Genomic DNA, 128,844 nt, shown 5'->3' on the forward strand with positions numbered 1-128,844 from the left:
CGTGGGGCACCTGGGTGGCTCAGTGGGTTAAAGCCTCTGCTTTTGGCTCAGGTCATGATCTCAGGATTCTGAGATCGAGTCCTGCATCGGGCTCTCTGCTCAGCGGGGAGCCTGCTTCTCTCTCTTTCTGCCTGTCTCTCTGCCTACTTGTGATCTCTCTCTCTGTCAAATAAATGAGTAAAATCTTTTTAAAAAGATTTTAAAAAACCTAATGTTCACAACATGAAATAGATGGATGCAAGATTTGTTTTGAGGACAGCGTCAACCGTGCATAAGGACCAGAGCACCACCATGCTCTGTGGACGTCCAAAGAGGTCTGTACATGCAGTAACCTTCCAGATGACCTTCCAGGGGTATCATTATCATAGAAAATAACACTTTCTTTTAAATGGTCTCATGGTAACAATAGGCTATATTTCTGTAGTGCTGGCTGTCTAGAGATAGCTACTATGTGGTTGCATTTAAATCCTTCCTAAATACCACTAGGGAAAGGTTATTTTCATATTATAGATGAGGAAACAGAGGTTTAGAGATATTTTCAGTAACTTGCCCGAGATTATACACTGGTGAACAAGTTTGAACTCAGATGTGTCCAGTTCCAACACTCATGCAGGCACCAATATTTTACCGTACTATCTCCTCCTATAATTGTTTCCTCTTATGTAGCACCTTACCTTCCAATTTCCAGACCCTCTGTGCAAAGCTCGACCAGTATATAAAGAGAGATGGCTTAAAGAATATTCAGTGGGGTGTGAACTTAATGAAACAAATGTATTTTATCTTTGATATTATTATTTAAAGAAAAAATCTGAGGGACAACCTTAAATGGGTCTATCCAAAATATTTCTATTGCTATGACTTATATTACTAAACCCTTCTGTTACCATATATGGACTAGTACCATAATCTTCTAAGGGATTTCTCTGTCTCAGTCACTTTATCTTGATCTGTTACGTATGCTGTCTCCAGAAAAATCTTCGTAAAATGTGATGCTCTTCCCTTCGAAAACCTAGGGTTTCGAATTCAAAGTTCAGATCTCTTATCACTGTGAATAATTAGAATATGTTGTTTATACTACTCATGTTATACTTAACTTATACCATCTTGTGATTCATTAATGTACAGAGTGTACGCATTTTTTATTTCCTTATGAAACACAAGCTTTAAGAGCTGAGCCTTTAATTCTGTAGCCAAAGTAACCCCTTCGCAAATAATTATCAAATTTGGAATTTTTCACCAAGCAGCAGAAAACACACTATTTTTGTTCCATGGCTGGCTCACTAAAGGCTCAACTCAGCCTCAAAAGGCTCAAAAACCCATCATCATCCCATCTTGGTACCCAGATTTCCCTCCCTCCCTTGTTTCAATCCTTTATTCCTTGGGCTCTTCTTTCATGATCCCTTGGCCATTGAATTCTATCTCTGACCCTGATAGACCTGATGGCACATTTGATCTCCAAGTATGATTCTCTAACTCTGATTCTTGGCATCCTGCTTGGGACCGTCATTATCAACACGTTGTAACTTGTGCCAATAATTACAGGTAATCCTTCTGTCGCAATCTGGCCTGCGGAATTACCACCACCTGGGCCAGCCCCCTCCCCCCTGCCCCAACCCCTGCCAGAGAACATAAATCAAGCCCATTGTCCAAAATACTTAAAGTAGTGTCATCCAAAATACTTATAGGATGTGTCATCTACTGAGTACTGAGAGCATTAATGGAAAGAAAATCACTGGGCTTCTTAGACAACAAAGTACGGGCTGATGAGAATGCCTTAGAAAGGCATGCCTTCTTGAGCGGAAAGCAGATACATGAAAAGTGGGACTTATAGTGTAATAGAAAGATCATTAGCTTTCGAGTGGAAATGCAAAGACTGCATCTCTAGTACTGTGGGAGGCAGGGCTAGCTGATGTATGCACCTCTAGGGCTGTGCAAAGTGTCCCATGAGATAGTATGTGTGAAAGCTCTCTGCCAACTGTACATATTATGAGATAGAACTAAAAGACCTAAACCTTCCTCTGTTACTGTTTCTCATGTGGGCAATGAGGATGTTAGACTGGCGTACTGCAGATCCTTGTAGTGCTAAAGGAGATAAGCTTATTATGTGTCTTGGGGTCTGAGATCTACCAACCCTGTTTCTTCACACAGAGACAGTCTTAAGGTTATTCCTCCCCTTTGGAGGATTCACAAATGCAGTGACCAGGGCAAGAGGTCACCTGACCTGTTTGAAGTCACAGAGCCAAAAGCCAGGGCTCAGTATTACCCATTTCCTCCTCAGCTCCTGTGTCAGACCATGTTTATACCCCTGCCCTGATCTGCTGGATCCTAGGCCTCCACTGGGAGGCTTGCTTGGCTCCCACAGGAGCTCATAGTGTTCCCACAGTCCTGCAGCCCTGGGGCGGCCCCGTCATTGCCCCGTCATTGTCTCTGATGCCAGTGATCCTTCCAGGCGCTCCTGGGACACCATGGCCAGGTAGAAGCATGGTCCCTACTGTACCTGCCATTGTGGGAGCCACCACAGCTCCAGCACGTGGATCTCGCCTGGACCCAAGGCAGAGCTGGTCTCCAGCAGCTGCTGGAGGGGATAAGCCCCACAACTTGGAACTGCAAGGAAATAAGACCACATGGGAGCAATCTAGAGTTCAGGAAAAGCCGACCCATAAAATGTTTGCCTTTCTTTCTTTCTTTCTTTTTTTCTTTCTCTCTTTCTTTCTTTCCTTCCTTCCTTCCTTTCTTCTTTCTTTCTTTCAAGATATTATTTATTTCTTCATGAGAAAGAAAGAGAGAGGGAGGCAGAGGCACAGGGAGAATCAGGCTCCCCATGGAACAGGGAGCCCAACACAGGACTCAATCCCAGGACCCCGGGATCACAACCTGAACTGAAGGCAGATGCTTAACCAACTGAAGCCGCACAGGCGCCCAGATGTTTGCCTTTCTTATCCCCGATGGACACAGAGACTTCAAACAACATCTTGTCTGTGTCCTATGCAACAGAGTGAGCAACTAGGCTTTTTTGAGAGGCTCCAGCTGATCCGGCTGTATACCACTTTGTACTCGCAGTCAGTCCTTCCTTCCTTGCATTCTTGTTGCCCTGAGATCGCACTCACGAATAGAACATTGGCACAAGAGCTTTGCCTTAGGCTCTGATTTTTAAAGATCTGGCCTAAAACAGATTCCTAACATGGAGACTTTCATCCTGCTACAATGTCTTTCTGGCAGGGGCATAGCAATGTTTCTGAGCATTTTCCTGTAAACGAAAAAAACAAAACAAAACCCAACCTTATTTTCAAGGTACGCTTTCTCATTATCATACATGTATTTGCCTTTGAAAAAATACTTGATGGTAGAATATGAAGTCAGTTAAGAATTTAACTGATGATCATTCAGTTAAAAAAATAAAAGCTATGATATTTTGCATTAAAATGATAGCACTCAGAGGCACCTGGGTGGCTCAGTGGGTTAAGGCCTCTGCCTTCCTCTAAGGTCATGATCTCAGGGTCCTGGGATCAAGCCCCGAATCAGGCTCTCTGCTCCGCGGGGAGCCTGCTTTCCTCTCTCTCTCTCTCTCTCTCCCCGCTTGCCTCTCTGCCTACTTGTGATCTTTGTCTGTCAAATAAATAAATAAAATCTTTTAAAAAAATGATAGCACTCAAACTGTCAAACAGGCATGTGTTTGGCATTCTTTTTGGAGACGCGGTTTAACTGAATAAAGGACACAGAAGGAGTGTGTTAGGTGGCGTCTAAAAGGTTCCTGCTCTGGTGTTTTTCGTTTTGGTTACATGCGGTTTAGAACATACAAACATTTAGTTATTCACGTTTTGTTTCTTACTGTCTTTGAAGGATTCACTATGCTTTGGGAAATTAAAAAGAGAGAAGAGAAGATGAAACGATGTCCGTGGTACCCACAGTTCCAGGAGCCGGGGAGCCAAGCGCGCTCCCGCACAGACAAATCTCAGCGTGCGCCCAGCAGCAGATTTCCGGGATCCCGCAGCGAACTGATTTCCACGGAGGCCTGAAAAGCCTGGGTGGGAAATGATTCAGTGGCAAAGTCTCAGGTTGCCAGGCCCAGGGACTATTTCTGATAGTGGATCTCAGAATATTAGGATCAAGAAGTTTGGGGGGATTGGGTTTGTTGGTTTTTTTTTGTTTTGTTCTGTTTCTGGTTTTGTTTGCTTTTGTTTTTATTTTGCTTTTGGTTTTTTTGTTTTGTTTTAGGATTGAGTGCATTTTTATTCACTTTTTTACAATAAGTATATGTTACCCTTAAAATATTTTTATTGGTTCTCAGGAGCATGTACATTATCATCATTGGTTCTTACAAAGCCATTCTCTCTCTCTCCTTTAAAAATTAATTTTTTAAATTGAGATCTAATTGACAAATAACATTGTATTAGCTTTTTAAAAAACATCATATTTGTTTCAGATGAACAAAATAATAATTTGATATAGGGCGATATTGCAAAATGATCACCACAAGACTTTTAGATAACATCTATCACTACACAAAGCTACAATTTTTTTTTCAACTTGTGATGAAAACTTTTAAGATGTACTTTCTTAGCAACTTTCAAACATACAATATAGTATTGTTAGCTACACGCATGGTACTACCCATGACATCCCTAGGACTTATTTATCTTATAACTGGAAATTTGTACCTTTTGACCCCCTTCACCCATTTGACCTCCTTTACCCCCATCCAAAAGTGTCAGGACCGTGGAATTGTAAAACAGAGTCCAGCCTGAAAGCAGAGAATCTACTCGTGCGTAACACACGGCTCCAGCGAACATTTTGCGGAGACTCATTTGGTGGGAACAAATGCAGTTAAGGGTGAGATTTTCAGGGGCTGCTTAATCGCGTGTAGAGTCTTAGGTAGCTAAAAAGTACATGAATGGTTGATGAAGGGGTTGTAGTTCACATCTGAGTACTGAGGAATCACAATGTGAGAGACAAGGCATCCCCAGGGCTGGTATGCAGGCCCAAGGCACGTGCTTATCAGCAGGGAGACGGAACCAGGTGGGCAGAGTCATGAACACAGAGGAAAGTCTAGCTAACGCTCAGAGGCCCAGTTTCCTTTGCTGCACTTAATGGACTGTTTCAGCAAGAGAGAGATCATCCGAGACCCACATCATACAACGTCTACAGTGTTTGTATGGAAAGTTAAGTGTATACTTAAGTAGGATATTGTATATTCGAACTGTATACACTTTATTGTTAGGATTCCTTTAATCATTTTTCATTTCTCAATTAACCCTTTGGTCTAGTTCCCAGAGAAAGAATCTCTTTTGTAGGCACTGAATGACAGTCATTTGAAACAGGAAGACATAGCTGGTCATTGTACTCATTCTGCTCTGAGTTGAGGTCCACAGCAGGCCTGAGTGGAGGCCAAGAATAGGGCCCTTGGCCACGTGGGCTTTGGGGGAAAGGGGAAAAGAGTATAGGAATAGGGGTGCTATTTTCCTATCCAATGACACTAAGCAGGATAGCAGTCAGAACAAAGTTGTTTTTAGAAAGACTGCTGCAGCTAGTGGGGAAGACAGAGAAGTGCTTGGCACACACAGATGGGACAGATGACCATAGATGTACAGACATGGTGAGCACATTACCCAAAGGAGAAACCCATCACAAGGATCCAGCCAGGACTAAGCCATCAAGTGCCTTCTTTGTGAATATAGAGATCAAAAGAAGCCATGTAGAGAAAAGCTGAGATTTGTTTGATCAGAATGGTGGCATAGAGCGAGAAGAGGGTGTCTTATTGTACATGATCTGACAAGGTGATTTCACAACAGCTCCTGTTTTTGCATCTTTTTGATCTTTCTTCATTCTTTACTTTTTTTTTTTTTTTGAGATTAAAAAAAAATCTAAAAAAAAAAAAAAAATCTGGCGTGCACATGCTTTCAGAATCACAGAGGAAGAGAATCTTCCAGGAGACTCTCTGCTGAGAGTGTGCACTGCCCAGGGGTTCTGTCCTATGACCCATGAGATCATGACCTAAGCTGAAAACAAGAGCTGGGCAATTAACCAACTGATCCACCCAGGCGTCCCATCTTTCTTCCTTCTTTAAAGAGCAACTGGTATGGAATCTCTTTTCAGGAAGTAATATCCCTTGTGAGAATGGTGCTCAAAGGGCTCCTGGATGGCTGGGTTGGTGAGGCACAAGACTCTTGATTTCGGCTCAGGCCGTGATCTCAGAGTCAGAAGATCGAGTCCCATGTGGGTCTCATGCTCAGTGTCAAGTCTGCTGGAGATTCTCTCTCTCCTTCTCCCTCTGCTCCTCCCCTCACTCACACATGTGCATCCTCTCTTTCTAAAGAAAATCTTAAAAAAAAAAAAAAGAAGAAGAAGAATGGTGCTCCAATCAGGCTCTTTAGATTTAAAGTGCCCTTTAAATCACAAGATTTTCTTATATTTTATATATATATTTCTTATATTTTCTTATATTTTAGTCTAATATATTTATTTCTCTAATATCTTCCATGCCTTTTTTGAGCCCAGTTAACACCTTGAGAACCATCATTCTGAACTCTAGTTCTGACAATTGCCAATGTCCATATTGATTAGGTCCCCAGCCACCAGTATAACACCCACCCACCCACCCCCACACACACACACACACACACATTTGGCTAGTGAATAGAACAGAGCCACCCATTTGATTTTGGGTGTATTTTGTCTCTTAGGAGAAACTACCTCCCAAAATTATAAAGAAAGAAAAACTTATATATATATATACAAAAATAAGGTTAAACATGATGAAAGGATGGAATATGAGTGTAATGATGAAAATTTTAAAGAAATTCTTAAAAAGGAATTGATAAGTTGGTTGGAAATAGGAAAATAAAAAAAAAAAAAGAAAGAGGATGGAACGCGTTCTGGCTGGCAACCAGGACAAAGCCATGTGCTAGATTTGGGTATATTTTAATCAACTTGAAGAAATTGTATCGCAAAATTTTTTTAGAAAAAAAAACCTATATGTATACAAGAAATTAGGTTAAATACAATGAAGGGATAAAATATGACTCTAACAATGAAGGTGTAAAAAGATTTTTTTAAAAGAAATCTATTGTGAAGATAAACTAGTTAAAAAACACTAAAAGAGGAAAGAACAAAAGTTAAAAAATAGAGTAAGAAAAAAAGAAAATTAAAAAATAATTAATTTAACTTTGCAAGACTAAAGGATCATGGGGGAAAAGTCATGAATTCTATGCATTCCTTTCCCCTAGCTCTGGAGTTCAACTGTTCTCCTTAATCAGTGAGCTTGGTCTTCGGTGGTGTTCTTGCTGATCTGTGGGAAGGGCCTGTTGCAATGATTCTCAGTTGTCTTTGTCTGAGGTAGAATTGCACCAACCTTGCTTGGGGGTGGACCAAGTAATCTACTCGGGTTTGTTCTCGGGAGTTTTGTTCCCTGAGTACTTTCCATAGAGCTTTGGAGGATGAGAGTGAAAATGGTGGCCTCTCAATCTCTGGTCCGGAAGAGCCAAGAGATCAGGGCCCCATGCTCAGTGCACCCCCAGAGAAAACCAGCCAATCACTCCCGTCTCCCTGGTATGAAAATTGACTCTCTCTGACTTATATCATTCAGCATAATCTCCTCCAGTCCTGTCCATGTTGATACAAAAGATGGGTATTCATCCTTTCTGATGGAGGCATAATATTCCATTGTATATATGGATCATATCTTCTTTATCCATTCGTCTGTTGAAGAACGTCTTGGCTATTTCCATAGTGGGGCAACTGTGGCCATTGCTGCTATGAATGTTGGGGTACATATGGCCCTTCTTTTCCCTACATCTATATCTTTGGGGGTAAATACCAAGTATTACTTTTGAATTCTTTCAACCTCCATAGGCTCTGTAGTGATCCTCTTGTGTCCGATAATAATGTACATTTTCTCTTTTTCTTTCATTTTTCTCCAGGCTAGAGTTCATCCTTTTCACTGATATTTACAAGAAACGAGCTTATGTCTTGGTTTTGTGGATTTGGTCTGAGAATTTCCCGTGTTCCATTTCATTGGTATCTGCAATAATATTATTTTTTTCTCTTGCTTGTTTTATATGACACTATTCTCTTGCCTTGTTTTCTAAGAAGGAAGCCTAGTCACTTTATGTCTTTCTGATTTTCCAACACACATCTTTCAGTACTATCAATTCTCCCAAGCCCTACCTCTTCATAAATGTTTGTCAAGATATAGTTACATCTCATTTAGCTCAAAATATTTTAACGTTTCCCTTGAAACAATTTCTTTGACCATTGTGTTATTGAGAAATATATTTTAAAATCTCCAGCTCTTTAGGGATTCTCCAAGATTTCCTCCTATTGTTGCTCTCTAGTTTAATTTCATAGAGGTCTGAGAGCAACTATTGTATGGCTTCTGCTCTTTTAAATGTGTTGGGGTGTGTTTCACAGCCCAGAATGTGGTCTCTTTTGCTGAATGTTCCATGTGAGCTTGAGAAAATGGTGTGTTCTACTAAAGTCTCTGCTCCTGTGCTCCAGGAAAGCTTTATTCCCTGTGTTCCCTTTTCTGTCTCCTGAGAGCCATGGTTTGCCCTGTGTCTTCCCCTCTCCTATGGATCCCAGAGGAGTGGTTGATTTTTCAGTGTCTTCAGCCTTTCTTTTGTCCTTGGGAAGAAGAGCTGATTTCCATGCTTTTTGCACATAGAAGCCTCTCCTTTTGCGTTCATGTGCCTTCAATCTCCCTTCTCCTGGCATGTGTCTTGAGTTAAATATATGTGGGCACATGGTGCTTTCATTCATAGAACTAGTTTTCCAAAACAGCTAAGAAGAATGTGTCTAGATGTAAGCTTTTGTACTAAAACACATTTCCTTTACATCTTTTCACCGTTATCCCAAATTATAAGTGTACAAAAATATCAGCAACATGCTTTCTCTCAACCTGTTGCCCACCCCAGAGGTGTAGACTGGTGAAAAGAGAAAAAAAATAGATATATACCCATTGAGTATCCAGCCTTTCACACACAATGATAGACAAAGAAATCCATTGACAGAGATGGATCAAAAAGCAAGTCCATAGGGAGTTGATACCATAACAAAAAAATGAAAGGTAAATTTTTGAGATGAAAAGAGAAATAAAAAAATTATGTATATAGATCATTGCATACTTTTGCATATAGAGCACCAGCTTTAAAAAAGAACAAGTTTCTATGGATGTTGTTTTGATGTAATGCGCAAATCTGGTCCCGTGAAAGACCTAGAGCTCTTTTCAAAGGTGAGGTTAACATCATTTGCATGACTTGGAAACAGGTCTTAGCTTGACATGCCTACTTGAGAAGGAACAAATCACATGAGATGATTCGTTTCACACATTTTGGAACACCCATATGTTATGTAGGCAATCCTCTCTCCCTAGAAAACTGGTGTTCATTGTGTTTTACCAGATAGGTGTTGGGTCAGGCAACTAACACATTCTGGAAGCATGATGCACATTATTTTGGGAAATACCCACTTGGTGTATACTCAGGCAGTATACTCAACCAAAAGATTTCTGAGACCTTTGTCTGACTCCTTCAACACCGGGTCGGTTTAAGATAAAGTGGTCATGTTTAGTCTGACTCCTTCAACACCGGGTCGGTTTAAGATAAAGTGGTCATGTTTAGACAGAGCAGCTGTAAGTCATGGAAAAAGCACTGCCCTGGGAGTTTGGATGCCAGGGTTTGAATGTAGCTCTGAGTTTTGTGAAGTTATAGGATCTCAGACAAGGCATCTCACCTCTAAGTAACCTTTCTGATCATTTACACGGCATGCTTTACTTATATGAACCATTCAACCCTCACCACCAATTTAGTGGTTTCCTTGCTAATGGCACTCTTCAGATGGAGAAACTGAGGCACAGAGATGAATATGCCCAGGCACACAAGCTCTTAAGTGTAAATGCCAAAATGTAAACCCCTATGCTGATCCTCTGAGATACAGAATTGCACTTACCACACTGACAAGGGTAGCTCTGAGCCATGGGTTCAGTAGAAACAATGGAAGGTCTTTCCAAGGTCTGTATAGATTTCTGAACTGCTTGAGTCTACAGAAATCCCAAACACTGTCTATCCTCATAAGGTGACCTCAGTGGTCCCATGGAGGACCAATGTCGGCATAGCCATTAGTGTGACAAGCACAGAAAAGGTCTAAACTGTCTGGCCATCTCACAGATTTTGAGATTGGGAGGCATAACATTGAGAAACCTGGTAAGTCGATCTCAGTGTTGGGTCACCTCTCAGCAGCCAGCCCCAAACAGAAATGGGGAGAAAGTTAGTACTCATTGACTGCTGAGCCCCAGAAAGCCTCAGATACTGGAAGGTACACAGCAAGCAACAAGCACAAACAAGAACTCAAAGTCACCTTTGGCTATGAACCTAGGCTCCACTCTTTTTCTTTCTTGCAACTCTCATACAGAGTTGGGTTAGATAGAGAACATTGGAAGGAACCCAGGCCTCCCATTGTAAAGAATCATCCCATGAGTGAATGACTACTGCTCACTCGGAGAGCCACCCAACTCAGTGAATACAGAGATGAGACACAGACTGGATGGAAAGATACCATGAGATTAATGATGGTTACTTGTATTAATTTCATGTTTTGAAATTTTGAGACATTCTTCTCTCTTTAGGGTTTCTTTATTTTCCTTTATTGTTTTTTAATGGAGGCCAAGTTGACATACAATGTCCCCTTAGCTTCAGGTGTAACTTTGTCTTCAATGGCAAAGCCAAGACTCTGTTTCTCCCTTCTTTTCTACTCTTCTGCCTTGCATTTCCTTCCATGAAAAAGGGTGGCTCACCAAGAGCCACCTGCATGCTTGTTTTAAAAGTTTAAATTCAGATTAGGTAACAGATACTGTAGTATTGGTTTCAGAGGTAGAATTGAGTGATTCGTGTGTTCCGTCATGTACCCTCCTTCAGAGACAGAGACAGAGACAGAGAGAAGTAATAAAGACACACAGAGAGAGATGATAGAGAGTTAAATGTGTTTCTCCAGGAGATACTGTCAGACAGAAACCACATGATATCAACCTTCTAAAAAAATATTATCACATGGCACACTTTAAAACTTACTGCTGTGGGTGGCCCAACATTGGCATTTCAGTCCATGCTTGGTACCCAACTGGCGCCATACACTCTAGGCTCACGTCCATATCAACTAACACGCCCCGGGTTACTCTTGAGCAATACCACCAACATGCTGATGGGTACTCTGTGTCCTAGATCTCTCAGAGGACTTCCTAGGAACAGCTCTGGGTGATAACATCATTACCAAAGATCTATCCATTGTGACAGTGAGCTTGATGTTCTTTGTCCGAGGAACAAATGTTGCTTTCTTGTTTTCTTTCCAATCAAATACAGATGACAATGGGACAATGTACATTTGAGTTGAGATATATATATATCTCCTATGATTTCCCTATTGTAGAGAGTGCTGGGTGGTGCCCTCTTTTGAACCGCTAGCTGATGAGAGAGGACATTTACTATTGGTAACACCAAACCTGGTTAGAAATGCTGTGGTAGGATCCTTTCCCTCAGCAACAGTTTCTCCTGTTTGGATGAAGAATTTTGTAGTTGCCATCCTGAGTGAATGGGGCAGACACATCCCCCAGGAAAAACAACTTCCTACAGGCATCCAGGTCATGTACTTGGGGTCTTGGGCTCAACCACTGTGTTCCATATGGTTTCCTAAAGTCATCCAGAGAACTAAAGATCAGTGCAGACAGACAAGTGTACAGAAATGTCGGGAGCAAAGGGAAAGTGGCATGTTATCTGGAATCAGTCTCTTCCTGGGAAAAACTTCTAGCTGGTAAGGCAGGTGGGGCCCCCTTGGAATCTTCAGTCTGGAGAGCCTCACCAGTTGGGGGTTCCTGGTAGGACTATTGGAGGTTTGCAAGACAGGCATATTTCCCAGGTGACAAAGTACGCTCTTGTGTCTGCAAGACTAGGAAGCCAATGTATTCCGTGTGTGTGATAGGAGTTTGTGTGCATGAGACTTGGGGTTAGGGTGTCTTTTGTGGCTCTATGTAGTGTGATTGTGAGTGGGTGCTTTTGTGTGGGAGACAGGAAGAGATAAAGACAGATACAGTCACAGAGACAGAGACAGAGAGGAAGAGGGAGAGAGTGAAAGAGCAGGAGAGACAGTGTATATTTCTGCAGATCAATCCCACTGCCACTGGCCAATGTCAACCTTCTCAGAGAAAAGAAAAAAACCTCATCACGGCACACGTTCTAGCCCTATGACCGTGGGAGGCCCCACAGGTTCATTTCAGCCCCTGCCAGCCAACCAAATGACCCCAATGATCTAACACCATTTATATCAAGCAATCCTCTCCAAGCTATTCATTCTTTTTTTTAAAGGATTTTATTAACCTGAGAGAGAGAGAAAGAGAGAACACAGTCAGTTGGGAGGGGCAGAGGGTGAGAGAAAAACAGACTCTCGCTGAGCAGGGAGGCCCCACGTGTGACTCAATTTCAGGACCCTGAGATCATGACCTGAGTGGAAGGCCGATGCTGAAAGGACTGAGCCCTCCAGGAGCCCCTCCCCGAATTATTCTTGAGCAGCACCACCAATGTACTGACAAGTATGTTCTTGATGTCCTTCTAGACATCCCCAAAAAAAGCTCGATCTGGGCAAGGTTTCGTCAGAATATCAAAGACAAAGACGACCAATGTGTTGCCAAGGTGAGCTTGCCTGTCCTTGCCCAAGGAACAAGTATTGCTTTCTCGGTTTCTTTAATCAAATTCAGTTGAAAAGCATATAACATACTATATGTTGGTAAATTGAAAATAATAAAACATCGGCTAAATAAATAAATGGCTTGTATATGGAAATAAAATGTTTAAACTGTATGAGTGTTTGTGTGTATGTGTACATACACACACATTTGAGAGGACACATATATAATGTCTCTTTTGGGGAGTGTGCTGAGTGGTTGTCTCTTGCCAACCATCATCTGATTTGAGAGGACATTTACTATTGGCAACACCAAACCTGGTTATAATCGCTGTGATAGGATCCTTTCCCTCAGCAACAGTTTCTCCTGCTTGAATGAAGAATTTTATAGTCACCTGGGTGGACTGGGCAGACACATCCCCCAGGAAAAACAACTTCCTATAGGCATCCTGTTTGCTTACCATGGGAGCCAAGCACTGGGTTCCCTCTGGTTTCCTATTTTCACTGACATAACTAAAGATTAGCAGACAGACAGTATACAACATGACCCGAGGCTCATTGTGCCCTCTTTTCTGTACCTGCAGGTGCCACCCAGATTGAGCAAAACAGGTATGTATTCTGGAATACGCCTCTTGTTATCTTTAGTCAGGGGCACCATCAGATCCTGGGTTCCCAATCGAATGGGGATCAGAGGTGTGTTGAAACAATGGGTTTTCCACATGGAGAACCATGGTCATGTCTTTGCGGCTGTGTAGCATTCACGTAGTGAGTTTGTGTGTATGGAGGTGGAGTGTGTCTCTGTGTGAACTGACGAGGTGTGATTGTGAGTGGGCATGTGGTTTTGTGTGTCTCTCTGTGTGTGTATATTTTCAAGAAATTATGTCTCCCTAAATAGCACAGTTGTTGGTGTGAACATTGCCATTTAGGTAAAGAAAAAGCAAATCCTGTCCCCTGGCCTAATGGGTGCATATGTATGTCAGAACTTACGGCATTGTACGACTTAAATATGTGTGTAGTCTATCATATACCAAATAGACCTGGTTTCGTCTGAAAAATCCCATTACCACACAGAAAAATGTTCCCAGGGTCCTGAGAGGAAAAAGCATTTTCAGAATTCCCCTGAGTCTGTCAGGAATGACTTCAGTTAATGATGGGTCTCACCTCTGAGCAGACAGTGGGATCGATCATGACTAAAGAGAAGGACTCCTGTGGTGTTCAGTTGGCCTCAGAGAAAAGGGAGGCTGGAGGGGGTGCTGAATGACAGCGGGGTCCTAGTGCCTGTGTTTGGGGAGCCTGGCACTGAGATGAGGCTCTTTAACCCAAAATCTCATGCACCATTTCCCACCTCTCCATTTCTAGGGGAAGACCCTACATTTTTTTGTAAAATTTTTTATTTATTTTCAGCGTAACAATATTCATTGTTTTTGCTCCGCACCCAGTGCTCCATGCAATCCGTGCCCTCTCCAATACCCACCACCTGGTTCCCCCAACCTCCCACCCCCCGCCCCTTCCAAACATTCAGATTGTTTTTCAGAGTCCATAGTCTCTATGGTTCACCTCCCCTTTCAATTTTCCTCAACTCCCTTCTCCTCTCCATCTCCCCATGTCCTCCATGTTACTTCTTATGCTCCACAAATAAGTGAAACCATATGATAACTGACTTTCTCTGCTTGACTTATTTTACTCAGCATAATTTCTTCCAGTCCTGTCCATGTTGCTACAAAAGTTTGGTATTCATCCTTTCTGATGGAGGCATAATACTCCATAGTGTATATGGACCACATCTTCCTATCCATTCATCTGTTGAGGGGCATCTTGGTTCTTTCCACAGTTTGGTGACCGTGGCCATTGCTGCTATAAACATTGGGGCACAGATGGCCCTTCTTTTCACTACATCTGTATCTTTATGGTAAATACCCAGTAATGCAATTGCAGAAGACCCACACATTTCTACACGGAGTTTCATATCAAAAATACTTTTACAACTTGTTCCTGATCCTCCTACTGTGGGGTGCTTGCCAGTCATGAGACTACAGTGATCCCAGGGTCCTTGCTCTCTCACATACTTTAAGGTAAAGGGATTTTTCTCCCCATGGATTCTTTGCTTCTGCCCCTCCTCTGTTCCCACACCTTTCTGATGAAAGGAGCCTGAGAAAGAATATTCTTCCTCTTAGTGGGAGAGCTGGGTCAGGTGGTCCCAAGGGCAGATGGTTACCACACCCTGTTCTGAAGGGAATCTGAGAAGTGGGAGCCTGCAGGTTCTAGAAATCCTTTGTCTCTAGATCATGGTCAATTGGTAGTGTGAAAGAGAATGCCTGCTGGATGCAACCCAATAGAGAAGTGAGAGCAGCAGTTAGGCTCTAAGGAGTCCTAGCTCCATAAGATCCTTCTGCATTGAAGGGTGAGGGCATGATCCAGGGGCTTGGACTAGAACTTTAGAGGGAGGAGGTAGAGGGGATGGTGGGGGGAGGGGCAGACGGACAGCACAAAGGACAGCCAGGCCATGTGAGAGAGGGAGGGCATGCCAAGATTGCAAGGTTAGGTGAATCAGTACAGGATCACTGCCTGGGCCCAGCCTTGCCCACCCTGAGGATGCCACTCGGGCTCCTCCTGAGCAGGGATGAGGCAGGTCACACTGTCACGGCTGGTGTGAGCACTGTATGGACGTCTTCCTAAATCCCCAGGGAAGGGGCTTGCTTCTCCTTCCATCCTCTTCTCCGGCCACCTGTGCAACAAACCAGGCTCTTTCCATCATGGAAATTAGGGAGATCCAGAGAATGCAGTCAGGTCTCCTGTTCCCCCACCCTAGACACATCAGTGGGGATGAAACCAGGACCAGGCCAGACACACGGAGGCTCACAGCCTGAACCACCCAGGGCTAGGAGGGGCGAGTTTTTACTTTTCACCTGCTTCTGGAAGTCACTTGACAACCAGTCCTTGTCTACACGCAGTTGGCCAAGGGTTATCTGGCCTGCAGACATATTTATGCTGAAGAGATCTCATACCATGTGGCTATGGCAGCTGTAGAACATTCTAGGTGCACATGAGGTGAGAGGGGCACAGACTCCAGGCATGGTGAACTTAGCAAAGTCATGGGAGCTGATCCCACGGTTGGGGTGCTTCTTGCTCCTCCCTTTTATGGCCCAGAAGACATCAGTTTGATGGTTTCTCTAAAATGATCTGAGAGTTCACACACCCAAACTCTGTGTCCTTCCACTCATGGGGACAGGAGCCCTGCACCTGGTAGCCACTGCAAGGACACGAGCAGCATCTCCCTCATTCCTTCTCCCCCAAATGGTTAGCTCTGAGCAGCCTCTCTTGATACAGTCTGGATTAAGGTCTAGTTCAGGGGCAGAAATTTCCCTCTTCAGCTTGTCGTGGTCTATGTCCACCCACATTATGCTAACTGCGTGCCCAGGCTCTAGTATGGACCAGGAAGAGAAGGATGGGCTCCTGAGGACAGTGAAGTGTCCCTGCCCCTAGCAAGACATGTCTGCTCGCGTGTGAGTTAATTCCAGGAAACAAAGCTAAACAGTCCCATCCTTCATCACATCAGCTAAATTACAGGTGCCCCATAATGCATGTTTACAACACAGAACATTTTCATCCTCACAGACAGCTCCCCTGGGCACCTGTTCTGAGTCTGGCAGAGGGGCTGCTCATGGACCCCATCTAACCCAGACTGTTTCCACTACAGTTGGGATCACAGGTTGATCCGTGCACGGGTGAGAGCTATTATAATCCCATGGAGACAGGGAAGTGCCATGTGAAGGGGCATCCTTCCTCTCCCTGAGGGTTAGCAGATGTGCTCAAGGTCTGTTGAAGGGCTCTGACTCCAGGGAGCCCAGGGCAGGTCTGAGGATCTAGGAGGAAGAACAGGTGATGGCAGGTGAGCCAGCCTGACCTCTGCTGGAGCAGTAGGTGCAAGGGAGCCCCTCTCTCTAACAACCTGCTGCTCATGCTTGTGTCTCTATAGAATGGAGCCTGGAGATGATATTAGAAGTCAGCTCAGAGGAGGAAGACTCTCCAGGTAGGGAACTACACTCAGGTAGGAACTAAGGGGAGAGGGTTCCTGGGAATAGGCAGGTTCCAGCAGCTACTTTGTAGACCAAGAGTGGGAGGTAGGAAATCAAAAAGATGAAGTATATGTATTAGAGGATTTCTTTCTGTTTTTCAGCCATGGAGAGATTTTATTTTTTTAGAGAGAGTGAAGGATTGGCGGGGAGGGGCCATGGGAGAGGGAGATGGCGACTCCAGGCTGAGCCAGGAACCTAATGCAGGCCTGCTCCCAGGGATCAGAAACCCAGCAGAATGCAGACATTGAAATGACTGAGCCACCCAGATTCAGTCTCTGTTTTGTTCCTTTCCTGTAATGGTAGGTTCTTTTGAAATAATAGTAAGAAGTAGTCTGCCTCTGGGCCTTGAAGGTGCTCTGTTTGTAATCCTCTTTTCTTATTTTATATTTAAGATTCTCTTTCCTAAGGAGCTGTGAGGTTGCATTCCTCAATGCAAAACAGGAGAGCCTTTGGATATAGTCGTAGACTGGTTGGAATTCCAGAGGCATATGTGAAGGCTGCTGAGCTGGTCGCACACCCTGGCACTCTAGGCTAGGACACTTAATGGCTGTAGTAACACTCAAGTATGATTCCGGTGTCTATGATCAGCCCAGGCATAGGGTAGTACCTTTATTGCTCAGTTTCCTGTCACACTCATGCCTAGCACAACCCAGGCCCATGGAAACCATCTCCATGCTGGCTGGTTTGGCTCACGGGTCAACTGAGGGACTAGGGAGGATGGCAGTAAACCCATCATCATTGCACCACTGTTGCCATTTCACAGAACAATCAGGTTGTTGGAGGTGAGAGGAGAAGGGAAAGAAGAAATTCATGATTCGGGGAAGGATGAGGGAGCATAGCAGGAGGGAGCAGAGGAAGGCATGAAATCATGGGGACAGAAAGTCATGGGCAACACCGTGGCTGCCTCTTGAAAGAATGGGATGACAGGCATTGGTTGAAGGTCCCAGTTATGAAATGTAAGAGCTGGAAAAGGCCCAGAGACCCTGGACACCTTCGTTATCAGTGGGTTAAAGGGATCATGGTTCTGGAGCTGGTGAGGTGGGGGGACTGTAGCGCTGAGGATAGAAATTGAGTTCTGAGGTCAGGGACATGATCCTAGGAGCAGTGGCCTGAGTCCTCTTTCTCCCCTTTCCCTTCCCAAAGGAAGGCCATGTCTGTTACCATTGCTCTGCACAGAGAAGCCTATTTTGCAGACTGGGAAGACCCAGAACACTAGATCCTCAATCCGTGTGCCATTATTTCGTCTCTCATTCCTTTTTACTCTTTCTTTTCTTTCTTTTTATTTTCTTTTGTTAATGAATTATTTTATTTTGAGAGAGAGTGAGATCACATGAGTTGGAGGGTGGGCGGAAGAGGGAGAGAGAATCCAAAGCAGACAGCGTGCTGAGTGCAGATCCTGACAGGGGACTCAACCCCAGGACCCTGAGACGATTGCCTAAGCTAAAACCTGGATTCAGACACTTAATCAACTGAAGAAACCAGGCACCCTTCCTCTCTCTTATTGATAAGCTACTTTTTGTAACTTTGCTTACTTTCTATTTTCGTGCTTTGTATGATTCTCATCCTGCAGGACCTGGGCTCATCCAGGAACTTGATGTTCTTAAATCTTCAAATTTATGGTCTCTCTCTTCAGCCCTGCTCAACAACTTCCTCAGCATTTTCCTGGTTTCTGGTTCCCAGTCTGCATGAAAAAGCGAGCACACAAATGGGCCGTAGGCAGACCGTACATGAAAATAGGTTTCTGTCCACAACCAATCCAGGACCCAATCCTTGGTGTCAGCAGAGAAAGCAGGCTTACTATGTATGTCAGACTTGGAAGGAGATTAGCTGCTGTACATAGCAAATGGCCAGGGTTCTGCACCAGGTCCTTCTCAACAGTGGGCCTCAAATGGCCATAATTCTATCTGAGAGCTTCCCTAACTCTTGTCCCCACTCCCCACAAAGAACCAATTGACCATAAAACAACCAAGTATGCACCTCTAACAACCACAGAGGATGCCTCCCTTCCAGCCACCTCACTAGACCCTCTTTGTGCCAATAACCTCCCATCAGGGCATAGCTGAAGCCTTCCCTTTTTCCCACTAGCATGAGTTCTCACTCTTCTGCTTGATGTTGAGTCTCTGCCAAGTGCACATAATGGTGGCTCGACTCCCTTGCTCTAGCAAGCTCTGGGTGTTCTTTTCCTGTTGTCATTTGATTGACCTTTCTTTACTGGGCAGGTCATCCCAGAGTTCCTGCCTAGACCCTGTCTAGCTGCCTGTTGCTTCAAAACCACAGCTTTCAAGCCTGTGTGGTGCCCACCAGGCCCCTTGGCCTTGCTGCATGCAGCTTCTCAACACCTCTTCTGTGTTTCTGACTGTGGGATGTGCCATGTAGCTCTGGACCCCATGGGAAATCCCTCTGGGCAATTCAGATTTCATCAAATGAAAGGAATCACCAATACCAGAATTTCCAACTCCTGGGTGAGCTCCAAAAGGAGGCCATGTTTGGTTACTCAGGCACACAATTTGGGGGAATTACTATTCATGCCCCAAACTAGAACAATGCTCACTTTGGTGAAAACTGCAAAAATAAGAAAGCCTATGAGTGAGCACTGAATCTGAAATTTGCTCTCTTGCAGTGAGTTCCTAGGCTGTTGATACTCAGGCTGGCACCTGGGGCTTGTTTTGGGGACCCATTTGTTTGCCTCCTTGGTGGATTCATACCATTCCTTTTTGTCCCCTTAGGCTGTCCTTTTGGTTACAATGTTGTGTTGTGCTGTGCAAAACTGTTGTGAGTTATAAGAAGAAGAATCTGAGCATAGAACCATGCATAGGCTCTTGTGAATCTTGTCTGAGCCAGCCTCACAGACAAGGAGACTAATGATCTCAGCAGACTGTCATCCACCGGGATGAACTGAGATGAAGATCCTCTATGAAACCAGCTAAAGTTCTCCCACTATGTCAATGTTGGGTCCTGGGAGTACTCTCTCTGGTTTTCCACTGGCTAGAGAGTCCATATTGATGGACCTGTGTTCAGAGGTGGCCAACTGCCATTATGGGGGCTCAAGGTATGAGATATACAAATGTTCTATTTCAACCAACCATCACCACTTCTTTGGGAATCCTCTAAACCTAAACTCTTTGTTCTCCCTAAAAAAAAAAAAAAAAGATCTGCTTCTCATGTGTACTTTCATCACAATCTCGATTATTATTCCCCACAACTTCACCAATGATGACTTGGGTCTTTAAGACCAACTCTGCACAACCTGATTTGAGCCAAATCGTTCATTTGAGAAGCAGGCATGTAACACACAAGATATTGGGTCAAGTCATCCATTTCATTCTTTTTTAATTTTCTTTTTTTTAAGATTTTATTTATTTATTTGACAGAGAGAGATCACAAGTAGGCAGAGAGGCAGGCAGAGAGAGAGAGGGAGGAAGCAGTCTCCCTGCTGAGCGGAGAGCCCGACGCAGGGCTTGATCCCAGGACACCGAGACCATGACCTGAGCTGAAGGCAGAGGCTTTAACCCACTGAGCCACCCAGGTGCCCCTTCCTTCTTTTTTCATTTTGTATCTGCTTAGTTAAAATTATTCTTCTCATTTTACTTAAATCCCTTGCTGCCATTCACCCAGAATGACCCCTTTACTCCTTTTGTCTTATTATAATCATTATACTAATTATTATCCTTTTAAAGTCAGAACATACTCTATACCTCTTCTGTGTTTCTGACTGTGGGATGCGCCATCCAGCTCTGGTCCCCATGGGAAATCCCTCTGGGCAATTCAGATTTCATCAAATGAAAGGAATCACCAATACCAGAATTTCCAACTCCTGGGTGAGCTCCAAAAGGAGGCCATGTTTGGTTACTCAGGCACACAATTTGGGGGAATTACTATTCATGCCCCAAACTAGAGCAATGTTCCCTTTGGTGAAAACTGCAAAAATAAGAAAGCCTATAAGAAACCTATCTCCAGGGGGCGCCTGGGTGGCTCAGTGGGTTAAGCCGCTGCCTTTGGCTCAGGTCATGAAATCAGGGTCCTGATATGGAGTCCTGCGTTGGGCTCTCTGCTCAGCAGGGAGCCTGCTTCCCTTCCTCTCTCTCTGCCTGCCTCTCTGCCTACTTGTGATCTCTCTCTCTGTCGAATAAATAAATAAAAATCTTAAAAAAAAAAAAGAAAGAAAAACACATTATGTTTAAAAAAAAAAAAAAACCTATCTCTAGGGTGCCTGGGTGGCTCAGTGGGTTAAAGCCTCTGCCTTCAGCTCAGGTCATGATCCCAGGGTCCTGGGATTGATCCCACATCGGGCTCTCTGCTCAGCATAATGCCTGCTTTCCTCTCTCTCTCTCTGCCTGCCTCTCTGTCTACCTGTGATCTCTTAAAAAAAAAAAAAAGAAAGAAACCTATCTCTACTTTTGGCAAAATTTACTGATAATACAATTTTTGTCCGAGATGGAATATGGATCAGTCTCAGCATATTGGTGGCATTTGACAGTTGTCCCATTGCCATAGATTTCTTGTTGGCAGGATGTGGTGGCATCTGTGTTAGTGTTTACACCTTTTGTGCTTGACCCCATAAAAGAGGGCAGGTAAAACAGGTTCTCAAATGTCTTAAAGAAGAAGCTGTTTGGCATTAAGGTTGATCTTCATGCCTTATGGGATTTGTTCTCTTGGCCTGGGTTGGGCAATAGGGCTTCCTGGTTTGGAAGCACCTTATACAGACTATCAACATATTCTTTGTTTTGTTTGTCTTCATAGTGGTCATCGTGCTGGTCCATTGTGTTCTAGCCAGTGTTAGTCTTACAAGCATCTATACAGATGTTCTCTCATCACATGCATGGTCAAGAAGACCTTCCAATACAGTTGCCCATGAAGATGACTAGACCATGTCCAGCAGTGAAGTGTGGGATCTCTGGTCTTGTCTGAATAGGCCAACCTCTCCTAAGTGAGATAAGGACCAAAATGGGGGATAGACACATGGAAGACCCCAAAGAAAGTGCCCTGAATATATATAAAAATAGGACTGTGGCCTGACATGTGTAGCCCAGGAAACCAACCCATTATCTACAGTTTTCATCTTTTAAGACATCAGACCACTATCTGGGGCATCCAGTCCAGAAAGCTAACAAATAACCTCTGTAGCAATTGGCCCCGAAGGACCAGCACATGATTTGTAACAGACTGAGCCTGTTTTTTCTCCATTTTTGCACCTGAGGCCCAGCATATACAATAGCCCTGACAAAGACATGGGATGTCCTGCTGCTAGATTCCTGACTTCAGCTTCCTTATGCCAAGAGGCTTTAATCAGGCATCCCTGAAGACTTTCCTTCTGGCTCTACAATGTTTCTGCACTCTTCTCCTGCTTTTGAATCTCTGCCCAAATGCAGTGATAGTGGCTGACTCCCTTGCTCTAGCAAGTTCTGAATAAATCCCCTTTACTTGTTATCATACGGTTGGTCTTCGTTTTTATGCACATCACTACTGAATAGTGTCAAGAAACCCTGAATGGTCCAGGCAGGGAGCTGGACTGAGTCAGGTGTACTAGGCCCACCCTGCTAGAAGTAAATCCTGTAAAGTCAGGTTCTGGCCCATGTACTGCCCCACACTGCTATTTTCCTGTTTTGGGTGACTCTGGACATGCACAATTTGCCCATCAATTTCCACTCTCGAGATTGCTCCAGCAGGGGTCTGGTTCTAGAGGTTCTTTTGTCTTTGTCTTCAGCTTTGGAAATATGAAGACTGAGGCATGAGACAACTGTGTGGAATTGCTGAGTAATATTCTGGATGTCTGGGGCATGGTGTGGGCAAAATTTTAGATTTGAAGTGGGGCCATGCTAGGTCAGAAAGTTTGGAGCTGATGAGCATAGAGTTTTCCTGAGTGAAAGAGAAAATAGGAAAATATGTCTGGTTTGTGATCCTTGGTTTGTGTCCTGGGGAGGGGGTCTGCAGGTTCTGGGTATAAAGGGGGCCCTCTAAGAGGAGACAGGACATTGTCCCCTGCCCCTATAGGAACTAGTAAGGGAGAAAAGTCTGTAGAACCTGGATCTGGGGAGACTCTTTGGAAGGAAGGAGTAGGGAAGTTGCCCACTCAAGCCAGTGTTCAGACCCCCTGTTCACTCTGAGGCCATAGTCCAGGTTATTTGCACACTTTCTCAGATCAACCTATGAGACACTGAAGGTCACAGGTTTAATTTATTAAGCCACCAAAGCACCAATGCAGATGGCCACTTTCACAGTTTATTCACAGTAACTGCTCCGGCATCCTGCAGAGGCCATCTGGCATCCTGCAGAGGCATCCTGTGACAGTTGGTTTGGAATATTCCGTATTCTGAGTCAGTTAGCAGTTGAGCAGACCACTCACTGGTCACTAAGCATAGCCAACTGGTCCCTGGGAAGGCTCCAGCTCCACGTGACACAGCTGGTGATGTGCATGCTGGGGGAGGATGGCCACAGTGGGTCTTCCACCGGCACTCCAGGGGGTTTCCCTTGGGGTTAACTGCCTTGTGTTTTGGGTTATGGATTAACACCTAGAGGTGGGAGGCTGAATTAGCATCTGGTCTTTTCTGTTGGCTCAGGCACCTCCTCCAGCAGGAGCGTCCAAGAAAGAGACTTGGTTCTGGGCGACAGGGCATGATCTCTGGTGCCCTGGGCAGGTCTTGGGTGTTCAGGGATCTCTCTCCCCAGGGAAACAACTCTATTCCTGTCCTGGACCCCATCCTCATCTGTATGGTAACTCCTGGCATGTCAGTTCATCTCTGTGAATTTCAGGGCCTCCCACTGTAGAATAAATGAAACAAGATGGGATTGGGAGGGAGACAAACCATAAGTGACTCTTAATCTCACAAAACAAACTGAGGATTGCTGGGAGGAGGGGGGTTGTGAGAAGGGGGGTGGGGTTATGGACATTGGGGAGGGTATGTGCTATGGTGAGTGCTGTGAAGTGTGAAAACCAGGTGATTAACAGACCTGTACCCCTGGGGATAAAAATATATGTTTATAAAAAAAAAAATAAGAATAAGGCTTACAGCCTCTGCCCTGCCCTCACCCACCTCACTAGGGCCCACCTGGGAATTAGAGGAGATGGTCACATGTATTGTATTGTCCACGAGCTGTGAAACATCATTCCCATGTAAAAGCTAAGAGGGAGCTTCCTTCCTCCCTGCTGTGGAGCCATCCAAATCCCCTCTCTGGATTCAACCACTACCAAGTGTCTATTTCCTTCTTGCAGTCACTCAGGGATTGAACACTTAGGGCAATTAGGAAACACCAGTCATCTGTTTGTTTGTTTTTTTTTTTTTTTTTTTTTTTTTGTAATAAGGCTTTCTTGTATTTAATTATGTTTAGGCTCTTAACATAATAGTAAAAAAGTAGGCCATATTCACATTTGAACATCTCAGAACAGGGAATTACACAGAGTGTTTTTGTCACTTTCTCAGGCACTTGTGACTTCTAAATGGAGTTTGAACCCAGGCCATCAGTCATGGATAGTGCCCTTTGCTGCATTTCTCTAATGCCTTAGTGAAATAAAAGTATTTGATCACAGGATCTGTCTATAGGGTGTTCTAAGCGTATAGCCAACCACAAGAACTCCAGAAGTCCTACTTGGATTCAGGAGGCTCTACTGAGCGGGCAGCAGGTGGATAATGGGATGAAAGGATTGAATTAGGAATAGATGATCACCCATTTCCCTGTGTTCTTCTGCCAGCAAGTTGTCCACAGTTCTCTCTATTGTGATGCATTTCCTGGGATCTTGCTTCAAGGATTAAGAAGAAATGTTCACATAAGGTGAAGAATATCAACTGGTCCTAAGCAGTGATTCAGGAAACTCTACCTCTGGCCACACAACAGAGGGCACCCTATAGATGACCCACTTGAAGGTACTGTGGAAATGGACTCATTAGGTTCATTCAAGAATAATGATTCTATTTTATTCCCTGGCCTATCTTTAAGAGAAAACCATAAAAATGTTAAGCCACATTCTTCTCTTGTGTATGCAAAGATAAATGAGCAAGCCATTCAGTATTGCTGTAGCTCTAGAATACAGGTACTTTTCAAACTCAAGAATGGGTTTCCTTTTAACAGTAAACAACATCTTTAGTTAACATATAGACTTTTAGCTGATTTTTGAACATTGGCTGAAACAGATCTTTGACTGAAAAAGTGTTTTCAGATTTTAAAAAATTAATAGGTATTATTTATAACAGGAGGTTTAGATGAATGTAAGAGTTGAACAGATAATATAGAAAGCTCCCATAACCCATGCCCCCTGATTCATCCATTAAGGACATCTTACATGAATGTGGTCCATTTGTTATAATTTGCAAAACAATATCAATACACTTCTATTAACTAGAAGTCCACGGTTTACATTAAAATTCACTCTTTGTGCTTTGACATTCTGGGGGTTGTGACAAATGTATAGTGTTGTGTATCATCACCATGCCAGGATTCTTTTTTTTTTTTTTAACTTTGATAGATTTATTACAGACGGAAAAACAAAACCAATATAAAAAAGAGTTGAGTTAAATATTTGGCTATATCTGACGTACTTTTCCTACTAGGTTTCCTACTAGGTTTGTGAAATCAGTGAGAACATAACTGGTGACAAATGATGGCTGGTGATACAATTTATTGTCACAGATACCATTTAACACAGACATCAGTCTAATTCAATAGAAGTTTACCAAATGATTGGTCAAAAATCTATCATGACTCTACCTTCTTCCAAATTTTTGCTACTTACAGAACTTTGAAACATTAAAATTTTTGTGGATTTTCACTGGCGTATTTTTTTTTATTTTTTTTATTTTTTATAAACATATATTTTTTATCCCCAGGTTTACACACTTCACAGCACTCACCAAAGCACATACCCTCCCCAATGTCCATAATCCCAGCCCCTTCTCCCAAACCCCCTCCTACCAGCAACCCTCAGTTTGTTTTGCAAGATTAAGAGTCGCTTTTGGTTTATCTCCCTCCCAATCCCATCTTGTTTCATTGATTCTTCTCCTACCCACTTAAGCCCCCATGTTGCATCACCAGTTCCTCATATCAGGGAGATCATATGATAGTTGTCTTTCTCTGCTTGACTTATTTCACTAAGCATGATACGCTCTAGTTCTATCCATGTTGTCGCAAATGGCAAGATTTCATTTCTTTTGATGGCTGCATAGTATTCCATTGTGTATATATACCACATCTTCTTGATCCATTCATCTGTTGATGGACATCTAGGTTCTTTCCATAGTTTGGCTATTGTGGATATTGCTGCTATAAACCTTCGGGTGCACGTGCCCCTTTGGATCACTACGTTTGTATCTTTAGGGTAAATACCCAATAGTGCAATTGCTGGGTCATAGGGCAGTTCTATTTTCAACATTTTGAGGAACCTCCATGCTGTTTTCCAGAATGGCTTCACCAGCTTGCATTCCCACCAACAGTGTAGGAGGGTTCCCCTTTCTACGCATCCTCGCCAGCATCTGTCATTTCCTGACTTGTTGATTTTAACCATTCTGACTGGGGTGAGGTGATATCTCATTGTGGTTTTGATTTGTATTTCCCTGATGCCGAGTGATATGGAGCACTTCTTCATGTGTCTGTTGGCCATCTGGATGTGTTCTTTGCAGAAATGTCTGTTCATGTCCTCTGCCCATTTCTTGATTGGATTATTTGTTCTTTGGGTGTTGAGTTTGCTAAGTTCTTTATAGATTCTGGACACTAGTCCTTTATCTGATAGGTCGTTTGCAAATATCTTCTCCCATTCTGTCAGTTGTCTTTTGATTTTGTTAACTGTTTCCTTTGCTGTGCAAAAGCTTTTGATCTTGAGGAAATCCCAATAGTTCATTTTTGCCCTTGCTTCCCTTGCCTTTGGCCTTGTTCCTAGGAAGATGTTGCTGCGGCTGAGGTCGAAGAGGTTCCATGCCAGGATTCTACAGAAATCCATACATCAGTGCTCCTGGCAGCACTATTCACATTAGTCAAAAAGTGGAATCAACCCTCAAGTCCCTCAAATGATGAATGGATCAATCACAATGTGTTATATACACACAATAAAGTACTATTCACCTATAAAAAAGAATTTGAAATATGCCCAACATGTATGGACCTTGAAGAAATATTATCCTCTATGAGATCAATCTAGCACAGAAATACCAATATTGTATGATTCCACTAATATAATGTCTTTAGAATAGGCAAACTCATAAAGACAGAGGTTATTAAGAGCCAGAAGCAGTGGGGAAGATGGAGTTATCTCTTCCTGGGTATGGAGGTTATGTTGGATAGGATGAGAGAGTTTTGGGTATAGATAGTAGTGATGAATATACATGTGTAAAGATAATTAAAACCACTGAATTGTATACAGACAAATGATTAAAAGGATGAATGTTATATATTCTTCATCACAGTAAAAAAGTTAAAAATCCAATAGACTAGTGATGAATACAGTAGCTGTGTATAAAAAGCATGGAGGCTGAAAAGGTCTTATAACATTTGAATAAGTGTAATTTTGCTGTGCTTTAAAATGGGTAGGAATCATGGGACTCCATCATTGAAACAACATACATTTTAATGTTTGTCTTTTTTAGATAGACCATTTCACATGGATTAAGTTCCCCTTAGCTAGAAAGACAAAGCCTCTATTTCTCATTTCCTTCCTGCTCCTTCTCTTTGCCTGCCTTCAACCACTGAGGAAGATGCTCCAGCAGCTGCTCAGTCCTTGCTGGTTAACCAACGATATGCATACGTTCCTGCCCCATGTCCACACCAAGCAAATCTCCCTGAGTAATAAGTGAGCAGCACTTCCAATGTCCTGACAGCTTCTCTGTGCCCTATCTCCGTCCAAAGGCCTTTTGGAGAACCTTCTTGGAGACACAAGGGAGAAAGTGGTCCCATCTACCACCAAGGGAAGCAAGCCTGTCTTTGAGATAGAAACCTTGCTTCCTTTCTTTCTTCAAAAGAAAATGAAACAATGTGCGTTATAGATGACATCCACAATTTCCTTGTTGGGCGTGGGGAGAATGTTGAGTCTATTATCAACTAATACCTGATTTCAAAGGACATGTGTTGTCTTAATGTTACAGTTAACTCAGGAAAGGTGTCCAATTAATAGGGGACATTTGTGGTCAATTAAATAAGATCAAGATATACACCGATCTATTTCACAAAATTGGTAATTGGGGATATATTTAAGGGATGTGATCATAACTTGGCAACAAATATTTTACGTTAATCCTTTTTCATGTGCTGATGCATGTACCATTTGCTGCCCATCATGACCCCCGGAGCCATACTACGAGCCCCTGGATGGAAACCTGGATAGATTTTTTTTTTTTAAGATTTTATTTATTTATTTGACACACACACACACACACACACACACACAGAGCTCACAAGTAGGGAGAGAGGCAGGCAGAGAGAGAGAGGAGGGGAATAAGATTCCCCACCAAGCAGAGAGACCAACGTGGGGCTCGATTCCGGGACCCTGATCATGATCCAGGCCAAGGGCAGAGGCTTAACCCACTGAAATACCCAGGTGCCCCAGATTTTTTTTTTAATTTTTTTATTATATTCATTTAGCCACTGTATAGGAGTACATTATTAGTTTTTGATGTAGTGCTCAATGATCTATTCTTTATATATATATAACACCCAATCTCAGCATATGCCCTCCTCAATACCCATCACCCTGTTACCCCTTCCCCCTACACTTCTCCCCTCTGAAACCCTCAGGTTGGTTCTTGGGGTCCATAGTGTCTCATGGTTCATCTCCCTTTCATCTCCCCTTTCAGATTTCCCTCCCTTCCCCTATGGCACTTCATGCTATTGCTTATGTTCCACAGATGAGTGTAACCATATGATAATTGTCTTTCTCTGCTTGACTCTTCTTTCCTTAACATATTCCCCTCCAGTTCCATCCATGTCAGTGCAAATGGTGGGTTTTCACTGTTTCTGATTTTATATATGGACCACATCTTCTTTGTTTTTTTTTTTAATTTTTTAATTAATTTTCAGCATAACAGTATTCAACCAGTTAGAATGGCCAAAATTAGCAAGACAGAAAACAAGTGTTGGAGAGGAAGTGGAGAAAGGGGAACCCTCTTCCACTGTTGGTGGGAATGCAAGTTGGTGCAGCCTCTTTGGAGAACAGTGTGGAGATTCCTCAAGAAATTAAAAATAGAGCTTTGCTATGACCCTGCCATTGCACTACTGGGTATTTACCCCAAAGATATAGATGTCGTGAAAAGAAGGGCCATCTGTACCCCAATGTTTATAGCAGCAATGGCCACAGTTGCCAAACCGTGGAAAGAACCAAGATGCCCTTCAAAGGACAAATGGATAAGAAAGATGTGATCCATATACACTATGGAGTATTATGCCTCCATCAGAAAGGATGAATACCCAACTTTTGTAGCAACATGGGCGGGACTGGAAGAGATTATGCTGAGTGAAATAAGTCAAGCAGAGAGAGTCAATTATCATATGGTTTCACTTATTTGTGGAGCAAAAAAAATAGCATGGAGGACATGGGGAGATGGAGAGGAGAAGGGAGTTGGGGGAAATTGGAAGGGGAGGTGAACCATGAGAGACTATGGACTCTGAAAAACAATCCGACGGTTTTGAATGGGCCTGGGTGGGAGGTCGGGGTACCAGGTGGCGGGTATTAGAGAGGGCAAGGGTTGCATGGAGCACTGGGTGTGGTGCAAAAACAATGAATACTGTTATGCTGAAAATAAATAAAAAATAAATTTAAAAAACATTTTAAAAAAAGAATGGGACCTCTATCTATTCTCAATATGTGTTTCTTTTCCTCTCTTCACCCTAAAGATGGGCTAGTGACTCTATTTGGGGGGCAGGCCACCTCCCCTCATGTCATTTCTTTTCAAAAACAGAGGGATAATGTGTGAGACCAGACTTCAACTTTGGAAAGTAAGTGTTTCCTCTCACGTGAGACCCTTGTCTGTGAAGAGCCACCTGTCTGGACAGCAGGAGTTGGCCGCTGTGCAGCTGCGATGACTCTGAAAGGTCTATGATGACACCATCACCATGGCGACGAGAAATACACCTCTGCTGTCCTTTCCAACGGCCCCTCTTTGAGCTGAGTGAGTCATTGAGACACCTAGAGCTCTCTATATGGGGAACAAGATTGGATTGTGTGGCTGCTGTTGTGGTATGTTCTTACAGATCTCCTGACTGCTGTTTGCTGCTAATCAGATAGTTCACTCTTCCTCCAACTATTCTCTCATCTTTGAAAATTTTCTCTCTCCAACTTGTCATTCAGAGTTATACAAATGTTTTATAGTTTAGTTTTATCCCTTGATTTATATTTTTGGTTATTCTACCAAGCTAGCTGCCTTGACTTTTGTCCTCCATTTTGAAAAATGTACTCCTTCCTTTGATATCCTGCACCTCACCCTTGACAAACTAGGTTTCCCTAGGGGAGAAAACAGGGCAACATCTATTTTAATTTACGCCTTTTTAACGTCCAAAATTATACATTCCCATTCCTCCTTTCTGAAAGTGAGAGTGAACCCGGAAAGGTCGATATGGAGGATATTTATGATTGTTTTATCCATGTTTTACAATGTCTTCCTGTACCGTTTATCCCAAAATGGGTATTTCAGGATTTTGGGGACATGTTGGTTTGTTCCTAGAAACAGGCGCCCCAAAGAGATCCAAAGAAGAGAAGAGTCTACATTTCACTTATGACCCCCAAGCAGATGTTTCCCTTTCTTCTTTGGCTGTTATCCAAAATTACTTTTTCTAGGTGATATGCTGTCTAGGTCATATGCTATCCCCCATCCTTTTCAGTTCCCCAGAAGTAAGTATAGTGAAACTATAAGGACATTTTGTCCTCAGTTACACAATGAATAGCCAGTCTTTCAACATATGGTGAAAGATGGCTAATTAGTTAATGAATTGTGTTAATGAGTGATTGATACCCAAGCACATAGATTGTTAGGAATGCACAAAGAACGATGGGAGGTGGAGACCATGAGTAGAGACAAACTTTACGTGTAAGTGGATAAACATGTACACTTGCCCATAGGATGGTAGCTCGAAAGCAGAAAGAGTCTTCATTAGAGTGGTTTTGATGGGATGTGTTTGTTAGTTCTCTTGACCTTTCCTCCAGATCTCTTTCCAACAGCTAAGCTATGGTTTTCTTCTGTGACAATGGCCTCAGGAACTCATATGTTGTTTGGAGGCACTTATGTTTGTGTGAGGAATACATAATGCAAGGTGGCATTGTTTCACATGCTTTAAAGCACTAGACTTTGCAATAGTGACCCTGCCATCCTTTACCCTGGGATTCCTCTCATTTGGCCTGCTGACCATGAGTCAGGCAACTGGAACAATCTAGAGAATAATCATGACTATTTCTGACCAAGGGTCCCAGAGAGTGTATTCAGGGAATCAGAAATTGGTTGTTTTTTCCTTATTGACTTCTTGATACCTCTGATCCATCCAAACGAAATTGTGTTAGGGTCAAACACTTGTATTTAGGCAAAGCAGCTGTGCCACAAAGCAATGGTCTGGGAACTCAAATGCCCAGATGTGACCCAGCTCTGGAATTTGTGAAATTGTGAGATCTCAGACAAGATCCATACCCTCCAATGAGCCTCCCAGACCATGTGACATGCATTAATTCAGTAATGCTCATCACACACATATTGGATGTTTTGTTTACTCTCCGTATTTCCCAGGTGGAGGAACGTAGGCATAGGGATGAATGTGACCAGGTTCATGGTCTCCTATGTAAAGGAGCCAGGAGGTGAACCTAGGCCTATGGTCCCAGGGTTCATGCTCTAACTACTGAACTGAACTGCACTGACTACTCAGACATGGATTCATTAGTGTCTGTGCATAGAGCTGTAGTCACAGTGTGTACGTCAGGAATTACCTGAGCCAAGGGAAATCCCAAGTGCTGTTTAGCATTATGAGGTCATCTCGGGGGTCACATAGGCCACAGAAGCTCCTGAGCCCCACAAGTACAGACCTTGCCATAGTCCTTACTAGGAAAGGGACATAGAAAGCCTGGTTAGTTCAAAGATATTGAGGGTTTGGAGGCACACTTTAGGACAACCCAGTCAAACTCTGTTTCATTGCTGGGCTACACCTCAGTCCAGTCAGAACTGAGGAGACCCTTTCATCGTATTTGATGGCACTTTCAGTATGAGTAAGACCTAGTAATGCAGAAATCCTGTGAGCCCAGGGACACTCCTGGGACAATAAAATGGACTCAGAGAACCGGTTCATGATTAGCCTTCTCTCCACTGCCCTCATTGCGATTGCCTTGTAGAGCTGAGATAGAGAGTGGTCAGTGTCATGGCATGGTCCCTTTTCAGGGCATGGTACAAATAGAATAAGAATAGGGATCATAATGGGTGGTTCCTGGCTGACTCAGTCAGGGGAGCATTTGACTCTTGATCTCAGGGTCATGAGTTCAGTCCCCATGTTGGGCGTGGAGCCTACTAAAAAAAAGAAAGAAGAATTGGGGACCTAGTGTAGCATATTGGATAACATTCTCCCCCATAAGCCCTAAAAACATGCTTGAATGCCGTGAATTACACACTTTAGGGACACTGACCAATAAGAACTCAAATGCTCGTAACAGCCTGGTGTCCATCGTCTCTGTTTTGACAGGCTTATCCCTCAGGGTCAGGGAGTGTCCATGCTCCAGTGGGGACCTTGCCTTCTTAAAGAGCTCTCCCATTGTTGGCTAGTAAGTGCAAGCATGGAGAGAGTCCATGCTCAATGAATATATACACCTGGCATCACACAGCAAGACCAGAAGGAAATCAACATAGAACTAAGAGGGTGCTTGGTTTTCAATGATAGGACTTCATTATTTACATATTGTCAACAACTGATGAGATTCCTCACCAAGGACCAAGCAATTTGGTTGCTTCCTAACCAAGCAACAGAATGTCATGCCTAGATTTGAATCTAGTCTCAATGAAAGGTCACCGATTCTCAGGCTCCCAACGAGTATAGAGCAGAGGAGAGATAAATGCAAACAGGTCTGGGTGATCCTCATGGAGTGTCATGAGAGGGGGAGCTTCGCGGGGCTCGGGTTTAGAAGGGTCCCTCCCTATGGGTCCTTTGTATATTCCCGGTTTTTGAAAGAAGATTTTATTTGAGGGGGAGAGAGAGAGAACGGTCATTGGTTATGAGGAAAGTGGGGAGGAGAAGAGGGACAAGTAGGCACCAAGCTGAGTGCAGAAGCAGGGGATGGGCTCGATCCCTGGACTCCAAGATCACGACATGACCCGACGTGAGACACTTAACCCACTGAGCCACACAGGTGCCCCAGAGGGTTCCCCTGAAAGGAGGTGGGACATGGTCCCCTGCCACTTCAGGGTGTAGAGAAGAATGAGGAGTCTATAGAGACTGGGCCTGGGGGAGGGAGGAAGGAACAGGGAAGGTGCCCACTGAGAGCCTGTGCAGCCCCTGTTCACTCTGTGCCAGCCAGCCCTTCGTCCAGGCTGTTTGGAGACTTACTCAAATCAATAACCAAGGAGACACTGAAGGTCCCTGTCTTGATTTATTCAACCACCAAAGCACTAAGCCAGGTTGCCATTTTACCAGTTAACTGGCAGGAATGGCTCAGGGATGCTGAGTCCTTAGAAGGGAAGCAGATTCTTAGTAGAGCCATCATGGGACAGTTGGTTTGGAATGTCCTGGCTTCTGCATGAGCTTGGGATCCCAGCAGACCACTGGTCCCTGAGGGTGGTCCACTGGTCCCAGGGAAGGCTCCACATGAGAGAGCTAGGAGTATGAATGCTGTGGGTGGATGGCCCTTGGATTCCACTGGCTCTTCAGAGGGGTTTCTCACGGGGCCATCTGCATTGTGTTCCAGGTTGGGGATTGAAACTCAGTGGTGGGGGGCTGAGTTAGGATTTGGACTGTTCTGTTGGCTCAGGCACCTCCTCCAGGGCATCAAGTGTCTCCCACACTCCCACTTGGGGCAGGAGGATTTGAGAATGGGACTAAACTGAGGAAGCCCTGGTTCAGGACTGCAGGGCATGATCTCAGGTGCCCTGGGCAGATCTCAAGTATTGAGGGATCTCTCTCCCCAAGGATTCGACTCCATTCCTGTCCCAGATTTCCCACTCCTCAGTATAGTCACTCTTGGCAAGTCACCAATCCCTCACTCTCAATGACAGTGTCCTTCTGTCTTTCTCTATAGTCTCATACAGTGTCTGCTAGAGCTTTCCCCCATCTTTTCCTGTGGTAGTAAAGGACACTTAAGCTACACTTAACCTACATTCCAACATTTTACTGATTTTCAAGCCTGGAATACAGGGTTCTTAATCCCAGGCCCCATGTTGCAAGGTCCATTTCCAGACTCATTTCTTCTGTACCTTTGAAACTTTGTTCTATCATCAATATCCCCTTATTTGCTGCTCCTCCAAGCCCCTATTCTATTCTCTGCTTCTATGTATTGGACTATTGGAGGTGCCCCATATAAGTGACATGATGCCATATTTGTCTAACTGGGTCTGGCTTATTTCACTTAAGATGATGTCCTCCAGGGCCATCCAGGTTGTCACAAATGTTGACATTTCCTTCCTTTGCAGGTGAGAAATTCACCCAGCTATGGGCACGAAGATGGAAACATCATATAAAAATACAACCCACTGATGGATCCCATGAAGGTACCATGGGAATTTATTCATGAATCGGATTCAAGAATAATTACTGTAGGAGCACCTATGTGATGTCCAAATCTTGATTTTGGCTCAGGTTATGATGCCAGGGACCGGAGCTCGGCCCCATGTGTGGCTCCGTGGTGGGTATGGAGCTGTTTAAGCTTCTCTCTCCAATTCCCATGCCCTTCCCCTGCTCACACTCTCTCTTTGTTGCTAGAAAAAAAGAAAGAAAGAAAGAAAGAAAGAAAGAAAGAAAGAAAGAAAGAAAGAAAGAAAGAAAGAAAGAAAAGAAAAAAAGAAGCTGTATCATTATACTAGCCTGTGAGTGTCCCATACTTCAGACAAAGATACCAAGCCATATTATTTTTGTGAACATTGAATTTCAGCTGGTCACTCATGAGTTTATAACCACAAGAATAAAGCTGCATTTGCACCTCGAGTTTGGTAACGTTAAATGGTAGGTATAGTGAAGCTAACATTTGGACATGAGTGTGTTGTTAAACACTAGCCAAAGAGATCTCTTCTTAATTTTTAATCAATAGACCTTAATACTTAGAGTAGGTTTAGAGTATCCTAACAAGTGAAGAGATAATCAAAAAAAGTTCCCTTATCCCCCTTATCCCATAGTGCACCTTTTCCACAAGTATCAAAACCTTCATCATTGTGGAACATTCGTCACAAATAACAAACCAGCCTAGAGATATTATTCACTGAATTCCACCATTGCTATTAAGGCCTGCTCTGTGTTGAGCAGTAGTATGGGTTTTGACAAATGGGCAAAGTCCTGTATCCACCATTTATAGGGTAGGTTCACTGCCATAAAAATCCTGTGTTTCACCTAGTAATACCTTTGCACTTTCTCTAGGAATCAGAGCAACCGCTGATGGTTTGTCATCGCTCTAGATTTCCTTTTTCCAGAATATGATAGAGTTGGAACTGTAAGCCATGTTGCTTTTCCACACTGACAGCTTTCTCCTCTATCTATACAGTTACCATTCATTGATATCTTTCTGTGACTTGACACCTGAATTATTTTTCTTTTCTTTTATTATTTTAGTTAGAGAAAGAGGGAAAGTGTGGGGGAGAGGAGGAGGAAGAAGGAGAGAGAAACTTCAGCAGGCTCCTCCTCAGCATGGAGCTTACCTGACACGGGGTTGAAATTCCTGACCCCGAGATTCTGACCTGAGCCAAAATCAAGTGTTGGGTGTTTAACTGAGAGAGCCGACTACATGCCCTGAAGTTCAGCTCTGTTTTTTACAGAATCCTATTTCATTGTATGGGGATATTGTTGGTTGTTTACCCATTCACTCTGTGAAGGACAACTTAGTTGCCTTGAGTTGTGGTGTTCCTAAATAAAGCTGATAGAAGCACTCCTGGGCCGGTTTTCATAGGAACATAATTTTTCAGCTCAACTAGATAAATACCTAAGAGTGTGATGGCTGGATTAGACACAGCAAGGCTCTTATGCTTTGTTAGATTTGATAGAATTCACCAGTCCAGCCACCTGGGGCCGGCACCTCCTTTCTGGGAAACGTATGAACTGTGGATTCACTGTCTTTGATATATGCCAATTCAGACAATCTATTTCCTTTGCGTGGGTCTTGAGAGTTTCTGTTTTGGAAGGAATTGGCCTTTTTGCTTAAGCCATCCTAGGATTTTTCCATGTATTACTTTACTTTTTAAAATTTGATTTTATTTTTTTTTTCAGTGTTCCAAGTGTTCATTGTTTATGCACCATACCCAGTGGTCCAGGCAATACTGCCCTCTTTAATACCCACCACCAGGCTCACCCATCCCCCTCACTTCTAAAACCCTGTTTGTATCTCAGAGTCCACAGTGTCTCATGGTTCATCTACCCCTCTGATTTTCCCCAATTCACTTTTCCTTTCCTTTTCCTAATGTCCTCCAAGTTATTCCTTATGCTCCACAAGTAAGGGAAACCATACGATAATTCACACTGCTTGACTTATTTCTCTCAGCATAATCTCCTCCAGTCCTGTCCATGTTGATACAAAAGTTGGGTATTCATCCTATTTAAAACAATTTTTATTTATTTTTTTAAATTTCTTTTAACTGTTCCAGAATTCATTGTTTATGCACCACACAAGTGCTCCATGAAATACGTGCCTTTCATAATACCTACTACCAGGCTCACCCTGCCTCCCAACACAGCCCCTCCAAAACCCTCAGATTGCTTTTCAGAGACCATAGTCTCTCATGGTTCATCTCGGCTTGACTTGTTTCTCTCAGCAAAATCTGCTCCAGTCCTGTCCATGTGGATACAAAAGTTGGGTATTCATCTTTTCTGATGGAGGCATAATATTCCATTGTATATATGAACCATATCTCCTTTATCCATTCGTCTGTTGAAGAACGTCTTGGCTATTTCCACAGTTGAGCAACTGTGGCCATTGCTGCTATGAACGTCGGGGTACAGATGGCCCTTCTTTTCCCTACATCTCTATCTTTGGGAGTAAATACCCAATATTACTTTTGAATCCTTTCAACCTCCATACGATCTGTAGTGACGATGACTCTTGTGTCCCATGTTAATGTACGTCCTCTCTTATTCTTTCATTTTTCATCAGGCTACAGCTTTATCCATTTCACTGATATTTACAAGGAATGAGCTTGTGTCTTAGTTTAATGGATTAGGTCTGAGTATTTCCCATGTTCCACTTCAATGGTATCTGCAATAATATTATTTTTTTCTCTTGCTCGCTTTCTATGATACTACACTCTTGCCTTGTTTTCTAAGCAAGCCTAGGCATGTTACATCTCTCTGATTTTCTGACACACGACTTTCAGTCCTATCAGTTCCCCCAAGCCCTGCCTTTCCATAAATGTTGGTCAAGGTACATTTGCATCTCATTTGGTGAAAAATATTTTAAAGGTTCTCTTGAAATTTCTTCATTGACCACTGGGTTATTCAGAAGTGTATTTTTAAATCACAGCTCCTTGGGGATTCTCCCAAGATTTCTTCCTGTTGTTGATCTCTAGTTGAATTTCATAGAGGTCTGAGAGCGGCTGTTGTATTGAGTCTACTCTTTGATTGTGTTGGGATGTGTTTTCCGGCTGAGAATGTGGTCTCCTGCTGAATGTTCCATGGGAGGTTGAGAAAATGGTGTGTTCTGCGAGAGAGTGTCTGCTCCAGGAAAGCTCGATCCCCTGTTTTCCCTTTTTTGTCTCCTGAGGGCCATGGTTTCCCTGTGTCCTCTGTTTTCCTATGGATCCCAGAAGAGCGTGTTGATTTTTCAGTGTCTTCAGGCTCTCTCTTGTCCTTAGGAAGAAGAGGTGATCTCCATGGTCTTTGCCCATGGAAGTGTCTCTTTTTGTCTTCATGTACCTTCAAACTCCCTTCTCGTGGCCCGAGTCTTGACTTCAATACATCTGGGCACATGCTGTTTTTATTCATAGAACTAGTTTTCCAAAACAGCTGAGAAGAACGTGTCTAGATACAAGCTTTTGTACTAAAACACACATTTTCTTTTACATTATGTCTTTGATGACATCTGGCTAATTTAATTAATCTGCCTAAATTTAATCTGCCTAAATTATAGGTATAGAGAAATACCAGCAGCATGCCTTCACTCAGCATTTGCCCACCCCAGAGGTATAGACTGGTGAAAATAGAAACAAGATATATTTCAATATATACCCATTGATTATCCAGCCTTACACACAATGGCAGGCAAAGAAATCTACTGATAGAGATTGATAGAAAAGCAATGACCTTACATATCTAACCCACATTCATATCAAGCAATACTCTCCAAGCTATTCATTTTTTTAAGATTTTATTTCTCAGAGAGAGAGAGTGAGAGAGAGAGAGAGAAAGCACAGTCAGGTGGGAAGGGCAGAGGGAGAGAGAAAGAGCAGGTCCTCCGTGAGGAGGGGCCCCCCACGTGGGACTGGATCATAGCATCCTGAGAGCATGACTTGACGGGAAGACCAGTGCTGAAAGGACTGAGTTTCCAGGCGCCCCTCCTCGAATTAATCTTGAACAGCACCACCAATGTGCTGATGGGTACATTCTTGATGTCCTTCCAGATGTGTCTGAGAAAATCTCAGTCTGTGAGACGCTTTGCCATAAGCCCAAAGAAGAAGAGGACCAGAGTGTTGCCAAGGTGAGGTTGCCTCTCTTTTTCCCCAAGGAGCAAGCATTGCTTTCTTGGTTTCTTTCATCAAATTCAGATGACAATCAAATTATACACTATATGTTGGTGAATTGGACATAATAAAAAAATTCATTTTCCTAATGTAAATTTTTTGTACATGGAAGTAAAATGGTTTTTTAAAGATTTTATAACTTTATTTGACAGACAGAGATCACAGTAGGCAGAGAGGCAGGCAGAGGGAGAGGTGGAAGCAGGCTCCCCGCTGAGCATAGAGCCCGATGCTGGGCTCAATCCCAGGACCCTGTAATCATGTCCAGAGCCAAGGCAGAGGCTTTAACCCACTGAGCCACACAGGCACCCCTAAAGTGAATTTCAAACTGTATGTGTGTGTGTATGTATGTGTATATATAATTTTATATACATATATATGTATAAACGTGTATATATATATGTATATGCTTATATATATATACATACATATAAATATATGTGTGTTTATATAAGTATATATATCCATATATATACACATACGTGGGTATACACACACATACACATTTGAGAGGACATATGTATAATTTCCCTTTTGCGGAGAGTCCTGAGTGGTTGTTTCCTGCCCACCATCGTCTGATTCAAGAGGATATTTACCACTGGCAACAGCAAATCTTGTTAGAATTGCTGTGGTATGATCCTTTCCATCCACAAGAGTTTCTCTTGCTTGGATGAAGAATTTTGTAGTTGCCATCCTGAGTGGACTGGGTAGACACATCTCCCAGGAAAAATAACTTCATACAGGCATCCAGGTCCCACTCTTGGGGCCTTGGATTCAATCACTGTGTTCCATCTGGTTTCCTAAAGTCATTCAGAGAACTAAAGATCAGTACAGGCAGACAAGTATACAGCACGGCCAGAGACTCATGGTGTCCTCTTTTCTGTGCCTGCAGCCTCAGGAAACATCAACAGAGGGAGGCGGTACGTATTCTGGACTCAGTCTCTTCCTGGGGAAAAACTCTAGCTGGTAAGGCAGGTGGGGCCCCCTTGCAATCTTCAGTCTGGAGAGCCTCCCTGATTGGGGGTTCTTGGTAGGACTCTTGGTGGTTTGGGGACAGGCATATTTCCCAGGTGACAAAGTATGCTCTTTTGTCTGCAAGACTAGGAAGCCAGTGGGTTCTGTGTGTGTGCTGTGAGTTTGTGTGCATGAGGTTTTTGGTTGAGGTGTCTTTTGTGGCTCTATGTAGTGTGATTGTGAGTGGGTGATTTTTTGTGGGAAACATGGAGAGACAGAGGCGGAAAGATACAGACAGAAAGACAGAGAGGGAGAGATGAATAGAGCAAGAGAGAGCGTGTATATTTCTGCAGGAGATAGATTCTACCACCACTGCCACTGGCCAAAGTCAACATTCTCAGAGAAAAGAATAAACCTCATCTAGGGCACACGTTCTAGCCGTGGGAGACCCCAAAGGGGCAGTTCAGCCCCTGCCAGCCAACCACATGACCCCACATGATCTAACCCACATTCATATCAAGCAATACTCTCCGAGCTATTCATTTTTTTAAGATTTTATTTCTCAGAGAGAGAGAGTGAGAGAGAGAGAGAGAAAGCACAGTCAGGTGGGAAGGGCAGAGGGAGAGAGAAAGAGCAGGTCCTCCCTGAGGAGGGGCCCCCCACGTGGGACTGGATCATAGCATCCTGAGAGCATGACTTGGCGGGAAGACCAGTGCTGAAAGAACTGAGTTTCCAGGCGCCCCTCCTCGAATTAATCTTGAACAGCACCACCAATGTGCTGATGGGTACATTCTTGATGTCCTTCCAGATGTGTCTGAGAAAATCTCAGTCTGTGAGACGCTTTGCCATAAGCCCAAAGAAGAAGAGGACCAGAGTGTTGCCAAGGTGAGGTTGCCTCTCTTTTTCCCCAAGGAGCAAGCATTGCTTTCTTGGTTTCTTTCATCAAATTCAGATGACAATCAAATTATACACTATATGTTGGTGAATTGGACATAATAAAAAAATTCATTTTCCTAATGTAAATTTTTTGTACATGGAAGTAAAATGGTTTTTTAAAGATTTTATAACTTTATTTGACAGACAGGGATCACAGTAGGCAGAGAGACAGGCAGAGGGAGAGGTGGAAGCAGGCTCCCCGCTGAGCATAGAGCCCGATGCTGGGCTCAATCCCAGGACCCTGTAATCATGTCCAGAGCCAAGGCAGAGGCTTTAACCCACTGAGCCACACAGGCACCCCTAAAGTGAATTTCAAACTGTATGTGTGTGTGTATGTATGTGTATATATAATTTTATATACATATATATGTATAAACGTGTATATATATATGTATATGCTTATATATATATACATACATATAAATATATGTGTGTTTATATAAGTATATATATCCATATATATACACATACGTGTGTATACACACACATACACATTTGAGAGGACATATGTATAATTTCCCTTTTGCGGAGAGTCCTGAGTGGTTGTTTCCTGCCCACCATCGTCTGATTCAAGAGGATATTTACCACTGGCAACAGCAAATCTTGTTAGAATTGCTGTGGTATGATCCTTTCCATCCACAAGAGTTTCTCTTGCTTGGATGAAGAATTTTGTAGTTGCCATCCTGAGTGGACTGGGTAGACACATCTCCCAGGAAAAATAACTTCATACAGGCATCCAGGTCCCACTCTTGGGGCCTTGGATTCAATCACTGTGTTCCATCTGGTTTCCTAAAGTCATTCAGAGAACTAAAGATCAGTACAGGCAGACAAGTATACAGCACGGCCAGAGACTCATGGTGTCCTCTTTTCTGTGCCTGCAGCCTCAGGAAACATCAACAGAGGGAGGCGGTACGTATTCTGGACTCAGTCTCTTCCTGGGGAAAAACTCTAGCTGGTAAGGCAGGTGGGGCCCCCTTGCAATCTTCAGTCTGGAGAGCCTCCCTGATTGGGGGTTCTTGGTAGGACTCTTGGTGGTTTGGGGACAGGCATATTTCCCAGGTGACAAAGTATGCTCTTTTGTCTGCAAGACTAGGAAGCCAGTGGGTTCTGTGTGTGTGCTGTGAGTTTGTGTGCATGAGGTTTTTGGTTGAGGTGTCTTTTGTGGCTCTTATGTAGTGTGATTGTGAGTGGGTGATTTTTTGTGGGAAACATGGAGAGACAGAGGCGGAAAGATACAGACAGAAAGACAGAGAGGGAGAGATGAATAGAGCAAGAGAGAGCGTGTATATTTCTGCAGGAGATAGATTCTACCACCACTGCCACTGGCCAAAGTCAACATTCTCAGAGAAAAGAATAAACCTCATCTAGGGCACACGTTCTAGCCGTGGGAGACCCCAAAGGGGCAGTTCAGCCCCTGCCAGCCAACCACATGACCCCACATGATCTAACCCACATTCATATCAAGCAATACTCTCTGAGGTATTCATTTTTCTTTTAAGATTTTATTTATCTGAGAGACAGAGAGAGAGAGAGAGAGAGAGCCCACAGTCAAGTGGGAGCAGCGGAAGGAGAGAGAGAAGATGACCCTCGCTGAGCAGGGTGGCCCCCATGTGGGACTAGATCTCACAACCCTAAGATCATAATTCAGATGAGCAAAAGGCTGATGCTGAAAGGATTGAGCCCTCCGGGTGCCCCTCCCCGAATTATACTTGAGCAGCACCACCAATGTGCTGACAGGTACATTCTTGATGTCCGTCTAGATGTGGACATCCGCTTGGTCTGGGCGTGGCCTTGCCAGAACATTGAAGTGCAGAAACACCAGCATATTGCCAAGGTGAGCATGCCTGTCTTTACCCAAGGAACAAGCATTGTTTTCTTGGTTTCTTTCAGCAAATTCAGGTGAAAATCAGATAATATATGTTGATGAATTGAACATAATAATAAAAAATTCATTTTCCTACTATAAATTGCTTGTATATGGAAATAAAGTGATTTTTCATATGTATATGTGTCTGAATGTGTGTGCATGTGTAATTGCATAAATGTGTAATTACACATACACACACATTTGAGAAGACATATGTATAATTTCCCTTTTGGGGAGAGTGCTGAGTGGTTTTCTCTTGCCAACCATCATCTGATTCGAGAGGACATTCACCAATGGCAACAGCAAACCTGGTTAGAATTGCGCTGGTGTACAAAAGATAAAAGAAAGAAAAATGGTGTAACATTATCATTATTTAGAAAAGGTATTGATACTATTTGTTCCAAATTATAGAAATATTATAGTATAACCTCACTTTCTTTTTTTTTAAGATTTTATTTATTTATTTGACAGAGAGAAATCACAAGTAGGCAGAGAGGCAGGCAGAGAGAGAGAGAGGCAGAAGCAGGCTCCCTGCTGAGCAGAGAGCCCGATGGGGGACTCGATCCCAGGACCCTGAGATCATGACCTGAGCCGAAGGCAGTGGCTTAACCACTGAGCCACCCATGTGCCCTCACTTTCTTAAAGCTAAAGAAAGTAATTTCTTATTTAGCTTTTAAATTTGGTCAACTTTTATGAGGTACCTATACAGGATACATAAAGCAGGGATCCCAAATGTCCTTGCTGAAAAGAACTTTCTATAGTTAGTAGATCATGCTTTCATTTTAGACCCACATTAGTCTACACTAGACTTTTCGAGCTTTAATATTACATTAGTTAAAATGATTTGGGGTTCTGTGAACAAACGCATTTGCTAAACAATAAGTATGTTCCTAATATGTATAGACAAATAAAGGTTGGTTGAACTTCACGAATGATACTTAAAAAAAAAAAAAAAAAAAAGAATTGTGGTGGTGGCATTCATTCCCTCAGCAACAGTTTCCCTTGCTTAGATGAAGAATTGGTAGGCACCATCCTGAGTGGACTGGGCACACACATCCCCTAGGACAAACAATTTCCTTCAAGTGTCCTGTTTGCTTTCCGTGGGGGCCAAACACTGGGTTCCCTCTGATTTCCTGATATCACTGAGAGAACTAAAGATCATGAAGTCAGACAGTATACAACATGACCTGAGCCTCATGGTGCTCTCTTTTCTATACCTGCAGGTGCCGCGCAGACTGAGCCAAAGAGGTGTGTATTCTGGAATCAGTCTCTTGCTGTCTGTAGTCAGGGGCACCATCAGATCCTGGGTTCCCACTGGAATGGGGATCAGAGGTGTGGTGAAACAATGGGTTTTCTATGTGCATACCCATGGTCATGTCTTTGTAATTCAGGTAGTGACTTTGTGTATGTGGAGGTGGGCTGTGTCTCAGTGTGAAATAATGAGGTGTGATTCTGAATGGGCATGTGGTTTTGTGTGTGTGTGTGTGTGTGTGTGTAACCAGGATTTATGTCTCCCTAAATAGCACAGTTGCTGGTGTGAACTTATCATTTAGGAAAAGACAAAGAAAATCCCGCCCCTTGCCTCATGGGTGTGTTGTGTGTCAGAACTTACGGCATTGTATGACTTAAAAATGTGTGCAGTCTATCGTATGCCAAATACATCTGGTTTCATCTGACAAAATCCCAACACCATGGAGGAAAGTGTTCCCAGGGTCCTGAGAGGATAATAACATTTTCAGAATTCCCTTGAGTCTGTCAGGAATGACTTCAGTTCATGATGGGTCTCACCTCTGAGCAGACAGCGGGAGCGATCATGACTAAAGAAAAGGAGCCACAGCATATTCAGTTGGTGTCAGGGAAAAGGGAGGCTGGAGAGGGTGCTGAATGACAGCGAGGATGTAGTGCCTGTGTTTGGGGAGCCTAGCACCGAGATGAGGCCCTTCAACCTCAGATCTCATGATATTTTTCCCATCTCAATTTCTAGGGGAAGACCCTACATTTCTACACTGAGTGGCATTAGTAATAGCTATTTGCCTTGTTCTTGATCTTCCCTGAACGGGGCTCTCACCAAACCCAATCCCAGAGGCCATGTTCCATCAGACTCTTCAGATTAAAGGGATATTTCATCTACGACCCCTCCTCTGTTCCCACAACTTTTTGATGAAAGAAGCCTGAGAAAGAATCCTCTTCCTCGTAGGGGGAGAGCTGAGGCAGGTGGTCCCAAGGGCAGATGGTTGCCACACCCTGTTCTGAAGGGAATCTGAGAAGTGGGAGCCTGTAGGTTCTAGAAACCTTTGTCTCTAGACCATAGTCTCACGGTAGTGTTGAAGGGAATGCCTGCTGGGCACAACCCAATACAGAAGTGAGAGCAGCAGCTAGGCTCTAAGGAGTCCTGACTCCATCAGATCCTTCTGCTTTGATGGGTGAGGGCATGATCCAGGGGCTTGGACTAGATCTTCAGAGGGAAGATGTAGAGGGGATGGGGGGGCGGGCAGAGGGACAGCTCAAAGGACAGCCAGGCCATGTGAGAGAGGGAGGGCATGCCAAGATTGCAAGGATAGGTGAATCAGGTGAAGCCTGGGCCCAGCCTGGCCCATGCTGAGGACGCCATTCGGGCTCTTCCTGCACAGGGACGAGGCAGGTCACACTGTCACGGCTGGTGTGAGCACTGTATGGACGTCTTCCTAAATCCCCAGGGAAGGGGCTTGCTTCTCATTCCATCCTCTTCTCCGGCCACCTGTGCGACAAACCAGGCTCTTTCCATCATGGAAATTAGGGAGAGTCAGAGAATGCCGTCAGGTCTTCTGTTCCCCCACCCGAGACACATCAGTGCGGATGGAACAGGACCAGGCCAGACACACGGAGGCTCCCAGCCTGAACCACCCAGGGCTAGGAGGGGCAAGTTTTTACTTTTCACCTGCTTCTGGAAGTCACTTGGTAACCAGTCCTTGTCTACACGCAGTTGGCCAAGGGTTATCTGGCCTGCAGACATATTTATGCTGAAGAGATCTCACACCATGTGGCTATGGCAGCTGTAGAACATTCTAGGTGTTCATGAGGTGAGAGGGGCACAGACTCCAGGCATGGTGAACTTAGCAAAGTCATGGGAGCTGATCTCACGATTGGGGTGCTTCTTGCTCCTCCCTTTTATGGCCCAGAGGACATCAGTTTGATGGTTTCTCTGAAATGATCTGAGAGTTTGCACACCCAAACTCTGTGTCCTTCTACTCAGGGGGACAGGAGACCTGCACCTGGTAGCCACTGCAAGGGCACCAATTGCATCTCTCTCATTCCTTCTCACCCAGATGGTTAGCTCTCAGCAGCCTCTCTTGATACAGCCTGGATTAGGGTCTACTTCAGGGGCAGAAACGTCCCTCTTCACCTTGTCTGGGCCTCTGTGGTCCCACAAAATGCTAAGTGCCTGCCGAGGCTCTTGTATGGACCAGGAAGAGAAGGATGGGCTCCTGAGGACAGTGAAGTGTCCCTGCCCCTAGCGAGACATGTCTGCTCATGTGTGAGTTAATTCAAGGAAACAAAGCTAAACAGTCCCATCCTTCATCACATCAGCTAAATTACAGGTGCCCTGTAATGCATGTTTACAACACAGAACATTTTCATTTTCACAGAGAGCTCCCCTGGGCACCTGTTCTGAGCCTGGCAGAGGGGCTGCTCACGGACCCCATCTAACCCAGACTGTTTCCACCAAGTTGGGAACACAGGTTGATCCGTGCATGGGTGAGAGCTATCTTGATCCCATGGAGACAGGAAAGTGCCATGTGAAGTGGCATCCTTCCTTTTGCTGAGCGTTAGCAGCTGTGCTCAAGGTCTTGTTGAAGGGCTCTGACTCAGGGAGCCCAGGGCAGGTCTGAGGACCTGGTGGAAGAGTAGGTGTTGCCAGGCGAGCCAGCCTGGTCTCCACTGGAGCCTCAGGCGCAAGGGAGCCCCTCTCTCTAACAACCCGCTGCTCATGCTTTTGTCTCTATAGAATGGAGCCTGGAGACGATATTAGAAGTCAGCTCAGAGGAAGAAGACCCTCCAGGTAGGGAAGTACACTCAGGTAGGAACCAAGGGGAGAGGGTTCCTGGGAACAGGCAGATTACAGCAGCTACTTTGTAGATCGAGAGTGGGAGGTAGGAAATCAAAAATATGAAGTATATGTATTAGAGGATTTCTTTCTGTTTTTCAGCCATGGAGAGATTTTATTTTTTAGAGAGAGTGAAGGATTGGCGGGGAGGGGCCATGGGAGAGGGAGATGGTGACTCCAGGCTGAGCCAGGAACCTAATGCAGGCCTGCTCCCAAGGATCAGAAACCCAGCTGAATGCAGACATTGAAATGACTGAGCCATCCAGATTCAGTCTCTGTTTTGTTCTTTTCCTGTAATGGTAGGGTTTTTTTTTTATTATTTATTTTCAGAAAAACAGTATTCATTATTTTTTCACCACACCCAGTGCTCCATGCAATCTGTGCCCTGTATAATACCAACCACCTGTTGCCCCAACCTCCCACCCCCCTGCCATTTCAAACCCCTCTGATTGTTTTTCAGAGTCCATACTCTCTCATGATTCACCTCCCCTTCCAATTTACCCCAAATCCCTTCTTTTGAAATAGAAGTAGTCTGCGTCTGGGCTTTGAAGGTGCTCTGTTTGTAATCCTCTTTTCTTATTTGATATTTATGATTCTCTCCAAAAGTGAAGTGAGGCTGCATTCCTCCCTGCCAAACATAAGAGCCTTTGGAGACCCTCCTAGGCTCGTTGGAATTCCAGACCTGTGTGAAGGCTGTTGAGCTGGTCGCACACCCTGGTGCTCGAGGGTCCCACTGAGCTGTTTTCTGGATGACCCGGCCCAGGACAGGGGCTCTAGAAGTGGGACCATTGTCTCTGCTCCTGTCTGATCCCGCTGCTCCAGCCACACGGTAATGGACCTGCTCCCCACATCATGGTCCCAGACCACCCTTGGACCTTCCCTCAACCCGCTTGGGGCCCCCCCAGTCTTTCCAGGGCTTGGGGGCTTGGCATGATTGCTGGCAAGTGCTGGGGTTTATATAGCCGTGCTCGCTGTGGAACCCTGTCTCCACACTGACAGCCTAGGGGAATTTGGATGTCATTTTCCCTCTCCTGTCACATTCACCTCTTCTCTGGGCTAGGACTCTTGTGGGCTGTAGTAACACTCAAGTATGATTCCAGTGTCTATGATCAGCCCAGGCATAGGGCAGTACCTTTATTGCCCAGGTCCCTGTCACACTCATGCCCAGCACAAGCCAGGCCCATGGAAATCACCTCCATGCTAGCTGGTTTGGCTCATGGGTCAACTGAGGTAGGACTAGGGAGGATGGCAGTAAACCCATCATCATTGCTCCACTGTTGCCATTTCACAGAGCAATCAGGTTGTCGGAGGTGAGAGGAGAAGGGAAAGAAGAAATTCATGATTCGGGGAAGGATGAGGGAGCATAGCAGGAGGGAGCCGAGGAAGGCAGGAAATCATGGGGACAGAAAGTCATGGGCAGCACCTTGGATGCCTCTTGAAAGAATGGGATGACAGGCTTTGGTTGCAGGTGCCAGTTCTGAAATGTAAGGGCCAGAAAGGGCCCAGAGACCCTGGAGGACTTCATATCAGTGGGCTAAGGGGATCATGGCTCTGGGGCTGGTGAGATGGGGGGACTGCAGAGCTGAGGACAGAAATTGAGTATTTGGGTCAGGGACATGATCCTGGGAGAAGTGGCCTGAGTCCTCACCTCAGCCTGACTGTCCCCTTTCCCTTCGCAAGGCATGGCCATGTCTGTTACCATCGCTCTGCCCAGAGAAGACTATTTCGCAGACTTAGAAGATTCAGAACAAGAGATCCATAATCCGTGTGCCATCATTTCCTCTTTCATTCCGTTATACTCTTTCTTTTCTTTCTTTTTAGTTTCTTTAGGTAATGAATTATTTTATTTTGAGAGGGAGTGAGATCATGGGAGGGGGTGAGGTGTAGAAGGAGAAAGAGAGAATCCCAGGCAGATTACCCACTGAGTGCAGAGCCTGACAGGGGACTCGACTCCACGACCCTGAGACCATGGCCTCAGGACTCACACACTTCACCAGCTGAAGAAACCAGGCACCCCTTCTCCTCTCTCTTACTGATAACCTCCTTTTGGTAGCTTCAGCTACTTTCCTCTTTCCTGCTTTTTTTGATTCTCCTCCTGTAGGACCTGGGCTTATGCAGGCACTTGCTGTTCTCAGATCTTCAAATCTATAGTCTCTGTCCTCAGCCCTGCTCAGCAACTTCCTCAGCATTTTCCTGGTTTCTGGTCCCCAGTCTGCATGAAAAAGCGAGTGCACAAATGGGCCATAGGCAGACCGAACATGAAGATGGGTTTCTGACCACAACCAATCCAGGACCCAATCCTTGTTGTCAGCCGAGCAAGCAGGCTTACTATGTATGTCAGACTTGGAAGGAGGTTGGCTGCTGTATCTAGCAAAAGGCCAGGAATCTGCACCAGATCCCACAGAACAATAGGCCCAAATGGCCGTAGTTCTATCTGAGCGCTTCCCTAACTCTTGTCCCCACTCCCCACCTAGGTCTGACGGACCAGAAAACATCAAGCTGGGACCCCGAACAGGCACATAGGATGCCTCACTTCTAGACAGCTCACTGAGGCTCTCTGGGCCAATAGGCTCCCATAGGGCATAGCTGAGGCCTTCCCTTTTCCCCACTAGCGAGAGTTTTCACTCTTCTGCTTGATGTGGAGTCTCTGCCAAATGCATATAATGGTGGCTTGACTCCCTTGCTCTAGCTAGCTCTGATATTCTTTGCCTGTTGTCATTTGCTTGGCCTTCCTTTACAGGACAGGTCATACCAGAGGTCCCGCCAAGACCCCGTCTGAGCTGCCATTGCTTCAAAACCACAGCTTTCCAGCCTGGCACCTGGGCCTTCTTCTGGGGTCCCCCTTTTTTTTTGGCCTCCTTGGTGGAACCAGACCATTCCTTTTTGTCCGCTTATGCTGTCCTTTTGGTTACAATGTTGTACTGTTCTGTGCAAACCTGTTGTGAGTCATAAGAAGAAGAATCAGAGCTTGGAACCATGTATAGGCTCTTCTGAATCTTGTCTGAGCCTGCCTCAGAGACCAGGGAGATTGATGATCTCAGCAGATTGTCATCCACCGCGATGAACTGAGCTGAAGGTCCCCAATCACAAAAGCTGAAGTTCTCCCACTAAGTCAATGTTGGGTCCTGGCAGTATCCTCTCTGGGTTTTCACTGGGTGGGGAGTCCAGACTGATGGGTCTGTGTTCAGAGGTGGCCAACTGTCATTTTGGGGGGCTCAAGACATGAGATATACTAATGTTCTATTTTGACCAACCATCACCACTTCTCTTCGGAATCCTCTAAACGTAAACTCTCTCTTCTCCCAGAAAACAAAAATGTCTGCTTCCTGTATGTACTGTCCTCACAATCTCAAGTCTTATTCCCCGCAACTTTTCCAATGATGATTTGGGTCTTCAGGGCCCACTCTGGACAACCTGATTTGAGAAAATCGTTCATTTGAGAAGCAGGCATGTAACACACAAGATATTGGGTCAAGGCTCCCATCTAGTTCTTTGTTCATTTTGTATACGCTTAGTTAAAATACTACTTCTCATTTCCCATAAACGGCTTGCTGCCATTCACCCAGAATGACCCCTTTACTCCTTTTTTTCTTATTATAATCACTATACTAATTATTATCCTTGTTAAGTGAGAACATAGCCTATGCCACTCCTCTCTGTGCTTCTGACCGCAGGATGTGCCATCCATCCCTGGACCCCATGGCAAATCCTTCTGGGAAATTCAGATTTCAACAAATGAAAGGAATCACCAAGACTGGAAATTCCAACTCCTGGGTGAGCTCCAAAAGGCGGCGACTTTTGATTGTTCAGGCACAGGACTTGGAGGATTTACTATTTATGCCACAAATTAGAACAATGTTCCCTTTATTGGAAACTGCATAAATAAGAAAGCCTGTAAGAAACCTATCTCTAATTTTGGGGAAATTGACTCATAATACAATTTATGTGGAAGATGGAATATGGAGCCGTCTGAGCCTATTGTTGGCATAGTGATTTTCGTGCCATTGCCGTAGATTTTTAGTTGGCAGGAGGTAGTGGTATTTGTGTTACTGTTTACACCTTTTGGTCCATAAAGTAAGACAGAACAGTCTCTGAAAGGCCTTAAGGAAGAAGCTGTTTGGCATTAAGGCTGATCCTCATGGCTAAGGGGATTAGTTCTCTTGGACTCAGTTGGGCAATAGGGGTTCCTGTTTGGAAGCACCCTATAGTGACCCTTAACATGTTCTTGTTTGTTGTGTTTATCTTCATAGTGGTCATAGTGCTGGTCCACTGCGTTCTTGCCAGAGTCTTACAAGCATCTATACAGATGTTCTGTCATCACATGCATGGTCAAGATCTTCTAATACAGTTGCCTGTGAAGATGACTAGACCATGTTCAGCAGTGAAGTGTGGGATCTCTGGTCTTCTCTGACTGGGCCAACCTCTCCCAAGGCTCAAAATGGGGACAGACACGTGGAAGATATGAACGGGCAGTGCCATGACCATACATAACAATAGGTCTCTGGGGGCGCCTTGGTGGCTCAGTGGGTTATGCCTCTGCCTTTGGCTCAGGTTATGATCTCATTGTGCTTGGATTGAGCCCCACATCAGGCTCTCTGCTCAGTGGGGAGCCTGCTTCCCTATCTCTCTGCCTGCCTCTCTGCCTACTTGTGATCTCTCTGTCAGATAAATTAATAAAATTTAAAAAAAAAATAGGTCTCTGGCCTGTAGTGTGTAGCCCAGGAAATCAACCCATTATCTACAGTTTTCTCCTTGGAAGGCATCAGAGCGCAATCTGGTCCATCCGGCCTAGAAAGCGAACCAATAACCTCTGTAGAAATTGTCCTCAAATGACCCGGACATGGATTGTAACTGAGTCTGTGCCTGATTTCTTTCCCTATACACACCTGAGGCCCAGCAGATACAATAGCCCTGAAAAAGACATGGGATGTCATACTTCTAGACCACCGGCTACAGCTTCCTTATGCCCAGAGGCTCTAATGGGGGCATCCCTGAAGCCTTTCCTTCTGGCTGTACAATGTTTCCCTACTCCTATGCTACCCTTGAATCTCTGCCCAAATGCAAGTGATAGTGGCTGACTCCCCAGGCATGGAGCTGGGCTAAGTCAGGGGTACTAGGCCCACCCTGCTCTAAAGGAACCCTGCAAAATCTGGCTCTGACCCAGGTACTACCCACACTGGTGTTTTCCTGACTTGGGTGGCTCTGGACATGTACTATTCCCCCTCCATTTCAACTTCCAAGATTGCTCCAGCAAGGGTCTGCTTCCCGAAGTTCCCTTCCCTTTTTCTTCAGCTTTAGAAATATGAAGACTGAGGCGTGACACAACCATGTGTAGTTGCTGAATAGGATTCTGGATGTCTGGGACATAGTGCCAGGAAAATTTTAGATTTGAAGTGGGGCCATGAATTCCGAAAGTTTGGAACTGATGAGCATAGAGTTTCCCTGAATGCAAGAGAAAATAGGAAAATAATTCTGGAGACCCTTGGTGAGTATCCTGGGGAGGAAGTTGGCAGGTTGTAGGTATGGAAGGGCCCCTCTAAGAGGAGATGGAACAAGTCCCCTGCCCTGTAAGGAAATAATGGAGAAAGTCTGTAGAGACATGATCTGGGGAGACGCTTTGCAAAGGAGTGGGAAATTTGCCCACTCAGAGCCAGTGCAGGCCCTGTTCACTCTCGGCCAGGCCTTAGGCCAAGCTGTTTGTACACTTGCTCAGATCAACAAGCGGTAAGACACTGAAGGTCACAGGTTTAATTTATTAAGCCACCAAAGCACCAATGCAGGTGGCCATTTTCCCAGTGTGTGCACAGTAACTGGTCAGCCAGTGTTGGTCAGTAAAAGGAATCTAATTCTTGGTGAGCCATCCTATGACAGTTGGTTTGGAATGTCCCATGTTCTCAGCAGTTGAGCAGTTGAGCAGACCACTCACTGGCCACTAAGTGTGGTCAGCTGGTCCCTAGGAAGGCTTCATTTGAGACAGCTGGTCATGTGAACACTGAGGGAGGATGGCCACAGTGGTTTTTCCACTGGCACTTCAGAGAGGCTTCCCTTGGAGGTAACTGTTTTGTGTTTTGGGTCAGGAGGTGAAACCTAGAGATGGGAGGCTGAGTGAGCATGTGGACTTTATTGTTGGCTCAGGCACCTCCTCCAGCAGGAGTGTCCAAGAAAGAGACTTGGTTGTGGGCGACAGGGCATGATCTCAGGTGCCCCAGGAAGGTGACTCGTGTTCAGGGATCTCTCCCCCCAGAGAACCAACTCTATTCCTGTCCTGGACCCATCCTCATCTGTATGGTAACTCCTGGCATGTCAATTTATCTCTGTACATTTCAGGGCCCTCACTCTAGGATATGGCTTACAACCCCTTTCTGTCCCCCCACACCTCAAAAGGGCCTACCTAGGAATTACAGGAGATGGTCAAAGGTGTCCTCCACGAGCTGTGAAACACCATTCCCATGTGAAAGCTAAGAGGGAGCTTCCTTCCTCCCTGCTGTGGAGCCGTCCAAATCCCCTCTCTGGATTCAACCACTACCAAGTGTCTACTTCTTGCAGTCACTCAAGGATTGAACATTAGGGCAATTAGGAAACACCTGTCATCTATTTTTTCTTAAGGCTTTCCTTGTGTTTAATTATGTTTAGCCTCATAATATCATACTGATAAGTAGGCCATATTCACATTTCAACATCTCAGGGAAATGAGACCCAGAGGGGTCTACATAACATTCTGCATACTGATGGCTCCTAAATGGAGTTGGACCCCAGGCCATCAGTCATGCATACTGTCCGTTGCTGAATTTCTCCAATGTCTCCATCAAATGGAGGTATGTGCCCACAGGACCTATCTGTCCGGTGTTCTTAGTGCACCCCCAACTGCAAAGGCTCCACAAGCCCAACTTGGATTCAGGAGGCTCTACTGAGCAGGCAGCAGATGAATAATGAGATGAAAGGTTTGAACTAGGAATAGGTTATCACCCATTTCCCTGCATTCTTCTGCCAGCAGGATGTCCACAGTTCTCTCTACTATGATGCATTTCCCAGGATCTTGCCTCAAGGATTAAGAAGAAATGTTCACCCGAGGTGAAGAATATCAACGGGCCTGAAGCAGTGATTTGGGAAACATCACATCTGGCCAAACAACGGGCCCCCTATGGTTGGCCCACTTGAAGGTACTGTGGAAACACACTCTTTAGGTTCATTTCAGAATAATGAGTCTATTTTAATCAGTGACCCGTATTTAAGACAAAACTATGAGATGTTCAGCCACATTCCTCTCTCCTGTATGCAAGGGTGGATGATCAAGTCAATCGGTAGTGCCTCTAACTCTAGACATCAAGATACACCAACTCCAGAATGGGCTCCTGTTGAACAGTAAACAACATCTCTAGCCAACGTGTGGACCGTTAGTTGTTTTTTTTTTCCTCTTTTGTCTACATTCTTTGTTTTTCTTATGTTCAATTAGCCACCATAGAGTACATGTTTACTTTTTGAGGCAGTGTTCAATGACTCATTGTTTGCATAGAACACCCAGTGCTCCTCACCACATGTGTCCCCCTTAATACCCATCGCCCGATACCCCCTCTGCTCCCCTCCCCTCTCCCTTCTGTAACCTTCAGTTTTTTGCAGGAATCCAGAGTCTCTCATGAGTTGTCTTTCTGATTTTTTCCCATTCAGTTTTCCCTCCCTCCCCCTATGGTCCTCTGCACTATTCCTTGTTTTTTTTCCCCCTTTTTTAAAGTTTTACTGTGTTGTTAGTCATCATACAATATGTCATTAATTTTTGATGCAGCATTCCAAGATTTATTGCTTATGTATAACACCCAGTGCTCCATACAATACGTGCCCTCCTTACTACTCACCACCAGGCTCATGCATCCCCCACCCCTCCCCTCCAAAACCATCAGTTTGATTCTCAGGGTCCACGGTCTCTTTTTTTGATCCTTTTCGTGAACAGAACAAAATCATGTAGTATCCATCTATGTGCCAGAACACACACTGAACCCTACCTTTTGGGGAGTATTTAAAATACTTCATTTAGATAAGTATCGATTTTATGTATTTCCCTCCACTGGTCCACTCATACAGAAATGCTGTGTTGATAAAACAGTGATTTGTTTCTCATAATTACTCACGTAGAGCCTGTTTTTCCCACACACAGTGACCGAGAAATTGGTCAGTGAGTTCACAAAGTTTGAGAGATTATGAAGTACCTAGCCTTAGCTACACACAGAGAAAAAGCAGATCAAATACATAGATGGTGAGAAAATGACATAATTTGATTAGTATGTGCTTAGAGAAATATGACTTTGGAAAATGGAATTGGTGTTAACACTGCTTTTGATTTCATCTGGAACCCATGTTAAACTTTGTTCTAGAAATGTCCGGTGACTCAGGATGGTAAAAATGGATAGGGATGGTGTTTTCAATCAAGAATGGGACCTCTATTTATCTCAATATGTGTTTCTTTTCCCCTCTTCACCCTAAAGTTGGGCTAGTGACTCTATGGGGGGGCAGGTCACCTCCCTTCATATCATTTTTTTTTTTTTTTCAAAAACAGAGGGATAATGTGTGAGACCAGAGTTCAACTTTGGAAAGGAAGTCTTTCCTCTCATGTGCCACCCTTGTCTGTGAGCAGACACGTGTCTGGACAGAAGGAGTTGGCCACTGTGCAGCTGTAGTGACTCTGAAAGGTCTATGATGACACCATCACCATGGCGATGAGAGATACACCTCTGCTGTGTTGTCCAATGGTCCCTCTTTGAGCTGAGTGTGTCATTGAGAAACGTACAACTCTCAAGGATGGGAAACAGGATCAGAAATATTTTGTGTGGCTGCTGTTGTGATATGTTCTTACAGATCTCCGGACTGCTGTTTGCTGCTAACCAGATAGTTCACTCTTCCTCCAAAATTTTCTCATCATTGAAAATTTTCTCTCTCCAACTTGTCATTCGGAGTTATACAAATGTTTCATAGTTTAGTTTTATCCCTTGATTTCTATTTTTGGTTATTCTACCAAGCTAGCTGCCTTTTGTCTTTCATTGTGAAAACTACTCCTCCCTGTGATATCCTGCACCACACCCTTGACACAGTAGGTTCCCGTAGGGGAGAAAATACGGCAATGTCTATTTTCATTTCTGTCCAAAAATATATATTCATTTAATTAATCATATATTTCATTTAACGTCCAAAATTGTATATTCACATTCCTCCTTTCTTTAAGTGAGAGTGAACCCAGAAAGTTCGATATAGAGGATATTTATGATTGTTCTATCCATGTTTTACAATGTCTTCCTGTATCGTTTATCCCAAAATGGGTATGCATTTCAGGATTTGGGGGACATGTTGGTTTGTTCCTAGAAACAGGTGCCCCAAAGAGTTCCAAAGAATTGGAGAGTCTATATTTCACTTATGACCCCCAAGCAGATGTTTCTCTTTCTTCTTTGGCTGTTATCCAAAATTACTTTTCCTAGGTGATATGCTGTCTAGGTCATATGCTATCCCCCATCCCTTTCAGTTGCCAGAAGTAAGCATGGTGAAACTATAAGGACATTTTGTCCTCAGTTACACAATGAATAGCCAGTCTTTCAACATATGGTGAAAGATGGCTAATTGGTTAATGAATTGTGTTAATGAGGGATCGATACCCAAGCACAAAGATTGTTAAGAATGCACAAAGAACAATGGGTGATGTAGACCATGAGTAGAGACAAACTTTACATGTATGTGGATAAACATGTACACTTGTCCATGAGATGGTAGCTCGAAAGCAGAAAGAGTCTTTATTAGAGTGGTTTTGATGGAACGTGCTTGTTAGTTCTCTTGACCTTTCCTCCAGATCTCTTTCCAACAGCTAAGCTATGGCTTTTTACTGTGACAAGGGCCTCAGAAACTCATGTTGTTTGGACGCACTTAAGTTTGTGTGAGGAATACATAATGCGAGGTGGCATTGTTTCACATGCTTTAAAACACTAGACTTTGCAATAGTGACCCTGCCATCCTTTACCCTGGGATTCCTCTCATTTGGCCTGCTGACCATGAGTCAGGCAACTGGAACAATCTAGAGAATAATCATGACTATTTCTACCAAGGGTCCCAGAGAGTGTATTCAGGGAATCAGCAATTGGTTGTTTTTTCCTTATTGACTTCTTAATGCCTCTGATCTATCCAAAAGAAATTGTGTTGGGATAAAACACTTGTATTTAAGCAAAGCAGCTGTGTCACAAAGCAGTGGTCTGGGAACTCAAATGCCCAGATGTGACCCAGCTCTGGAAGCTGTGAAATTGTGAGATCTCCGACAAGATCTATACCCTCTAATGAGCCTCCCTGACCATGTGACATGCATGAATTCAGTAAATGCTCATCATGCCCATATTGGATGTTTTGTTTACTCTCCATATTTCCCAGGTGGAGGAACGCAGGCATAGGGATGGATGTGACCAGGTTCTTAGTCTCCTATCTAAAGGAGCCAGGAGGTGAACCCAGGCCTGTAGTCCCAGGGCTCATGCTCTAACTACTGAACTGAACTGCACTGATTACTCAGACATGGGATCATTAGTGCTGTGCATAGAGCTGTAGTCTCAGCGTGTACGTCCGGAATTACCTGAGCCAAGGGAAATCCCATGCTCTATTTAGCATTATGACGTCAACTCAGGGGTCACATAGGCCACCAAAGTTCCTGAGCCCCGCAAGTACAGACCTTGCCATAGTCTTTACTTGGAAAGCGACATAGAAAGCCTGGTCAGTTCAAAGATTTTGAGGGTTTGGAGGCACCCTTTAGGACAACCCAGTCAAATTATGTTTTAATACAGGGCTATCCTCAGCACCTGACCTCAGTCCAGTCAGAACTGAGGAGACTCTTTCACTGTATTTGATGGGATTGCCAATATGAGTAAGTCCTGGTAATGCAGGAATCCTGTGAGCCCAGGGACACTCCTGGGACCATGAAAGGGACTCAGAGATCCAGTTCATGGATTAGCCTTCTCTCCACTGCCCTCGTTGCCATCGTCTTGTGCCACTGAGATAGAGAGTGGTCAGTGTCATGGCATGGTCCCTTTTCAGGGCATGGCACAAATAGAATAAGAATAGGGAGCATAATAGGGGCTTCCTGGCTGACTCAGTCAGGGGAGCATTTGACTCTAGATTTAAGGGCCATGATTTCAGTCCCCATATTGGGCATGGAGCATACTAAAAATAAATAAATAAATAAATAAATAAATAAATAAATAAATAAATAAAATAATAATAATAATGATGATTGGGGACCTAGTGTAGTATATTGGATAACATTCTCCCCCATAAGCCCTAAGAACATGCTTGAATGCTGTGAATTACACACTTTAGTGTCACTGTCCAATAAGAACTCAAGCGCTTGTAACAGCCTGGTGTCCATCATCCTTATTTTGACAGGCTTGTCCCTCAGGGTCAGGGAGTGTCCATGCTCCAGTGGGGACCTTGCCTCCTTAAAGTGCTCTCCCTTTGTTGGCTAGTAAGTGCAAGCATGGAGAGAGTCCATGCTCAATGAATATATACACCTGGCATCACACAGCAAGACCAGAATGAAATCAACATAGAACTAAGAATGGTGTTTGGTTTTCAATGACAGGACTTCTTTATTTACAAATTGTCAACAACTGGTGAGCTTCCTAACCAAGGACCAAGCACTTTGGTTGCTTCCTAACCAAGAAACACAATGTTGTGCCTAGATTTGAATCTGGTCTCTCAATGAAATGTCACTCATTATCAGGTTCCAAGGAGTATAGAGCAGAGGAGAGATGAATGCAAGGAGTGTCATGAGAGGGGGAGCTCCATGGGGGAGTGTGTTTAGGTGTCCCTCCCTATGGGTCCTTTGTATATTCCCGGTTTTTGAAAGAATATTTTATTTGAGTGGGAGAGAGAGAGAACGGGAGCACTGGGTATGACAAAAGTGGGGAGGAGAAGAGGGACAAGCAGGCACCAAGCTGAGTGCAGAAGCAGAGGATGGACTCGATCCCTGCACCCCGAGATCATGACATGACCCTACGTGAGACACTTAACCCACTGAGCCCCACAGGTGCCCCAGAGGGGTTCCCTTCAAAGGAGGTGGGACTTGGTCCCCCTCCACTGCAGGGTGTAGAGAAGAATGAGGAGTCTATAGAGACTGGATCTGGGGGAGGGAGGAAGGAACAGGGAAGGTGCGCACTGAGTCCCTGTTCACTCTGAGCCAGCCAGCCCTTCATCCAGGCTGTTTGGAGACTTACTCAAATCAATAACCAAGGAGACACTGAAGGTCCCAGGCTTGTTTAATCAACCACCAAAGCACTAGGCCAGGTGGCCATTTTCCCAGTTAACTGGAAGGAATGGCTCAGCCAGGCTTAGTTCTTTGAAGGGAAGCAGATTCTTGGTAGAGCCATCATTTGGAATGTCCTGGCTTCTGCATGAGCTTGGGATCCCAGCAGACCACTGGTCCCTGAGGGTGGTCCATTGGTCACAGGGAAGGCTCCACATGAGAGAGCTAGGAGTATGAATGCTGTGGGTGGATGGCCCTTGGCTTCTCTTGGCTCTTCAGAGGGGTTTCTCATGGGGCCATCTGTATTGTGTTCAAGGCTGGGGATTGAAACCTAGTAGTAGGAGGCCGAGTTAGGATTTGGACTGTTGCATTGGCTCAGGCACCTCCTCCAGGGCATCAAGTGTCTCCCAAACTCCCACTTGGGGCAGGAGGATTTGAGAATGGGACTAAACTGAGGAAGCCCTGGTTCAGGACTGCAGGGCATGATCTCAGGTGCCCTGGGAAGATCTCATGTATTGAGGGATCTCTCTCCCCAAGGATTCGACTCCATTCCTGTCCCAGATTTCCCACTCCTCAGTATAGTCCCTCTTGACAAATCACCAACCCCACACTCTCAATGACAGTGTCATTCTGTCTTTCTCTATAGTCTCACACAGTGTCTGCTAGAGCTTTTCCCCCATCTTTTCCTGTGGTAGTAAAGGACACTTAAGCTACACGTAACCTACATTCCAACATTTTACTGATTTTTAAGCCTGGAATGCAGAGTTGTTAATCCCCGGCCCCATGTAGGAAGGTCCATTTCCAGAACTCATTTCTTCCTTATCATTGAAACTTTATTCTATTGTCAACATTCCCCTCTTTGCTCCTCCTTCCAGCCCCTATTCTATTCTCTGCTTCTTCGTATTGGACTATTTGAGGTTCCCCATATAAGTGACATGATGCCATATTTGTCTCACTGGGTCTGGCTTATTTCTCTTAAGATGAAGTCCTCCAGGGCCATCCAGATTGTCACAAATGTTGACATTTTCTTCCTTCGCAGGTGAAAAATTATCCCAGATATGGGCCCAATGATGGAGACATCATAGAAAAATAAAACCCTCTGACAGACCAAATGAAGGTACCATGGGAATTCGTTCATGAAGTGGATTCAAGAATAATTATTCTAGGAGCACCTGGGTGGTGTCCAACTCGTGATTTTGGCTCAGATCACAATGCCAGGGGCCCGAGCTCGAGCCCCATGTGGGGCTCCAAGGTGGGTATGGAGCTGCATAGCTTCTCTCTCCAATTCCTATGCCCTTCCCCTGCTCACACTCTCTCTTTGTAGCTAAAAAAAAAAGAAAGAAAAGAAAGAAAGAAAGAGGAAAAAAAAGAAGTTGTATCATTATACTAGCTTGTGAGTGTCCCATACTTCAGACAAAGATACCAAGCCATATTAATTTTGTCAACATTTTATTTCAGCTGGTCACTCATGAGTTTATAACCACAAGAGTAAAGCTGCATTTGCAACTCGAGTTTGGTCACGTTAGATAGTAGGTATAGTGAAGCTAACATTTGGACATGAGTGTGTTATTAAACACTAGCCAAAGAGATCTCTTCTTATTTTTTAATCAATAGACCTTATTACTTAGAATAGGTTTAGAGTATCCTAACAAGTAAAGAGACAATCAAAAAAATTTCCCTTATCCCCCTTATCCCACAGTGCACCATTTCCACAAGTATCAAAACCATCATTGTGGAACATTCGTCACAAATAAGAAACCAGCCTAGAGATATTATTCACTGAATTCCACCATTGCTATTAAGGTCTGCTCCGTGTTGTGCAGTAGTATGGGTTTTGACAAATGGGTAAAGTCCTGTATCCACCATTTATAGGGTAGGTTCACTGCCATAAAAATCCTATGTTTTACCTAGTCATGCCTTTGCACTTTCTCTAGGAATCAGAACAACCGCTGGTGGTTTGTCATCGCTCTAGATTTCCTTTTTCCAGAATATGTTAGAGTTGGAACCGTAAGCCATGTTGCTTTTCCATACTGACAGCTTTCCCCTCTATCTATACAGTTACCATTCATTGATATCTTTCTGTGACTTGACACCTGAATTATTTTTCTTTTCTTTGTATTATTGTTTTGGTTAGAGAAAGAGGGAAAATGTGGGGGATGAGGCAGAGGAAGAAGGAGAGAGAAACTTCAGCAGGCTCCTCCTCAGCATGGAGCTTGCATGACGCGGGGCTGTAATTTCTCACCCCGAGATCCTGACCTGAGACAAAACCAAGAGTTGGGTGTTTAACTGAGAGAGTCAACTACATACCAGGAAGGCTCATCCCTTTTCATTACAGAATCCTATTTCATTGTATGGGGGTACTGTTGGTTGTTTACCCATTGACCCTGTGAAGGACAACTTAGTTGCCTCGAGTTGTGGTATTCCTAAAGAAAGCTGATAGATTATTTGTTCTTTGGGTGTTGAGTTTGCTAAGTTCTTTATAGATTTTGGACACTAGTCCTTTATCTGATATGTCATTTGCAAATATCTTCTCCCATTCTGTCAGAACTAATAGGAATTAGTTCTTCTTTAAATGTTTGGTAGAATTCATCCGGAAAGCCGTCTGGCCCTGGGATTTTGTTTGCTTGGAGATTTTTAATGACTGTTTCAATCTCCTTACTGGTTATGGGTCTGTTCAGGCTTTCTATTTCTTCCTGGTTCAGTTGTGGTAGTTTATATGTTTCTAGGAATGCATCCATTTCTTCCAGATTGTCAAATTTGTTGGCATAGAGTTGCTCATAGTATGTTCTTATAATAGTTTGTATGTCTTTGGTGTTAGTTGTGATCTCTCCTCTTTCATTCATGATTTTATTTATTTGGGTCCTTTCTCTTTTCTTTTTGATAAGTCTGGCCAGGGGGTTATCAATTCTATTAATTCTTTCAAAGAACCAGTTCCTAGTTTTGTTGATTTGTTCTATTGGTTTTTTTTTTGTTTGTTTGTTTCTATTTCATTGATTTCTGCTCTGATATTTATGATTTCTCTTGTCCTGCTGGGCTTAGGGTTTCTTTCTTGTTCTTTCTCCAGCTCCTTTAGGTTTAGGGTTAGGTTGTGTACCTGAGAACTTTCTTGTTTCTTCAGGAAGGCTTGTACCGCTATATATTTTCCTCTCAGGACTGCCTTTGTTGTGTCCCACAGATTTTGAACCGTTGTATTTTCATTATCATTTGTTTCCATGATTTTTTTCAATACTTTAATTTCCCAGTTGACCCATTAATTCTTTAGAAGGATGCTGTTTTGTCTCCATGTATTTGGGTTCTTTCCAAACTTCCTCTTGTGGGTGAGTTCTAGCTTCAGAGCATTGTGGTCTGAAAATATGCAGGGAATGATCCCAATCTTTTGATACTGGTTGAGTCCTGATTTAGGACCGAGCATGTGATCTATTCTGGAGAATGTTCCATGTGCACTAGAGAAGAATGTGTATTCTGTTGCTTTGGGATGAAATGTTCTGAAAATATCTGTGATGTCCATCTGGTCCAGTGTGTCATTTAAGGCCTTATTTCCTTGCTGATCTTTTGCTTGGATGATCTGTCCATTTCAGTGAGGGGAGTGTTAAATTCCCCTACTATTATTGTATTATTGTTGATGTGTTTCTTTGATTTTGTTATTAATTGGTTTATATAGTTGGCTGCTCCCACGTTGGGGGCATACATATTTAAAATTGTTAGATCTTCTTGTTGGACAGACCCTTTGAGTATGATATAGCATCCTTCCTCATCTCTTATTATAGTCTTTGGCTTAAAATCGAATTGATGTGATATAAGGATTGCCACTCCTGCTTTCTTCTGATGTCCATTAGCATGGTAAATTCTTTTGCACCCCCTCACTTTAAATCTGGAGGTATCTTCGTGCTTAAAATGAGTTTCTTGGAGGCAACATATAGAGGGGTTTGGGTTTTTTAATCTATTCTGATTCCCTGTGTCTTTTTTTTTTTTTTTTTTGTCTTTTAGAAATTTTTTATTTTAGAGGCGCCAGAGTTTCTCAGTTGTTGAAGTGGCTGCCTTTGGCTCAGGTCATGATCCCAGAGTCTCTGGGATCGAGTCCCACATCATGCTCCTTGCTCAGTGGGAAGTCTGCTTCTCTCTCTCCTGCCTGCTGCTCCCTCTGCTTGTGTGCTCTCTCTCAAATAAATAAATAAATAAATCTGTCAAATGAATAAAATCTTAAAATTTTTTTTTTACTTTAAATTGTGGTAAAAAATACATAGCATAAATTTCACCATTTTTGTCTTTAAGTGTATAGTTTAACAATATTTAGCATTTTCACACTGTGGAGTAATGGATCTCTAGCACTTTTTCACCTTGCCAGACTGAGACTCTGAATTCACTGGATAACAACTCCCCATGCCCCCTCCCCCAGCCCCTGGCCCCCACCACACCACTTCCTGTCTCTATGAATTTGACCACCCCAGTACCTCATGTAAGTGGAACCACACATTTTCCTTTTGTGACTGGCTTATTTCACTCAGCGTGACGTCTTCAAGGTTTATCCATGTTGCAGCAGGTGATGGGATGTCTTTATTTTTTTTTCTAAAGATTTTTATTTATTTATTTGACAGAGAGAGATCACAAGTAGGCAGAGAGGCAGGCAGAGAGAGAGGAAGGGAAGCAGGTTCCCTGCTGAACAGAGAGCCAGATGCGGGGCTCAATCCCAGGACCCTGGGATCATGACCTGAGCTGAAGGCAGAGGCTTAACCCACTGAGCCACCCAGGTGCCCCATGTCCTTATATTTTTTTAAGACTGAATAATGTTCTACTGTATGCGTTTATCACATTTTTAAAATACAGCCATCTTTCAATGGACCACTTAGTTATTGTGAATAATGCTGCAGAGAATATGGGGTAAACAGCACCATCTGTTAAAGCAAAGACATTTGCACGTGTGTGCCTGTCCATGAAGACATGAACACACATATAAACGAGTGCTACATACACACACAATCACGTTTTCATGAAAGAGCATCAGGTTTTGAAAATTTTATCAAATTAATTGATTAGTAAAACAGAAGAGAAATAGCCTTTTAAACTTTTCACGGAGTTCAAAAGAGTGGGTCTATTTTATTTTTTAATTAAATTGCTTTGGGATTTAAACCCTTTTTTTATTTAAATAATATTGAAGTTTAATTTAAAATTGTATGGTTAAATATTTTTTTTAAATTTTTTTATTTTTTATAAACATATATTTTTATCCCCAGGGGTACAGGTCTGTGAATCACCAGGTTTACACACTTCACAGCACTCACCAAATCACATACCCTCCCCAATGTCCATAATCCAACCCCCCTCTCCCAAACCCCCTCCCCCCAGCAACCCTCAGTTTGTTTTGTGAGATTAAGAGTCACTTATGGTTTGTCTCCCTCCCAATCCCATCTTGTTTCATTTATTCTTCTTCTACCCACTTAAGCCTCCATGTTGCATCACCACTTCCTCATATCAGGGAGATCATATGATAGTTGTCTTTCTCTGCTTGACTTATTTCGCTAAGCATGATACGCTCTAGTTCCATCCATGTTGTTGCAAATGGCAAGATTTCATTTCTTTTGATGGCTGCATAGTATTCCATTGTGTATATATACCACATCTTCTTGATCCATTCATCTGTTGATGGGCATCTAGGTTCTTTCCATAGTTTGGCTATTGTGGACATTGCTGCTATAAACATTCGGGTGCACGTGCCCCTTTGGATCACTACATTTGTATCTTTAGGGTAAATCCCTGTGTCTTTTGATTGGGGCATTTAGCCCATTAACATTCAGGGTAACTATTGAGAGATATGAATTTAGTGCCATTGTATTGCCTGTAAGGTGACTGTTACTGTATATTGTCTCTGTTCCTTTCTGATCTACCACTTGTAGGCCCTCTCTCTGCTTAGAGGACCCCTTTCAATATTTCCTGTAGAGCTGGTTTGGTGTTTGCAAATTCTTTCAGTTCTCGTTTGTCCTGGAAGCTTTTAATCTCTCCTTCTATTTTCAATGATAGCCTAGCCGGATATAGTATTCTTGGCTGCATGTTTTTCTCATTTAGTGCTCTGAAAATATCATGCCAGCTCTTTCTAGCCTGCCAGGTCTCTGTGGATAAGTCAGCTGCCAATCTAATATTTTTTCCATTGTATGTTACAGACTTCTTTTCCCGGGCTGCTTTCAAGACTTTCTCTTTGTCACTGAGACTTGTAAATTGTACTATTAGGTGACGGGGTGTGGGCCTATTCTTATTGATTTTGAGGGGCATTCTCTGAACCTCCTCAATTTTGATGCTCATTCCCTTTGCCATATTGGGGAAATTCTCCCCCATAATTCTCTCCAGTATACCTTCTGCTCTCCTCTCTCTTCTTCTTCTGGAGTCCCAATTATTCTAATGTTGTTTCGTCTTATGGTGTCACTTATCTCTTGAATTCTCCCCTCGTGGTCTAGTAGCTGTTTGTCCCTCTTTTGCTCAGCTTCTTTACTTTCTGTCATTTGGTCTTCTATATTGCTAATTCTTTCTTTTGCCTCATTTATCCTAGCAATGAGAACCTCCATTTTTTATTGCACCTCATTAATAGCTTTTTTTTATTTCAACTTGGTTAGATTTTAGTTCTTTTATTTCTCCAGAAAGTGCTTTATATCTCCTGAGAGTGTTTCTCTAATATCTCCCATGCCTTTTCAAACCCGGCTAGAACTTTGAGAATTGTCATTCTGAACTCTAGATCTGACATATTACCAATGTCTGTATTGATGTGGTCCCTAGCCTTCGGTACTGCCTCTTGTTTTTTTTTTTTTTTTTTTTTGTGGTGAATTTTTCCGCATTGTCATTTTGTCCAGATAAGAGTATATGAAGGAGCAAGTAAAATACTGAAAGGGTGGCTACAACCCCAGGAAAAAATGCTTTAACCAAATCAGAAGAGATCCCAATTCGTGAGGGGGGAGAAAGGGGATAAAAAGAGGTTCAAAAAAAAAGAAAAAAAGGAAAAAAAAAACGAAAAGAATTAAAAAAGGAAAATGAATAAAGAAAAGTATAAAAAGGAAAAATATATATTACACTATTTAAAAAACATTAAAAAAGAAAATAGTAAAAGTTAAAAAAAATTTTAGCAGAAGAAGAGAAAAAAATGAAAAGTAAAAAAAATGAATTAACTGCAAGACTAAAAAATCACAGGGAGAAAGCCATGAGTACCATGCTTTGCTTTCTCCTCCTCTGGAATTCTACTGCTCTCCTTGGTATTGAAACCACACTCCTTGTTAGGTGAACTTGATCTTGGCTGAATTTCTTGTTGATCATCTGGGGGAGGTGCCTGGTGTAGTGATTCTCAAGTGTCTTTGCCCCAGGCAGAATTGCACTGCCCTTACCAGGGGCCGGCTGAGTAATCCGCTCGGCTTTGATTTCAGGAGCTTTTGGTCCCTGAGTGCTTTCCGTAGAGTTCCGGAGGATGGGAATACAAATGGCGGCCTCCGGGTCTCTGGCCTGGAGGAACCTAGAGCTCAGGGCCCCACTCCTCAGTTCACCCTTAGAGAACAGCACCCAGTAATTCCCGTCTGCCTGACCTCCTGCCAGGCTTCAAGCTCACTGAGCCTGCAACCAGTTCAAGGTAACCCCCAGCTGTGAGCTTACTGTCAGCTCTGTCTCTGTAGCTGGCTTTCCCATTCCAGTACCCACAAGCTCTGCAACACTCAGACACCCCCGATCCTTCTGTCACCCTGCGGGACCTGAGGCCACGCTGACTCTGCATGGGCTTCGCCCTGGTTTAGCCTCTGGAGCGATTTCCCTCAGCGGAACAGACTTGTAAAAGTCCTGATTTTGTGCTCCATTGCTCCGGCGCTTGCCGGGAGCTGGCCCCTCCCCCCGGGGTCTATCTTCCCGTCACTTTGGATTCACTTCTCCGCCAGTCCTACCTTTCAGAAAGTGCCTGTTTCTCTGTTTCTAGAATTGCTGTTCTTCTCTTTGATCTGCCGATGGATTTGCAGGTGTTTGCAATCTTTAGATAAGCTATCTAGCTGATCTCCTGCTAGCTGAAGTAGTCTCAGCCTGCTACTTCTCCGCCATCTTGACTCCTCCCTTGGGTATTCATCCTTTCTAATGGAGGCATAATATTCCATAGTGTATATGGACCACACCTTCCTATCCATTCATCTCTTGACTGGCATCTTGGTTCTTTCTACAGTTTGGTGACTGTGGCCATTGCTGCTATAAACATTGGGGCACAGTTGGCCCTTCTTTTCACTACATCTGTATCTTTGTGATAAATACCCAGTAATGCAATTACAGAAGGCCCTACATTTTTATACGGAGTTTGGTATCAAAAATATATTTACCCTTGTTCCCGATCCTCCTCCTGTGGGGAGCTTGCCAGTCCCGAGACTACAGAGATCATAACCTGAGCGGAAGGCCGATGCTGAAAGGATTGAGCCCTCTGGGTGCCCCTCCCCGAATTATCCTTGAGCAGCACCACCAATGTGCTGACAGGTACTTTCTTGATGTCTGTCTAGATGTGGACATCGGCTCAGTCTGAGTGTGGCCTCGCAAGAGCATGGAAGTGCAGAAAGAATGGCATATTGCCAAGGTGAGCATGCCAGTCTTCACCCAAGGAACAAGCATTGTTTTCTTGGTTTCTTTCATCAAATTCAGGTGAAAATCAGATCATACATGTTGGCGAATTGAACATAATATTAAAAAATTCATTTTCCTAATATAAATTGCTTGTATATGGAAATAAAATGATGTTTCAACTGTATATGTGTCTGAATGTGTGTGTATGTGTAATTACAGAATTACACATACACACACATTTGAGAGGACATATATATAATTTCCTTTTGGGGAGAGTGCTGAGTGGTTGTCTCTTGTCAACCATCATCTGATTTGAGAGGACATTCACCAATGGCAACAGCAAACCTGGTTAGAATTGCGCTGGTGTACAAAAGAAAAAAGAAAGAAAATGGTGTAAATTTATCATTATTTAGAAAAGGTATTGATACTATTTGTTTCAAATTATAGAAATATTATCATATAACCTCACTTACTTAAAGCTAAGAAAGTAATTTCTTTCTTTTTTTTTAATTTATTTTTTATTTATTTTCAGCATAACAGCATTCATTATTTTTGCACCACACCCAGTGCTCCATGCAAACCGTGCCCTCTATAATACGCACAACTTGGTACCCCGACCTCCCACCCCCCCCCCACTCCTTCAAAACCCTCAGATTGTTTTTCAGAGTCCATAGTCTCTCATGGTTATTTCTTATTTAACTTTTAAATTTGGTAAACTTTTATTAGGTACCTATACAAGATACATAAATCAGGGAGCCCACGTGTTCTTGCTGAAAAGAACTTTCTATAGTTAGTAGATCATGCTTTCATTTTAGACCAGCATTAGTCTACACTAGACTTTTCTAGCTTTATTATTACATTAGTTAAAATGATTTGGGGTTCTGTGAACAAACGCATTTGCTAAACACTTAGTATGTACCTAATATGTATAGACAAATAAAGGTTGGTTGAACTTCACCAATGATACTTAAAAAAAAAAAAGAATTGCGGTGGTGGCATTCTTTCCCTCAGCAACAGTTTCCCTGCTTGGATGAAGAATTGTAGGCACCATCCTGAGTGGACTGGGCAGACACATCTCCAAGGAAAAACAATTTCCTACAGGCGTCCTGTTTTCTTACTGTGAGGGCCAAACACTGGGTTCCTTCTGGTTTCCTAATGTCACTGAGAGAATTAAAGATCATGAAGTCAGACAGTATAAAACATGACCTGAGCCTCATGCTGCCCTCCTTTCCGTAACTTCAGGTGCCGCCCAAAGAAGTGTATATTCTGGAATCAGTCTCTTGCTGTCTGTAGTCAGGGGCACCATCAGATCCTGGGTTCCCACTGGAATGGGGATCAGAGGTGTGGTGAAACAATGGGTTTTCTATGTGCATAACCATGGTCATATCTTTGTAAGTGGCTCTTTAGTGTTCAGGTAGTGAGTTTGTGTATGTGGGGGTGGGCTGTGTCTCTGTGTGAACAGACGAGGTGTGATTCTGAATAGACATGTAGTTGTGTGTGTGTGTGTGTGTGTGTGTGTGTGTGTGTGTATCCAGGATTTATGTCTCCCTAAATAGCACAGTTACTGGTGTGAACTTATCATTTAGAAAAAGACAAAGAAAATCCCGCCCCTTGCCTCATGGGTGTGTTGTGTGTCAGAACTTATGGCATTGTATGACTTAAAAATGTGTGCAGTCTATCGTATGCCAAATAGATCTGGTTTAATCTGACAAAATCCCAACACCATGGAGGAAAGTGTTCCCAGGGTCCTGAGAGGAAAATAACATTTTCAGAATTCCCTTGAGTCTGTCAGGAATGACTTCAGTTCATGATGGGTCTCACCTCTGAGCAGACAGCAGGAGCGATCATGACTAAAGAGAAGGAGCCACAGCATATTCAGTTGGTGTCAGAGAAAAGGGAGGCTGGAGAGGGTGCTGAATGACAGCAAGGATGTAGTGCCTGTGTTTGGGGAGCCTAGCACCAAGATGAGGCCCTTCAACCCCAGATCTCATGATCCTTTTCCCATCTCTATTTCTAGGGGAAGACCCTACATTTCTACACTGAGTGGCATTAGTAATAGCTTTTTGCCTTGTTCTTGATCTTCCCTGAATGGGGCTCTCACCAAACCCAATCCCAGAGGCCATGTTCTATCAGACTCTTCAGATTAAAGGGATATTTCTCCAACAGCCCCTCCTCTGTTCCCACAACTTTTTGATGAAAGGAGCCTGAGAAAGAATCCTCTTCCTCTTAGAGGGAGTGCTGGGGCATGTGGTCCTAAGGGCAGATGGTTGCCACATCCTGTTCTGAAGGGAATCTGAGAAGTGCAAGCCTGCAGGTTCTAGAAATTCTTTGTCTCTAGATCATGGTCTCAGGGTAGGGAGGCAGAGGCTTTTTTTTTAAAGATTTTATTTATTTATTTGAGAGAGAGAAATCACAAGTAGATGGAGAGGCAGGCAGAGAGAGAGAGAGGGAAGCAGGCTCCCTGCTGAGCAGAGAGCCCAATGCGGGACTCGATCCCAGGACCCTGAGATCATGACCTGAGCCAAAGGCAGAGGCTTAACCCACTGAACCACCCAGGAACCCCAGATTGGTTTTTTATTTATTTTTTTATTATATTAATTTAGCCACCGTAGAGTAGTACATCATTAGTTTTTGATGTAGTGCTCAATGATCTATTCTTTACTTATAACACCCAATCTCAGCATATACCCTCCTCAATACCCATCACCCTGTTACCCCATCCCCCTATACTCCTCCCCTCTGAAACCCTCAGGTTGGTTCTTGGGGTCTATAGTCTCTCATGGTTCATCTCCCTCTCTGATTTCTTGCCTTTCAGATTTCCCTTTTTTCCCCTATGGCACTACATGCTATTGCTTATGTTCCACAGATGAGTGTAACCATACAATAATTGTGTTTCCCTGCTTGACTCTTCTTTCCTTAACATATTCCCCTCCGTCTCCATCCATGTCAGTGCAAATGGAGGGTATTCATTATTTCTGATGGCTGAATAATATTCCATTGTATATATGGACGACATCTTCTTCTTTTTTTTTTATTTCTTTTCAGTGTTAACAGTATTCATTGTTTTTGCACCACACACATTGCCCCATGCAATCCGTGCCCTCCTTAATACCAACCCCCTGGCTCCCCCACTCTCCCACCCCACGCACCTTCAAAACCCTCAGGTTGTTTTTCAGAGTCCATAGTCTCTCATGGTTCACCTCCCCTTCCAATTTCCCTCAACTCCCTTCTCCTCTCTAACTCCCCTTTTCCTCCATGATATTTGTTATGCCCCACAAAAAAGTGAAACCATATGATAATTGACTCTCTCTGCTTGACTTATTTCACTCAGCATAATCTCTTCCAGTCCTGTCCATGTTGATACAAAAGTTGGGTATTCATCCTTTCTGGTGGAGGCATAATACTCCATAGTGTATATGGACCACATCTTCCTTATCTATTCATCCGTTGAAGGCCATCTCGGTTCTTTCCATAGTTTGGTGTTTTGTGTTTTTTTTTTAAGATTTTATTTATTTGACAGACAGAGATCACAAGTAGGCAGAGAGAGAGAGAGAGAGGAGGAAGCAGGCTCCCTGATGAGCAGAGAGCCCAATGCGGGACTCTATCCCAGGACCCTGAGATCATGACCTGAGCCGAAGGCAGAGGCCCCAACCCACTGAGCCATCCACATGTCCCGGACCACATCTTCTTTATCCATTCATCTGTTGAAGGGCATCTTGGATCCTTCTACACTTTGGCTATTGTGGACACTGATGCTATGAACATTGGGGTACATGTGTCCCTTCTTTTCACTACATCTGTATCTGTGAGGTGAATACATAGTAGCACAATTGCTGGGTGGAAGAGTAGCTATATTCTTAACATCTTGAGGAAACTTCATACTGTTTTCCAGAGTGGCTATACCAGCTGGCGTTTCAAACCACCCAAGAAGTAAGAGGTTTACCCTTCCTCCACATCCTCACCAACATTTGTTGTTTCTTGACTTGTTAATTGTTGCCATTCTAACTGGTATAAGGTGGCATCTCAGTGTGGTTTTGATTTTTATTTGTCTGATGGCTAGTGATGGTGAGCATTTTTTCGTGTGTCTATTAGCCATTGCATGTCTTTTTAGGAGAAGTGTCTGTTCAAGTCTTTTTCCCATCTTTGGACTGGGCTATTTGTTTTTTGAGTGTTGAGTTTGAGAAGATCTTCATAGATCTTGGATATCAGCCCCTTATCTGTAATGTCATTTGCAAATATCTTCTCCTATTGTGTGGGCTGCCTCTTAGTTTTGTTGCCTGTTTCCTTTGCTGTGCAGAAGCTTTTTATCTTGGTGAAGCCCAGACAGTTCATTTTTGGCTTTGTTTCACTTGCCTTTGGAGGCATGTCTTGAGAGAAGCTGCTGTGGCTGATGTCGAAGAGGTTACCGCCTATGTCCTCCTCTAGGATTTTGATGGATTCCTGTCTCACATTGAGGTCTTCCATCCATTTTGAATTTAGTTTTGTTTATGGTGTAAGGGAATGGTCAGGTTTCATTCTTGTATATATAGCCATCCAATTTTCCCAGCACCACTTATTCAAGAGACTCTCTTTTTCCCATTGGATATTTTTTCCTGATTTGTCAAAGATTAGATGACCATCAAGTTGAGGGTCCATTTCTGGAGTCTCTATTCTGTTCTACTGGTCTATGTGTCTGTTTTTGTGCCAATACCATGATGTCTTTGTGATCACAGCTTGGTAATACAGCTTGAAGTCAGGCAACGTGATGCCCCAGCTTTTTTTCTTTTTCATCATTCCCCTTTGGTGATTCAGGGTCTTTTCTTCTACCATACAGATTTTAGCACTGTTGGTTTGAACGCTTTGAAAAATGCCAGTAGTATTTTAATAAGGATGGCATTGAAAGTGTAAATCTCTCTGGGCAGGACATTTTTTTTATTTAAAGATTCTATTTATTTATTTGACAGACAGAGATCACAGTAGGCAGAGAGGCAGGCGGGGGGACAGGAAGTGCAGGCTCCCTGCTGAGCAGAGAGCCTGATGTGGGACTCAATTCCAGGACCCTGAGATCATGACCTGAGCCGAAGGTAGAGGCTTTATTTAACCCACTGAGCCACCCAGGCGCCCCCAGGACAAACATTTTAACAATGGATAGATTCTAACTGTCACACAGCCTGCCATCCCATTTCATCAGGAAACAGAGCAGGCATCATCCCATTCCCTAACAGCAGTTAGGGTTACTATTCCACGGGGAGGAATAGGCAAGGGACAAATGGGGCTGGTAGGGAGAGATAGATAGGGGACTATGGGATCAGGCTCACAGAAATCCCCAAACTGTGAAGGTGTGGAGAAACCAGAGGCATTTGGGATGGAGGACCACCCTGCCACAGGCATGTGGTGTGGGTCCTGAGGGGTACATATTGTTATGATAATCACCTGTGATCAACAAAGAATAACCAGCCCCTAAAAAAGAATTAAGCCACTGAATGTGTTATCAATAGAGATCTTAAAAGATTTTAAGTTCCCTGGTTAGCTGCCTTTAAAAGACCAACCTTAAAGGCCCTTGTTGGCGACCCTGTCGAGACCCCTCTCACTCTTGAGAGCTTTTTCTGTATCCTGACTTAATAAAGTTCTATCACTTTACTCACTGGGGGAAAAAAAAAGAGCAAAAATCGACAGCATCAGTTACAAAGTGTATGGCAGTGAGCAATTTCCTCAGTAAGAAATCCTCCTCCTTATCATAACAAATAACATGGAGGACATGGGGAGATGGAGAGGAGAAGGGAGTTGAGGGAAATTGGAAGGGGAGGTGAATCATGAGAGACTAGGGACTCTGAAAATCAACCTGAGGGTTTTGAAGGTGTGTGGGGGGGGAGGGTGGAGGAGCCAGGTGGTAGGTATTAAGGAGGGCACGGATTGCATGGAGCACTGGGTGTGGTGCAAAAACAATGAATACTGTTAACACTGAAATGAAATTTAAAAAAAAAAAAAAACCTCGTCCTTGACAAAGAAGTTTGTATTTGCTGACCAAAATGCACTTGAAAGGTCTGCCATGAAAAGCCCAAACTTTTCCTTTTGGGGGCTGTGTATCCCATCTGGTTCCATAAAATCAAGAGAAAAAAGCCATATGTAAACAGTGTACAAGATGATATGATCTTCATACTTTTTAATCACAGATGGATGCAAAAAGAATCTAAAATTGTACATATTCTGGAATCACGTGCTGAAGAAGTATCTCAGTGCTGAAAGAGGTGGGGCTTTCCTGTCTGCTTTGGCCTGCGTGTCTACCCTGATTCTGGGTCCTGCCGGAATGGAGGGATGGGGTGCCATGAATGCTCAGCAGAGAGCTTTGGCCACAATCTATGGGCTCTGTAAGCAACTTAGTCACTTAGGTGGTTTGGATTCATGTGCGTGTGAGAGTTGTGTGTGTATGTAAGTCTGCATGGTATGACTGTGAATGTGAGTGTATGTGTGTTCCCTCGGGAGGTATTTCCCATGTACCCAGCCCAAAGCAAGTGTCAGATCTCCCTTCAGAAATCTCATTACCCCTGCACAATTTACATACAACACCACGTTCCTCTCTCACCACCTCTGGACCTGGGGGTTTGTTGGCCATTCCCTCTCTTTGTGGAGAAGGTGCAGAGAGGGATGGCCCATGCTCTTGACTGCCTAGGTTGGAAAAGCCAAACTGTGAACCCAAGCATGGGTCCCAATGTTGTTGCACTGGCCACTAACAAGCATTTACCACTTAACCATGAGATCATTAGTCACAGAGCAAGGCAGTTCTGGCATTCATGTACATGCCTGCCAATACTCGAGTATACAGTGGTCCCACATACTGCCATCGTGCTGGGGTGGCCTCAGTGGTCCCATAGCCCAGGGAAGCTGCATTTATCAGTCAACTGCAAAGCTGAGGACATAATCTGTCCTCAGATCAGGGGACAGCAGATCCTGAGATCTGCAGACATAATCCTGGGAGCAGCAGGGCCCGCTCTGAGTCCTTAGCTTCCCTTCTTCTCCACTTTCCTTTCCACGGACATCCCAATGTCATTGCTGCCCTGTCCCCTCAAAGACTACTTTGAAGATGTTGAAGACTGGCACAGAATGGGCAAAACTGTGCCTGCAATTTATCACTATAGTCCTCTCTTTTCATTTTCTTGCATCCTTACGTTTGATCTCCACTTTTTGTTTCTTCCCCTTTCCCTCTTTGGATGGTTCTTCCAAAGAACCCGGCACCATGCAGGTACTGGAGATTCTTACACCTTCAATGTCTTTCAGGTCTCTCTGCTGGCTCCCTCACCAGCTTTACTGGTGTCACCCCGGCTCCTGACCCAGGTCTGCACTGCTGAACCATGCTGAGCAGCCCTGAGTGGTGGGCAGGGAGCAGGGTGGGGAATCAGAATGGCTGGGCTCCCTTGCAGCAGGAGCTCCAGGAAGTCACACAGCCCCCTAATGTGAGCATTTTCCTGCCCTGGTGGGTGTTGTGGGGGGGGGGGGGGGCTCTGATATTTCCAATTCTTTTCTTCTTTTTAGTTGTCAAGAAATCCTCTAGTGGACGATTCGATAAAAGGAGAAGAGGAAGCAGTTTGGGGCAAAGAAGACCTGGAGGAAGAAATGTGAATGTGGACTGTTAGGGATGAAAAGGGTGAAGCAACCAAGGCCACATGAGGATGCATTTACTCAGCCAACATTAACTGAGACTCCACCATGTGCCATGCTCTGTAGTAGATGCTGGCAACAAGTTCGCTCTATCCTCAAGGTTCCCAGTGCAGAGGACACATGAAAACTGGCCATAGAATGGGTCTGTCTTATTCATCTCTATATCCCTCATACCTCACATGGTGCCCAGCACATAGTAGGAGCTCAAAAAAGAGAAATTTCCTTGGACCGTGGGACACTGTGGTGGTCGAGTCTCTGGCACTTGGAATCTGGGAACTTGGGTTTGATTATAGCCTGTCCAGTGCTGTGCAGCTATGGGCAGGTCACTTCACCTCTCTGAGACTCAGTTTCCTTGTAGGTAAAATGGGAACTTGGAACACAAGACCTGTCCGGGGGGTTAAGGAGCTAATCTGTGAAAAGAGACTGGCCCATGCTAAGTGTTCAGATTACAGTTATTGGGGTTAATGTTGCCACCATAATGTCAAAAAGCTTGAGTAAACAATCTCTTCTCCATTTGCTTTCTGGAAAATGAGAAGGACTGACCAGATCGCCTCTGTGTCATCAACACTAGGAATCTAAAAATTAAAAATGGTGGTTGACCTTCTTTCCCTTTATGTCTCCCTCCTCCCTCCCTCTCCCCTGCTCTGCTCTCCCATTTCAACTCCTCTCTCTTTGGCTTGCTGCTCCATCTTTCCCAACCACCCTCCTCTGGGAACAGGGCAGAAGGGGTCACCTCTCAGCTCCTGAGGGTGCAGGCACTTGTCTACCCTTCCTGCCTAGTTGGGCTTCTATCCATAAATCCCTACTCCCTGGAGAGGGGCAAGACTGGGCTCAGAGGACAGGCAGGCTCCTGCTCTCAGGCCTGATGTACGGGATGCATAGCACCTTCTCTCCTTCCCCACCACACTCCAGCATGCTCTAAGACCTCCACCGATGAAGGTAGTTCAGGCACCAAGGTCTGCTCAGGCAAAGAAAACTGGTTAGGACACAGCTCAGAGAATGGACTCAAGTCAGCAAAACCTTCCCGTCTGGGTGACTTGGGACAGGTGGTTAACCCTCTGCTTGCCTTGGCTCTCCTATCTGCAAGACAGAGTGGCCCACAGTATCCACTTCCCAAACATGATGTGAAGAAACACATTAATGTAAGTGAAGTACTTAGCTCAGGGGCGGCACAATTAAACCATGTGTATGAGTTTGTGATCATCATCGTTACATGGTTAAAGGCCAGTCAATGCCCCTTAACCAGTGACCACCAGGCCTGCACCTGCAGCTCTCCAAGCTGGGCTTCCCTCTCCTCTCCATGTAGGAGAAAACAAACCATGGGGAACTCTTGGGTGTTTCTGTAAGAAAACCACGAGAGACTATGGACTCTGAAAAACAATCTGAGGGTTTTGAAGGGTCAGGGGGTGGGAGGTTGGGGGAACCAGGTGGTGGGTATTAGAAAGGGCACGGATTGCATGTAGCACTGGGGGTGGTGCAAAAACAATGAATGCTGTTACACTGAAAGGAAATAATTTTTTAAAATGTCAGGAAAAATATTGGTTGGGTTTTAAAAAGGTATAAGTAATCTCTACACTACTCATGGCAGAGTAAAGGAAACCCAGGGTCAGAGAGGACAGGAGTTCACTGCATGTCAGAGGACAAGTGGGCAGCAGGACTCAGAATGTAATTGCCCACAGACATCCCCAGAAATCACTGTCCCTGGAATTCGTGTTTCCAACCAAGACGTGGTTCTTCCTGTTGGACCTTGTGATTGGGAGTCCCTCCCTGGGGGAATGGAAGCTGAGAAGCTATCCTATGTCTCCTGTGGGTGGGGGGGCACAATGGAGACAGTGCCTTCAGAGGCTGGAAGGTAGGCAGGAAACAAAACCTGGACCTTCACACTGGAGGCCAAAGGGCTCAGGAAGCAAAGGGAAAGGAGAGAGACACACTCTTCCAGGCAGGGAGGAGAGGACCTTCTAAGACCCAGTGGGCTGCTAAGGCCCTAGGTTACTGGCTGGAGGCTGGAGCAGTCCAGGGTAACCCCAGGGAGAGAGACTGGTGAGCCTCTGTGTGCTGCCTGGTGGAGAGGGTGAAAGGGAGGCAGTATTGGTTCCACATGTCCCCGGAATTCTGAATGCCACCCTGACGCCCATCTGCGGCTCCTGAAGGTATTCAGGGAAGGCTTCTGCCAACCAGAGGTAGAGCAGGTGTGTAGGGTGGGATTAGGGCATCCCCTCTGGAGCTTTGACAATTTGCAAAGACCCCCAGACGAGAGATGCTGTTATGGTCCTCTATCCATCTCCAGGTTGGGGAAGGCAGATTAAACTCCTAAAACTGTAGAATTCACACTGGGTGTCCCTGGATGTCCACTGTTGCTTCCTTTGTTCAACAAATCTGGTGCTGGGGTGTTGAGGTCGAGAGGATCCTTTTTCACTGTATTGCTGGGCAAGCTACAGTCACCTCTCTGAGCCTCATCTGTAAAATGGGGCTGACAATAGCGCTTTCATAGAGTTTTTAGGATTTCATGAGAGAACAAGGCCCTGGGTAAAGGTGACTGTTCCTATTGCTCTCCACCCCCCCCCCAAACCCTCTGCTCTAGGGAGACCGCTACCTGGTCGACCCAGAAGCACAACCTTGCTGGTTGTTTGGGGACTGAGCAGGGAGAATGGTTAAAGCCACAGCTGGAACCAGCAATATACAGACTCAGTGACCTTGGACAAGTCCCTGGCACTCTCTGGGCCTCAGTTTCCTTATCTGTGGAATTCAGGAGTTCTACAGGAAAAGCTGAGACAGCAGTGCCTGTACATTTAAGAAGTGCTTACTGTATGCTCCACTCTTCACCTGCTTCTCAATAATTCTAGGGGCCACCCATGTCATCGACAGCCCATTGTCCAGGAAGCAAGGCTTAGGAGGGGTGGAGGGATATGTCCACAGGCACACAGCAGGGAGCAGTGGTGCTAGCTTGAGGCCTGCTCTCCTGTACAAGTAACTTTCTCCCCTTGGGGTGCAAGGCCAACTCTGGAGGGGCTTCTATTCCCACTCCAGCCTTCCCCACCTCACTTCTAGCATCTGTGGGGAGGGGCTCTCCCAAAGGAGCCGCTGCCATCCCAGCTCCACTGAACTCAGCACAAAGCTAGTGACAAGGCCAAGGTTCCCTCTCCACCAAGTCACCAGGTCTGATGGAAAAACACCCCGGAGCCAACCCAGGTGGGGAGGGTGTTCTGGGAGCTGCTTTGGTTCTCTGGGCCCACAGCCAAAGGGCCACAGAAATGAGATTTGATTCCTTCAGCAATCTGAGCCCCTATCATGTGCCTGGCATGAAGCAAGGCCCTGGAGTCAGGTAGAAGAATGGGAGAAGTCACCCCAAATCACAGAAGTGTGTATGCAAGACTTACCAAGTGGACTCTCCTTTAATCCTCACCACCTCGAGTGATCCATGCTGTCATGATCCCCAAGTGACAGATCTGGAAAATTAGGTCCAGAGAAGGTAAGTGATTTGTCTAGGCCACACAGCTAGTTCATGTCGGAGCTGAGAATCAGAATTCTTTACTTTGAATCAGACAATGTATTCTTAGGTATTGACCTCCTAAAGACAAAATAATGCTTTTGATCTCCAAGCATGTCTGTCTTACTATTCATGAACATGCCTCAGTTTTCTGTCTTGTTCATTAGTGTTTGCCTAATATCTTCCCCAACATCTTCATCAAAACATTTATGGGTACTTATATGTACCTATGTTTTTAAATAAATTATCCAAAGTCAATACAGCCTTTGAGTTGTCATGTTAAGTCCATTTACATTTAGTATGAGTACTGATCCATTTATAGATATTTTTACTCAATTTTTTTTTTGCTATTTATCCTGATGGATTTATGCTTCTATCCTCCTTTCTTCTTTTGGATCGACTCAGTGTAAGTATTATTTTTGTAACTACAACCACTGAACTATTCTGGAAGTACACAGTCACTTTTAAATTATTCTTCAAAGTTTAACATGCCAAATTAACTTAAAATGCAAAGTAATGAATACACGTACGTTATTCCAAACAGAATGAGAACACTTCAAATCTGATTACATGTTACTTCTGATCCTACATGTTACTTCTGCTTATGGGTTTGCTTCCAACTTGCTGTTTTCATCCTGGCTTGGGAAACAGTATTTACTTGGTGGAGATATCATTTTTGCCTACTTGTATATTTGCTGAGCATCCAGATATCTCAAACTTCCATTCTGAGATCATTCATCTTCAGTTTCTTTAATGACCTCTCAAGAAATCATCATTTCTCTGTTATTTGAATAAGTGTTTGACCAAGTATATACCTCTGTCTTGATCTTTGGGCTCAGTTCACTAAAGGTGTTATTTCACTTTCTTTGGTTCTACTTTTGCTGATTGTTCTTCTGGGGTAAGTAACACAGGTCTTATCTTTCCCTTTTTTTCTTGACTTGCACCAACATATATCTATATGTAGGATGTTTCCTTTTCTTTTCTTTTCTTTCCTTTTCTCTTCTCTTCTCTTCTCTCCTCTTTCTTTTCTTTCATTAGTGTTGACCTTCTAAAGACAAAATGATGCCTTTGGTCTCCAAGCCTATCTGGCTTGCTATTTATTAACAACATGGAACTTGAACTCATGAGCCTGAGATCAAGACCAGAGCTGAGACCAAGATCTGAATGCTTAATTGACTGAGCCACCCAGATGTCCCCACCCATCGCTTTTATTTTGGCGTTTCTTTGTTTTGCTTTGTTTGTTTTCAATCTATTTATACTCTGTGGCTTTCACTCTGTTTCCCAAAGCTGAGAAATCATATATTTTTTATCAGATTAAAGAAATGCTCAACTGTTATGACCTCAAATGCATTGTCTTCTCCAGTCTCCCTGCTTTCTCCTTGGAGCCAAATTAGATTATTAGACATTCTAAATCAGGCTTTCAAATTATTTAAATGCTTTCTTTGAATATCCAATTTCTTTTTCTGCCTGAGCTGGGTAAATATGTCAGAACTACCTTCCATCTCTGTATTTCTTTTTCCTTCTATCTCTAATCTGGTATAATGAATTGAGTTTTTTTGTTTTGTTTTGTTTTGTTTTTAATTCATTTATTTTCAGCATAATAGTACTCATTAATTTTTCACCACACCCAGTGCTCCATGCAATCTGTGCCTTCTATAATACCCACCACCTGGTACCCCAACCTCCCAACCCCCCATCACTTCAAACCCCTCAGATGAATTGAGTTTTTAATTTTAATTTCTGGGATGTTCATTTCCTATAGTTCTAGGAGAGTCCTTTTATAAAGGTGTGGTTTTTAAAATCTGGGCATTTTCATACTATATGATTCTTTGACCATGTTTTTAATTCTATGTTTGGTTTTTATTTAAAAAAAAACATTTAAAAGCCATTTCTGATTTGGGCAATTCTTGACTCTCAAAAACCCTTCGCTAAATAACTTGACAGAAGAATACAGGTGAGATCCAGACTTGTCTTGACGTTATCTGGAGACTGTACTTATCTGGAGATCCATGTGCTCTATCCTCATCACCTACCTGGATCTTTTTTTAAATTAATATATAATGCATTATTTGCCCCAGGGCTACAGGTCTGTGAATCATCAGGCTTACATATTTCACAGCACTCACCATAGCACATGCCCCAGTGTCCATATCCCAGCCACCGTCTCCCTACCCCTCTGCCCCCCAGCAACCCTCAGTTTGTTTCCTGAGATTAAGAGTCTCTTTTGGTTCGTCTCCCCCCTGATCCCATCTTGTTTCATTTTCTCCCTCCCTACACCCCATGACCCCCCACTTTGCCTCTCAAATTCCTCATATCAGAGAGATCATATGATAATTGCCTTTCTCTTGATTGACTTATTTTGCTTACATAATACCATCTAGCTCCATGTCATTGAAAAATGGCAAGATTCTGGTTTTTTTGATGGCTGCATAGTATTCCATTCTATATATATATCACATCTTCTTTATACATTAATCTGTTGAGGGACATCTAGGTTCTTTATAGAGTTTGGCTATTGTGGACATTGGTGCTATAAACATTTGGATGCACGTGCCCCTTTGGATCACTACATTTGTATCTTTAGGGTAAATACCTAGTAGTGCAATTGCTCGGTCGTAGTGTAGCTCTATTTTCAATGTTTTGAGGAGTGGCCATACTGTTTTCCAGACTGGCTGCATCAGCTTGCATTCCCACCAACAGTAGGTGAGATCCTCTTTCTCTGCTTCCTCACCAACATCTATCATTTCCTGACTCATTAATTTTAGCCATTATGACTGGTATGAGCTGGTATCTCACTGTGGTTTGGATTTGTATTTCCCTGATGCCGAGTGATGTTGAGCACTTTTTCATGTGTCTGTTGGCCTCTGGGATGTCTTCTTTGCAGAAATGTCTGTTCATGTCTTCCACCCATTTCTTGATTAGATTCTTTGTTCTTTGGGAGTTGAGTTTGAAAAGTTCCTTATAGATTTGGGATACAAGTCCTTTATCTGATATGTCATTTACAGTATCTTTTCCCATTCTGCTGGTTGTCTTTTGGTTTTGTAGACTGTTTCCTTTGCTGTGCAAAAGCTTTTGATCTTGGTAAAGTCCAAATAGTTCATTTTTGCCCTTGTTTCCCTTGCCTTTCATGATGTTTCTAGGAAGAAGTTGCTGCAGCTGAGGTCGAAGAGGTAGCTGCCTATGTTCTTCCCAAGGATTTTGATGGATTCCTGTCTCACATCAAGGTCTTTCATCCATTTTGTGTCCATTTTTGTGTGTGGAATAAGGAAATGGACTAGTTTTATTTTTCTGAATGTGACTGTCCAATTTACCCAGCACCATTTGTTGAAGAGAGTGTCTTTTTTCAATTGAACATTCTTTCCTGCTTTGTTGAAGACCAGTTGACCATAGAGTTGAGGGTCCATTTATGGGCTCTCTATTCTGTTCCATTGACCTCTGTGTCTGTTTTTGTGCCAGTACCATACTGTCTTGATGATGACAGCTTTGTAATAGAGCTTGAATTCTGGAATTGTCATGACACCAACTTGGTTTTCTTTTTCAACATGCTTCTGGCTATTTGGGGTCTTTTCTGGCTCCATATAAAGTTTAGGATTATTTGTTCCATTTCTTTGGGGAAAAAATTGATGGTATTTTGATAAAGATTGCATTAAATATGTAGATTTCTTTAGGTAGCATAGAGAATTTCACAATATTTATTCTTCCAATCCAGGAGCATGGAACATTTTTCCATTTCTTTGTGTCTTCCTCTATTTTTTCATGAGTACTTTATAGTTTTCTGGGTATAGATTCTTTTCCTCTTTGGTAAGGTTTATTCCTACGTATCTTACGGCTTTCAATGCAATTGTAAGTGGGATCAACTCCTTAATTTCTCTTTCTTCTGTCTTGTTGTTGGTGTATACAAATGCAACTGATTTCTGTTCATTGATTTTATGTCCTGACACTTTACTGAATTCCTGTATGAATTCTAGCAATTTTGGAGTGGAGTCTTTTGGGTTTGCTACAGAAAGTATCACATCATCTGCGGGGAGTGAGAGTTTAACTTCTCTGCCAATTTGGATACCTTTTTTTTTTCTTGTTATCTGATTGCTGAGGCTAGGGCTTCTCGTACTATGTTGAATAGCAGTGGTGATAGTGGACATTACTGCATGTTCCTGACATTAGGGGAAAAGCTCTCAGTTTTTCCCCATTGAGAATGATATTCACTGTGGGATTTCATAGATGGCTTTGATGATATTGAGGTGTGTACCCTCTATCCCTCCACTGTAAAAGTTTTGATCAAGAAAGGATGCTGTACTTTGTTAAATGCTTTTCCAGCATGGATAGAGAGTATCACATGGTTCTTGTTCTTTATTTTTTATTAATGTATGGTACCACATTAATTGATTTTTGCATGTTGAACCAAACTTGCAGCCCAGGAATAAATCAACTTGGTTAGATTTTAGTTCTTTTATTTCTCCAGAAAGGGATTCTCTAATATCTTCCATGCTTTTTTCAATTTGATAATCATCATTCTGAACTCTGGTTCTAACATCGTACTAATGTCCATATTGATTAGGTCCATAGCTGTCAGTACTGCCTCTTGTTCCTTTTTTGTGGTGAGTTTTTTCACCTTGTCATTTTATACAGATAAGAATAGATGAATGAGAGAACAAAATACTAAAAGGGTAGCAGTGACCTTAGAAATATATACACTAACCAATTCAGAAGAGACCTGCATCCAGGGGAGAAGAAAGGGGGAAAAAAAGAAAAGATATATCTATATCTATATCTATCTATATCTATATCTATATCTATATCATCTATATATTAGATTGGTGAATAGAACAGAGCCACACACTTGACTTTGGGTGTATTTTGGACTGTAAGGAGAAACTATATTCCAAAATTTTAAAGAAAGATAAGCTTACATATATAAAAAATAAGGGTAAACACAATGAAGGGGTGGAATATGACTGGAAAGATGAAAATTTAAAAAGATTCTTAAAAAGGAATTGATAAGATAAGAAGTTGGTTGAAAAAAGAAAGAAAAAGAGGAAAAAATGTGATCAGGCTGAAGAATAGAACAAAGCCATGCACTAGATTTAGGGTATATTTTGAGCTATTAGAAGAAATTGTATCCCAAAATTTTAAAGAAAAAAAACCTATGTGTATTCAAAGAATAAGGTTAACTACAATGAAGGGATAAAATATGACAATAACAATGAATATGTAAAAGATTTTTTTTTAAGTATTGGTAAGATAAAATAGTTAAAACGTTAAAATAGGAAAGATGAAAAATATAAAAAATAAAATAAGAAAAGAATAAAATAAAAAAATAACTTTGAAAGACTAAATAATCATGGGGAAAACACCATGAATTGTATGTGTTGATTTCCCCTAGCTCTGGAGTTCCACAGCTCTCACTGATTGGTGAACTTGGTCTTGGCTGAATGTTCTTGCTGATCTTCTGAGGGATAGGCCTGTTGCTGTGATTCTCAAATGTCTTTGCCCAAGGTGGAATTGCACTGTCCTTGCCAGGGTCCCAGCTAAGTAAACTGCTCGGTTTCAGTCTCGGGAGTTTTTGTTCCCTGAACACGTTCTGTAGAGCTTAGGAGGATGAGAATGAAAATGGCAGCCTTTCAGTGTCCAGCCCCATAGGAGCTGAGAGCTTGGGCCGCACTCCTCAGTGCACCCTCAGAGAAAAGCAGCCAATCCCTCCGGTGGCCACACTCTGTGCTCACCCAGACTGGGTTGAGCATTTCTATCTCTGGCACATGGCCCCATTTGGATTCTCCAAACCCAGACATCGCTGTCATGAGACAAAATCGGGATGCCTTATAAGGGAAGAAGAAGGCATGGATGAAAGGGTAAGCAATGGCTATAATCTCCACCAACATATTATGGAGTCCTTATTTTTTATATGTGTGGGAATTTCTCAGAAATGCACTACACATGCATGCAATACATTCAGTAAATGTGGGTAAAATCATAGAAAATCAAAGTGCAACAGGTAGGCAAGAAAAGTTCCCAATTCAATGTGGATTTTTCTTTAAATACTCCAAGATGTATGCTTTTTGTGTGCTTAGGAGATTCTCCTGTCTGTATCAAGGATCACTCAGAGGTGAGTGCTTAATGATACAGCTTTGGGATCATTTTGGTCATGAGGGGTGAATGGCTGTGAATGTTATCAGGTTCTTGTAGCAGTCTGGGGATTTTTGATGCTACGAAACAGTTACTATAAGAGTCCCCACGTGATTGCTGTATTTGGATACAGGGCTATGATTCAGGGTTTGTGATAAAAGACCCTCTTACCCTGTCTGCAACAGCATGGACCTGCTTGGATTTTGATACCATGTTTGAAATATACAGGCATATAATTCTTTGAAGTGTAGGAAAAGAAAGAGTATCTGTATATGAAATATATACTATATACTATATAATATACTATATATAAATATATACTATATACTATATATATGAAATATATATTTCATATATACTCTTTCTTTTCCTACACTTCAAAGATTTATATGCCTGCCCCCCAAAATCTATCACGACATGATTGTACATCTCAATGAATTTTCACAAATTGTGTCATCATACTTCAAATAAAAAACAAAGACAACCCCCCCAAATTCACTACTGGAACCTAGCACCCCCAAAAGTGCCATTGGACCTCCTTCCCATCATGAACGTCACCCCAAAAGGAACCGTCGTCAACCACTTGCCATTAAAGGAAATCTTGATTCCTTTTGTGCCTGACTTCCTTTGCTCTATGTTTTGTGAGATTCACCCATGCTGTAGGAGTATGTTCTTAAGGATCATTCTTCCCTAGGAAGGAATAGTGCATAGTTGTTGAAATGTGCTAGAATCTGTTAACATGTTACCTTATTATGAGCGTTTAGGAATTTAAGAGGAATGCTTCTGTGTACATTCCTGATGGAAATGTCTTCTGGGAAACACATGTTTGCATTTCTGTTGGGTGTTTCTCCACCCGAAGAAACACTGGGGCATGGGAGATGCTTGTATACACCACCATGCATCCTGACTAAACGTTTTCCAGATCTGCACATCTGATGCTCATGGCTATCATAGAAGAGAGTTTGGGTGCTCCCCAGCCTCAGCTGCATTTGGTATTTTCTGATGTATTTAATTTTAGTTATTCAGGGGAATATGTAAAAAGCACATCAAAAGTTCAATCAGCTCACACATTCTAAAGATTTGGTGACAAAAAGAAAGGCAATGTGGCCAACCTCTGTCCTTGCTGGGGTTATGCCTTCGTGTCTGACCCCAAACAAATAAGAATGAGGAGGATTTTACTGGAATTTAAGAGTATTGGAATTTAAGAGTATTCTCTACAGAAGCACTGGAAATGCCCAAATTCTGGGTATTACACAACTTGGGTACAGAGACAAATAAGAGTTTATAGCACCAGCCTGGTGTCCAGGACCTTTTTTTTGCAATTCTTCTTTAAGCTGAGATCCAGTACTGCATGAGCACTCTCACCCATGTACTCAAAGGTCATCTATACACTTGTAGTTCCCCCAGAGGACCAGGAGGCAGGGAAGATGAAGGGATCCCACCAAATGCCAACTCAAGATTGTCTTTGCCTGGGATAGAAATGTTGCTTTCTTGATTTTTTTTTCTCCTTAGCCAGTCTAGTTCCAAATGAAAACCCAGTAGCATCTCTATTATACAGGTTAGTTACATTTTCCTTGGAGGACTGGAAGGATAGTCTCTTGCCAACTGATGCTTGTTTCAAGAGGCGCTCAACTATGGGAGTAGTGATTAGAAACTGTGAGTAGGGGGCCTTTTCCTCAGCAGTGGTTTTTTTTCCTCATTAAAATTTTTGTAGTTGACAACAAAGATGCACGTGACAGATAGCTCCTCCAAGAACAATTCATTCATTTTGGTGTGTATAAGTGTCCTCTACTCTTGCTGATGAATTACCTTCCCTTGAGCACTGTTTCCCATATAATATTCTTTTTTTAAATTAATTTCTTTTAAGTAGGCTCCATACCCAATGTGGGGCTTAAGCTCATGGGCTCAAGATCAAGAGTTGCGTATTCCACCAACTGAGCCTGGCAGGTGCCCTTCCCATCTGATTTCCTATAGTCAACAAGAGACCAAAAGGATAGACAGGGCATAGCATGACCTGCCCCTCATGGTAGTTGCTTTTCTGTGACTACAGGTGGCCTCAAGAGAAAGAAAGAAAAAATATTCATGGTCTAGGCCAGTCACTTGCTGAGGGAAAAGATCCAGATGACAAAAATGGTGGGTCTTCCTTGTAAGTTTTCATCTGAGGTACCACCCCAATTCGAGCTCCAGCTTAGTGAAGGCAATGAGGATTGAGAGTGTGGTGAAGGAAATGATTTTCTAGGTAATGAACTATGTTCTTGTTTCTACAAGCAGCTGTACTCCCTTTAGATGAAACAGGTTTGGGTCATGGGGTCAGGGAGGTGGGCCTATATGTGAATCTGTATGGTGCGATGGTGTGTGCATGTGTGTCTTTCCCATACAACTGTATCCCCCTTATGCAGAAAAATTGCAAGTTCCACTTTTTCAGAAAAAAAAAACACTCATTACCATTGCTTCATGGACATTTATGTGTGTCCTCTCTCTATCCTAATTGACTGCACTGTGATGCCATTCTGACACCATCCACCCAGAGTTACAGTGAGAGCCCACAAGTTCAGGGCAAAGTGCTACACTTGACTGCCCCTTCTTCAGACACCAGCCACATGTTGGAGGTCCTGAGGCTACCTGCATTTCCAGAAGACCAGCTACAAATTCAGGGGTTCCCATGACTCACTGGGATTTGGTAATTTGCTATAAGTGATTCATAGGACTTAGGAAAGTGCTATACTGAAGATCACAACTTAATAAAGGATACACACAGTGCCAGGTCCAGGAGGGTACTGGAAGCAAAGTTTCCACACCCTTTCTGGGTGCAGTCAGGTCATGTTACCCTCCCAGAACAACCATGTGTTTTCCAATGAAAAAAACATCACTGAGCTTTCCTGTTGAATATTTTTATTGAGGTGTCATTTGGTAGGCATGGTTGATAAAAGCTTGGCTATATGAATGTAGTCAATCTCAGCCTGCTCTCCCCTCTCCCAGCCTTTGACCACATTTACCTTATAGAAAAATGAGCACACCTGTCTTAGAATCCTCATTTGAGATAGCATTTCTATAAAAGATTCAGAAATCTTCTCAACATGAATATACCCAATATTTGGAGGAGCAAGTGTGGGGTGCAGAAACTAGGTTTTTAGCTCACCTGTACTCCGCAATGTGTTTGACTCTCCATATCGGTGTTGTACTCACAATGCCAGTGTGAGGGCCTATTGCAATGTGGTAGACATGACCTGAAAAATAAAAGTCAAAAGGTAGTGTCCTATTCCTAGAGTGAATTGCTGACATTAATAATTAATTCAGTGCATTATCTTATTACATGAGCAGAATATCTCCTGAGGTCACACAAGTTTGCAGTCTTACATTTGTGATTAGCAGGTTCCAAAAGATGGGAGTGGTCTCAGCAACCTATGGCTAAGCCCCATCAGGCATCCAACATCTTTAGCTAAGGGTCTTTTCTGAAGAATATGGGATCTCCCACATTGCACGATGCATGTGTTCATTCCTTATCCTCAGCTGTTAGTGCCCCTTCTCTGCATTTGTGCAGAAGTAGTGGGCTATTTCTACCTCTTGGTGATATAGGTGCATTCACAGTTAACCCCATTTTTGCCAGAGGAAGTGACAGCCCAATCCACTGAGTCAGGCACTTCTCTCATCCTCTTCCCCATTGGGAAGAATTTCATAGTCCCACCAGCATCCTCTGATCCCCCTTTCCCCTAGGTCCACCAGAAAAGCAGAGGGGTCTATCTAGTGGGGACAGACTCTCTGTGCCCCTCTTGTTGACTGTGAGCAAACACTCATGAAGCTGTGTAACCCAGCCCACCATGCTTGCCTCTCCCTCTGTTTCAGACCACCGATGCTTTCATTGCCCATTCTGACTTCCTGTCAAACCACTACTCCTTCTAAGATAATGTAACTTAGCAGTCTAAATTAGTGCAGGAGCTTCATGGTGGTTCTCTTGTCATCCTATGAGCCCCTCTCCATGAGAACTGCTGGAAACATGAACTAGAGAATTTCCATTTGAGGAATAATAACTAGCTAAGCTAAAGGACATTGATTCCACCCTTGCAACTGAAGGGCAAAAAGAAGCTTGAAACCTAAAATACCCACAATACCTTTGGTGCTGTTAGAGAAACACTCTAAATGGAGGGCAATGGCCGGATGAGTTCCATCATAAAATAGAAATGGTTTGTGCATGGGGCATGTTCCAAGAGGAAAAGAAATGGTTAGTCAGTGTGTCTGTGAGTAGGTACACCCTATTTCCTTAGAACTGACTTGGGCATCACATCTCAGGAGCTGCGTGTTTCTGTTGCCCCTTCCCCCCAGATAGTGCCCTATAACAGCTCCTGATTGACCAACAGAGTTGCTTGGCTTTTGGATGGCCTTTTGGGGGTGAAGTGAGAGTTTCCTGTTTAGAATACCACCACTCTGATCAAGAAGGTAAAAATAAATCAACTCCCTGGGCTAGATTGCATGCTATTTGCTCCTGTGTTTGGCTTTGTAGAGTTTCTCTGGTTCTGACCAATAGCCTATGCCTATGGTCGGGCAGAAGGACAAAGGCCTATCAGAAGGAAGCCCAAAAGGGGGCATGGACCAATGGCATTCACCATGGAAAGTTGAAGAAAGCATTAAAGTAAGACCTGTCAATGTTTCTCAGAACTCCCAACCAGATTGGTATGGTTGGAATTGATGAGTGTATGTACCAGTATGCTTGCTGGGGGTGGCCACCTTGCCCCAGGGACTGTAGTAAAGTGGAGAGCAGCTAACCCTAGACATATTCCTCTTGCAACTTCTGAGACACAAGATGGCCACAAGAACTGTTCTGTCTTCCAACCAGAGAAACAGAGACTGCAGGTGGGTAGGACATTGCCTCCAGGGGGCAAGAGAGGCAAGTGGATTGCACTGGACCAATATCCATGCATCCTAATGGGAACAGGCCCTGACTCCAGATCAGCTGTCTGTACCAGGTGGTAGATCTAAAGGCTCGGAGGATAACAACCCCCAGTCAACGTTCCACACAGGATTCTTGGACAGAGACTTTGTACCAACTCTCCACCCCCTTTTCTTCCCACTGTGTGGGCTCTGGCATTCTTCCTGATACCCATTTAGCATGTCCAATTATATGGCCTGAAGGGCAGATTTATGTGCCTTCTGTTTTACACTGCCGGGTGGGGGAAACATTCACCAGTCAGACACATTATCCATCCCCGTAATACTTTGCCAGGTAAAATAGGCACAGCCTGCATGAACATTCCCATTGTCAACCAAACTTTTCACCTTAATCTTATCAATATTTGCATTTCTAGATTCCCTCCATTTAACTGTAGGCTTCCTGTGTATGGTCTCACCAACAGATTTTGGTATGACAACATTCCTGGGATTCCCCTTGTCAAGGAGTCCAAGAAACCTCTTCACCCCTCAACCATTGGGCACAAGGTTTTGGGTCCCCAGCACAGCATTGAGCCAAGATACCCTGGCCCTTTTGTCAATACTCATCTGGATAAATCTGCTTGACTATCGCCCCATCCAACTCCATGTTGGGCTTCTCCTTGTAATCTTTACCTTTGGCTTTTAAATTTCATCCATACTGGATTAGATGGAGGGGACAGGCTTGGTTGGGGACCTTAAATGTTGGAGGACACCAAAGAACTTCCTTCAGTGTTCCATTCAGAAGTCTTCAAAAATGTACCTTTGCTTCAACCCCACTAACATCTGCTTTATTGATCCCATTCCTTAAAAGCCATGTAAAGATATCCATTCTGCTGAGATGAATCCCTTGACTCTCTGATTCTCCCCATTTGGGGGGTAGGGTAACATCTGAAAAACCTTTAAGGGGAAACTGAGATGGGTTAATCCAGTAAGTCATTTTGTCCCCTTGCTCAATTTTGCACCAGTAAAATTTCATGGTTTGCCCATACAAAAGGGGCATTTTAATCACAACAACTAGCATGTCCTGGACAAGGGGCTTATTCCAGGGATACACTTCCTGGTCATCATAAAGCCAGGGCAGCTTCGCTTACATACAAAGTCTATCAGTTGCTTCATCCAAGATGTACCCCTTGGCATTTATAGGGGCAGTCAGACAGTTCCCTCCTGCTCAGTATACACAAACCATACAATGCCTTTTGTCCAATCCCTGGGCTTGCTGGTTGCCTCAAGAATAACCTGCAGTGTGTCTGACCATGCGCAGCATCTGCAATTGTTCCATAGTGAGATGTGGGTCCTCTATGGACCCAAACATGCCCTCCCACACTGTAGCCTTCAAAACCAAAGACACAGCCCCCAAATGAGTCAGTCTCACATCCCATTTCAGTAAAGGTTTGCTGGGGACCTGGTGATGCCCATCCATAAATGAGACAACTTCTTCACACTCTACCTCCTGGCTTTGGTAACTTCTTGGTTTTGTCATTTCCCCAAAGCTGGACTCAGTTTACTGTAACCAAAGCTGTTAGTAGCTATAATCTGTGTTGTCCAAGCCTAATACTTCATTTGGGGGAAGACTTGTGACTGCCTGAAATCTGACCTTGGTCTGGCCTTGAGGTCTGACTCAGCACTTTATTTCTAGCTCCACTTGGCTATCCGTGATAACCATGACCAAGGGATTGCTTCCTTAACATTGTTCTTATTATTTTACATTTCCTTTCCATTTCTAGTGGGCCAGCTCCCTAGGAGTTGGGTCCATCACTTCCAAATTCTGTTACTCTACTTTCCTTTATAACTTCTTTTTCTTTTTTTAAGATTTTGTTTATTTATTTGACAGACAGAGATCACAAGTAGGCAGAGAGGCAGGCAGAGAGAAAGCAGAAGGGAAGCAGGGTCCATGCTGAGCAGACAGCCCAATGTGGGGCTCTATCCCAGTACCCTGGGATCATGACCTGAGCTGAAGACAGAGGCTTAACCCACTGAGCCATGCAGGTGCCCCTCCTTTATAACTTTTAATGTACAGAAATGACTGAGGTACAGCTGCTGGTCAGCATCATGGCTGACCTTCTGAGTACATAGGAATCAAAGGAGACTCACACCCCCACTGTCATCCCTTCTCTTTCCAAACCACATGTGTCAGTGAGTCAGTTCTTCTCAGGAACCTTGCATTTCTGATGCCATATATTCCCTTACCCCCCAACTTGGCATACTCCTATATTATTCTGATGCTAACCACTGAGTTAGCACGAGATCCCACAAGAGAAGGGCAGGGTCCCCCACATGTCTGTCCTCATATCAGTCAGCAGATGCAATTTGGGGATTCCTTAAGCCACCCATATTTTTCTTGACAGACTGGCTCTATATTCAGAGGTTCCCACAGCCCCTCAGTTTCACCAATTCCCTGGAACTCATTCTTAGAACTAAGGAAAGTACTATACATCCAATTTCAGAATATTATAAAGTACACACCTAGATTAAGACCAGAGAGGGTCTCTAGCCCTCTCCTCCCCCTGAAGGTCAGTTTGGTCCAAAGTTACAACCATCTGATCTCTACATGTGGTCTTTTGCTGCCTCGGGGCCCACGATGAGCCACCTCACTGGTATAATAAAGGCAACCTTATCACGTAGGGAATGCCAAGACTTCTGAAGTTCTGTGCCAGAAATCAGAGATGGAGACCGGCGAGAATAACCATCACACTGAGGTCATGTACATCAAGTTTTATTGAATGGTAAACTTTCATTATGTACAGCATACTGTATGCCAGTATCCCTCAATAAGCCAGGGAAGAAAATACCATCACCACCCAGGAAAATGTTCAAAGTGTTCTAAAAGGACAAAATGGGGTCTCACAACTCCCTGTCAGCCTTGAAATAGAATGGCTGGTTACTTTACAAGCACAATGGGTTTCTTCAGGAATAGCAGAGGAATTGTACCTAGGGACAAGCAAGCAATATGAACCCTGGGTAAGTACAAAGAGAAAAAAAAAAGGACAGCTCCCCTAACAGGAAGGAATGGATCAGGTAAGCAGGCTATTGTAGAGAAAAGCTCATTGGGGTGACCTGGGATTTCCAGTGTAGTGGCTTTTCATTGGCACAGTTGTAGCAGTCTCATCAGCTGGGCTGTTGCCAGGGGAGGAGAAAACCTTCCTTCATCATGCTTCTGGGCTTCTTTCTCTTCCTGAAGGGCCTGCAAAGGGCTGCAAGGAGACATCCCTCCTCCCGGCCACCAATTCCATCTCAAGTGTGGTTTCATTTATTCAGATGCCGGCTCTATTCCTGAGTCAATAACCACTTCATTTCGTAATAAATCTCAACCCTGAGGATGCCTTTATGTTGCCCTTGTGGCATTTTGGTGGATCATATAACAAGTAAAGTCTCTCAGGCTGTAATTACTTGATTTACGAGAAAGACAGGCTTGAGAATGTGGGCAAATTGTGCAGAGCTGCATGACCAGCAAATGGGGAGTTAGACACTGAGACAAGGTCCTTTAACCCCAACTCCCATGCATCTTCTCCCATGTTTCTACCACCTGGGAGGTGGAGGAGAGTCTAAACTTCTACCTTGGATTTGGCATCAGTAATACTTTTATGCCTTGTTCCTGATCCTCCTCCTGTAGGACGCTCACCAGCCCAGAACTGCAGTGATCCCAGAGTCCCTGTTCTGTCAGATAGCTCAGCATTAAAGGGATATTTCCCCCACTGATACTTTCCTTCTGCCCCTCCTCTGTTCCCACACCCTTTTGATGAAAGGAGCCTCAGAAAGAATCCTCCCCCTCTTAGCTGAAGATCTGGGGTTAGTTGGCCCTAGGGGCAGCCCGAACCAGGCCCGGTTCTGGAGGGAATCTGAGGAAAAGGAACCTCCAGGCCAAGCTGTCCCCCTTTCCATTCACCTTTCGACCAACAAGGTCTAATATGTTGCCCTAGAAAGTGCTGCCAAAAGTAGGAAATGGCCTTTCCATGTGGAAAGTCTGTCTCTAGCCCTGGTTTCTGGGCAGTGGGACAAGAAATACTCTGTCAGATGAAGAGAGAGCCCCAAGGTCTTCTTAAGGGACTGAGCCTCTGGGTGGGCACTTGGCTTCCCACCTGGGAGGATGAAGGGGAGGTCACATGTTGCAAGGCCCAGGGAAATCAGTATGTGATGGGAGGATGGCCACTCATGTCCTTGGAGGTCCTACCAGATGAAACAGGTTCTTGCCTTATTCTGTACACCTTTGCAAGGGAATGAGTCAAGGTAGTTCTTTTACTAATCACAACTAGAAAGTGAGGCAAATTATGCCTTGGACCCTTTGGATCAAGACTCTTATGTGAAATACGTGCTCTTTAAATTGAAATCGATTTTCCCACTGGTGTCAGTATATCCTGCATGTAACAAAAAGATGAGACAACTTTGTTGAAAACAACATTTTATTTCCCCCAGGTAAAGCTGCTTGTCACAAGGAATCCTTCATCTCTGCATCAATTTCCCTGGGTGCTTGAGGGGACCCAGGCTGTGAGTGATTGTTAAAAAATGAGTGATACCAAGAGCTAGGGATCTAGGAATCCAGGAGAGCTGTCCAGTGAATTCCATGGGAGAATGGGCAGGTGGTGTCCAGAGCTGTGGACTAGACCTTAAGAGGGAGAAGACACAGAGGGACAGAAGGAAGACAGAAAGAGCGCACAGGCCACATGAGGGTACAGAGCGGGGACGAATTCCATGGTGTGAAGGTCAGGAGAACCAGTACAGCATCATCGCTGGAGCCCAGCCATGGCCATCAGCCCGAGGATTCAGACAAAGCTCTGACAGAGTACACCTTCTGCTCCAGACCCAGGGCATGAAGCAAAAATCTCAGTAAAGTGGGTCCAGTGAATTTGTTTCCCGTGCATACAAGAGTGACCTTGACACTATCCTGTAGTCTGTTAAGTATGCAATAGCCTTCTGTCTTAGAAGATAGAAGTATGTTATAGCCTTCTATCTTTAAAAAACAAAAAAAAAACATCCATGGAGCACTGTGTGTGGTGCAAAAACAATGAATACTGTTACGCTGAAAATAAATTTAAAAAATAAAATAAATAGTATACCTCATATTAAGAAAACAAAAGAAAACAAAAAACAATGAAAAACAAGGTCCGTACTTTCCAAAAGAACACTCTGTTGTCATAAAACGCTCATCATCATCTGATCTCCCAGTAAGCTGCAATCCACAATCACAGATCAGTTTAATAAATACAATAGAGAAAATGTTTGAAATATTGTGACAATTACCAAATTACGACACAGAGACATTGCAGCAAATGCTGTCAGAAAAATGGTGCCAATATATTTGCTCCACACAGGGTTGCCAAAACCTCCGTCTTTTAATAAATGCCGTATCTGGGAAGCACAATGAAGCTGGGGCTCAGTAATCTGGGGCAGGGCTCCATTTATGCTTCTTCTAAGTGGGAGGGAGGCATGAGGCAAGTGCGATTACTAGACTGAGAATGGCAAGGACATCTTCCCAAACGTCTACAAGGAGAAGCATCCTTCCTGTTCCGTTGTCATTCCATCTACCATGACATCCCAGGCCCTTCCCTTCCTGGAAATTGGCGAGAGCCAGTGCACAGGAGACAGGCCTGACATGGGCTAGTAGGAACAGACCACAGGGTCTGGCTGGAGACAGAAAACCCTGAGTCCCGTTCCCCCTTAAGCCAGGAGAGGGAGGAGTTCAGATCAGGCTCTTGCCTGGACCGGGGAATGGAAAGGCAGGAGCCTTCGGACAGTTAGGAGACCCCGTCTGCTCTACTGCTCTCATTACATCCAGCACAAATGTATGGGGTCCTGCTCGTCAGCTCTGCTTACAAGGGGGCCCCTGCTGGAATTTTTTTAGGACCTGGGTATTGACCTTCCTGTGTGAGTGTCCCCAGGGCCTGCCATGCCTGGCATGGGAGCAGAAGCCCAGGGAGAATCTGCAAATGAACGATCAGATCAGGCCAGGAAACACCTCTGCAGGAACCCCCAGACCATGGACGTCACATCTTCTTTGTGTTTGGATCCTAGAACTGTGCTATCCAGGGGCAGCTGCTAGCCAGACGTGCCTGCTCATGTTTAAATTAATTAAATGAAGTTGAATATTCCCATTCTTCATCACATCAGTCACAGTTCGGGTGCCCCGTAGTGCATGCTTACAACACAGAACATTTCCATCCTCACAGACAGCTCCCCTGGGCACCTGTTCTGAGCCTGGCAGAGGGGCTGCTCATGGACCCCATCTAACCCAGACTGTTTCCACCACTGTTGGGATCGCAGGTTGATCCGTGCGCAGGTGAGAGCTATCGTGATCCCATGGAGACAGGGAAGTGTCGTATGAAGGGCATCATTCCTCTCGCTGAAGGTTAGCAGATGTGCTCAAGGTCTTGTTGAAGGGCTCTGACTCCAGGGAGCCCAAGGCAGGTCTGAGGGTCTGGAGGAAGAGCAGGTGATGCCGGGTGAGCCAGCCTGGCCTCTGCTGGAGTAGCAGGAACGAGGGAGCCTGCTGCTAATAACCTGCTGCTTGTACTTATTTCTCTAATGACTGGAGTGTGGACAGAAGGTACAATTCGAGCAGCAAAGACTAAGACACCCCAGGTTGTAGTGCTCTCAGCCAACATCCCATGTGAGAAGGTTCAGGAAGCAGTCAGGTTACACCCGTGGCATGAAGACTGAGAAAGGAGCTAGGAAATCAGAAAAAGGAAATGGCCCAGGGTCCCTGGGTGGCTCAGATGGTTAAGCCTCTGCTTTCAGCTCAGGTCACGATCCCAGTGTCCTGGGATCGAGTCTTGCATCGGGCTCCCTGCTCGGCAGGGAGCCTGCTTCTCCCTCTCCCTCTGCTGCTCACCCTGCTTGTGCTCTCTGTCAAATAAATAAATTCTTTAAAAGGAAATGGCCCCCACGTTTCCTATTTTAATGACATAAGAGTAAGATCTGTCACCTCTATTGGCTGCATGTTTGTAGTCACCTTTTCTTGCTTTGTTATTTAAGATTATCTTTCCCCAGGGATGCCTGGGTGGCTCAGTCTGTTAAGTGTCTGCTTTCAGCTCAGGCCATGAACCCAGGGTCCTGGGATTGAGCCACACACCTGGCTCCCTGCCCTGTGGTGAGCATTCTTCTCCCTCTGCCTCTGCCCCTCCCACTGCCTGTGATCTTTCTCTCTCTCGAATCAATAAAAACTTTTACAAAATTATCTTTCCCCCAGACCTGTTCTTTTCTGCTCTGCCTATGCCAAGCAGCAAGGCCTTGCTTATATTTGGTTCACGTGTGTTGAGAACTGAGCAGGGGATTTACTGGGTCGGGCTTAGCGTGACCCCTCACAGAGGCTGTCAGGTGGGACACACTGTAAACCATAGGTAGGGTTTGATGACGTGTTAGGAAGAAGAAGGATTATGACCAAGGAAAAGGGGGCAGGTTCCAGTCTTTGTCCACCATGCTGGGGCAGGTGTCATGATGGGTTGTATTGCATGAGGGGTGGGGGGCAGGGTCACCACTCTTGGTCTCTGTCTTCAGTCCTCCTGCTCCTCAAAGGGCCCAGAGGGTGGGACTTGGCCTTTTTCTCCTGCAGTTACTTACATAAATTTCCCCAGTGGCAGCTTGACATAGAGAGGAGCTTGCCTGCCTTCCCCTGAGGCAGTGCTAAAGCTTTCCTTGCATGCAGCAAAGTTTCTGCACGGTAAGGTTGACTGGATGCTGTGTTTCAGCATCTCACTTTGCAGGCACCAATCCCTTCCTCTTGTCCCCAGACTTGTGTCATAGAACCCAGGACAGGACAGTGACCTCACCCTTCACATCCTGAGTTAAAGTGGAGACTAATTCCTGTCAGGGCTCTAGGTCCCTGATCTTGGACACCAGCTCCCCCAGCTGAACACTTGTCTTGATCTCACTCTTCTGAGGGACCACAGAGCAGAACAGACACAACAAACCTTCCCCCTGGGGCTCCTTCTGCCCTGAATTGGTGCACTTATGGCCGCAGACAGAAGCACATTTTTGGTACATGGGTTTCTCAAGATAACCCAGGCAGATGAGACATCTACTTCCTTCTTTAAAATGTTCAGCCAGACCCACTCTCTGTGGAAAAACGTGTAGACTGGAGTTTCCTAATAATAAATGACCTTGAGTGCTTGGGTTCTTAATCTTCTTTGCTTGCATAGACATGTTATGTAGCTACTACATGTCATCCCTCTACTAGGAAATGACACACAATATAACAATAAGTGACTCTTGGCCCCGACCTTCTGATATTTGAGATGCTAATGAGAATAAAAAACTCCATTGGTCATTCAGCCTTGACCTGAGCTGGTGAATTGAACCAGATCGTGCGTGGGTGTCCAATACTGTAGCCACCGACCACCTGTGGCCATCGAGCACCTGGAGTTCAGCTTCTCTGAGTTGAGATGTGCTCTGAGGATAAAATGCACACTGGATTCTGAAACCGGAAGAAGGAAGAGGAGTTAAATTATCTTATTGAGATCTTTAAAACAATACTCATTAACATAAAAACATGTGGAGGGGATACCATTTTTCCAATTATAATTATTTTGACTTATTTCCTTTTACTGTCTGTAATGTGCCTGCTAGAAAATTTGTAACTGACATGGGCGGGACACATTAGATTTCTGCCAGGCATTGCCAGACTCAACTCCCGAGAGTCTCCAACTTGGGGAACTGGTCCCACCTGGCCATGACTCAGAACCACCGCAGGCACTGAGGGGTGGAATCAGTCAGTCCGGAAACTCAGTGCAGCATCTCGTAGAGCAGTCTGAGCTATGATCTGGTTAAGGAATAGAAAGACTTGGTCCTCTCTCCAGTGTGGGTATTGAAAATCTAGTCCTGCCCACAACTCCTAGAGTAGAGAGCCCGAGTGTACCCATTGTCTCTAGGTGCAGATCCTGTGTTTGGAACTGAGCTGGCCTCCAAAACACTCGTTGTATTAGGAAAATACTTCATTCCCCAGACTTGCTGTCTCATATTTCCTTTTGTGAAACCCTGAGGGTTAAATAAAAAAAAGTTTCACAATCTTGGATGTGTCCTCTATGAGAGTCTTCTCTGGCTTTCCACTCCCTCTGAAGGTGACTTGGTTCTGGAATGAGATTGATCCAGAAGGTATCTCTGTTAAAGGGTTCTTCTCACACTCTACCATAGCAGCAATCGCCTCTGAAATTTGAGTCCTTTTAATTCTAGGAGAAAAGCGATTTACTGATGACAGAAAGGTGGCCACAAATGTTTGCATTCAACATTCACCCAAAATTGAACAGGGTGCTACACTTTCAAGAAATTTGAAGTTGAGTATTTACAAATCTCAAGAATGGCCCGTGGCCATTATAATTTTTCTCATTGTTTAGACAAAGTCAGACATGTGTATTTGACTTCATCAATATTTCTCCATATAGATTCCTCCATATCCATTTGGAAAAAATTCATGCTTCATGTGGAAACCACACCCTCAGAGGTAAAATTCCCATTTCAATTTGACTCCTATTTTCTTAAGATTAAGACCTCAGTTTTACTAACCAATACTCACCCTTCACTAATATCTGTATAAATTATCTTTCACTTTAGCTCAAGTGTTTAGAGAATGTGGGCCAGGGTGATGGCCATACCACCTATTTGGGGAACCAAGCCAAGGGGGATGGCATTTTACTCCGCTTCGTTCCCATCCTATGAGATAGAGGCTTCATGTTTGTTGATTTTATTGCCAATCGGTGACTAGAAGAAGAAATCCCTTATTCCTACCACGTTTTGATGCACAGTGAAATATGAAAATATAGGCATATCAAAACCATGAAGCAAATTTTAAATATATTTGAATTCAAAACACGGGAAGGTCTGATGAACATTTCATGAATTATAGCTGTTTTAAATATCCTTGTTAGCAGTCCCTCAGTGAAATTTGAGGTGTTTTGCTGTTGCACCTCCCTTATTTTGCCTTTATTCCTCAAATATGGAAAGTCCTGGTGGATTTGATTTCTTGAGTGACTGTGGCAGACACGTGGAACTTTTGGTGAATGGAGCAATGGTAAACGCAGCTGGCCACTAGGTGGAGCGAGGTCACCAACTGTGCAAGCTCTTCTGGCTGGTTCCTGTCAGAATTGCATGGAATTGTTGGACAACTTGGAGAGTTGGCGGTGGTTGGTGTCAGCAAATAGGACACACCCATGTACTTGAAACAGGAACACATCTGCTACCACCACGGCAGCAACAGCTGCATAAAGAGCCCCATGGGGGTCCTCTGTGCTCTGTGGTCTTGGAAGAATGGAATCTGGCAGTGGGGGAGTTGGTTTCCAAGATCAAGGATCTGGAGCCCTAGGTTAGAGCTATTCTCTGGGTGAACCTGTGGATGCTGACATTACCCCCCCCCCGCCCGCCCCCTTCCTCACTAAGGACTCAGAGATCATGATATCACTGCTGGTTCTCCAGGAATGGCAGGAATTATCTGATCTTAGGCATTCTATGTGCCTATGCCCCTCAGTCCCGAGTGCACAGTAGAATGACCTGGCAGGTCCCTGATAAAGACTGATGCTTGAGTCCTGCTCTGGACACAAGTGAGTCACGTGACAGAGCCTGTTCTCACTACAGGTTGGTTTCTTGTGAGACTTCTATGCTTTGGAAGGGTACCCACCGATACACTCTTGCTACCATTGCTTCTCCACTCCTCTAGGCTCTTGATTGGTGCCCTTGTGGAAGGTCTCCTTGTCATGCCAAACCTCAGGGGGAATCTCTATTACACAGAGGAAGCACCTGTCTCGATTCTTGATTTCCCTCACAAGACATGTAACACAATCTTGTCATTGTTGTTAGCTTTGTAGGGGGGAAATGATAATAATAACATGTGTCTCAACTCTTACAGGCTAAAGGATGTGGGTAGCCTAGAGTACAAATTAATGAAGGCTTCAAAAAAAATCATAGTGCCAGGGCACCTGGGTGGTTCAGTGGGTTGGGCCTCTCAGGTCATGATACCAGGGTCCTGGGATTGGGTCGGGCATCGGGCTCTCTGCTCAGTGGGAAGCCTGCTTCCTCCTCTCTCTCTCTGCCTGCCTCTCTCTATGCCTACTATGATCTCTGTCTGTCAAATAAAATCTTTTTAAAAAATTATAGTGCCCCCTCTGTCTGGTATTGCTTATTTCCCTCATTAAATCCTTTTTTTTTTAATAGATCTTATTTATTTAGACACAGAGAGAGAGAGAGAACACAAGCAAGGGGAGTGGGAGGAGCAGGCTCCCCGCTGAGCAGGTAGCCTGGTACAGGACTGGATCCCAGGACCCAGGGATGATGACCTGAGCTGAAGGCAGATGCTTAACTACTGAGGCACCCAGGTGCCCTCGTTAACCTCTTTTCCTGGTTGGCTGCTTAACATCCATGAGACAAGATTGGTGTTAATATGCATCCTTAATTTTAGACCTGAGGTGGGAGTTCAGGGAAGATTTCTGTGGAAAGGTTTATTGACTGTGGAAAGAGCAGAGATAAGCCACTTAAATGCAAAAGGAGTATGTGGGCCTCTTCTAGGTTCAGGCTGTGCATTCTGACCAGTTGTTGATTGGGGTTCTTTCTCTCCAATGTCTATGACCTCAGATGTAGATACACCCAAGGAGAACCTCATGACTTCTGCTACTCTGAAGGGTGTCCAACATGGACATTCATTTCAAATAGAATCAGAAAGAGGTGCTGAGAGGTTCAGCAACTCCATCTGCACCCTGGACTCCCCTTACTTGCCCTCTAGGCACCCTACTGGGAAATAGATGTTGGAACAATCAAAGAATAGGATCTGGGCATTTGCAAAGAATCTCTTCACCAACACAGGAGGCACCCAGTGCCTGCAAAATGTGGATTCTGGACTGTGGATTTAAGAAATGGAAAGCACTCATACATTGATTGGCGCTGGGCCTCGGGCTGCTCTCTTCATGGACCCCACGTTCTACTTCATGAGGTTCTCCCGGGGTGTGGATATTTGAAACCTTTCATTTTCTAGCAACAGCACTGTGTCCTGACTGAATTCCCAACCCCACGACCATGAGCAGAATAATGTGGTTGTTTTATGCCATTCCTTTGGGGGGAATACCTACTCAAAGGAACCCCCCCAGGAATACAAACATGAATGCATAAATGGTTTTTTATTTATCTGTTTTGTACAAAACTCTAATGCTTTTGCATTTTCTCCTCCTATTTGACACGCAGAGGTGTGAACTTGTTTTCCAGTTGTTTCCTATTTCTGTACATATCTATTGATGTGTTTAAGAAGTTTCCCATCACAGTGGGGCCAAAATTCTCCATTTTTAATGCTCCAGTGTACCATTGCCTGTTTCCTCCATACTGGTTCAACTACCTGGATATTCTATGGAGAAAATGTGGCCCTAACCATATTAATGCGATTTCTTCTGTCTCCTGAAGAGCTTATTTGATTGACTATGTCTAGAAAGTTGCAGTGAATCAGCAACGATGGGCACTGGTGCCGTGTGGATTTTATCTTCTTCTTTTGAAAGATGTTATTGATTTGCAGAGAGAAAGACCATGGGCACGCACATGAGCGCGTGTGTAATCGTGGCACAGGGAGATGCAGAGAGAGGATTTCAAGCACACCCACATTTAGCGCTAAGCCTCGCGTGGGGTTGGATCTCATGAACCCGAGTCAAGCCCTGAGCTGACATTCAGAGTTCCAGGATAACCAGGCACCTGGAATATACGCAATTTTTTTTTTTTTTACCATGTATTGCAATTACTTCATTTTAACCATGCCATGTCTCTTGGTTTTGTTCTAAAAGTTTTCCTTGTTTCATGTATTTGGGGGCTGGTTCCTTCCCTTTCCATTACTCCTTTTCATAAACAGAACAAGATCATGTATTACCCATCTATGTGCCAGAACACACACTGAACCCTACCTTTTGGGGGGTATTTAAAATACATCATTTAGAAAAGTATTCATTGTATGCATTTCCTCCAACCGTCCACTCATACAGAAATGCTGTGTTGAAAATACAGTGATTTGTTTCTCATAATTACTCATGAAGAGCCTGTTTTTTTCACACATAGTGACCAAGAAATTGGTCAGTGAGTTCACAAAGGTTGAGAGATAACAAAGTACCTAGCCTTAGCTACACACAGAGAAAAAGCAGATCAAATACATAGATGCTGAGAGAATGACATAATTGGATTAGTTTGTGCATAGAGAAATACGACTCTGGAAAATGGAATTGGTGTTAACACTGCTTTTGATTTCACCTGGGACCCATGTTAAACTTTGTTCTAGAAATGTCTGGCGACTCTGGGTGGTAGAGATGGATAGGGATGGTGTTTTCAATCAAGAATGGGACCTCTATAAATGGTGCTGGGAAAACTGGGCAGCTATACGTAGAAGAATGAAATTCTACCATTCTCTTACACCGTACACAAAGATAAACTCAAAATGGATAAAAGACCTCAACATGAGGCAGGAATCCATCAGAATCCTAGAGGAGAACATAGGCAGTAATCTCTTCAATATCAGCCACAGCAACTTCTTTCAAGATATGTCTCCAAAGGCAAAGGAAACAAATGCGAAAATAAACTTTTGGGACTTCATCAAAATCAAAAGCTTCTGCACAGCAAAGGAAACAGTCAAGAAAACAGACAACCGATGGAATGGGAGAAGATATTTGCAAATGACAGTACAGACAAAAGGCTGATATCCAGGATCTATAAAGAACTCCTCAAACTCAACACACACACAACAGACAATCATATCAAAAAATGGGCTGAAGATATGAACTGACACTTCTCCAGTGAAGACATACAAATGGCTATCAGACACATGAAAAAAATGTTCATCATCACTAGCCCTCAGGGAGATTCAAATTAAAACCACATTGAGATATCACCTTACACCAGTTAGCATGGCCAAAATGAGCAAGACAGGAAAGAACATGTGTTGGAGGGGATGTGGAGAATGGGGAACCGTCTTCCACTGTTGGTGGGAATGTAAGTTGGTGCAGCCTCTTTGGAGAACAGTGTTGAGATTCCTCAAGAAATTAAAAATAGAGCTTCCCTATGACCCTGCCATTGCACTACTGGGTATTTACCCCAAGGATACAGATGTCGTGAAAAGAAGGGCCATCTGTACCCCAATGTTGATAGCAGCAATGGCCACAGTCGCCAAACTCTGGAGAGAACCAAGATGCCCTTCAACGGAAAAATGGATAAGAAAGATGTGGTCCATATACACTATGGAGTATTATGCCTCTATCAGAAAGGATGAATACCCAATTTTTTTAACAACATGGATGGGACTGGAAGAGATTATGCTGAGTGAAATAAGTCAGGCAGAGAGAGTCAATTGTCATATGGTTTCACTTATTTGTGGAGCATAACAAATAGCATGGAGGACATGAGGAGATGGAGAGGAGAAGGGAGTTGGGGGAAATTGGAAGGGGAAGTCAACTATGAGACACCATGGACTCTGAAAAACAATCTGAGGGTTTTTAATGGGCCGGGGGTGGGAGGTCGGGGTACCAGGTGGTGGGTATTAGAGAGGGCACGGGTTGCATGGAACACTGGGGGTGGTGCATAAACAATGAATACTGTTATGCTGAAAATAAATAAAAAATAAATTTAAAAAACATTTTTAAAAAATGGGACCTCTATTTATTCTCAATATGCGTTTCTTTTCCTCTCTTCACCCTAAAGATGGGCTAGTGACTCTATTTGGGGGGCAGGCCACCTCCCCTCATGTCATTTCTTTTCAAAAACAGAGGGATAATGTGTGAGACCAGACTTCAATTTGGAAAGGAAGTGTTTCCTCTCACATGAGACCCTGGTCTGTGAAGAGCCACCTGTCTGGACAGCAGGAGTTGGCTGCTGTGCAGCTGCAGTGACTCTGAAAGGTCTATGATGACACTATCACCATGGCGACAAGAGATACACCTCTGCTGTCCTGTCCAACGGCCCCTCTTTGAGCTGAGTGAGTCATTGACACACGTAGGCTCTCAACATGGGAAACAGAATTGGAATGTGTGACTGCTGTTGCGTTATGTTCTTACAGATCTCCTGACTGCTGTTTGCTGCTAACCAGATAGTTCCCCCTTCCTCCAACTATTCTCTCATCATTAAAAATTTTCTCTAACTTGTCATTCAGAGTTATACAAATGTTTTACAGTTTAGTTTTATCCCTTGATTTCTATTTTTGGTTATTCTACCAAGCTAGCTGCCTTGACTTTTGTCCTCCGTTGTGAAAAATGTACTCCTCTCTTTGATATCCTGCACCTCACCCGTGACACACTAGGTTCCCCTAGGGGAGAAAATACGGCAATGTCTATTTTCATTTACCCTTTTTTAATGTCCAAAATTATACTTTCCCATTTCTTCTTTCTGAAAGTGAGAGTGAACCCAGAAAGGTCGGTATGGAGGATATTTATGATTGTTTTATCCATGTTTTACAATGTCTTCCTGTACCGTTTATCCCAAAATGGGTATGGACTTCAGGATTTGGGGGACATATTGGTTGGTTCCTAGAAACAGGTGCCCCAAAGAGATCCAAAGAATAGGAGAGTCTACATTTCACTTATGACACCCAAGCAGATGTTCTCTTTCTTCTTTGGCTGTTATCCAAAATTACTTTTTCTAGGTGATATGCTGTCTAGGTCATATGCTATCCCCCATCCTTTTCAGTTCCCCAGAAGTAAGTATAGTGAAACTATAAGGACATTTTGTCCTCAGTTACACAATGAATAGCCAGTCTTTCAACATATGGTGAAAGATGGCTAATTGGTTAATGAATTGTGTTAATGAGTGATTGATACCCAAGCACATAGATTGTTAGGAATGCACAAAGAACAATGGGAGATGGAGACCATGAGTAGAGACAAACTTTACGTGTAAGTGGATAAACATGTACACTTGCCCATAGGATGGTAGCTCGAAAGCAGAAAGAGTCTTCATTAGAGTGGTTTTGATGGAACGTGTTTGTTAGTTCTCTTGACCTTTCCTCCAGATCTCTTTCCAACAGCTAAGCTATGGTTTTCTTCTGTGACAAGGGCCTCAGGAACTCATATGTTGCTTGGAGGCACTTATGTTTGTGTGAGGAATACATAATGCAAGGTGGCACTGTTTCACATGCTTTAAAACACTAGACTTTGCAATAGTGACCCTGTCATCCTTTACCCTGGGATTCCTCTCATTTGGCCTGCTGACCATGAGTCAGGCAACTGGAACAATCTAGAAAATAATCATGACTATTTCTGACCAAGGGTCCCAGAGAGTGTATTCAGGGAATCAGCAATTGGTTGTTTTTCCTTATTGACTTCTTGATGCCTCTGACCCATCCAAACGAAATTGTCTTGGGGTAAAACACTTGTATTTAGGCAAAGCAGCTGTGTCACAAAGCAATGAATGTAACCTAGTTCATGGTCTCCTATGTAAAGGAGCCAGGAGGTGAATCAAGGCCTGTAGTCCCAGGGCTCATGCTCTAACTACTGAACCACACTGATTACTCAGACATGGGATCATTAGTGTCTGTGCACAGAGCTGTAGTCTCAGTGTGTACGTCAGGAATTACCTGAGCCAAGGGAAATCCCAAGTGCAGTTTAGCATTATGAGGTCATCTCAGGGGTCACATAGGCCACCGAAACTCCTGAGCCCCACAAGTACAGACCTTGCCATAGTCTACTAGGAAAGGGACATAGAAAGCCTGGTCAGTTCAAAGATTTTGAGGGTTTGGAGGCACCCTTTAGGACAACCCAGTCAAACTCTGTTTTAATGATGGGCTACTCCTAAGTCCAGTCAGAACTGAGGAGAAACTTTCACCGTATTTGATGGCATTGCCAGTATGAGTAAGTCCTAGTAATGCAGAAATGCTGTGTCCCACTCCTGGGACAATGAAAGGGACTCAGAGAACCGGTTCATGATTAGCCTTCTCTCCACCGCCCTCATTACCATTGCCTTGTAGAGCTGAGATAGAGAGTGGTCAGTGTCATGGCATGGTCCCTTTTCAGGGCATGGCACAAATGGAATAAGAATAGGAAGCATAATGGGCGGTTCCTGGCTTGAATCACTTGGGGGAGCATTTGACTCTTGATCTCAGGGTCATGAGTTCATTCCCCATGGACTGAGCATGGAGCCTACTAAAAAAAAGAAAGAAGAACTGGGGACCTAGTATAGTATATTGGATAACATTCTCCCCCATAAGCCCTACAAAAATTCTTGAATGCCGTGAATTACACACTTTAGGGACACCGACCAATAAGAAATCAAACACTCATAACAGTCTGGTGTCCATCGTCCTTATTTTGACAGGCTTGTCCAGCAGGGTCAGGAAGTGTCCATGCTCCGGTGGGGACCTTGCCTCCTTAAAGAGCTCTCCCGTTGTTGGCTAGTAAGTGCAAGCATGGAGAGAGTCCATGCTCAATAAATATATACACCTGGCATCACACAGCAAGACCAGAAGGAAATCAACATAGAACTAAGAATGGTGTTTGGTTTTCAATGATAGGACTTCATTATTTACAAATTGTCAACAACTGGTGAGCTTCCTCACCAAGGACCAAGCAATTTCGTTGCTTCCTAACCAAGCAACAGAATGTCATGCCTGGATTTGATTCTAGTCTCTCAATGAAAGGTCACTCATTATCAGGTGCCAACGAGTATAGAGCAGAGGAGAGATAAATGCAAAACCAGGTCTGGGTGATCCTCAGGGAGTGTCATGAGAGGGGGAGCTTCGCAGGGGGGTGGGTTTAGAAGGGTCCCTCCCTATGGGTCCTTTGTATATTCCCTGGTTTTTTTTAAGGATTTTATTAGAGGGGGAGAGAGAGAGAACCGGAGCACTGAGTATGAGGAAAGTGGGGAGGAGAAGAGGGACAAGCAGGCACCAAGCTGAGTGCAGAAGCAGAGGATGGGCTCGATCCCTGCACCCCGAGATCATGACATGACCCTACGTGAGACATTCAACCCACTGAGCCACACAGGTGCCCCAGAGGGTTCCCCTCAAAGGAGGTAGGACTTGGTCCCCTGCCACTGCAGGGTGTAGAGAAGAAAGAGGAGTCTATAGAGACTGGATCTGGGGGAGGGAGGAAGGAAGGAACAGGGAAGGTGCGCACTGAGACCCTGTTCACTCTGAACCAGCCAGCCCTTTGTCCAGGCTGTTCGGAGACTTACTCAAATCAATAACCAAGGAGACACTGAAGGTCCCAGGCTTGATTTATTCAACCACCAAAGCACTAAGCCAGGTGGCCATTTTTCCAGTTAACTGGCAGGAACGGCTCAGCCAGGCTGAGTCCTTTGAAGGGAAGCAGATTCTTGGGAGAGCCATATTGGGACAGTTGGTTTGGAATGTCCTGGCTTCTGAATGAGCTTGGGAGCCCAGCAGACAACTGGTCCCTGAGTGTGGTCCACTGGTCCCAGGGAAGGCTCCACATGAGAGAGCTAGGAGTATGCATGTGGTGGGTGGCTGGCCCTTGGGTTCCCCTGGCCCTTCAGAGGGGTTTCTCACGGGGCCATCTGCATTGTGTTCCAGGTTGGGGATTGAAACCTAGTGGTGGGAGGCTGAGTTAGGATTTGGACTGTTCCGTTGGCTCAGGCACCTCCTCCAGGGCATCAAGTGTCTCCCACACCCCACTTGGGGCAGGAGGCTTTGAGAATGAGACTGAACTGAGGAAGCCCTGGTTCAGGACTGCAGGGCATGATCTCAGGTGCCCTGGGCAGATCTCAGGTATTGAGGGACCTCTCTCCCCAAGGATTCGACTCCATTCCTGTCCCAGATTTCCCACTCCCCAGTATAGTCACTCTTGGCAAGTCACCAACCCCACACTCTCAATAACAGTGTCGTTCTGTCTTTCTCTATGGTCTCATGCAGTGTCTGCTAGAGCTTTCCCCCATCTTTTCCTGTGGTAGTAAAGGACACTTAAGCTACACGTAACCTACATTCCAACATTTTACTGATTTTCAAGCCTGGAATACAGGGTTCTTAATCCCAGGCCCCATGTGGCAAGGTCCATTTCCAGAAATCGTTTCTTCCATACCATTGAAACTTTGTTCTATCATCAACATTCCCCTCTTTGCTCCTCCTCCAAGCCCCTATTCTATTCTCTGCTTCTACGTATTGGACTATTGGAGGTGCCCCATATAAGTGACATGATGCCATATTTGTCTCACTGGGTCTGGCTTATTTCACTTAAGATGATGTCCTCCAGGGCCAACAGGTTGTCACAAATGTTGACAATTCCTTCCTTTGCAGGTGGAAAATTGACCCAGATATGGACCCGAGGATGGAGATGTCGTATAAAAATAGAACTGTCCACTGGATCCAATCAAGGTACCGTGGGAATTCGTTCATGAAGTGGATTTAAGAATAATTACTCTAGGACACAACCACTGTGTTCCATCTGGTTTCCTAAAGTCATTCAGGGAACTAAAGATCAGTGCAGGCAGACAAGTATACAGCACGACCAGAGCCTCATGGTGTCCTCTTGTCTGTACCTGCAGCCTCAGGAACCATCAGCAACAGAGGGAGGCAGCAACAGAGGGAGGTGGTACGTATTCTGGACTCAGTCTCTTCCTGGGGAAAAACTCTAGCTGGTAAGGCAGGTGAGGCCCCCTTGAAATCTTTAGTCTGGAGAGCCTCTCTGATTGGGGGTTCCTGGTAGGACTCTTGGGGATTTGGGGACAGGCATATTTTCAGGTAACAAAGTATGCTCTTCTGTCTGCAGGACTAGGAAGCCAGTGGGTTCCATGTGTGTGGTTTGAGTTTGTGTGCATGTGGTTTTGGGTTGGGGTGTTTTTTTGTGGCTCTATGTAGTGTGATTGTGAGTGGGTGTTTTTGTGGGAGACAGGGAGAGACAGAAAGATACAGAAAGAGAGGGAGGAGGAGAGATGGATAGAGGAAGAGTGTATATTTCTGCAGGAGATAGATCCTACTGCCACTGCTGCTGGCCAAAGTCAACATTCTCAGAGAAAAGAAAAAAACCTAATCACAAGGCACACACGTTCTAGCCCTATGACCACAGGAGGCCCCACAGGGGCAGTTCAGCCCCTGCCAGCCAACCACATGACCCCACATGATCTAACCCCTGTTCATATCAAGCAATACTCTCTGAGCTATTCGTTTTTAAGTTTTTGTTTATCTGAGAGAGAGAGCGAGCGAGACCACAGTCAGGCGGGAGCAGCGGAAGGAGAGAGAGAAGACGACCCTCGCTGAGCAGGGTGGCCCCCATGTGGGACTCGATCTCACAACCCTGAGATCATAACCTGAGCAGAAGGCTGATGCTGAAAGGATTGAGCCCTCCGGGTGCCCCTCCCTGAATTATCCTTGAGCAGCACCACCAATGTGCTGACAGGTACATTCTTGATGTCCGTCTAGATGTGGACATTAGCTCAGTCTGGGCGTGGCCTCACCAGGCATGGAACTGCAGAAAGAACACAGTATTGCCAAGCTGAGCATACCTGTCTTTATCCAAGGAACAAGCATTGCTTTCTTGGTTTCTTTCATCAATTTCAGTTGGAAATCAGATAACATACTACATGTTGGTGAATTGAACATAAAAATTCATTTTCCTAATATAAATTCCTTGTATATGGAAATAAAATGTTTAAACTGTATGAGTATGTGAACATGTGTGTGTGAATGTGTGTATGTGTATGTATATATATGTGTGTGTGTATATGTGTGTATGTATATATCTATATATGTATATATGTATGTATATATCAATATATATTTCAACACATATAAATATATTGATATATACATACACACATACACATTTGAGAGGACATATATATAATTACCCTTTTGGGGAGAGTGCTGAGTGGTTGTCTCTTGCCAACCATCATCTGATTCAAGAGGACATTTACCACTGGCAACAGCAAACCTGGTTATAATCGCTGTGGTAGGATCCTTTCCCTCAGCAAGAGTTTCTCCTGCTTGGATGAGAATTTTGTAGTCGCCATCCTGAGTGGACAGGGCAGACACATCCCCTAGGAAAAACAATTTCCTACAGGCATCCTGTTCGCTTACTGTGGGGGCCAACCACAGGGTTCCCTCTGGTTTCCTAATGTCACTGAGAGAACTAAAGATCATGCAGACAGACAGTGTACAACATGACCAGAGGCTCATCATGTCCTCTTTTCTGTACCTGCAGGTGCCGCCCAGAACAAGCAAAAGAGGTGTGTATTCTGGAATCAGTCTCTTGCTGTCTGTAGTCAGGGGCACCATCAGATCCCTGGGTTCCCATTGGAATGGGGATCAGAGGTGTGGTGAAACAATGGGTTTTCCACATGGATAACCATGGTCATGTCTTTGTAAGTGGCTGTGTAGCATTCACGTAGTGAGTTTGTGTGTGTGGAGGTGGTGTGTCTCTGTGTGAACTGACAAGGTGTGATTCTGAGTGGGCATGTAGTTTTGTGTGTATCTATGTGTGTGTGTGTTTCCTAGAATTTATGTCTCCCTAAATATCACAGTTACTGATGTGAACTTTGCCATTTAGGAAAAGAAAAAGAAAATCCCATCCCCTTGCCTCATGGGTGTGTATGTTGGTCAGAACTTATGGCACTGTAAGAGTTAAATATCTGTGTAGTATAACATATGCCAAATAGATCATCTGAAAAAATCCCATTACCACACAGGAAAATGTTCCCAGGGTCCTGAGAGGAAAAATACATTTTTGGAATCCCCATGAGTCTGTCAGGATGACTTCAGTTAATGATGGGTCTCACCTCTGAGCAGACAGTGGGTCAATCATAACTAAAGAGAAGGACTCCTGTGGTATTCAGTTGGCCTCAGAAAAAAGGGAGGCTGGAGAGGGTGCTGAATGACAGTGGGGTCACAGTGCCTTGTGTTTGGGGAGCCCCACACTGAGATGAAGCCCTTTAACCCCAAATCTCATGAACTGTTTCCCACCTTTCCATTTCCAGGGGAAGACCCTACATTTCTACACTGAGTTTGGTATCAGTAATGTAAGGGCCTATTTAGCCAGAATGATGCCATCCGGTTAAACAGTGATTTTGTTGTTTATGCAATAAAACTTAAACTGTCCCTCTCCCCCCTCCCCCCAAGGGACCTACTTAAAAACAAGTCCCAGAAACCAGTCCCAGGTAACAAAGCCCAAATACCAGGGTGGGTCAGGCCAGGTGGAGGTATCCAATCAGTGGGGGCACATACTGTCTCCCTAGTTACCAAGGAGTATGGGCCACGCCCTTTGGGTGCCTTTTGGGTGCCAATTCTGACCAAGGTGATAGGCTAGTTCAAATATCTACTAGGGTAAATTGTAATTCAATTGGCCACCCATGTGTGACCTAGCATGACTGCGCAGCTTTCTCTGTGTGTTACAATCTCTTTGGCCACCTGTGCGTGGCCAGGCCCAACCACATGGCCCTTGCCCTTTAAAAGTTAGTCGGTAAGGCAGAGAGAAGTCTCCTCTTTGTAAGAGACGGCCCTGACCGGTCAGTTTGATTCTCAATGCTTGGTGCAAAATAAAGCTTTGCTTGACCTTCACTTTGTATCAGTCTCGCTCCTTTGACCATGGACCCAACAGTAATACTTTTACACCTTGTTCCCGATCCTCCTCCTGTGGGGGGCTCGCCAGTGCCGAGACTACAGTGATCCCAGGGTCCTTGCTCTTGTCACATACCTTAGCATTAAAAGGATAATTCCCCCAATGGATTATTCCCTTCTGCCCCTCCTCTGTTCTGACACCCTTTTGATGAAAGGAACCTGAGAATGAATTCTCCCCCTCTTAGCGGAAGAGCTGGGGCAGGTGGCCCCAAGGGCAGATGGTTGCCACGCCCTGTTCTGAAGGGAATCTGAGAAGTGGGAGGCTCCAGGTTCAGGAAATCCTTTGTCTCTAGACCATGGTCTCACGGTAGTGAGGAAGGGAATGCCTGCTGGGCGCGACCCAATAGAGAAGTGAGAGCAGCAGTTAGGCTCTAAGGAGTCCTGGCTCCATCAGATCCTTCCGCTTTGAAGGGTGAGGGCATGATCCAGGGGCTTGGACTAGATCTTCAGAGGGAAGATGTAGAGGGGATGGTTGGGGGGGGGGGGCAGAGGGACAGCACCAAGGACAGCCAGGCCATGTGAGAGAGGGAGGGCATGCCAAGATTGCAAGGATAGGTGAATCAGTCCAGCATCAATGCCTGGGCCCAGCCTTGCCCTCCCTGAGGATGCCACTCGGGCTCCTCCTGCGCAGGGATGAGGCAGGTCACACTGTCATGGCTGGTGTGAGCACTGTATGGAGGTCTTCCTAAATCCCCAGGGAAGGGGCTTGCTTCTCGTTCCATCCTCTTCTCCGGCCACCTGTGCGACAAACCAGGCTCTTTCCATCATGGAAATTAGGGAGAGTCAGAGAATGCAGTCAGGTCTCCTGTTCCCCCACCCGAGACACATCAGTGCAGATGGAACAGGACCAGGCCAGACACACGGAGGTTCCCAGCCTGAACCACCCAGGGCCAGGAGGGACTAATTTTTACTTTTCACCTGCTTCCAGGAGTCACCTGACAACCAGTCCTTGTCTACACACTGTTGGCCAAGGGTTATCTGGCCTGCAGATATATTTGTACTGAAGAAATCTCACACCATGTGGCCACAGCAGCTGTAGAACATTCTAGTTGCACAGGAGGTGAGAGGGACACAGACTCCAGTGCACGGTGAGCTTAGCAAAGTGGTTGAAGCTGATCCCAGAGTCAAGATGCTCCTTGCTGCTCCCTTTTATGCTGTGAGCACATCAGTTTGAGAGATTCTCTGAAATGGTCTGAGAATTCTCAGACCCAAACTCTGTGTCCTCCCGCTCATGGGGGCGGGAGTCCTGGGCCCCGGTAGTCACTGCAAGGGCACCAACAGCATCTCCCTCATTCCTTCTCCCCCAAATGGTCAGCTCTAAGCTGCCCCTCTGAATACACTCTTGGGCTGATTGGTCTTGCAGAAAAAGGAAAACATTTGGAAATCGAACATGGTTTTTAGGACAGAAATGTAAACATAAAACCCAACGAAGACACCTCAACCATTATAGTTAATATTGGAAATGTAATATCTCTTAGTTTATCTACCTAGTTTATGTGTGTCATACACAAAAGGTTCCATACGCTACTGCTGTAACTCTTTCGCGTGTGTGTACCAAGCAGAAATTATTTTAGCTGTGAGCACATAGTGAGGGTCTTTCAATGTTTTTGTGGCCAAAGACCTATCAGCATTGCTCAGGGAAAATCAGCGGTACCCAAGATGACTTCCCTGAACACCACTCATTGGATTTACAGTAGCAAAAAAATGGAAGCAGTGACTCTACAGCAGAAATTTTTAGTGCATGTCAATATATGGGATCCATTGCTAATGTGATGGAGGGAGAGGATTCCCTTATCCATATCCAGGGAAACCCCTGAAAGGCACCTAAGCTGTCTGGTATTTTAGCCACCAAGCCCCCCCACCCCCGACCTGCTACCACCACCACCACCACCCCCACAACCACTCCCCCCACCCTCCAAGCCCCCCCTTGCCAATCGAGCGCTTAACATGAGAATGAGCACTATCTCGTTTTAAGCTCTTTTCAATAATAATAACCCTTATCAAAATAACATTTTGCCCATTAAGATTATTTTGACTTGGTTCCTTTTACTGTATTTAATGGGGCTTCTAGAAAATGTACAATCACATTTTCATTTTCATCACGCTATATTTCTCCTGGACCTCACCAGCCTAGACTCTGATACTCTCCAGCTCCCCAGCTGGTCCAGCCTCACCCTGAGCCCTTAGCCACGAGGAAGGAAGCTGGGGGTAGGGGGAGGTTCTCACTTTGGAACTTCGGCCCCTTCACAGCAGCCCCGAGGGGTGGAATAAGCCAATGCCAGAACCTCCAGGCACCATCCCCTAGAATAGTCCAAGCCGTGGTCTGACTAAGAGAAAGGAAGACTATGGCATCTCTTCAGCCTGGATCTTGAAAATCTAGCCCTGCCCACAACTCCTAGAGCAGAGAGCCCAAGTGTACGCTGTGTCTGAACTTGAGCTGATCTCAACAACGCTGTCTGTATGAATAAAGTACTCCGTTCCCAGACTTCACTCTGCCCTATTTACCTTCTGCAGAAACCCAAAAAGTAAAAAAGGAATCATGTAATTGGACTCACCTCTCCTCTACTAGATTCTTCTCTGGCCTCAGCTCCTCCCTACAGTGGCCCAGTTCTGGAGTGAGACTGATGCACCAGGGGCTCATTCTGATAAAGGTTTTTCTTCCCACCCTACCACACCTGGACTCCCCGCTTTAATCCGATTCTATTTTGGCTTAATTTGGGGAGAAATGAGATTTACTAAGGAGAGTTTACTACCAGCGTTTTTATGCAGCGTTTTTATGGCACCAAAATGCCAACAGGAAGAGCACTTTTCATTAATTAAAAACAATTTCATTAATATTCCTGTATGTTTGTATTTGATGCTGATTGGGTGGCAAGCCATCCAATGGTGACTAACATTCTCATTTTGACTTACACTTTTTAAAGATTAAAACCTTCAACTTTATTAATTAAAATTCCCCCTTCACCAATAACCAGTATAAATTTTCCCTCACTTCAGCTCAGCTATTTCTGTGAGGCCAAGTTAATGAACACACAGCCTAATTGCTGTGGAGTCATGGGGAGCCAGAGTGAGTAGAGATGGGAAAAGGTCTCATCCCAGGAGACAGATTCTTTACTTTGGTTTTTATTACCAATCAATGACTAGAAAGAAAAAAATCTCAAACTGTTATCTTGTGTTACCATGCATTAAAGGATAAAAATAAAACTAACAAAAATCATGAAGCTTATTTCAATACACAGATATATTTTAAAATATGGAATGCTTCCAGAATCCGTGTGTCATCCTTGCACAGGGGAGGGGGGCCACGCTAATCCTCCCAGGATTGTCCCAATTTTATTATACGTACTGCCAAAGACAGCACTATTTCAGATGTTTTTAAGTTGAAAAGATGGGAAGGTCATAACACTTCATAAATTATACCTATTTTAAATATTCTTATTAGCGAACCCTCGGTGAGATTTGAGGGGATTTTGTTGTTGTGCCTCATTCATTTTGGCCTTTAGTCCTCAAATAGAGAAAGTCCTGGTGGATTTTAGTTCTTGAGTGACTGTGGCAGACACTGGAGCTTTTGGTGAATGGAGCGGTCGTAAACGCATCTGGCCACTAGGTGGAGCTATGTCACAGACTGTGCAAGCTCTTTCCTCTTCCCATCCGGGCTTTCCTCCTCCTCCATTTCACTTCCTGAAATGCCCACCAGAGGGCAAGGACCCATCTGATCCCGCAACTGCTCAGTTTAGTAAACATCGCTGATAACTAGGGGTGATCTTCACTACCTGCTGCTCACAAGACTATTCAAAGTTATAGCAGTTCAAATTCTGTTACGGGTCCCACCACCCTCCCAATTCATCTGCGAAAGTCCTAAGCTCCAGGACCCCAGAGGGAGACTGATTTGGGGATCCGTCCTACATCGTGCCTTCTACACTTCGCGGGTCTCTCAGAAGAATGGCATTGGACCCAGGTGCCAGCCACGGGCAGGTTGATTGTTTATGGCAAGGATCAGAGTCCCAGCTGAGAGAGGTTCTCCTGATGAACCCATGGGTGCTGAAGTTCCAGAGAAAGAGACTTTCCCGCTAAGGACCCAGACGTAATTGACACGGCAGTTGGTTCTTCTTATGAAAAGTGGAAATTATCTGAATTGTGACATTTTACCCTCCTGTGCCCTTCCCGCACCCATGGTCCTTGCAAAGTGAGTGCAAAGCAGACCACGGATATAGGCGCATGCCCAAGTCCCACTCTGGGCACAGGTGAGCCACCTGGCAGAATAGGTCACCAGGGCAGCTTGGTTTCCGCTGAGGCACCTGTTATTTGGGAACGTGATCCAACTCATGAAGCTCTCCCCGCCCAGTGCTCTCGCCCTGCCCCACACCACGACCTCCTCTGGGCTCTAAGTCGCTGCCAAAGCCCAGCTTCTCCCCACCAGGCACAGGCCTGAAGTTGAATCGCTTTTAGACAAGGAAAGTGCCTGCCTCTGTTCTCGATTTCTCCACAAGATACTCCACATAAAACAGTCATTTTTCTTAAATTCGAGGAGGGAAAAATTGCAATACTAATGGGGTATCTGTCTGATTTGGGAAAGTACAATTAAAAAAAAGAAAGAAAGGTATTTCAAAATTTACAGTGCAGCATATGTCTTATATTGCTTATTTCGATCTTTCATGACTTTGTTGCAGGTTTATTGATTGGCTAGTTTTAAGAGAGGATCTACTGTAACACCAGTCTTCAGCCGATTCCCTATTCAGATCAGGAAAGATTTGTGTGGAAAAGATGTATCCACAGTGGAGAGGGCAGAAGTAAACCAACTTAAATGCAGAAGGGGGATGTAGGTCTCTTGTAAGACTGGACCATATATTCTGCCCATTCGCTAGTTTATTTTTCTCTCCACGGTGGCTGTGACCACAGACCTGGACACATTCACTAACAACCTGAAGATTTCTGATGACCTGAAGAGTGTCCAATGTCAGCATTTCAAACAGAATCAGAAAGAGAATCAGCTACTGGATTTGGGTCCAGGAGCGCCCCCAGGTTCACTTCGGGCTGTCATTACTGAGAAGTAGGAACATTAAAAGAATGGAATCTGGACATATGCAAAGAATCTGTTCACTGGCTGAGGAAGGTCAGTCTGTCTGCTGAACCTGGCTTAAGGACCATGACTTTGAGAAACAGAAAAGCACTGCTTTCCCAGCACAAGACCCAGGGCTTCCCTGTGCATGGATGGACCTCGGATCCCACCTAGGAAGGTTTTGGATATTGGAAGTTGTTCCTTTTTCAATAGTAGCAATACATCTCACATTTTCTGTTCACCAAAATATCCACTTTTGAGCCACTGCATTTTATTCTTTTTTTCCTTTCCTTTTCTTTTCTTCACTGGATGCTTACCAAGGATCACTGACTGTCTTTACACTGAAGCATCTACAACAGCAATTTTTCTGGGAATATCCAGGGAGCAAATAGAACTATTTGTGCTAAAAATAATTTTTTTTAAAAAAAGAACACATGGGGAAAAGAATGTGTCCTGTGGTGAATGAGATTTCTCTTGTTTTCACGCACTGTAAAATGTAGACGAGGAAAAAAACTGATTCCCTTGGGATCCTAGATCGAAAATTTCATAGTCAAAAGCTAATTTCATAGTCAAAAGCTAATGTGCTCGGTAGTACATATGGCAATAAACCTACTCTTTCAGTCTTTGGTTAATTTTTTTCTTTCCTGGACCTCTTCCTCAAATTTCGAATTAAACTTCTGCAATTTTTACTTCTTTGTTTTACTCCTGAGTTCCTTAGGCAGTGCTGAGTTGAGGATTGAAAGAAACATTTTTTTTCTATTTAGGGTTTTTTTTTTTTTAATTGACGTGCAGCAGACACACATGTTCCGTTAGTGTTCCATGAGTTTCAGGTGTGTGACACGGTGGTTTGACAGCTCTGTGCATTTTGGTGCATTCCCGTTGTCACCAAACATCACCACCATGCCATCAAGGACTACTCCCCATGCTGTACCTTTCATCCCTACGACTTATTCATTCCTTCATTCCTTAACTAGAAGCCTATACCTCCCCCTCCCCTTCACCCATTTGGCTTCACCTTCCCCTTCCCCCCACCCTTTCCCTCCCCTAACCCCCCAGCAACCACCAGTTCATTTTCTGTGTTTATGGGCCAGTTTCTGCTTTTTTTTGTTTCTTTGCTTGTTTTGTTTTTTAGATTCCACCTACAAGTGAAACCATATGTCTGACTTAGTTCATTTCCTGAAATCAAATCAACATGCCAAATGGATCCAACTGATTGTCTCATCGACTAGACGTTAAGAGCGTAAAAAAAAAAAAAAAAAAAACGAATGGAAAGCAGAAGACAAATTTGAATGCAACAAAAGATATAGCCCAGGAAAATTTCTGGAACTGGAATGATGGTGTGCTGTGATCGCTACTGCAAGAGTGTCTTTCCAGACATCTTCCCCAGCCTGTTTCACCCAGCCTATGCCTACCTAGGTCATCAACAGTGTGGTAAGTTCTGGCCACCCTTCATCTTCCAACCTCACAGTCACGCTCTTTTCCAAAGCCATTTCTTTAGGCCACAGCTATGGTTAAGTCAGGTTGAGGTTTCTGTCACTGCGGGCAGCCTCAAAAGCCATGACATAGTACATACTCTGGAGTCACCCAGTTACTAAAGGAAGAAACATCTAGGGAATGAGAAGGGCAGAGCTTTTTTATTTTTCACTGGCTTCGGTCTGACGAGCCATCCTGATTCCAGCTTCTTGGGGACCAAAAGGACTTGAATGTGGTGAAAGAAATTTCCATTCCAGATAAAGAACTGTTACCATATTCTACAGTTCTGGAAAGAGCTGCGTTCCCTTTCAGTGGTGTGGATAGTGTGTACATAAGGTGGGTCTGGGTGGTGTGCGTGCGTGTGCACCAAGAGATACATCTCACTTATACATCACGTTGTGGTGTTAACTTGCTCAGATAGGTAGGAGGGAAGGAGGGAGGAGGCCAGAGATCACCGCTGCACACCTTACATGCATTAATTCATTCAACGCTCTCCATGCCAGTACATGGAGATTGGTCCAATATCCCCACGCCTCAAATGGAGAAAGTGTGGCGCAGATTTGGATGAGTCCGAGTCCCAAGCTCTTAAGTGGATGAAACGAAATGTGAACCCGGCGTGTGTCCCCAGGGCTGATGGTCTGGACTACAGAAGGGCACCTGTCACTCATCAACGGAACCATCGGTCCCCTTGCCAGAAGTTCCAGCATCTGCGTATGTGCCTACAAGTCCCCAAGCCCACAGAGATCCCAAATACGGTCATCATTAAAAGGTAACCTCGACAGGTCCCAGGAAAAAAAGCAGCTGTCAAGCAGGAGGGCCCGGCAGCCAGTGCCAGTTGGTATTCCCAGTGCATGCAGGACAGCAAAGATGCTGATGATGCCAACCCCCAGAAGAAGGAACCCACACACCTCGGCCCCACTGAATCTGCTACGGGTTCAGAGTTGTCAAGGAGGCTCAATACACGTGGCATGGGTTAGAACACACTGCATTCACAGGAAGGAAAAGCAACACAGCAAGATCAGGGTCTGTAGCATGCACTGGTGTCCTAACAGCCCGTGGGTCCCTCCCCCGAAGACCATCGCAGGGTGGTGGACTGCACACGCCCCATCCACGCCACAAGTGCGAGTCCGTTCTCTTCCTGTGGGGGCCACATGTAACTGATGAAACTGACCAGGTACCATATGACCACATACTTCAACACAAGGAAAATCTTGGGGACCCAGGACAGGGGAAAGGTTCTCCGAAGATGGACGAAGAGTCTAGGGCCAAGGGAGAGCTGTGCACATGGCCTCTGTCCAGGAGAATGTTCCAGTCCTGGGGCACTGACTGGGCAATCCCTGAGGCCTCAGGTCTCACCATGTCTGCTTCTCCAACAGTAGCTCTAGGTATGCGTGTTACATATTGGTGTCCTCATGTGTGTGAAAAGGGCGTAGAAAGACCACATGCTCCTGGGGGTCAGCTCACAGACCCTGAGCACTGAAAGCGCTACATAGGATGACTGGGTCACCTTCTGCCAGGTCTCAGTCACTCCCCAGCAGCTGGCACAAAACCAGTAAGAATGCACGTGTGACTGTAGTATATCTGGCCGCATCATCACCAGGAGCCCTAAAACCCCTGAAATCCCGTGAGAGCTGCACACCCTGGGGATAGTGACAAGAAAGAACCCAGAGTGCCACTTTGGTTTTAGCCCCGTGCCCATCTCCCTCGTTGCAGCGCTCGTGCAGCAGGCTGAGCACGTGGGCCCTCGCTCCACTCCCTCTGTGCCACCAGAACGAGGACAGCCCCCTCCCCTCAGTGAATGCACACAAGAGGACTGGATGAAGAAAACACCATCTGATTAATAACGGCCTCCACAGAGGCTAAAAGGGTCTTGGAAGAGGTCGAGGAGGTAGGGACCGCTGAAAGGAGCTGCAGATCGGGCAGGAGGAACACGGGGAAGGGGCCATCAAAACATGGGGCATAGTTTGGTCCTCTGGGTAGACTGATGGGCCTGGCTTGAGGCTGCCTTCAGCTACAAAGCCAAGGACTCTGTTTCTCATTTCGTTCCATCTCCTCTGCTTTGCCTTCTTTCAACCACCAAGGAGAGTGGCCCAGCAGGAGCTCAGTCCATGTTTGTTACCCACCCACGACCACATGCTCTGGCCCCATGCTCCCATCAAGCGAAGCACCCTGAGTTAGTCCTGAACGGCCCTGAAAATGACTGACAATCCATCTGTGTCCTCCCTGATCCCCCTGAGCACCTGGTGGGGGAGCAGGCAGCAGGGGAAGAGACCCCTTTGGTCCCTGAAGTGAGGTTGCTTTCCCTACCTTCTTGGTTTCTTTCCTTTATAATCTGATTTGCGTATGAAATCTGACTATGTATATGAGGTTATGCATACATGTTCGGGGTATGTACAATTTCCATGGTGGGGAAAGTGTTGAGTGAGAGCCCTTAGCCAAGTGACCTGAGCCAAGAGGCCATTTACCAAGACAGCTTAAGCTGAAGAGTAGGGGGCTTTTACTCCACAGATGTTTTCCTCCTGGGATTAAGAATTTTGTCGTTCCAACCCGGAATAAGACACATCCTTCAGAAAAAGCTCGTGCCTTTCCCACAGGTGTCCTCTGCATGTGCTTTCGAGGCCTCTGAATCAACCACGGTTGCCCATCTGGTTTCCTAAGCTCATCAAGAGAACCAAAGACCTGTGTGACCAGTACACATGGAGATCCGCCCCTCGAAGTGTTTTCTGTAATGCAAATGACCCCTGGAGCAAGTGAAAGTGGGACGTAATCTGGAATCACTCACTTAGGAAAAAATATGCTGGCTTTCGCATGGACAGCCACCTGGATTCTGGGTCCTAGTTGGGATTGGCCAAAATGTGAGTCAAAGGGATGAACCATATGGTCAGGCCTGAGAAAAGAAGGTTCCTAATCCTGATACGTGAGATCTAGAAGGACCGACTTATTTTTACTTTTCACCTGCTTCTGGGAGTCACCTGACGAGCCCTTGTCTACACGTTGTTGGCCAAGGGTTGTCTGTCCTTCAGACACATTTACACTGAAGAGATCTCACACCATGTGGCCAGGGAAGCTGTAGAACATTCTAGTTGCACAGGAGGTGAGAGGGGCATGGATACCAAGCACAGTGAGCTTAGCAAAGTGATGGGAGCTGATCCCACGGTTGGGGTGCTTCTTGCTGCTCACTTTTATGGCCCAGAGGACATCAGTTTGAGGGTTTCTCTGAAATGACCTGAGAATTCTGACACTCAAACTCTGTGTCCTCCCACTCATGGGGACAGGAGCCCTGGCCCTTGGTAGCCACTGCAAGGGCACCAACAGCATCTCCCTCATTCCTCCTCACCCCAGTGCTTAGCCCAGAACAGCCCCTCTTGTAAATCCCGGGGCTGGGGTCCCGATCAGAGCTGGAAAGTTCCCTCATCAGCTTCTCTGGGCCTATTACCACACCACCACCACCCCCAACCCAACCCACCCTCCCCCACCCCCTGCCAAGCTAGGTGCCTTCCCAGACTCTAGCCTGGATCAGGAATGGAAAGGCAGCCTCCTAAGGACAGTGAAGAGGCCCCCATCTGCTCTGCTGCCCTCAATACATCCAGCACAAATGTATGGGGTCCTGCTCGTCAGCTCTGCTTACAAGGGGGTCCCTGCTGGGATTCCTCTACGACCTGGGTATTGACCTTCCTGTGTGAGTGTCCACAGGGCTTCATGTCATGCCTGGCATGGGAGAAGGAGGCCAGGGAGAACCTGCAAAGGAATGATCAGATCAGGCCAGGAAACACCTTTGGAGCAACCCCCAGACCATGGAGGTCACATCTTCCTCATATTTCGATCCTAGAGCTAGGCTATCCAGGGGGCAGCAACTAGCCAGATGTGCATGCTCACGTTCAAATTAAATGAAGTTGAATATTCCCATGCCTCAACACACCAGTCCCATTTCAGGTACTCGTGGAGCATTGTTTACAACACAGAACATTTCCAACCTCACAGACAGCTCCCCTGGGCACCTGTTCTGAGTCTGGCAGAGGGGCTGCTCACGGACGCCATCTAACCCAGACTGTTTCAACCACAAATTGGGATCTCAGGTCGATCCGTGTGCAGGAGACAGCGATCATGATCCCATGGAGAAAGGGAAAGGTCAAGGGAAGGGGCATCCTTCCTCTCATTGAAGATTAGCAGCTGTGCTCAAGGTCTTGTTGAAGGGCTCTGACTCCAGGGAGTCCAGGGCAGATCTGAGGATTGGGAGGAAGAGCAGGTGATGCTGGGCGAGCCAGCCTGGACTCCGCTGGAGCAGCAGGCGCAAGGGAGCCCCTCTCTCTAACAACCCGCTGCTCATGCTTGTGTCTCTATAGAATGGAGCCTGGAGACGATATTAGAAGTCAGCTCAGAGGAAGAAGACCCTCCAGGTAGGGAGCTACACTCAGGTAGGAACCAAGGGGAGAGGGTTCCTGGGAACAGGCAGGTTACAGCAGCTACTTTGTAGACTGAGAGTGGGAGGTAGGAAATCAAAAAGATGAACTATATGTATTAGAGGATTTCTTTCTGTTTTCCAGCCTTGGAGAGATTCTATTTTTTAGAAAGAGTGAAGGAGTAGTGGGGAGGACCCTTGGGAGAAAGAGAAGCGACTCCAGGCTGAGCCAGGAGACTAATGCAGGCCTGCAGGCACAAGGGAGACCCTCTCTCTAACAACCCACCACTCATGCTTGTCTCTCAATAGAACAGAGCCTGGAGACCATCTATGAGGTCAGTTCAGAAAGGGAAGACATGCCAGTTTGGGAACTACACTCAGGTAGGAATCAAAGGAATGGGTCCAGGAGCAGTCAGGTTCACTTGCTGCTTTGGAGACCGAGAGTGGGAGGTAGGAAATCAGAAAGATGAAGTATATGTATTAGAGGATTTCTTTCTGTTTTTCAGCCTTGGAGAGATTCTATTTTTTAGAGAGAGTGAAGGATTGGCGGGGAGGGGCCATGGGAGAGGGAGAAGCGACTCCAGGCTGAGCCAGGAGACTAATGCAGGCCTGCTCCCAGGGATCAGAAACCCAGCTGAAGGCAGACATTGAAACGACTGAGCCACCCAGATTCAGTCTCTGTTTTGTTCCTTTCCTGTAATGGTAGGTTCTTTTGAAATAAGAGTAAGTAGTCTGTCTCTGGGCTTTGAAGGTGCTCTGTTTGGAATCCTCTTTTCTGATTCGATATTTAAGATTTTCTTTCCTAAAGAGCAGTGAGGCTGCTCAAGGTCTTGTTGAAGGGCTCTGACTCCAGGGAGCCCAGGGCTGCTATGGGTCTGGAGGAAGAACAGGTGATGGCGGCCGAGCCAGCCTGGCCTCCGCTGGAGCCCCAGGCACAGGGGACCCCCTCTCTCTAACAACCCGCTGCTCACGCTTGTGTCTCAATAGAATAGAGCCTGGAGACCATCTATGAGGTCAGTTCAGAGAGGGAAGACTTGCCAGGTTGGGAACTACACTCAGGTAGGAATCAATAGACAACGGTTCCAGGAGCATGGGTTCACTTGCTGTTTTGGAGACTGAGGCGAGGGAGGGGCCTTTGAAATCAGAGAAAAGAAATGAATATGTGTGATGGCTTGGCCTGCTTTCTTAATATCAATGACATAATACTAGTAGATATTTTGTGGGTGGGTTTCAGTGTGCTTTGCTGGTGAAGATCATCTTTCCCCAGACCTGCTCTTTTCTGCTCTGCTTCTGCCAAGCAGCAAAGCCTTGTTTATGTTTGAATCTCATGTGTTGAGAACTGAGCAGGGGAACTCCTGGGTCAGGTTTGTGGGACCCGAGACAGAGGTGTGTATGATGGCTGTGGGGTTGTGTACACACAGTGGCTCTCATGGTCTCGCTGAGCTGGCCTCCTGGGACCGACCAGGCCTAGGAAAGAGGTTCTGAGCACCAGAGCCAGGGTTCTGAGCACCCTGCTCCTATTAGAACCTGCTGCCCCAGCCAGACAGCGATGGGCCCGCTCCCCACATCACAGTCACGGCCCTCTGTGGGACCTTCCCTCAGGCCTGCCCGGGGCCTCCCCCAGGCCTTCCAGGGCTCGGGTCTTGAAGCAAATGCTGGCAAGCACTGGTGTTCACATGGCTGCCTCTGCTGTAGATATCCTCTCACTTCACCTATAGACTGTGGAGGACCTTGGACAAGCTAGATGACCTCTAAGCTTGTGTTCATCTTTAGAATGCTATGGGGTTGTTGTGAGATTTAAATGTCTCCCTAGAACTTGGGGTTACCCCAGACATAGGGCGTTGGCTCTCACTGTCTCTATGGGCCCAGCACGACCTTGTGCCCATGGACAGTCCCCTCCTGAGTAAGATCGTGTGGCTGACTGGAGGTTGGCAGTACATCTTCCCATTTTGGAGAATCAGATCGGTGGGGATGGACAAAGAGAAGGGAAATGGGCTTTATTCAAGGGACAAAACAAGCAGGGAAGCTGGGAAGGGGGGGAAGGAGGGGCAATGTCCTGCCCAGAAAGTCATGGGGACAGTAACTGCACCTTGCAGGAATGGGATGACAGGTGCTCCTTGCTGGTCCCAGGTATGAATGTGAGGGCTGGGAAGGGTCTAGAGACCCTAGACCCCCTCCTCATCACAAAGGTGAAGGTCATGGTCCTGGGAGGACCGCAGAGCTGAGGACAGATTTGAGTTCTGGGGTCAGGGACATAATCCCCAGGGAGTGAACATGAGTTCTCACTTCAGCCCTGACTGTCCCACGTCATTTCCCAAGGCCACCCCCTCTTCTGAGCCACTCCTGTCAAGCTCCATGCAGGGGGTTCCTTTGCAGATTTTGAAGACTGGACAGAGGGAGCAAAACTGAGTGGATAATTTATCTCCTCTGTCATCTCCTGTTCATTTTCTTGATTCCCTACCCATGAGCTCCCTCTGTGACTCTTCCCTGTTCCCTGATTGGATGATTGTCATCCAGAAGGACCTGGTCCTAACCAGGCTCAAAAGGTCCTTGCATCTCCAATGTCTATAAAATCCCCAGCCACTGCCTCCTTCACCTGTTCTCCTGCATCGCCCTGGCTCCTGACCCGGGTCTGTGCCGCTGAATGGTGCTGAGCAGCACCAAGTAGCGGACAGGGAGACAGGAGGGTGCAGTGAGAAGGGCTGGGCCACACACACACACAGCTCCCGGCAGGAGGGGTTCCAGAAGCCTGGCTCTGCCCTGGGCACCCCCCCATCTTTGTGCTCTCCTGTGCCAGGTACGAGGAGGGGGCTCTGAACATCCCCCTTCTTCTCTCTCCACCAGCTGTCAGGTCCTGCGCAAGTCTGGCACCAGAAGTTCTCTTGTCTTGGGCTCAAGAGAGGGGGTGCAGGACATAAAAGCTGATAAAGTGGCAGAATAGGAGGAAATGTGAGCGTGGAGGAAGCGGGGGGTGGGGGAGAGAAGCAGGAAGCAAACAAGTCCCATGTTCTCCACTGCTTCTCTCACTCTCTCTTTGGCACATCAGGGTGAAACAGCCCAGAGCGGAGGGCCAGGGTGGACACTACTGCACGTGACACAGAAGTAGAAATGAGATGGTGGTAAAAATCTGTACAGGGAACTGCAGGATTCCCTGAGCACCTCTTCCGAGGGAGTGGGGACCCCCCCTCCAGCTTCTATAGAGGTCCCACAGTGGGTAGGCGGCAGCCTCCAGTGGCTCCTAATTGGGAGGGGCGTTCCATCAGTGCCCACAGGGCCACCAGGCGCTCAGCCCCAAGAGGTGTGGGTCACGCTGTGTTCTTTGTGAAGGGTGCCCTGGAGGTGTTCAGCATCTCACTCAGGGAGACCCACCCCGCCCTTCCAACTCCCCGAGGTTGATAGGGCGTATCTACAGCTAATCACTGGGGTGTGGGAGAGTCTTGCGGCAGGGGAGGGTGGGGAGTCCTGACTTTCCACAGCTCAGGCTCCCTGGGAACGTGAGGAGGACAGAGGCCCTGGGGCTCCCTCCCATGCCAGCAAGGCAGCTCAGCCCAGCCCCACCACGTGTTCCAAGGGCACATGGCAGCTGGGGCTCAAGTAGACGACAAAGCAACATCCATCCCCAGCTGGGAGAGATCCGAGCCCTGGGGGTCCCTCAGCCTCTACGGAGACCTGTGGACAGCCAAGATCACCTCATGGCACCGTTTCTCAGGCTGAGGTCCGATCGATTTTTCGTGCATGTGTAAAAATTGAAAAAACAAAAATCGAAGGAAATTCTGTGGAATGCTAATTTCGGGTGAACTAAAGAGGTAGGATTGCAAGTTACTCGTGTTCTTATTATTATTCTGGCATTGTAATTAAATAGCTTAAATATAGCTGGTTTCATTACACTCTGGAAAAACGGTGTCTTCCATAAGGTTTTCATGTTTAAACGTGGTATTACTTCTACTAGGACACTATAATGAAAAAAATGTTTAATTGACAAGCACAGGCAAGTTTGGTAGGCATGCAACCAAAACACGGAGAAGAAGAGAAGCCTTCCAGATAACTGTCCCCCTTGACAGTGCAGGTGTCACACTGGGTCCTCCCACGGGAAGACAGCGTCAGACCTGTGTCACCAGACCTCCTGTTCTTCACAGGCCCAGGGGTGGGACTCCGGCTCTCCACCCTGGCATCGAGAGCCTCCCCTTTCCACTGCTCCAGGTCACTCACTGTCCAGGGGACCAGTGGCTTAAGGGTCGGCTGGTCACAGGCCCAGGTTGAATCTCTCCTGGACGATACTTACAGATACTCTCAGCAGACATACATCACCCTCAGCCTGAGAGCTGCAAACAGACCTGGTGCCCTGTGGATCTGACTGACTGCTGGGGACCTGAGGGCCTAAGGTCACCTGTCTTTTCGGGTTTTTTTCTTTTTTTTTTTTTTTTAATTTGACAGAGAGAGTGAGCACAAGCAGGGGGAATGGCAGGCAGAAGGAAAGGGAGAAGCAGGCTCTCTGCAAAGCAGGGGAAGCCCCATATGGGACTTGATCCCAGTACTCTCGGATCATGACCTGAGTCATGAAGGCAGTGGCTTAACCAACTGAGCCACCCAGGTGTTAAGGTCACCTTTCAAGACCTGAGGAGTCTTCTGGGACCTGCCCACACACCCTAGGCCGCTCTCCTCCCAGCCTCTGTGCTTCCCCAGGGGAGCCCAGCCCCCGTGTTTGTGCTGCAGATGCTGCTGAGACGCCTGGGAAGGAAGTGCCCTGCAGGAGTCAGCTGGGGCCTCAGAGCACCTGGGCTTGGAAAGTGTTTGGAAGCTTAACAGGACAGGAAGCCAAGGACCAAGGTCTGCCTCGCTGCGGCTCCTCTGGTCCCAGCCTGCTAACGCAGAGCAGAGATACATTTTATAGTTAATGCTGGAGGTTTTCGCATGAAGCAGAATTTATATCCTGCTAAAATGAAACACAAAAGCAGAACAGCCCTGGAAGCAAAAGTAGCAGTCACTGAATTCGTGTGTGGGCACTGCACTCTGTTCACTCTGTGAAAGCCCAGATGCTTCGGAGGGGCTTCTCGAAGCTTCCTTGCCCTGCCCCCACACTTCCACTGTGGAAATTGGATTCTCCCAGCTCTCCACTGCTCCACTGCCATTCCAGTGTGCTGCCCCAAATATTTTTGTGCCAATTACATATAATTGTCATGCTTGGAATATTCATGGAGTGGTTGATTTCACACTTGTGTCCTAATAAATTAGTGACAACCTTGATGTCTTTCTACAGGAGGCTGTCAGGGGGCCAGAGCCGGTCAGCATGGCAGACTGGGGGTTGGCAGCAAGCACGTTTATGGGAAACCGTAAAGTGTACACTAAAGACGGTGCACTGTACAGTATATGGAGTAAGCAGCAATTCAAAACAGGAAAAATAAAAAATAATCTTCACAGGAAGCAAACTTCAAGCCTCAGGGTGTTTTCTCTGATTTCAACCAAATATTGAAGATGGAAAGGATGCCAGTCTCTTCCACCGTCTCCCAGAGAAGAGACACGGAGGGCACATGCCCACATTGCTTTCATTATATCAGGAGACTCTAGATGCCATCCCAGCATGGACGTGGCAGGAAAGGGGAGAGCACGGGTCAGCTCTTCTGGATGTGGATGGCAAAATCCCAAACCCCATGTGAGCTGTGTAAATCTAGAGGTTTAGAAGTAACCCTGGGATCTCACAGGGTCACTGGCTGTTTGGGGGTTGCCTGGAAGAGCGGTTGAGAAGAGACAGGGCCATTGGGTTGGTGAAATGAGCATTTGGTGACAGAGGGAAGGAGGGTCCGGGTGACTCTCTGGCAGAGTCCTGGGGTGGATGTCACAGGCTATAGCTATGATGGAAACCCTCTAGAACAACATGGCACTCTCTCCTGCCATACAGGATCTAGGGATGAGGAGTCTGTGGAAACTTTGTCATATTAGGGGTAAGAAAGCACCTACTCAGAGACAGTGCAGCCCCTCTCCATCCTCAACCAGACCTTAAGCCAGGCTCACATAGTTGTTCAAATCAGTAATCAGTAGACAAAAGGGGACATGCCAGCTTCCTCCATTA

General features: G+C 44.8%; 4 long non-coding RNA genes across 5 annotated transcripts; 3 read left to right on the forward strand and 1 right to left on the reverse strand.

Moving 5' to 3' along the window:
- The first annotated feature begins 23,071 nt into the window (after positions 1–23,071).
- On the forward strand, positions 23,072–38,918 carry LOC309848351. The gene is made up of 3 exons (XR_014302985.1): positions 23,072–23,142; positions 24,427–24,598; positions 38,423–38,918. It is a non-coding gene; the product is annotated as an uncharacterized lncRNA (long non-coding RNA).
- Positions 38,919–42,192: 3,274 nt separating this feature from the next.
- LOC309848349 lies at positions 42,193–47,356 on the forward strand. 2 transcript variants are annotated; one of them, XR_014302982.1, is made up of 4 exons: positions 42,193–42,263; positions 43,520–43,544; positions 46,282–46,335; positions 46,987–47,356. It is a non-coding gene; the product is annotated as an uncharacterized lncRNA (long non-coding RNA). The 2 variants fall into 2 exon arrangements; XR_014302983.1 differs by lacking the exon at positions 42,193–42,263 and having other exon boundaries at positions 43,327–43,544.
- Positions 47,357–52,216: 4,860 nt separating this feature from the next.
- Positions 52,217–74,790, forward strand: LOC309848350. The gene is made up of 3 exons (XR_014302984.1): positions 52,217–52,432; positions 53,413–53,540; positions 74,705–74,790. It is a non-coding gene; the product is annotated as an uncharacterized lncRNA (long non-coding RNA).
- Positions 68,432–87,662, reverse strand: LOC309848348. Its single transcript, XR_014302981.1, has 4 exons — positions 87,577–87,662; positions 78,208–78,276; positions 74,341–74,773; positions 68,432–68,518 (listed from the first exon to the last, which is right to left on the reverse strand). It is a non-coding gene; the product is annotated as an uncharacterized lncRNA (long non-coding RNA).
- Positions 87,663–128,844: the final 41,182 nt, after the last annotated feature.

This window comes from Mustela nivalis, assembly GCF_964662115.1.
Source record: "Mustela nivalis genome assembly, chromosome: 14".
In the NCBI taxonomy this organism is placed as follows: Eukaryota; Metazoa; Chordata; class Mammalia; order Carnivora; family Mustelidae; genus Mustela; species Mustela nivalis.